Source organism: Dipodomys ordii, unplaced genomic scaffold, assembly GCF_000151885.1.
Source record: "Dipodomys ordii isolate 6190 unplaced genomic scaffold, Dord_2.0 Scaffold111, whole genome shotgun sequence".
Taxonomy (NCBI): Eukaryota; Metazoa; Chordata; class Mammalia; order Rodentia; family Heteromyidae; genus Dipodomys; species Dipodomys ordii.
The window spans coordinates 2,829,340-2,973,518 of NW_012267327.1; the positions used below are offsets into that span (position 1 = coordinate 2,829,340).

General features: G+C 39.7%; 1 protein-coding gene across 6 annotated transcripts; it reads right to left on the minus strand.

Moving 5' to 3' along the window:
* Window positions 1–40,522: 40,522 nt before the first annotated feature.
* Window positions 40,523–92,601, minus strand: Cd47 (CD47 molecule). 6 transcript variants are annotated; one of them, XM_013028538.1, is made up of 11 exons: window positions 92,472–92,601; window positions 75,393–75,740; window positions 67,458–67,547; window positions 55,954–56,061; window positions 54,769–54,864; window positions 53,117–53,209; window positions 51,638–51,730; window positions 46,175–46,206; window positions 44,811–44,835; window positions 44,138–44,170; window positions 40,523–42,254 (listed from the first exon to the last, which is right to left on the minus strand). In XM_013028538.1, exons 1-11 carry the CDS (start codon window positions 92,584–92,586, stop codon window positions 42,250–42,252), a joined length of 1,038 nt encoding a protein of 345 aa, XP_012883992.1. In that variant the 5' UTR covers window positions 92,587–92,601; the 3' UTR covers window positions 40,523–42,249. The 6 variants fall into 6 exon arrangements, with proteins under 6 accessions (XP_012883992.1, XP_012883996.1, XP_012883997.1 ...); XM_013028542.1 differs by lacking the exon at window positions 92,472–92,601 and adding an exon at window positions 91,509–91,734; XM_013028543.1 differs by lacking the exon at window positions 55,954–56,061.
* Between the last annotated feature and the right edge of the window lie 51,578 nt (window positions 92,602–144,179).

The window sequence follows — 144,179 nt, forward strand, 5'->3', positions numbered from 1 at the left end:
AAGGGGAGTTTTATTTGTATAGGGTTTTATGCATCGTTCAATAGCAATTGAAATGCTTTTATGCATTTTATTTCACCACTTGCTTGAATTTATATTGGAATCTGCTTCCTGATTAAGTTGAGTTGACTATGCAAAGTACTCACATTCTGCATTCATTTGCACCCAATGTATATAAGGAATGTGATCTCGCACATCCTTTATGGAAAAAAAATCATAGTTTCTGAAACACAGATGGAGAGGTCACATTTTTTTTTCTTTCTACTCAACTTAAGTCTCTTTATCTTTTTGATTCTCATAAAAGTTACATTCTCCGAAGATGATAGAGAAATGACAAATAGAGCACACAAAAAATGTTCAACATCACTCATCGCTAGAAATATGAAAATCAGCCGTCAATGACATCATCACTTCCCACCCATTAGGATTGCTATTATAAAAAAAGCTGAAAATATCAACTGATGACGAGAATGTGAAGAAGGTAGAGTCCTTATTAACTGCAGCTGGGTGTGGTATGCCAGCGCCTGGAAGGTAAAGGCAGGAGTGATTGTGAGCTCAAAGACAGCCTGGCTATGAGTCCTTGTCAAGAGTACCAAAGATGAATGATGGTGATGGTTGCACAATGATGTTATGTAATACCATTGAACTATGCACTCAACGTTCACTTAAAATGGAAACTCTGTGTTACTGTATCTTATCACAATGCAAAACAGGTCAACTTACAGTCAGGGCTAGCTGGGTAAACCTGTACTTTACCCCACCAATACTTTTTCTTCTGTCCAAGGAATTGCCTCTCTCTTTGTGCTCTGTCTCTGTCTCTGTCTCTGTGTCTGTCTGTCTGTCTGTCTGTCTGTCTCTCTCTCTCTCTCTCTCTCCCTCTAACTTTCTCTCCCCCCTGTCCTCTTATTCCAGTTTCCCTCTCTCAGCCCTAGAGCTTTTTATACTATTTTCTCTCTTCTCTATTTGTAAACCTTTATCTGAGGGCAGGCTCTGATGACATCAATGCTCCTTTGGAGGTAACTGGGCCAATATGAAAGCTTCCTGGTGGATTGTCATTTAAGGCTTATCTCTAACTGAAAATGTAAGGCTGTATTTTCTGGGGAAGATGGTCCTCTGGGGTCTCTAAAAGCTCTCTTTGTCCCTAAAATCTATGTGCCTTCAGGGAAAGCTGATAAGCCCTCCATTTTAATCAGTAAAATCAAAGTCACTACAGACATTTCTAGCAAAAAGAGACTTAATATCTAAAGTAACAATTTCTAAGTTGTTGTAATAAGAATTGGGTTGGTGAGAGTGTTGCTGCCCAGAGACTATGCAATGAAGTCTACTGCTTTGACCCCTGTAGGGACCCACTTGACTCTGAACCAACCAGACTCTCTACTTCTGATAGAAGCTTAGCTGCTTCAGGAGCCAGCACTCCCTGGCCACTTCCCCGGAGGATCCTTCCCTCAGCTGTTGCCATCTCTGTAGTAGTTAGTGTTCGATTGCTAAGCTGCAGATAGAAAAAGAATTTCTCCACTTTCCCACTGTTCTCCCAAAAAGGCATCCCACGGCAGCATCTGATCTGTCAGCTACTGACAGGGGAGTCTGAGAAATGTTATGTTCTGAGCCCTGGTGATTTGAGGCAAACCCAGAAAGGTAGGCACTGCACATAGGCAATTTCCTGCACAAACCCAGTGTTGCGTAGCAGTGGAAATGAGTTCTTCACAGAGACAGTCTGAGTCCTGCGTGATGAGACTGTCTCAGGATGGAAGAAGATCATATTCCCCATCAGGCAAATGTGTCTTACCATCCCTGTCGTTCGGGGCAGCAATAGCAACAGCCACGTCCCAAGGCCCCTTGGGGAAGCCGAGTGCTGTGGGAAGCGCTTTCAGCTTCACAACAACAAACCTGTGGGGAAAGTTTTGTAATTTACAGATAAGGGAAGACAAAGACTAGTAGGGCCTAGAGCAGACACAAGTCTGAATCTCCTGCCATATTTAAATCTTCAGAGCTTCAATTCTCAACTTACAGATCATCTGGGAGTGTAATGAGATTCTGGATATACCTATGCAGTGTGATAGTTTTATTTCCTTATCCCTTATCCATTGGTTCCTACTTCCATGAAATACTTCTGTGGACAACGTGGTCTCCCTCCCCCTGAAAACTCCACTTTGTCTTCTTCAGAGAAGACTTCTGTCTGTCATGCTGCCTGTCTAGTTCTGATAATGGAGCCAATGCTTAACCTAAAAAAGAAGCCAGAAGGCTCAGTTGTTTCTGCCACTGGGCATCTTTTTCTCATTACTGCCTATATCAGTTTCCAATGGCTGCTATAACAAATAACCATAAACTTGATAGCTTAAAAAACAGAAATATATTCTCTTCCAGTTCTAGAGGCTAGGCAACTGAAATCTTGGTGCCAGAAAGCCCCCACATGCTAGAGGAGAATGCTTCCTTCTATCCAGGCCACATCTACAAAGGCCTTGCTCTTAAATTCAGTGATATCCACAGGTTCCAGGGACTTGAATGTAGTAATACCTTTGGGGGAACCATCTGACCCCTCTGCTATCCTCTGAAATTAGAAGAAAAGAAATGCATTCTCTGTTTTTTTCTCCCAGGAGAACACCTTTGGATCTAGCCTTTCTGTTTCATTCTGTTGCCTCTATCTTCTAGTATATTCTGGGAAAGTACCACTGGAAAAGACAGTAATACAGAGGCACATATAAAAAAGATGACTATGTACAAATGGAGAACTATTGCCCTACGCAATTAGATAACATTAAAACCGATTCAACCTCGTTTCCAGTGTAGTCAGACAAAATTCGAGCAACATTTCCAGCCAGAAATTCCTACACTGTCCTCCCCTCAAAAAAAAAAAAAAAACCCACCCAAGTAGCATCTCTCCTTTCTAGCCATTTTCCCTGGACAAAAATGCACGAGAAGTTTCTCCAGCCAACATGTTCCTTCCTGCTTTACTAAATAAGTTCTTCCGTTTTCTTCTCACCATTTCCAGTTTCTCATGTGAATTCCTCCACATTTAAATTTCCTGTTTCTTCCCTCTCAATGACCCCTCGCCCTGAAGCCATTACCACATTTTCACTTCTGAATCCCTTTCCAGGCTGTCATGAATAGAAACATAAAGCCAAGACCTGGACAACTCCATAATATTCTCCGCTCAGGAAGAAAGAGGGTGATTAGTCTTCTGTGAAGTGTTTAGGAGAAAGGGGTTTCCACTGTCTGCAACCCAGTGGAAAAATATCCAGCAAGCTCAGCCTTGCTGCCTCCAACTCAACAATTGCCTGGTATATGATATCTTACCTCTCTCCTGGGAGATCAATTCCATGAGAAGCAAGGCTCACAGGTTCTCATTCCTGTAGTCTTGCAATTGGATACAGGAACTGCCCCAGGCAAAGTTACCTCTGGCCTTCCTTCTAATTCTTTTTGCACTGGATGCTGGTCCCTGTCATCTCATCCATCTACTGGACTAATCTGGGTACAGCTTCTCTAAATGCCATTGATTAGCTTCCATTTATAAAAGTGTATCTCCAATTTTACAGATTCTTTTCACATATATTTTATTTGATCGTGACCAAAACAAAACCAAACCAGTGATTAGCTATTACTAACTTCATTTTAAAGACGGAGAAATTGTTAGATGACTGGCATTAAGTCACCAGGCTGAATGGGCCAAAACTCCAAGGCAGAGATTCTAGCTACCTAGACAGCTTTGCTTTCTGCTCTTAGATTTACCTCTTTCTCCTTTTGCCATCCCCATCTTTTCTTCTTTCTTTGTCTTTTTTTTTTGTCTGTTGTGGTGCTTGAATTCTGGGCCTGGGCTCTGTCCCTGAGCTCTTCAGCTCAAGACAAGCATTCTACTGCTTGAGCCACAGTGGCACTTCCGGTTTTCTAGTGGTTTATTGGAGATAAGAGTCTCATGGACTTTCCTGCTGACTTTGAACCATGATCCTCAGATCTCAGCCTCCTGAGTAGCTAGGATTAGAGGAGTAAGTCACCAGCACTTTGCTCTTTTCTTCTTTCTTTCTTCATCTTTTCTTTGCCCTTCCTCTTGTCTTTGCCTAGCTCTGTATCAGGCATCTTCCTTTCTATTATTTCTGTAATATATCCTGCACTTGTAACCCTATATACTGTCTTTGATGCTTACTGTAAGATCTTAAACATATTTCTTAACCTCTCTGACTTTCAGTCTTTGGATCTGAAGAGGGGAGGTATGACAACAAATCTCATATAGGGTTATGGTAAAGGTTGGCTGAAAATATTTAGAGATGAGGATAGAGATGTAGGAGAGAGAGAGAAAGAGACAGAATAGAACAAGGGAAGAGTAAGCATGTGTGTATAATTAATAGTCTGGCACTTGGTGGGCAATCGACAGGCATTTTCTTGCTCCTCTTTTCTAATAGCATAGACTCATAGCCAAGACCGTACACGTTTGTCTCCCATTCACCTGTGTCATCCTTATCATAGAACTGTTGGATTTGATTTATCAGGAGACCCTGGCTGTGCCTCTGTGACTATGAGCCGTGGCCAAAGGAGAGAAGCCTGATAGATGTGGTCGAAGTGATTAATAACAGCCTGTCTCCAGAGCTCTGAGAGTGGCGAGTGAGACACATTACCCTGACTCCACTTCTAATTCTGTATTGTCATATGCAGCTGTTGGAGCCAAGCAGAACCCCCCGCCCCCCGACTGCAGCATGCTGTCTGGCAACAAACCAGGGATTTCCTGGGTCACCAAGACAGATTCTTTGAGCAGAAAAGAAAATTATCTAGGGCACTGGTATTTACCCAGAGCAGAGTGTGAGCACAGGATGGTGTGTGCAACTGTACGATCCTTGGCTGATTTCATCTCTGGACACAGTGTGAGCCAGAGGGGGGTTCAGCAAAGGCATACAGGTTTTACCCTCATTCCCACAATGCCATTGTCTGGAGCATTCTCAGTGAGAAATTCATCCGCAGAACCACATGCCCAGGAATGTAAGAGTGGAGCCAAAGAAGAGATGTGACACATTTTCAAATGTGGTTGCGGACCTTCACCCATCTTCTCCAAAATAAAATGCATCATTTTTGCAGAGTTCTATTTTTCCAGATATCTAAACACCTTAGCATCAAGAGGGCTCTGGAGATATCATAGTGACCTACTAGAGTAAGAATTATGTTTGTCTACATTTATATCTTGAACGTTGTCATCAGGGTGTTTGCTGAATCCATTCAAGGAAAAGCAATGGTTAAAAAACATGTTTATTCTTCTCCCAAGCCAGTTCGTATATTCTTACTCTGTGCTTCTGGAACTGTAATCTGTCAGGAAAGGGAAAGTTGAGATTCTGCACTGCTGGACCAGCCTCCCTCATCCTCGGCCCACCAGTAGAGTTGGAACAAAAAAGCCACCATACAGTTCCTCCTTGAAACTACACAGTTGGATGATGTTTCTTTTGGCTTCAAGTATAAAGGCTGGTGCCAGAGCCAAGTTTTTTGGCAAAACTGAGAAGTATGAAGTATTTTTTTTGTTGTTCTAACATTCCCTGCAACCCTCTTAATCACTTTTTCTCTTGATGCCTCTCCAAGTTCCCCAAGGCTGCTTTCTTCTTCTGCCTCATCCACTTGTAAACTCTGAAAGATTGGAAACATATTTTCTACATGTCTGAGTGGTTGACAAAAATCAGAGCCATGCTTCACAACTATAAACTGTAGATAAATCTACACTTTTTGTATTAGTCCTTTTTAATATTTTCATAACAAGACATCTGAGGCTTGATAGTTTGCAAAGAAAAGAGGTTTCTTTAGGTCACACTTTGAGAGGCTGATAGTTCTGGTGGCTGGAGCACATCATGGTGGATGGCATCATAGTAGGAACACATGTAAGAGGGAGAGATTACTCAGGAACTAGAAAACCCAGCAGTAAAATAGGCCAAGCTTGCTTTTTATTTTCTTTTTCTTCTCTTCTTCTTCTTCTTCTTCTTTTCTTCTTCTTCTTCTTCTTCTTCTTCTTCTTCTTCTTCTTCTTCTTCTTCTTCTTCTTCTTCTTCTTCTTCTTCTTCTTCTTCTTCTTCTTCTTCTTGCTCTTCCTCCTCCTCCTCCTCTTTCTCCTCCTCCTCCTCCTCCACTTCCCTTTATTTTCTTTCCTTTCTTTTCTTTTCTTTTTTTTGTCGGTCATGGATCTTGAACTTTGGGCCTAGGTGCTGTCCCTCAGCTCTTCAGTTCAAGGGGAGCACTCTACCATTTGAGCCACAGCACCACCCCCGGTTTTCTGGTGGTTTATTCGAGATAAGTTTCATGGACTTTTCCTGCCTGGGCTGGCTTTGCACCTTGATCCTCAGATCTCAGCCTCCTGAGTAGCTAGGATTACAGGCATGAGCCACTGGCTCCCGCCGCCCCCCCACTTTTTTTTTTTAAAACATATCTCCTGGAAGAACTAACCAGGGTCCCAAGAACGTACCATCAACTTCAGTGATCTAATTACTTCCTTCTAGTCCTCAATCTATTAAAGGTTTCACCACTTCCCAACAACACTAGACTAACTGAGGATCCAACTTCCAACACAAGAATGCTTGTCAGATACAAATCACAGCCAAACCATAGCATTGTTAAAACACAGATCACAACCCAGTAGTTCTGGGATGAAATCTGAGATTCTGCATTTCTAACAGTTTCTAGTAAATGCTGACATTGTAAGGCTATAGGCCACATTTTAAGTAGCAAAACTTTAAACCAATGACAAAAGGGAGTTGATATGTGTGGTTTAAGGAAGTGTGTGTGTGTGTGTGTGTGTGTGTGTGTGTATTTCCAGCATTTCTTAGTGACTACTTATATCCTTCCTTTCTCTTCAGATCTTGTACTACGACTGGTTTTTGCTTGATCACAATTTTAAATTAATTTCTCAGGTTTCCCTTCTCACATGGCTGATACAAAGCCACAGTAAACACACTTTTCACTGTGAGAAATGTGTTTTCTCTCAAAATATCCTGATCTCTTGTTTGGATAAAGATCAGTCATAGTTAAATTGACTGTATTCAAAAATTTGTTTCTCTACTTTGTGTTTGGGTACAGAGGTGAGGCCCTGGATTCTCCCTGATGCCTTTTTTATCACTGTCATCCAAGTCATCTAGGGAACTGCAGAAATAATTCTCTTGAAAAATGCAAGAGCAAGGATGAAACTCACTGTAGAGGGCAGACTCAGGCTCCACAGCCAGACCCGCTGAGGAGTTTTCATCGTCAGTGATACAGATTGGCCCTCTTTCCAGTCTTCACTGAACTCTGGGCCTGGGCGCTGTCCCTCAGCTCTTCAGCTCAAGGCTAGCACTCTACCACTTGAGCCACAGCGCCGCTTCTGGCTTTTTTCTGCTTATGTGGTGCTGAGGAATCGAACCCAGGGCCTCATGCATGCAAGGCAAGCACTGTACCACTGAGCCACCTGCCCTGCGTTTTGCAGCGGCCCTGCCCTGCCCTGCGCTGCCCTGCCCTGCCCTGCGCGATGCCTTGGCCCGGTCTGTCCCTGCGCAGTGGCCCTGCGCGGCTGGAGTCACCTGCTAGACTTGCCCGGCCAGGAAACCTGTGTGAGCGCATGAGAGGCCGCATCTGTTCTTGACTAAGTGTAAACTGAAGCTGTGCTTCAGACTTGTAACAATGATCGACAGTGATGTACTCATTGCTTTACTCAGACAACTGTAACCCCTCCATACAACATCTTAGCAATAAAATAAAAATTACAAAAGAGTCATTTTTAATGAAATAAAAATTTTCAGTGGAAAAAAAGGCTTTTTTTTTTTTAAAAAACAGATAATTCTTGCTTTTGGTACTTTCTCACTCTCTTCCTCTTTTTAACAGAATGGAATGAATAAAAGAGAGATGTCAACAGTTCCTCGGTGTCTACTACCCTAGTGGACCAGGAAGTGTTTATCAAAGCCAAGTGCCTGCAGAGAGTACGAGTTGGCCGAAAGAGGCAATCATGAAGCCTGATTAAAGTGCATCCCACATAGAGGAGGGATCCCCACAAGGCACAAAGATAGGGGAGTAGTGTGGAAAATGTAATAATTCCTGTTGGGAGCCCATTTCCTTTATGATCATAGGTGAGAAACTTTCCAAAGCTTTCCAAGAGTATTGGGGGAAGAAGTGGCAGCTAAGGGGAATTTTTATAGCAGCCAGGGCAGTGCATTAACCAATAAGACTAAGAATCTAAGGGTATGTATCTCATTGATTAAACACCCCAGGAGTTTGGGCCTCCATTCTGTGACCTGTAGAAGCAAGGCATATAGCTATGGTAAGTGGTTTGGAGTGGACACACACGCTTCACTCGCAGCAGCTTTCAGGTTTTCCCTAAGGGGCTTCCAGGATGGTTCTAGTTGAGGAAAGGATTGCTGAGTAAGTACCCTGGAGAGATACTTCCTAAGGACCCAATACCTCTCTTTCTCTATGAATAAGGAAGCAAAGGGCTTGTGAGCTGCAGGGGCGGTACCAGGGGGAAGTCCTCTAGTCTGAGACATTTTTTATTTCAATTTCAGTAAATGCTGATGAATGAAGTGCATCTTCCAGGAGATGCCATTAAGACTCCAAGGCTGCTGTGGTAGCATCTGGAGCAGGAAGAGATCTTTGGTGTGGAAATCCTTGTACGAAATGATGGCCATGGTCCCAGACATCACTGGGTGTTTCACTCAGGAATTAAGCAGCCGTTTCTCCTGTTCCTGTCTTCACACTGCTCAAAATCAGGCCACTCTCATCCTCAGCTGGACTTTGTAGCCCTGAACATCCTCAGGGAAGAGGAACATTATGTGGATGAGGACCCAAATCAGAAACCTCATTCTACCATGATTGAAATGTTCCAAGTAATGGGATTTTGAATAAATTAGTTATTCATCATGAAAGAAGTATTATAGATAAATACCATACCTCATTGCTATTCTAAGCTGTCCACCAGTCATCTCTTTTAAGGAGAAAAATAGAAGAATTAATGTGATTCTGAACAGTGATCTGCTTAATGATTTCAAGGTTTTTATCTGGAGAGGATTTCAATAAACTACTTTAAAAGAAGTGGAAGGCAAAAAAAATGTGTGAAGGGCTCATATAATTGCTGAAAGGTTGGTTCTCTAGGGTGAGAAATCAACAAAGAGGGTGAATGTTATGGGAAGATTTTTAAGTACTTATTCAGGAAAACTAAATAGAAAATCAATCAGGAAAATAAAAAATTCATAAATCCAATTGCTTCTAATTGGCTTAGAACACAGTACAGAATTTGAAATGCTTGCCTGTGAACAGCTCAGTCTCTTGAAATGATGACTCTTATCACAGGAGAGAGTATTTGGGTTACATTTCTGTTTCTATCAAAGAAAACTCATCAAGGCTGAAGCAATCCTTCAAAGGCATGAGCTGCAAAACTTCTCATCTTGGCTACTTAGGGAGAAATTCCTACCAAAGATTTACTCGAACCAGAAAACAGCATGTTTTCATTTCAAGTCTTTAAACATTTATTAAGCCCCTACTATGTACACAGCACTAGGTTAGGCCTCAAGAGAGAGACACAGAGTAATGAGCTACAGTTTCTGAGAATTCATAATTTTGAAGGGGAATCAGATGAATGTCTAATTAACTTGAGGACAGGACTGTTGCAACGAGACCTCAATTCTAACGATATCACCACACAGCATGAGAAGAGAGGGTACAAGTGACTTTTCATGAAGGTGATCCAAAAAGTTTTCTCGAAGGAGATGAAATCTATCACAAGAGGGTAAGACTAGAGTCCATACATTAACAAAAGACAACTGCTTTAAGCTAATGTCTGGTGGATATGCGAGGTAGAAATGGGACATGCAGACTACTGGAGAGCAATGTGGATGAGTTGGTACATGGTGAAAGCCACGATGTTTAACACTGTCGTCTGTCTCTCCATCCCTCATATTCCAGACATTCATACCTTGTGTGCTTCCCTCATTTCTCTGGTGAGAATGAAAATATCCCAGTAAATAAGTGTTCCCTAAGTGCTACTGACTTGATAGGTTTTCCCTCCCAAGGAACATTTGCTTTTTAAAATGTTTGCTATATGTGTTTGTTTAGGAATAGAATTCAAATTATGTGAGTCTTCATAACTTAAATAATAAGAACAGCCTTAAGAAGCCACTTGTCTCCTTTCCTTTCTCAGCAGCATTTTCAACATCCCAAAGTTTGCTGTTTGTTTGCATTTATAATAGAGACAGAAAAGAAATCAAAATATTGTGCAAGGTACAACTTTAACTTTTCTCAGGTATAGGCCATGGAGTCCTTCTGTCTTCTAACTCAGAAAAAACTTGTATACTTCCTCCCTGCCCACCTTGGAGGCTCCACAACCATCCTCTCTCTAGCCAGTTTCTACTCACGAAGATCATTATTTTCCAGGAGGCCTCTCCTCCTGGAAGCCAGATTGGATCTGATCATTTTATCCCATTGGCAGCTTCTCTTCCTTTCTTTTTGCTTTTTTTTGGGGGGGGGGATGGTATTGGGATTTGAACTCGGGGCATTTCACTTTCTAGGTAGGTCCTCTACTACTTGAGCCATGCCTCCAGCTATTTTCTTTCTCTTATTATTTCTCAAATAGGGTCACACTTTTCACCTAGGCTTGCTTGTACAATGATCTTCTTCTTTATACTTGCTGTATAGCTCAACTTCTTGAGCCACTTCGTTCAATTTTTCATTGGATAGTATAAGGTCTCTCTCATTTTTACTCAGGCTGATCTATAACTTCTTCTCTTGCTTATAGCCTCAGAAATAGCTTAAGATTACAGGTCTGATTCAGAAAAATTTTAACTTACAAACATTCAGGATCTATCATCTTTGGTAGACTTTAAGATGCAATCTTTGCTTGACTTTAAGATGTACAAGGATAAGTTCCAAGTCAATATAGTTCACTGCCTGGCCTGTGGCAGATGGCTTCAAATATTCTTGAGTGAATTAATAAAAGGAAAGGGAAAGTTAAGGGCGAGGGAGGCAAGAGAGGAGGAGGAAAGATCCTGTTAACATTCATGGCATCACAACCAAACAGACAATCCAGAGGAGTGAAGGATGGTGTGTTCAGACTAATGTGGCAGCCGCTGAGGAAGAATCAGAAGTAGCTCCCATTAATATGCTATGATCTTTCTGCAAGAACAAAAAGGCTGCACGGGGCTCACTCATTCTTCCATGCATCAGCTTTGCTTTCAGCGCTATTCTTGCTAACGTTTAAATGCCAGCTTCATGACCCTGGGGCCCCATGAACTACACACAATAAATTCTCACAAACTGACAGTCTTCTTCTACTCGTGAGAGAACCCCACAATATCGCTCACCTGCTTTGCAAACTGGTCGTCTTTCACTAAGTAGGGTAGATGAATATTTAAAAATAGGCTTTCAGGAAAATATAGTAGAATATTCCATCATGAAAACAGTGTGCTTCTGTTTGCAATTCAAAGTGTTTCATGAGGTCTGGAAATGGAGAATTTGGATCATTCCTTTTTCCTTTTTATCTTGACTACAAATGGGAAGTCCTGGCAAAGGGGAGAGAGAGGTTACAGAGAGGTGAGATACAGTAAGAGGAACTTAGTACAGGGACTTAGCCTTCAGTTCAGTGAAAGAAATATCTATTAAGCACTTACTGGGTTCATCAGTTCAAAATAATATTAAGTGTCAGACAATGTGTTAATAATTAAAATATGTTGTGCAATTATGGTGGCAGGTACTGAACTGGTTCACTGAACCTTATCACCTCTATAGTTGATAGTGTGCTACTGTTTTACCCCAATTTCCAGATGGGGGAAATCAGGCACAGACATCAGTTTTAAAAACGTAAAATCAAACAAAAATATACTCAGGGACTCAAAATCGTTAAGGTGTGACGCCAAGAATCCAACAAAACAACTGCTACCCCATCTTAGATACTGAAGGGAAGGTGAGGCAGGAGGGAAGGGGAGGGAAGAGGTGTAGTGGGAATATGATGACCCCTACTGAGGGGCACTGTAGAAGAAATCAATCTTCTTTGTGATATTAGAGATTGTTTGGGGAACTGGAGAGAATCCATTGAGTCCTGAACCTGCTGCTCCTAGAACCTTTTCCTGTCCATCTCATCGTGCCATTGTGCCATTGATTGGACCACAAATACAGAGGAAAGAAAACACTTTCTACACAGATGGGAAAAAATAGTTGGCAAAGTTCCCAATGCAAAAATTCCCAGGACCTTTGAAAAAAGTGAGGTGAAAGGAAAAAGAGAGAGAGAGAAGGGGGAAGAGAGAAAGAGAGAGACACAGAGAGAGAGAGAGGGACACACACACACAGGGTATAAAGTAGGTGAGCAAAGCTAGACCACAACATGTCAACTTTGCAGTCCAATAGCTGGGCAACCTTTAAGTCTTTGTGTTTTTTTTTAATATTTACTCAAACATTTGTTTGAATGAGAGGCTGAACCTTTCCTGGAAAAAGGGTAGCAGAACTTCTGTGTCATTCGTTTTGCTGTCCTAATGCAGCCCTGACCTCAAACATATACAACTTGGCAAGACAGATGGTGTATGGAGAAAAATCTCTATCTACTCTATATTATCCTTCTCCATCTCAGATCTCATTGTAGCTATCATATATTCTCCCAACATAACCCTTGGAGATCTCAATTCCTCACTCACTTTTAACTGTTTTAACCTTTGCAACAATATGTGGTCATCTCAGGGAGGAAACACTTTGGTAACAATGTGGTGCTGCGTTACTTGTTGGGAAAGGTGTTCCAGTGGAACTGCTCCAAGTCTGGGACTTGCTCCCTCTATCTTTGATACCAGAACAGGTGATCAAGTTCCTGATCACATAGGACATTGAGCTTAGGGTAATGGGAACAGCCATGCACATTTTAAATGGAAAGCGTGGTGGTTTTTCATCTAAATAGATTGCCTTGTGCTTAACAGACAGAATCTTGTACTTATCACATTGGGAGAGTATACTGAGGATGAGGGGCAGAAAATATTAGAACCTTCCAGGATCACATCCTCCCAAGTTCTTCTGCTTGTATTTTCTTCTTTATATCTTTTTTCTTATTACATCTGCCCAAGTGCCTCAGATTTTTTCTTTTTTAAAAAAAATTTTTCTTTATATCCTTTCCTTCTTTATATCATTGTGGTCGCCTCCATCATCACGATGTGTAGAACCTAGTACAAAATGAAAACCCAGAGTCCTGTAAGAATTTCAAGGCAGAATTAATTTATAAATGCAAAACTTTATACTTTGGAGTGGTATCTATATGTACACAAGTATATTAGCTGAAATACGGTAGATTCAGGGGAATGAATGTAATTCCTTAGAAAGACTAATGCACAGTCCAAAAAAAATAAACACCAGGAAATGAGTAAGTGGGGGTGGAGTGTAAGATACGATGATATAATTCCTTAGAAAGACTAACTCACAGTCCAAAAAACAAACACCAGGAAATGAGTACTCAAAAGTGAGGGTGTGGGGTATATAAGACAGACAAATGAAAAGAAGAAGGAGGGGAAAGGCGGGCATAAAATTTAATGCATATTTTATAAAATTAAGAAAATGGAGGGAAGGAGTGGGCTTGGGAGGGATAAGGGAAAATGATGAAAGAGGTAACATTGATCAGGATTCAGTGTCATATGTGTGTGTGTGTGTGTGTGTGTGTGTGTGTGTGTGTATTACTTTATTGAGTGGCAGTTTCTTTTACAACTACTTAAAGATAAAAACAAAATAAAGAATTTTGCGATAAAGTCTGAAAGTGTGAAGTTTTCCTAAACTCAAGATCTGTGTAATTACATAGGTCACAAAGCCATTGAAGCTGGTATCATACCTTACCTGTTCCAAAATTTTCTCCTGTAACTTGGCTATTCCTTGTGTAAACTTCTCTTTATTTTTGTTGACTCGCTTTTCTTCAGCTTCGTAGAGTTGTTTGCTGCCTCCTTTCTGGATGTCATAGGACCTCTTCCCAGCTACTGACTGACAATCTCCCCTGAATATGTCATTTTGAGAACTCATATAAAAGAGGGTCTGATAAATTGAAAAGCACACTATTCAGGAAAGATTGGTTTTTGTTAGGAATTGCACAAGCAACAATTAACCTCAGAGTTTTAGGCTGACTTTGACTTAGGCATTTATTCCTGGCCAGGCTGGCAAGGGTACATGGATAGAAGAGTGATATCCTAGGTAGGGTAGGCATGTTAGATAAACTCCTATTCAATTAAAAACATGTAGAGTTGAGTCATATTCCAGTTTCAAAAGCTGTAAAGAAGCTGGGTGCTGATGATTCATGTCTGTAATCCTAGTTACTAAGGAAGCTAAGATTTGAAGATCACAGTTCAAAGCCAGCCCAGGCAGGAAAGTCCGTGAGACTCTTATCCCCAGTTAGCCACCATTAAACTGGAAGTAACACTGTAGCTCAAAGTGGTAGAGTGTAGCCTTGAGCTGACAAAGCCTAGGGATGGAGCCCAAGCCCTGAGTTCAAGCTCCATGACCAAACACACAAACACACACACACACACACACACACAAACACAAACACACACAAACACAAACACATACACACAACCAACCAATTATAAAGAATTATACACAACATAGTAAGGATAAAGATTTTCTTCCTACACACAAAGGGCTTAAACTTAGTTGGAGAGTGTCTTAGTCTGCTTTCTGTTGCTATCATATACTATCTGAGACTGAGTAGTTTATAAAGAAAAAAATAACTTATTTGGCTCTTACTTCTAGAGGCTTGGAAATCCAAGAGCACCATGTCAACATTTAATGAGGGCTTTTGTATTGGGTATCCCATGGTAGAAGATGGAAGGTTAGGTACACAGCAGAGAGATGAAGGTCAAAGGGTCCAACTTCTCCCTTTATGAAGCCCACGTATGACTAACTAAACCCCGGATTCAATAATATTAACCCATTCAGGGTGGCAGAGCACTTAAAGATCTCACTACCTAACACCATTATGATGTCACTTAAATTTCAACCGGAGTTTTAGAGAGTACATTTCAACAACACTAAGGAGAAAGGACATAAAACCCCAGATCCCACTATGAGGCCCCTGTCTAGGTTATGATGACTCACTAGGAAAACTGGCAGGAACAGCTATAGCAGAACACAAAAGCAGATGAACAAAACCAGGAAACTGTGGGATGATAAGTTAATACCACCAACCTGGCTACAAAAACTGACAGTGAGCCTCATCACCCATCATTATAGTACATTAATATAGCAAAATATCCTTGGAAGATGGGAGGAACTTTGACTCAGGCAGAAGCACATTTTGAGCTGTTTGCAAAGTAGAGCATGCCCACTGAAAGTCTCCTCCCTTTCCTGGAAAAGGCACAATTATTCAAACTCTTCTTCATAAAATGACTACATACATTTGCTGCACGCACTTAGGGGCACTCTGTTTGTATAGTAGTTTGCTATGTTCCTTTATTAATACACTTTCACTTTAGTTTCAGTCCAGAGCTGTTAAGGGTCTAATTGTGTCTAATTGTTTACTGATGTCGAAGGACCTGTCCAGTGTATGATATTAAGAAATGCATCTCACAAATACTCATCACCTCCCTTTCTGGTACTGGCTAGAACGTTGACTTGCCTTCAACTTGTTGTGAAGTATCATGAGCAGGCTCTTTTACCTTTCTATGTCATAATGTTTCTATTTATAAAATCTATCTCTCAATATCTCTATCTATAAAATTAGGACAAGAAATATAAAGTCTCAATCTAATAGAGTTTTGTGAGGCAAAATGACATTATCTTTCTTGGCACAGCAACTTGTTTGATTGAATATTTTCTACCATGTTTTCCTTTCTTTCTTCTCTAAATTTCTCTGTCTCTTTGGAATGGACAAACCTGATCTCTCTTCCATCTAGAAGATGCAGGCTTGTTTCTTGTTCCTGCAGTTTTGTTCAGAGTATTTCTACCACTCTCTTCCCTTCACCTCTTATTTAAGCCAATACTATCATCACAGTTTAATTGAACTCCCAAGTCTTTAATGGAAATGTCCTTATATTCTCCACCTACATACAGAATCTCATTGGGCTGTGGCTGAATGTTGAAGCACTTAGAATTCAGAATGCAGCTCCCTTCGAAGCTCAGAAAATTGAGGAAGACATTGCCTACCCTCCCTTTCCTAATCTATTGACATCACTCTGCCTTGTCCCCATCATGACACTTAATCAGCCATGGCCTCTGTTCTTCCTGCTTCCTGTCTTAAAAGCTACTCAGCTTTCAGATCTCAGATCAAATGATTCTTCTTCAACTAAGTCTTTCTCAAGAACAGACTAAATCTTCCCAGTTAGCCTTTCATCTTAGCTACCCACTCTTTCCCTCAGCAGGCTTTGTTAAAAAAAAAAAAAAAGCAATCAGGAATTACTGCTGTAGTTAGTTGTCTAATGTCCATCTCTCTCTCTCCCTTCGTGTAACGAAAGCTTTTGTTTTCCAAAAATCAAATGTCTAGTGGGTGCATACTTTGTGTTTCTAGTGTGCTGTCCATTAGCAATTTGATGGTGAGCTAGATATATCTGGGCCTTGGCCTTCATAGATTGGTAATAAAATTTAAAAATTGAGAATGAGCTCCTAGAACTTTTGGAAACTCTCCGAATGTAAGTACTTTAAAAAGGAAGAGGAAGTAGTGGAGGAGGAAAAAGATCAGCAGCAACTGAGGATTTCTTCCCCCACTAAATGGAAGCAAAACAATGACATGTCTACAGTTAAATATACCCTGATAGAAATATTTCAAGTGTCTATAAGACAGAAAATATATTTTTTGAAAATGAAATATTACTTTTATTAGGTGAGGTTCATTAGGTGAGTCAGCATTTGCTTTAGACTTACTTGTCTAAACTCATTTACTGCTTTGTTTTCCTCCCAATTACTTGTTCTACAAGGAGGAGCCTGAGGTTTCTTTTTTTGTTTGTTTTAGGAAGGTAGTAATGACTGAGCACCCAGATTAGTTATCTTACTTTGTTAAGTTATCTAAGTGTAAACACGACCCTTCCTTGGAAATTTGAGAATTTCTTTTATCCACTATTTAAAGGAACCAAATTCTTGTGAAGTGGCACAAAATCCATGAGCATCACTGTATTTGATGTTGGTTTAATTTGTGGAGGGGAAGGGAAAAACAAATTGTTTAAATAGGGATACTGGTGGACCCATTGCAACAATGAGATGTATAAGACGTTATATCTAGACTCGTAATTTTCTAGACTTCAAATGGTCTCTCTATAGGGGCCTCTACCTTCTACTGATCTGTTTGAAAATATTCTTCTTACAGATTATAAGGCTCACAGCATCCTTTAAATAGTATTAAGTTCCAGTTGCCTGTTGACCATTTCTGCTTAGCCATCTCTGAAGCCAACTCTCTATTAACAGATTCCAAATGGAATTATGATCTTTTGCTCTTTTTTCATTCTTAATACTTGTTAATGACATGAAGTCTCAGAATCAGAAAGCTGAGAGGTGATCTTGACTTTTTCCCCACTGCAAGTCTCTAAGGGAGAATCCCCCTCCATGCCTCTTTCATCTTCTGTTGGCTGGTATTCCTTGGTATTCTGGTATTCCTTGGCTCCCAAACTATACAACTCCAATCCTGTCTCATCCCCTTTCTACCTTCTTTTCCATGTCATGTAAAGATGGTAACTCCAACCCCCTGAGTACTGCTGGATAATTTTTTCTCAAGATCCTTAATTGCATCTGCAAAGATCCTTTTCTCCAGACTCTATCACAGCCACATCTTCTGGAGGTTACATGTATTTCAGGAGGGTCCACTACTTAATCCACTGCATTTCCTGAGAGACACAGCAGAGACCAGCTCCTCAATAGAGTCAAGTTAGACCCAGTGAGCTGATGAGTTTGTATTGGGCTGACTCATGAAGATTTAGTCACTGTATCTCCTGGCAATGATTGGGAATACTCATGACCAAATTCATTTTCTTTTGTTTTCCTTTCCTCATGCTTGCTTTGCTCTTTTTCTGTGAGTTTCGCTCAGTGTTCATGTTTTGAGACCTTTTGAACCCCTTTCTGAGTGAGAAGTTGAAGGTGCCATAAAGAAGCCTAACAGATTATCCCCTAGTCTTGGGGGGGCAACCTTCTTTATAGGAATGACAAGATTACTTATGACAACGAATGGTAAAGAAGAGTATTGACTTCAGAAAGGAAAGTAGATTAGGCTCCATCAGGATCATTTTTTTCTGGGCTGTAAAAGGAAGCTATTGTCAGAGATCAGAGGTATAAAAGTTTCCTAGCCACTTCTTAGTGAGTCTGTGTATGTAGACAGAAATCACCAAGGAAAGTTTCATGAAGGCCTCTGAAACTATCTGGCTTATAAAATAGTGTGTCGAGAGGGCTTAGAAGAAGGGAGGATAGTGCTAAACCAGAGTGTTGGGGCAGGAAAGGGAAGTGTCTGTAAGAAGAGAGATTTGGCTGCTCTACAGGAGGAAGTGGCCTGGGAAAGGAAAGGGAGGGTTTATTATTGTGCGGGCAGGACATGAGAGTGAATGCCACTATAGACGTTCTGGAGCCTGGGTGGAGATAGAGCCTGGAAAGAGCTCGAAAACAGAAGAAAAGTTGCAATTTGTCTTTAAAGAAAAGACATTGAGCAATCTGAAACAAGAGCTGGTGAGAGAGCAGAAATCAGGAGCAAAGTCCAGATGTTGTAGTTGCCCAGGTGTGCAGCAATCGTGGGAGAGAACTACTATATAAGTTATTGATTCATTAACTGGTGTGAACTTTAAAAAGAGAGAAAGCTCCACTCACGCTGAAGTGATGAGCCTGGGAGACGCCCAGATATAGAGACACATGGGAGTGGAGATTAAAAAACAATGATGAGCTTCCTTTGGGACATGTTGAGTTGCAAGGACTGTCAGGAAATTCAGACAGAAGTGTCCAGCTGTTTGTTGGAAATGCCTCATTGCTGTTCTGTCACTGCAGCAGCTTTGTCCTGACACAGTCCTACTGGGCTGTCTCTCATTGCTTCTGTGAAGAGAGCTTCCTCTTAACTTCACAAAGGAATCCTCTGTCTTATCTTGAAAGTGACCTTTTCCTTAATTTATAATATCTCCTCCTGAATCTTTTGTTGTGTTAGCATCCATTTTCTACTTTCTTGTGGTTGAAAAAGAGCCACAAGCTGAGGTCAGGACAATATCCATTTATATATTTGTTCTACAGATATTTATCGAGCACCTACTTTGTATCAGGTACTTAATGTGCTAGGTATCAGTCATCTAAGAATGAGTAAAACAAATCTATTCACCTTCAAGGTGGGGACAAATCAATGGCAAAGGAGGATATCATATAAGAAAAGGAAGCACAGGATTCTGAGTATAAAACAATAATTTCAAAGAGTAACATTTCTTGAAGTCCAGGCCTTGTAGGGACTCAGGAGCCTGATCTGAGTTGATACTGACTCATGCTAACTAAACCCATCAAGCATTCATAAATACACACTCACATAGCTGTTTGCTCATTTTCATGAGAAATTAAGAGTCTCCGTCACGTAGACCAGAGATTGACAGCCTAGAGCTGCTGACTCATGCTAACTAAACTCCCAAGGCATGAATATATGCAAGCCAGCATGCAGGTTTGTTAATTTTCTATGAGAAGCAGAGTCTATCTGTCAAATAGACCAGAGATTGACAGCTTATCTTCTCTCAGTGTAGGGGGCTCCCTCAGAAGCCTCATTATTCTAGGGTGTAAGTCTGAATCAGAGAAATGAGCACATGGCAACATGACCTGAAGGTCTGTGGGCCTCGGCCTCTGTGTCTGATGCATTTGTCTCTGGTGGGGACGGGATTCGGTGGGCTTGTTAGGGAAAGGGGCAACATGGAAGCTCAGCACACAGTGACTTCTTGGTGTCTTTCTGCTTCAGAGCGCATCAACTCTCCTCCCTTGCCTGGGATGAATATGTTTGCCATACATCATTATGAAATCAGCCCTGTGCATTGGTTTTAGTAATTTGACTCTTGTTCAGATTGTTGTGGCAACTCTCTACTGTTCCCAAGCCACCCACACTTACAGACTAACTTACTGCCTTAATGCCATCCAATCTGAATGTTCCCAAAGTTCCCATGTTAGAATGTAGTCACCAATGCCATGGTGTTGGGGGTGGGGCCTAGCAGAAGGCACGGAGGCCACAGGAGCTCCACCCACTTGAATGGATTAATGTGTTCTTACTGTAAGAGTTGAATGGATTAATGTGTTCTTACAGTAGGAGTAGCTTAGTTGTCCCAGGAGTGAGTCTCTGGAAGAAAAAGCAAAAGCATAAGTTTGTACCCTTTCTCTCTCACTTATGAGATCTCATCCTCTAAAAGGAGACCCTCAACAGATATAAGCCCTTTGCCTAGGACTTCCCACTTCCAGCACTGTAAGAAATAAATCTGTATTCTTTATAAAATGATCAGTCTTGAGTATTCTGTTTAACAATACAAAACTGACCAAGACATTTGGTCTTCAGGGAAGTTGAACGCAAATCCATCAGTTACCAGGTAAAAAGGAGGGCAACATTTAAGTAGAATTGCCACGATCGAATTTGAACTTATAAGCTTCTTGCTTCTCACTGATGGCACAAATGCAACCCTAACTGACCACTACCTTCCCACTGGGGTAACAGTGAGTCCACAGTCAGACCAACCAGTGGATCCTACTCAGTTGTGTACTTAATGGCGCAGGCAGTGTAATGGCCCCTTGTCTTGGTCCACTTTGTGCTTCTGTCACAGAAACCACAGACAGTAAATTACAAATGATAGAAACTTATTTGGCTCATGGTTCTGGAGGCTGAGAAAAATCTAGGATCAAGGGGCTAGTGATGTCCTTCATGCTGTCCCTGAACACAGAGAAAGTCATCATGTAGTAAGGGAACCTACATGCAGAAGAAAACTCACGCTAAAGACCTTTCTTTAAAAGCATTAAAACTATGCACAAGGTTTAACTACCTCTTCAAGGTTCTACCTCCCAATACCATAGAATTCTTAATTCAGTTTCAACATAAGTTGAACTCTCCACAGATACTCACATCTTAATCCCTAGGACCTGTAAGTAGGGAATTTATATTGCTAGGTTTTTTTGCATATAGGATGAGATGAAGAATCTGGGTTTGGAGAGGAGATTGTGGATTATCTGTACCAATGTAATCACAAAGGTCCTTTAGGAAGGAAGGAGGCCGAGGAGTGAAAGGAGGTTTGGGGATGGACGCAGAGATCAGAAACTTAGAGATAATATTCTCTTTTGCTTTGAAGATGCCTGAAGAGGTCATGCACCTACGAATGTGGCAGCCTCTAGAAGCTGGGAAATGCAAGGGAAGAGATTCTATTCTGGATCTTCCCAAGGAAACATTCTTGCTAACCTCTTTTATTTATTTTTTTAATCTTTTGACTTATTGAATTGTAAAATATACATTTGCATTGCTTTACACCATAACTGGGGTGTGTGTGGTGGATAGCACAATAGAAAACAGATACAATTGCCCACTCCTGTCTTTAGGACATCACTGGCCTTGTCCAACCTATCTTCTATCACCCCTATCACTCTACACATGTGCTAGAGCCCATTTGTGCAAGACAAGTCATCAGTGTTCATGCAGGACAGAGTGCCGTATTGCTGATAAATGGTGCAGTGTTAGAAGCCTCAGCTCACTGCTGCCTGTGCCTAAGCAGTGACTCCATGCCCCAGGCCAAATAATACCATTCCACCATCTCTGTCTGGGTCTATCACAGCCCTCCCAGTGTGTCCATGAAGACATGGGGCTTTCTTTGAAGCGAGTTGTTCAGATCAGCTCTACAGGAGCCTGAAACAAGATGAGGAATATGTTTTGAGATTCTCATCATGATGCAGGTTTCGTATCAAAATGCACAATCAACTGACTGGAACAGGAAATAATTAATCAGGACATTACAGAGCAGTTATGTATAATTAATTCATACAAAAGAATGTGAGTGTGTGCAGTTTTAGTTGCCAGAGTGATTTTATTTCTCGGCAAATTTCATTCAAGATAAACAAACATCCAAATAATCTTTTCAGATTTCTCATGACTCATGGGTTATTTCCCTCTTCTTAGTTACAAAAAATATCCGTAAACTCACACATTAGCACCTTGAAGTTAATCACATTCTGGAAAAAGAGCTCTCTGTTCCTGGTAAGAGGGAAAATAACTGGGTCATAGATACCACTTTCTACATATGTTAGTATGTGTATGTGTTTGTGTGTGCATGTGTGTGTGCATGTGTGTGCGCACACACGTGCCTGCCCAGGAAAACAACCTCTTGCTACTGAATAAAACCTGGAGGGAATTTTTTCTTTCTACCTAGCCTAAAAATCTAAGCATAATGCATAAAAAATTTATGTTGTGAAAACATCATCTGAGAAAGTGACTTGATCCCAGGGGTAAACTTACTGATACTGTGTAGGTTTTCCTTTCTCTCTTTTTTCTCCCCTAGAGCTGGGAGCTTTTTATAAGTAAAATGGTAACAAATGTAAGGCAATACGCGTTGGATACAGTAGAAGTATTATTGCTGTCCAACCCATCTCTCCTATCATAGACAGCACATTCAAAAAGCCAAAAAGCCATGCCCAGTGAGCAAGGCATTACATAGAGGTGGAAATATTTATCATCGAGGAGAGTTGGAGGGAATATTTTCTCTCCTTTGTGGCTTCAGAGAGCACAGTGTGCTGTGGAGTTGGAAAAGTAGAATTGGGTTGGCATGATGGATGATCATTGCTTGGAGGTACAGATCCATCAAGGCCACAACAGGAAAGGCAGGGCTGCAGACAGCTTCCAGTGGACCAGAAGGCTTGTCACTCACTGATGAGTCTATGTAGTATATTGATTTGCTTCCCAGATTAACCTGATCACAAATGACATGCTGAGGGCTGTCTGATCATTTAGGTCACATACTAATGCCCTATCATGTGACACACATAGGCTTGCTCTGATTTCTGATGTGATTCACAGTGCAATGATGTTCCACTTTCTTACAGGTCTTAACTCTTGCAGCTGGAATCAGTCTGGTTCCCAAGAACTTTACTTTGATGTCTTCAGTCTCTAGCTTTCCTAGAGGATGTAGCTTTCAAGATAAAAGTTATGACCCACCTGAACGTTTTGAAGTAAATTTAGTGGGTCACAACTAGCATTTTTATTTTATTTTATTATTTTTTTAAAAGGAGTAGAACAGAAAAGAAAGTACCAGAATATATCACATATAGCAAAGATGAGAATGGGTAAAACTTTAATTTCAAAGGAAATATGTGTGTTATCTAGCTCTTCCATTCCCCCGCTTTCTACATACTTATATGTCTGTGTGTGCCTAATAGAAATGAATTAAATGGTGGCCCAAAAAGTCAGAGAGCTCTAGCTGTAGGTACTGGGTAATTTTGATGCTTGTCATCTTCTACAAGGCTATAAAGCGTCATGAAGTTAGTGTGCCCTGGGATAAAATGTGTCTAGAACCAAAAAGAAAAGGACAGGTGGAGACATTAGCATTGGCCTTGATGGTCTCTACTCAAATGAAATCTGTAGGAGATCTTTCTATACACGGGGTTCTTTCCCTGAATGCTTGTGATATCTTTACTTTTGCTCGATGTATGCTAGGTGGGATATAACAGATGGTAGGAATATGTGCATAGGTACAGAAACATGTGTTTTTTTTTTCAATTTCATATTGAATCTCTGGGATTTGCACTTGATTGTTGAACTGGTACTCTACCACTTGAGCCATGCCTCTAGCTTGGCTTTTTTCTTTTAATTCCATTTCAAACTCTCTTGTTTGGCCAGAATCATTTTGGGCTGTGTGTGTGTATGTGTGTATATGTGTAACTTTTTGTAAAGGTGATGAACAAGGGGGTTACAGTTACATAAGTAAGGTAATTAGTACATTTATTTTTAAACACTGTTAACCTCTCCCTCATTTTCTTCTGCTTATTACTCCCCACTCCCCAAGTTGTATTTACAAGTTGTAAATAAAGTTCATTTCCCATAGTGTCTAGTGAGTGTCATTGTTGCATCAGTACATCCTTTGTCCTGTTGTTTCTGTGATTCCCTTCCCCTCCTATGGACCATTAACTTATATACAAGAAAATTAACTTTTATACAAGAAAAGCGGTGCAGAAAACTAAAACAGAAAGAAAAAATAGAAATAATTGCATATAGGACATAATAAGAACCTCTTGTTTCCAATTCTTGGAGTTCATTTGGAGATGGAGTCTCTTAGACATTTTTGGCCTGGTTTCAAATGGATCCGCCAGTCTCAGCTTCCTTAGTAGCCAGAATTACCAGTGTGAGCCACTGGGCTCACACTGGGCTCACGATCTATTAAGATGACTATACAAATAGATTGTATGGGCAGAGGGAAAAACATTTTAAGTACCATGACTCCTTTGTCTTAAACTGTTTAAGACATGAGGCTTAGTCTTAAATAAGAGCTAAATGCAATCACATGCTGTATGTTGTCGCATTTATTTTAATGTTCTAGCTACCTGTAAGCCTACAAACAGTGCTTTTGTTGTAGACCTTTCTGCAGTCACCACTCCATTTGTTGTTTTGGCTGTTTTTGTTAACTGAATCAAAAATGTCTATAATTCTGTTTTTTGTCCAGAAACACAACTCTTAGGTTACTTCAGAAAAAAAAATGGAGAGGAGATGGCATAGCAAACTTCTCAGGTTCATTGTATTTATGTATGTTTGGTATAGTTTTAGTAAATGAGGTAGGATATCAAAAGTGCAGGCTCTGGGCTGGGATGTAGCTCAGTGGCAAAGCGCTTGCCTAGCAAGTGCAACGTCCTGTGTTCGATCCCCAGTACCAAAAAAGAAAAGACAAAAAAAATAGTTAAAAAAACAAACAAACGGGAGGGGGGGAGGCAGGGAAGGGATGTAAAGGGTAAACAAAGGAGGAGGCTGCAATGCTTGGTAAGAAATGTACGCATTATCCTGCCCATGTAATTGTAACTCCTCTGTACAGCATGTTCACAAATAAAATTAAATTAAAAAAAGAACAAACTAATAAAAAAAACAAACAAAAGTGCAGGCTCTGACCTATGCTATCATCATCAAAAAATAGCTAATAACATCCCGAGGTTATCAGGCATTATGTAACTCCTGATACAGTATGAAAAGAACTCAAGCTAAACCTGCACAAAACTTCAGTTCTAAGTTCCCACAAAAAGGAGAAAAGGGCACATAGTTCACTATGGGGACCCTATTACTCGAAGCTAAAATGTGGGTAACTCAATTAGACAAGAAAACCTTCCTTTAACAACCACAATGAACACACAGGGACCAACATTGGTTTTATTTGGATGCTAAGACAAATAGCCTAACAAAGGAAAAAAAAAAAGAGGCTATTTCTGGGATAACCAAATGCAATAATATAGCAAATGCTAAAGAGACACTTTGATTTGATACTATATTAAGGAATTTATAATAGTGGTTTAAAGGAGCTCTGAGTGTGTGTGTGTGTGTATGTGTGTGTGTGTGTGTGTGTGTGTGTGTGTTATGATAATGCTGTCATTTTTTTAAGGGTGGGCTTTGTCCTTCACACTGTGAAATGAAAGGTTGTTGTAACTGGGATTTGCTTCAAAATTTATCTGGGGCAGTAAGGGGGTGGGTAGGGGCAGAAGAAACAAGATAGGCCATGAGTTGAAAATAATGAAGCTAGATGAAGTATTGCCTCTAGACTAATAAAAAATCAGTACCCACTTCACTGAGGCATTTGTTCTACTAATAAGTGTGTTGAAATCATATCGCATGGGATATAGAGACAAATCAGTGTTCTGGTCAGTCTTCTTTTCATCATTTCGTAGTTCCTCTTTCTAAGATGCCATTGATCTCAAGGCACAATTATTTTAATTGCAGCTTTTGAAATATCTCAACTTGAAGGTCAATGCTCACTTGAGGTGAGAAAAAGGGAAGAGAAAAACTACCACATTAAAATGACACATTGATTTTAAGACATCCTGATTTCACACTGACTATCCTGCATCTCTCAGAATCAATAAAGAATGGTAATTCCTATTTTTGAATCTATAATAAATAGTGGTTGTGTTGATCATAAGTGTGGATTTTATCCTTTGCTGTTTATTTCTTTCAGGGTGTCCGAATATGGTCGTCACGTTGAAATAGTCTATTTTTATTGCCCGCAGACTTTGTTTTGGTCATCTGGAAGATGTTGCAGGATGAAACTACTGGCATGCTCTTCAGTAATTCAGGAGTAGAAAACATGTTTGAAGTTTAAAATGCTTTCCAGAAATCAAGGGGATGTAACAGTTTGAAACCAAAAACCTTTCTTTAGCACAGCCTTCTTCAGCGCTGCTGTTTGTAGGAATAACGGGGTTTGAGCCAGAGGAACTGGGTACAAACCTGTCTGTATTGCTTATCAACAGAATGACCTGGGTGTGCATCTTACTCTCTGAGCCTCATGGATAAAATGTGGTTGAAGAAACCTGTGGTTGAGCGTTGTGGAGTTTAGAAGAATAATATGCAGCTTCTACACTGGGATACCAGTGAAGGAATAGATGACTCTCTGTAGACTGATTTATATGTTGATTTCCCTTGCACATAATGTAAAGCACCAACTGTTGGGAGTGTTTTATGAATAGTTACTTAATAAAATAATTCATTGGTCAGTGAAAAAAATCTACAATCACCCACCACCAACAAAATAAAGTGAGTCTCCATCAGCCTCAATTCCATGTTTTGATTGATACTTATAGTGCTGGTAGGTAACTAGTGGAGACAGAGAAACTGAGACTATACCCAGTGTTTTTGGGTTCTTGTTACACTGGGAGAATGAATTCAGAGATGAGACTAAGAAAGTGGGAGGAAATTGATTTCAGAGAGACAGTATACACTCAAGGGGTGAGGGTGGGCTGAAATGGAAAAGAGAAGAGGAGATGAAGAAAAAGGAGGGGAGGGAGGAAGGAGAGGGAAGGGAGGAGAAGGGAGGGGAGGGGAGGGAAGGAGATGGGGGAGAAGAGGAGATAGCGAGTGGATAGCATCTTTTATGGCAAAGTTTAATGGAGGGAATGATTTATGAGAGAGAGAGGCGCAGAGGAGCAGAGAGGCAGAGGGGCAGAGAGACAGAGAGAAGGAATTCCAGGAGGTTTCCCTAGAATATGAATTACTCCTCTTCTATTCTTATATGGGGGTTTAGCTTGTTTGCTTGGAATTTTAATGGCATGAACTTCTGTTATGTTCTTTTCCATCTTCCTTAGAGATGAGGAGCTTCAGACCCAGATAAACAACTTGCCCTAAGGATGGAATTGGACTGTCAGCTGGTCTTGAGGCTTTCCTTGCTCTTTCTCTGGAGAAAGACCCCATTCCTGCTCTCCTAGCATGTGTACAACGTGTGCCCTCACTAGCCCTCCAGCTGCAAGTGGCTAGCTCCTCCCAGGAGTTTCTAATGTCACTTCATCTAGAAGAAGGAGCAGGGACGGTAGCCCCTGTAGGATGGCCATTTCCAGGTGCAGACTCAGCATGAAAGCACTGGGTCCCTAAATCCTCAGAAGAGTACCAACTATTCATGAGCAAGGAAGCCCAGAAGCATCCCCAGGTTTTTTGCTTTGATTTCTGTTGTTGGCTTCCTTCATCTACCCAATAAGGAGGATTTGAGAGGCTACTTTCTCAACTCTTACCTCTTTAAACATTGATAGATGGATAAGACTTGTTAAGTTTGCTGCAGGTGAAGCAAAGGCTAGAGACAGAAGTCCTGCCAACATAGGCTGTCAAGATCATACCATCATGTCCAACTGAAGAGGGAAGATTTGGATGAACAGTCCCAGACTCTCTATGGATTTCTATCCTCCAACTTTTCCAGGTAAAAAGTAACAAAATAAAATGCCAGGTGGAAAATGCAAATGAGTGGAGCACACTAGCGATTTGCATAGTAAACGTTAGCAATGTTGCTCACTTCCAAGAAGATGCTTTCTCCATTTGCTAGTAAAACATACAGTCTCTGGGTATATGTTCTGTTTGCTCACTGTTTGTAGATTTAAGAGGAGTATGGGGAAATATTTCTCTATATCAAGCAAAACACTAAAATACAGGCTCCAGAAGAGGCTGTGGAAGGAGTCATGGAGGATTGGAAATCATGTCTTCTCTCCAAAGGACGATGCTGTGAAACTGACCACTGGGGATGGGACAGCCCAGGCCAGGTGAAGCCATATCTATTTTTTATTGTTCAACAGAAGCTGGACACCCAAATTTTTAAATACATATAATCTCCTGTTTTTGCTCTTTCTCTTTTTCTACTTCATTTAATACATAAATACTTTATGTACCCCAAATAAAACCTACCTGCCTGTGGCCTGACTGAATCCATGTTCTACACAGTCCTCTGTATGTTGAAGAATTCTTTCCAAATTTTACAGAAAGCACTCTGAGCTTCCTCATATTTTGAGATCCCCGTGACTAGGATCACAGGATCTCTTATCCTGGTACAGGCCAAGCAGCATCAGACCATGCCACAGGCTAGTTCAAGCTGGGCAAAGGGATGATCTTTTGTCTCAGAATTACCTTTTGGGAGATGAAGGTTGTCTCTCTATTATGCTGAGATAGAAGCTGAGGCCTTCTACAGGTTACCTCCTGACCTGTGCTTGGTAGAAGGTAGAGAAGAAACACAGCTCTGGAGTCCTGACCTGCTGAGTGAGAGAAGTAATAGATGAGCAGCTCTGGGACAGCCATGGCTGTATGTTGGCCAGTCCCTCATTTTATACCTAAACAAGCCAAGATGCAGAAAGACACAGTGTTTGGTCTGGGGATGGCAGAGTTCATCCAGGACAGCTAAGGAATAAGACACTGCATGCATAGGGTATGGCCTTTACCTCTGGATGCAAGCAAATTGAAATTCACTCAAGATCCATCCAAAAAGGGTTCATTGCTGATTTGTCACCAGGGTCTGGGGTTGCAATATTCATGGTACCTATGGGACCTCAGAGCATATGAATACATGGCAGGGACATTACCACACATCTCAACAATTTGCACAGATCCATGCTCTCTGGCAGCTGGGGTAGCCTGGGTCAGAGCACTGAGCAAGGAAACTTCTCCTCTCCCTTGAAACTGGAGTCCTATGGGTGTGCCCTAAGGTGCCTGAGATTCAAGTGGTCTAGCTTCTATTGCTTCTGGATAGTATATGTTTGGCAGGGAAAGTTGGGCTTAACCAATTGTTGGCCTGAAGTATGACCTGGACTGACTAGCTGTCTACTCCCAAATAACTCACTTTTTCTTACTTTTTTTAAACCGAAAGCTTCCACTTCTAATCCAGTGACACCACTGGAAAAAAGAAAAAACAAATTTAATAAGTCTCTAAGAAATGTATGAATTAGGTATTTTTTCTGCTTACAAATGTGGCAGGGCAGGGGGTTAGAGTTATAAATGTTCATAGTATACAAGAAAAGTTGGAGACAAAATAAAGTTTTAGAGTTTTTTTTGAGTAAATGAATAGGAAGCAATTGATAAATTGGAAACAGGAGAATGAAAGAGGCTAAGTGTTATGATAGCAAATCAACAGAGGCTTGTATTTTCAGCAGATATTGAAAGCAGCAAAGGAAAGAAATTATTTGATTGGTTGAATTCCTGTTTGTAGTTTACCCTGTTGGAAAATCCCTAGAAGTATAATCCAATGTTTGTTAGTTGGTAGCTTATGGTTGGGTGTGGTTAAGTTTTGTATTTTTCTGACATTTTGAAACAGTCAGTAAAAGTGACCTAAACTAAGTCTTGGTTACTTTTGCAATATAATCAAACAAAGTTATTTCTGAAGCCTAGTTCAGGAAATTTTAAGTCTAAAAAAGTCATTGTGTATATATACCACATTTTCTTAATCCATTCACCTACTGAGGGACATCTGGGTTGGTTCCATATTTTAGCTATGGTAAATAATTCTGCAATAAACATATTTGTGCTGGTAGCTTTAGTAAGCTTCCATCCAAAAGAATGACATTGCCCCATTCATAAGGAAATGGAAGGAGTTGGCAAAAATCATATTAAGTGAAGTAAGCCAGACCCAAAGAAACATAGGCTCCATGGTTTCCCTCACTTCTAATTAGTATATGTCTACAGTAGTCTTAGTGGAGGATTACAATAGCTCAATAGCTATGTACATATTACCATATAAAATGGTGCTAATTGAAATGAACTCCAAGATATAGAAACAAGAGCTCTTTTTTTGTTGTTGACCTTGCTGTCATCAATGTACAGTATCAAGTTCTTTCTTTTTTTCTTCTTCTTTTTCCCTTTATGTGATTTGGGGAAGGGAAGGGGAATAACAAAATTGTGAAACAAGGACAAAGGTTGAACCAATGCAACAGCGATACTTACAAGCCACTACTTTGTAAATGAACTTTATGACTTGGTGGGAAAGTAGAAGGGATAGTGGGAGGAATAATGAAGGGGTGGGTAACAATGTTTAACAAGAAATGCACTCATTACCTGACTTACATAACTGTAACCCCCTGTACAGCATCTTTACAACAAAATAAAATTTAAAAAATCATACCATATATAGTCCTCAATTCATTTGCAGGAGGAAATCAAAACATTAATTTGTTTTCCATGTAACAAATGAGGGGATCAAAGTTCACAGAAAGTAAGAAAGTGGTGGTAAAACAGGTATGGGTGGCTCATACCTGTAAACCTAGCTATTGGGAGGGTGACATCTGGGATCCCAGTTGGAGGCTAGCTTAAGCAGAAAAGTCCATGTGACTCTTACCTTCAATTAAACAGTCAAAAAGCCAGAAATGGAGATGTGGCTTAAATGGTAGAGCACCAACCTGAGTGGAAGAAGCCAAGCTAGAAGGCAAAACCTTGAGTCATGGCACGCGTGCACACACACACACACACACACACACACACACACACACACACACACAAGAAAGAAACAATGAATTGCCATATTCTATCTCGAAGGAACTCTGATCTTGCCTGTATACTTAGACTCTTACACAGTGTCCAGCATAGAATAAGTGTCCCATAAATAGTGGCTAGTGGTATTATTTCCATGATGAATGGGCCAGTAAATGATAGTTTTATGACAGAGGGAAAAAATACAAACAACCTTGCTGGGAAGTAAAGGAAAAAAGTCTTCATAATTAACAGTGAAACAAGAAATGACATTGATTTATGTATCAGTGCATCTTTCTTTCAAGGATTTTTATAGTATGTGACATGTTTTCTCACTTGCCTTGTCACCAGTCCTGGCAAAATGCCTGACAAGTAAGGGAAAATGAAGCAAGAAATGATGAGGGAAAGACCAAGCCTGAAACTGCAGGGCCTGGCACGTCACTCCTGCTCCTGGTCTGGTTCCTTCTGTCACTCCTGGAAGCCTGAGGCCCTCCTACGACATCCCCTGAATTCCTGTCATTCAATTCAGCAAGGAGGAGGAATTCAAACTTCACCTTGGATCTGTAGTTCATTGAGTAGATGGAAATAAAACAACCTGAAAAATGATTTTTTAGACAAAGTGGATGGAACAGTCTCTTACATGTGTCATTTTCCATAACCTGACCTTTAATGTGTACTGCAATGTCTAGAGTATTGTAAAAAATTAGATAAAAAGAACTAAAAAGCAGGGGGTAGGGGAGGTGGGAGATGGGAAGGGATGGGAAGGGATGGGAAGGGGAAACAAAGGAGGAGGCAACAATGCTTGATAAGAAATGTACTCATTATCTTGTCCATGTAATTGTAACCCCTCTGTACGGTATTTTCACAATAAAAAAAAAGAAGTAAAAAGCTCAACAAAATGCTTTTTTTAAAGACTCTTATGAATTGTTTTCATAATCGGATAAATTAACATGTTAATAAATTTAGCTATAGTTATAGATACAAGCTTAGCTTTTTATAATGTTTTCTAAATTTGAATACTGAAACCAGAAATATATAGAGCTATAATCTGAATGTCAATGAAAATGTACAGAGGCTCCTAAGTACAACCTTGTCACTACCCAGCTTAAAAGCTCATCTGAAACTCAGAAGTCTTGATTAAATGCAGATGACAAGATGTCCTGAGTTGATTTTTTCTCACTTTACATTAGACTTCCTTGATGATTTAAACAGCTCAGGAAGAAGTGAGGCATAATTGGTCCTTGCTTTTAATTATACATAAAGATATATATCTATTTACTTCCTAGTCTTGCTGAGATATTGGTAAATTTTCATTAATACTGTTGACTTTTTGGTTTATCTTGGATGCAATTAGGGGTGTGTGTGTGTGTGTGTGTGTGTGTGGTTTATCTTGCTAGTTCCTAATTATTTCCAGTGTAGGTAAAATTTGTATTTCTCACTGCGCAGCACATCCTTTCCACTGAAAATTCAGATAAAGCCATGATTCCCAGTGCACTCTCCAGGCCCTAGTGAAAGGAAGTAAGAGATTTGTCTTGGAGGAAGAAACCAGAGGAGATACGTATATAATTTTCATTTGGCAGATTAGAATAGCAATGTTCTGATGAAGGACACAGATGCCCACTTCTGATATAATTTGGGGGCTGTGCTTGGCTCTCTGCTTTACTTTCTATTAATCAGATGATGGACAAAGGAAGGAGTCTGCTATAGTTGCTGTTTGTGAACACCAAACCAACATAAACAGTGAAGTATTACTTAATGTAATATGTCACATTGATTCACCACACATCTTTAGCCAAGTTAGGGTTAGGAAGTAAAATGTCAATGTATTAGGATTCTTCAAACTCTGTCTCTATGGAAAGTATGTAATAAGGTAAGTGCTGAAGGTCAATAGAAAATTATGCCTTAAATAAAATTGATGCTTTTAATCAGGCTCTGTCTTAAGGAAATTTCGGTACTCTGCTTAAAGGACTCAGACCATTTAGTATATCTGGTGTTTTTGTTCTGCTTGAACTGGGCACCATCCCTGGCCATATGAGTAGGTGGAGAAAAAGTAAACAGAAGTCACTTCCAATTCACAGATCACCAGCTTGCCTGCTTCCCTCCCCTCTCCCTCCTTCCCTTCCTCCTCTTACCCTCTGTTTTACATTCTGCAGTCACCTAAAGGAACTGACTTATTACAAGATAACCTAAACCTTAGCAAAATCCCCTGGGGAAATGCTCCCATTTGTGGAATAATACTAATAAAGACTCAGTATTTTCAATAGCTATTTTCACTCTCATAGACTTCATTTCGGCTGGCTATTAGCCTGAAGACAGCTCTCAGTTCTTAAGCACATCATGTCTAGTGTGATTGGAATGCCCTGCTCTTAATATAGTTTCTTGAGTCTTGAGAATAAGTCACCGACACGAATGAATAACTGCATGGGCTATATTGGAAGAATGAGGCTCCAAAGACCTTTCCTGTGCTATGTGGCCAAGCTCTTCTCTACCTTTACATTCAAATTACTAGTAAACAGCATCTGATGTGAAATGTCACCTTCCATCCTTTCGCTTTGCTAGCAGGAATATCATGACTGGATCTCATGTTTACAGTTTGAAAACTGTAAACATGTATGTAATCATTGTATGTAATCAGTCATTTCATGTTTTTTTTTTGGCAATACAACAACCCATTACAGGAAAAAATATGCACTTCAGTGTTGGTTCTGCTCATCTCAAGACTCTTTATGCTAGGTTTTTTTTTTTTCTACTTTGGTCAATGGATAAAGGAAAACTCCAGGGCACTAATGACTCATGCCTATCATCTCAAGAGGCTATCGGGCAGTGGTGGGAAGCCAGCTTGAGCAGAAAAAGTCCATGAGACTCCATCTCCAAAATAACTGGCAAAAAGCCAGGCTGAAGGTGTGGTTCAAGCACGCCAGCAGAGAAAGCAAGTCAAGCCAGGTTGAGGCCCTGAATTCCAAAGGTTAAAAAAAAAAAGAGGAAGAAAGAAATTGCTTACATTTCCTGAACCTGTTACTGTGCTATTTTATACCATAACTCATGTAATCTTGTAATTTGGTCTCTGTTATACAAATGAAGAAACAGGTGCAGAAAAGTCAGGCTAACTGCAAGGTCATACAGGTGCCCTCCCTGTGGGGGTGAACTCAGAGCAGATTACAAGGCCTCCTATCCGGTGACCAGGAAAGGTAAGTTGTAAGGCATAGGAAACACCTTTCCACCATGAACACAAAAAAGAAACCATATGAGCAAACATTGAAGCCTCTTGTGGCCTTTCAGGGGCAAGAGTAAATGTGCTGAGCTCTCCTTTAAGGCACTAATAATGGGGCTGCTAATAACACCATGACTATTACTGTTTTCCTTGGTGACATTTGGCCTGGTCTTTCTTCACTTTCAGACTAATAATTAGATTTAAATCCCTGACAGGACTCTACCTATCACCCCAGGGGGTTCTAGATTTCTTCACTATTGCTTGCGAAGATTTCATTTAAAAAAATCCTTTGAACCCAAAAGTTACACTCAGCAACAGCTTTAAATCTATTATCTTACTGAGTCTTTTGAAGACCACTTGCTGCTCTTTGCCTTCTCTTCTGAAGAGGCTATCCTTTATTATTATTATTATTATTACTATTATTAAAATTTCCAATGGGAAGAATAAAAATACTCAGGAAGACTGGAGCAGGTAGTCTCAGGAAATGTTTTTATCACTGTCTGTGCCCTGCTAGCTTGTTTTGGGGACTTTAAAGGTTTGGAACCAGAAATTCTGTTTCCCTTTTTAAAAAAGAATTTCCCATTTGTAGTGAAAACCATTTTTTGGTGGCTCTGTTTCTCAGAGAAAAAAAAAACCATGAAAAGAAATGGCTCTTCTTATGAGTAAATTAACCTCTTACTATCTGTATCCAGATTGCTTTGGGCCAGTTAAGAGACAAGGCTTCTCAGAGATGTTTACCCACCACACTTTGCTCTCTTCTCCAGCCCACACCAACCTGCCTTGTACTGTGGTCAAGAGAAACAAGGAGCTTTCCTCAATGTAAAGACCCAAACAGGAGCCTTTCAATCTTGGAAAGAACAAGATGGGAGTCCCAACCAACTGACTCAGGTAGGAACAAAGCTAGGTAGAGCAGCATTAGCAAATAAGTTGCCTCCAAGCTCTACAGAATTCAAGGTTTAAGAATTCCAGGTCTCTATGACTTCATGCCTTTAGGAAATGCCAGCTAAGGTGCAGGATATCCATCCACATGAAGAAAATGGAGTCTAAGCAGGGGTCCCAAGAATGAGAATTCATGAACAATTCCAGTCAACCCTGCAAGCAAATACCTTTCCCAGAGAATATATTTAACATTTTTCTCAGAGTCCCTAAAACAACACAAAAATGTTTAATTTGACAAAAAAAAATTTTGAGAAAAAAATGCCTTAGTATTTAGGGGGTATTTTTGGTATAATTTCAAACACAATTTTTAATACATAACCTACTATTAACAGGTGTAAAGCATGAAAGTTCCATTATTTTCTGACTTTCTTTGAATGGAAATTAGAAAAATTAGTATTTATTGATGCTTTCAAATACATGCCTACATAGGATCTGGGAAAAATCTTTCCATTTTACTAATAGTTGTTACTGGAACCATTTCTATTAATGGCGAGGCACAGGGCTAAGTATGTGAGAAGACATCAAACTAAAAACATCCTCAAGACACACACACACATATATTTAAAACACACACATATCACACCACTCTTACACACACACACACACACACACACACACACACACACACACACACAGAGCTAACTGATCCAAGTAAGAGAAACATTGGATAGCAGTATGCTAGGGAAAGGTTTCTTCAGGTAACAAATGACATGCATTTGCTAACTAGCAGAAGCAAGAATTATGAACATCACATTCTAAAAATGCTCTGTTGAGTTAGGGGGAAGAAACTCCCTGGAGGGTGAGCTGCATTACTAGAACTACCTGAGTGTAGTTGGAGGCCTGCCATGCAAGGTTCCCACACATGGCTAAATGAGGAAGTGGCAAAGGTGGAGAGGTTCAAGTTTCAGCTCTGTTCAGTACCAAGGCCATTCTATCCCTTTAAGGCTCCATTGGAGACTCATTTCCTTAGCCCGGCAGAGTTCTATTTCCCTGCAAAATCTGTTCCATACCTGAACAGACCAGAAGAGTATATTTCATCAGGGTGCAACTAGACTGCAGCACTCCCAAATGCATTATTAAGAATGACTACAAATTATAAGTAGATACTAGAATAATTGTTTTGAATACAACTCCTAAGACTTTTCAAACAATCCTGTTTATGAAGTTATAAATGTTTACAGGTTGTCACTTTAATCTGGAGGAATTTCTTAGGCTAGCCAAAGAAAATCCAGAAGCAGATCTTTAGTTACTGCTTTTGTTGAGGGTTTTGTAAGACAGGTCTATGATGAAATAAGGTAATTTCAAGTAGAGGCTCTCAGAAAACCTAGTTCCCTGGTCTGGTGGTGTAACATCTATCCTAAGGGCAATAGTTTTACCAGTCTGCAAAACTAGTAAACAATCTGTCACGATTAGATTATAATTTCAGACTTATAAAACATCTTTCTCTGAATTGGAGAGAAGCAATACTTATTACCCCAATTAGGAATATATCTTCCTTTCACAGCTGGTTATGATCAGAACTGAAAAGTTGTGGCCTGGTAGTCCAATGACTGAAAAAATAATTTTGGGGGGAGGGGGTCTAGTCGTGGGGCCTGAACTCTGGGCCTGGACGCTGTCCCTCAGCTCTTCAGCTCAAGGCTAGCGCTCTACCACTTGAGCCACAGTGTCACTTCTGGCTTTTTTCTTTTTGCTTATGTGGTGCTGAGGAATCGAACCCAGGGCCTCAGGCATGCAAGGCAAGCACTCTACCAATGAGCCACCTTCCCAACCCCAGAAAAAATAATTTCTTATTAGAGTGCATGTGATCTGTAGTAGTAAAACAATGCTTGATAAGAAATGTACTCATTATCTTGCCCATGTAATTGTAACTCCTCTGTACGGTATTTTCACAATAAAAAAATAAATAAAAATAACCAGTTCAATCATCTGTAACTCAGTGTTAAATACATCACTTGCCTCTGCTGAGGGATACTGTCTGAGAGTTCTGGCCCAGCCAGCCAGCCAATTGCACAACCACTGAGCAGTAGCCACCCAGACAACATTCCATAATCCATTGTTTTCTAATGTTGTCAAATCCAATGCCTCGAGGTGGAGAGATGCCACACAAAAATAAAGCCCAGGTGCATTTGGAAGTGTACACCTCCATGGGAGTTCTAATCAGGTTGAGAACAGTTTCTCTGCTACCTTGGGCAGCTTTCTGTGCAGGAGGTAGGCCATTAAATACTTTCTGAACTCCATTAGTTACTCCTGCTGAGAGTGAAAAAGTCCTCATAAATGCATAAAAATCAAATTGCTTATGAGGTGGGGAATGAGATGGCACTTGGCTGCCAAAGATTATTTTCCATTCATGTGGTCTACTATCACACATAAAGCAGAATGAGAACATAGTCCTGAATGGATTGCAGTCTTGACTAAGAATCCTTTACTAAATGACATCTTATCTGAGTAATTATTTCTGGATTTTGGTTCAGGTGAGGCTGCCCCTCTGCCTTCTACCCAAGCCCACTCCACACGCTCCAAATATAGGCCACACCTCCATTGCAGGCTATTTGGTGAAGCAAGGCTGGCCCATCAGAGCACTTGATCTCAAGTGACCCAATAAGAGTTCCAGGTGCAATCTAGAGTGGATAAAACGACTGAGAAACAGACAGACACTCTCTTGCGTCTCGAGTCTCCCTAAACTTAGGAGATAATGGGTCTGGGATCAGACCTTTGGCATCATAGGGAACCTACGGAAGGAAGGTCTCAGGTAGATAAAACTGAAAGCTTGACAAGTCACTGGGTAGGTCCTTGACACAACACTGATGTTCAGAATTCAGGTGTACTACCTGAATTTTCATGGCACACTAGCCAACAGATCCCATTTCCCTCTTTAGTCTCAGGTTTTAAGTGATCAAAATAGCTATGACAACCAATTCAAATAAAGCACCCTAATGTTATTTTTGCACAGGGTCTCCCTATTCTAGAGACAAGAACAGCTGGGTAGCACAGGTAGGTGGCTTGCACAGGATGCAGGCAGTAACTAGAACCCAGATCTCCTGTTTTGCCATGTGATATTTTCACAATACCACTGGGAAATCAACTGAAAGGTAATTATTAAATACATTGGACCTGTTTAAAACTTTTATCTAAAATGCCACTTCAGTTAAAAAATTTATATACTGGGCATTACTCTATAAAGGAACATCCTTAATACTTTAAGTCATTCTTTGCATTCTTATATAGTCTATGGACAACTTGAAAATAACATTAATAGACTAACTTTCTCAGAAATGTGCTTGAGGTCTGCTGTCGCAATAGAAATAGCCCAACAAAATAGCTTAAAATGTTTTATTAAGTATATATAATATTACAGGGTAATATTTACAAAGTTATGTTTTTAAATAAAAAAGTACCTTGGCAAAGATTGCAGATATTCAAAGCTTCAAACAGTGATAAATTGATTTAATACATATTTTTTTAAAAAAACCTTTAACGGTAACACAGCTGTAAAACAACTTTGGTCTTTAAATCACTGCAAAAAATGGCTACTGACAAATAGCACACCTTTAATTGCTATGCAAAAAGGCCCCCAAGGGAGCATCTTACACATAGCAACACTGGAGTTCTCTCTATTACTTAGAATGGTTAATGGATATTTATATGATGGGGATCTAATTCTCAACATGGCTTTTGTAAATAATGTTCTGCTTAATAAAAACAAAAGTGTCGTATTCTCTCACCCCTCCCATTTTAAAAGCTTCACCGATGCCATCTTTCAGACAGCTTATTCCAAACATGTTCTTGTTCTTTCTTTCAAATGACTAGATCATAATTAAAGAGCTATCTAAGTTAAAGGCAGGAACACTTCCTGGATACTGTCCATCTCTTCAAAGTTAACTTGGATCATCCCTATTTGCCACTGAAAATGACGTACAAGGGACCCCCAATGGATGATGTCAGTTAAGTGACTTTGAATATGACACAAATGTAAAACTTGTATTTCTATGATTCTTCAGACAGAATATACAACAAAAAGAAAAACAAAGGAGGAGGTAACAATGCTTGATAGGAAATGTACTCATTACCTTACTCATATAACTGTAACCCCTCTGTACAGTATCGTTACAATAAAAAATATATACTAAAAAAAAAAAAGAAAGAGTTGCCAGACAATTCCTTCTCCGCTTTCCAACAACAGGCAAGTAAAGGGGTTGTACCTCCATTTCTGTACCACTGACCACTATTTATTACCCTTTTACAAGACAAGACAAGTCTAGAGGTGACAAGTTTAATTTTTATTAATGAAATGCAGGAATAAACATCACTTCTTGAGCTTTATCAGCTGAAATCACAATTTGGTTGGTCACTTACTAAATTGATTATCATGTCTTAAAAAGAGCAATACTCTTTATTATGAGATAGCCCCATTATGTTAATTCTGACATTTTAAGAACTTAAACAGAATGAACCTAGAATTTCCAGCTTAAAAAATCATTACCTTTTAATGTTTTCAAAACTTGTAATATTTGTCAAAAGAATACTCTCTAGCTCACCCTATGAAAAAATAGTGAAAAATCTAAACACAGCCAATTCTCAGTCATCATATTTATGTATTGAGTGTCTAAGGTATGTATAACACGGCAAGAAGAGAGAAGAAAAGGAGCAGGGGGGTGGGGGAGAGGAGCTCTTGCTGTAGAAAGAACCTTAAAACCCAGTATGAAGAGCAAGACAAAAACCCAATAAAGCTAAGCAGAGATATATGATGTACCAGGGAATGGTAAGGGAGAGATGAAAGAGAGCACTAGACAAATGTGGACAGACTGCAAAGGACAGTCAGTGGGGGAGAAAGGGCTGGAGAAAAAATGTGATTTGCTCCAAAAGGCTGGAAAGGTTGCTGCAGAAAGTGACAAATGGTATCACTCTGTACTGTTGTACAAATGGAAAAAGTGTAATAAATAAAAACTGAATGGAGGAGATGACAGCCCAAACTGGTATCAGAGACTGAAAAGTATATTATGGGGCAAAATGGATATCTGATGCTCAAAACACTGTTAGCAATTTAAATTTGATCTGACTAGAATTGGCAGTCATTGTAAGTCTGATTTAAAGAGAGTGAACTGGCCCAATGATGCCCAGGCAAGAGGTCTCTTGTTGCCGTGGTTCCTTATCCAGAGAAGCTAACAGGAGCAAGAGTTGATTTCACATGGCACTTTCTCTGCTACCTCTGGTGGCATAGTCTAGGGCAGTGAACGCTTCCAAAAGGTACAGCCTCAAGGTGATCAGAACAGATGGTCAGACCCCCACGACTGAACCCAAATAAAGACTTTACTGTGTATTAAAATGTACAACTTCAGTTCATAAAAAATCTGACTCTAAAGGTTTTCATACCTTTCTTAATAGAGACTAGGAATTTGGAGCTTTTTCAAGTCCATCTGTTGCCCCCCCTCCTTTCATCAAAACTGACTTCTAAAGTAACAAACAATATTAGGAAAGTGTAAATATTTTCAGAAGGAAAAAGAGCAGCAGGAGCCATCAGATTTGTATAAAGTAATACAGCTCCCTCTCCATATGCTAATATTTTGGAGAGTTACATACTCAGGGAACTTTTACATATATATATATTTTTTTTTCTCCAAGAAAAGCTGTCTTGATAATGTGTTCAGTTTTCTGAGAGGCCTAGCAGGTCTTAAGTTGAGGTTTGCCCTAGGCAAACCACTTGGTCCCACATGAAATATGACGGTAAGTTTGGCATACAAGAGGCACATGGAAACATTCAATGGATTAAAAAATAACATTGTTCTGTGGTCCACTTAACCACAAATATGAATATCTCATTACACAAACAGGAACAATTGCTAGTATTTTTAGAGGGTGTTGGTGAGCAGTCAAAAAGCGTGACAAATTTCCTAGACATTTTTTTAAAGTTTTAAGAGATCAAATATTTGTGCATCAAATATACTTCCACCCAATAAGGATCTTTGTGTTTAAATGTATTTATTAAAAGCACGAAGTTAGCATCTGCTCTCCTGTACGTTTGCCACTTCCGTCCATACAGAAGATGCCTGTGCCTATCTTATACATGTGCACATACAAACACACACCCACAAACAAGGTAAAAAACAAGTGCTAATAATCTAAAGTACTCCAGGCAATCACAACGGTCAGAACGCTGATTTTCTTCTAAGTGGGGTAGGAAATAATGGTGGTTTTGTTTTACTTTTCAACCTTGGGAGGGGGAAGCAAGAGGTGGGATACAGGAGGAAGGGGATGAGTGTTCATCATGCAACAGAGACACAACGAGAGTGAAGCCACCTTCCCAGGGCTGGCCTGAGGCCTGGTGGAGACACACATTATGTTGCCATGCAGAGGATACGCAGGGTTCGGATTTCAGTCTTGCTTTGTCATGCCTCCGATCAGAAAAGAAGTGAAGAAACACTGTAGAATTTTTTTTTTTTTGCCTTCAAAATCAGAGGAAGGGAATACATATGTTACAACCATAGCTATTTTTTGCTGAAAAGGATGAACACAGTGCTCTGAGAACAAGCTAGCTCCTTTCTGCAAGGATGCCAGTGCATCACTGGACCATGTTCAAAGAAGAAAAAAAAAAGTGCTACATCTTATACAGCAGAAGCAAGTAACAGGACAACAAGACAGGGTTCAAAGGGTTGTGTGAATCAAAGGAAACCACATCCACCAACAGAAGTATCCTGAATCTGGGAAGGACACTGAATGTCAAAGGGGGAATGTGTGAATGGCAACCCCCAAGAATGAAGACTACTATCTCCAACAGCATCACAGCACACCCAGGTGCCATACAAGGTGTTCCCAAGCTAATTCTCATCTTTATTGAAGTCACTATTCCCCTCACCCAGACAACATTATTCAGCCAGAGCTGCTGGGAACCTGAGTTTCACAAAGGCTTGATAAGAGCCACTCTTTTTCAAGGAGATCTCTGGATAGCCACCAGGTCAGTGCTAAGTAATTCCTAGGCAAATCCAATTTAAACCTTGAGTCTAGAGACCCCAGGATCTGAAGGACATCATTCTTGGAAGTTGCCTTATCTACTTTTGCCCCTAATTGAATAAAAGTATCATAAAACTGGATATCAATTGGGCACACAACACGGATCATAATTCTTTTATTAACTAAATGACAGTTTCTTTGAATATAAACAATTGTAATAATCATTTAAGGATAAATGACTTATCAATGCTCTCTCATTGATGAAAACCAGTTACTGTTTTGTTTTCTTCTTTTCAACAGTGACTCATCAAGGCCATGGTGCTTAAACATAATTGTATTCCTTCACATTTACGGCTTCCAAACAGAGTCCACCACTTCACTTCAGTTATTCTGGAAAGTGGAGAAATGGATTACTGTCAATGTTCATGCTGTTCTACAAATTAAGAAATGGATACATTTTTAAAATCTGGAATTGTTTCAGAAACTGTATCTAAAATGTTTTAAAACATATATCTGCAATGATCTAAGACAGAAACCATTCAAATCATTAGCCTTTTTGGTTTTGTAAAATGTCAATGCCAAGCAAAGTGAAAAATCAACAGTCTGACAATGTTGGCTTGTTAGGTATGCCGAGGAAAAGCTGAGATGATAATTTTCCAAAGCAAAAGATACTGACCTTTGAGTAACATTTTTATCACAGACAGTTAATATACATAAAACAGACATATGATTAGGTAGAGGTGAGAGAGAAAGCACCCAGGGAGGTAATCTGAACCTCACTGATTAACTCAACAGATGCACTATGAGCACCAAGCAGCTGTCAGGAGAAACAGCCCAACATACAGATATTTAAAAACTAAATTCAGGCCAGCTAAAGATTAGCCAAATCAAGGCCATCTCAAAGGTCATCATAGACTTTAAATGTTATAAAGACACAAAAATTTAAGGCAAAACAGCTTTATTAGACCTCCTTATGTAGTGGTTCAAAAAAAATGTACAGAAAGTCACATCAAGGTAAATTAACAAAGGAAGAGACACTCAAGGTTCTTGTAGTGTTTTTCTGAAAAAGGAGCCGTTTCCTCACACATCTACAGAAAACTCTCACTACCATAGGAGAAAGAACCAAGAAATTGAAAAATAGGATGCCGGAAGTAAATATGCATAAGCCATGCTGTAATTCTAGGAAACAATACTTTAAAACATTTTCAATTTATCTTCACTAAGCACCCTTTTATTTTTTAGAATGCAGTAGCTTGAATAACAAAACGTGCATTTACAGACTTAGAAACATGGGATCATGCTGTGACTCCCCAACCAAGCCTGAACATTGTTTTACATTTAGATCCAAGTGTTTTGAAACTTATGCAAAAATTAATTGTACTCTGGAGGACAAAGCCTCTTGAGCTCAATGTTTCACTGTGTTAAAGAGGTGAGCACAAACTTTGCAAGAGTAAAAACAAAAAGATAAATGTTTAGAGGAGCAAGGCATAACTAACCACTCGATGTCTGGGGTATAAAGGAAATTTTGAAAATGAGACAAAACTTCCAAGCATAAGTTAACCAAATGCCAGTGGATCTAAAGAATCATTGCATGTTAACATAAACATCCACATGAATGTTAGCCAAACTAAGTATCTTAGAATTGAATCTCTCTCTTTCCCTTTCATCAACCAAGTTCCTGCTTGGGAAAATAGAGAGCAGACAGGACGTTACCAAGGCAGAAGAAACTCTATCAAATGATAAAGACTGATGACAGATTATCTTTTTTTGTTAACCTAGTACTGGAACTTGAACTCAAAGCCTGGGTGCTATCCTTGAGCTTTTTCATCCAAGCTAACGTTCTACCACTTGAACCACAGATCTATTTAGTTTTTTTTGTGATTCATTGAAGATAACAGTCTTTCTGCCCTGTCTGGCTTTGAGTCATGATCCTCAGATCTCCAGCTCCTGAGTAGCCAGGTGTGAGCCACTGCTTCCTGATGGTGCCAGATAATCTATGTGCCTTCCAGAAAGCATTTTAAAGCCAGTCCCACTCCAAAAAATGTTTTACCCACAGTGCAGTTCTCTACTGGGTGACTGAGAACTGGAGAGTCTCATTTGTATAGTACAGTCTTACCCAATTTACAATCAAAGCGTTTTCCAACTTTTAGGAAATGTGAACATTTATGATTTGACAGTGTTCCTTTCAAGTCACACATTCAAGGAGCTTTTTGCTTTCTTTCCAATGCCATTATTTCAACCAGTCAATAATCATAGGTGCAGTTTCTACTTACCATCGTTCATCATTCCTTTTGATTCTTTAAATGCTAAGGATTAGTAACAAGCCAAAAAGGCAGTTAGTAAGGTTCTGTGATTAGAGATCACATCCAAAATAAACAAACATAAGCAGCAGCATGTAATGCCAACTATCCCACAATTCTAAAACAAAATTCATTTGCAGGCTACTTTATTATGAAGCATTTCTATGGATCACATTCATAGTAGCCACAAAGGAAACATGCTTAGCTGGAAATGCAGATTTAGATTTGCATGGACAGAAAGTGAAGCACATTGGTTTTGCTCTGTGGGACAGTCTGTTTCAGTCTAGAATTTACAAATGAGAAACTTGGAAGGAACTGAGACTTCCTTCCTCAGGATGCCCTGCCTTACTTATCTCCTGGCCAATATAAAATACAAAGGTCTCCTGGATCAAATAAGCACTGGGCTAGGGTTAGTAATTACTCTCAGGATACAAAACTGTATTTTCCCCAGAGCTGATAACATTATAAAACCAGTATTTCTAATTCTTGATGAATAATCAAAAATAGGTTAAATTTTTTTTTAAGAAACTCCCAACTAGATTCTCCCCAAGGCATAGGTGAGCATTGTAACTTCTTTGAGGGCCAGTTCAAATTATGATCTGATATAGGATCAAGAAAAAAATGTAATGTTTATAATATCACATACCATTAAGGGGTTCCTCTACAGCTTTCTGGAAAATATTTAAAATATATTTATGTAAAAACATAATTTGTAACATATCTTTTTAATGCTAAAAGTTATATATATACATATATATGTAAATATATATATATACTAACATATAAACTCTATAGTAAGCAGAACCCTATAATAAAACAAATAAGGAAATAAAGGCTGAAACCAAGCTGGTCTTAAACTATTTAATAGTTTAATAATGACTGTATCATTCTCTTCATATTCTATGTAGAATTTCCCATCCTACCTTCCTCTCTGTTGAAGAAATCTTAACTTAATCCTTCAAAATAAAAGTGCTAACAGGCAAACAGCAACAGAGTACATATCCGTTAAATAAGGAGTAGAGCAAAGCAGAATCATTTTCAAGTTATGCAAACTGAGCTCAGAAAGAGGAAAAGAGTATTGTTAGGTCTAAAGGTTCAGCGGATTGGTTATCTCTACGGCACTGTATGAACTGCTGTCTGCATAATATAGCCATGGCACCAATCCACAGCAAACCCGTGAGGTGACACTCAGCAGCCTGCCTCAACCTGCCCACTGGGTGTGCCCTCTGTGGCTTTCTAGAGACTCAGAGGCACTTCCTGCCACAGACTCAGGGCTGCTTCCCGACACGTCTATTACCAATCATTTCTAGGAAGCCAAATAGAACATAGTCCCCGTCAGTGTAATATAGCTCTTAAGGTTGTCACTGTGATGTGTCTATATTTATAATGACCTTTTCTCTTCATTTATCCTCTCCTCAATTTGCTCCTTTTCTTAGAACTGTCTCAGCGAGGTATTCAAAGAACAGTAAAATATGCAGAGAAGTTTTCAGGGAGAAACATGTTTACAAAATGGGAGTGGGAGATGAATCATAATTCAGAACAATTAGCAATGTTTATGCTTATTTTATAGACTACAATTTTTTGTGAGGTCAACTTAGTATAAAAAGCTTTCTTCCTCACTGTCAATCCTGAAATTCTCATTCGTATTTACATAAAGTAAATCCCACACATGAGGCAATATATTGGCATTATTCCTACTTCTAAATTTCAGTCCTGCCCATGAGAAGTGGCTAAATTCTTAAGGAATTACTCATCCCATTCCGCTAATACTTAAATAAGCAATCCTAAGTTTTAAAGGAGAATTGGACTCATTCATGTAAAGGTCAAGAAATGTCTTCAATACTATCTTAATCTGATCTTACACTACGCAGAGAGAGGAACAGTTCAATATTCCAATGAACAATCTTCATTCGGATCCATCAAGCAATCATTCTCAATTCATTTATGACCAATTCTCACTCTCCTCCATCAAGCGATCATTTTCAATTCATTTCATAAATTTGAACTTACCCTTGGAGGTTGTATAGTTCTCTGATTGGAAGCTGATGTAAATAAGAACAAAAATTTAATGAATAAAAGTGATTAAGACAATATAACATTTGATTTTAACATAAAATACTCAGGGCAAAGACTAGAGGGTACCAGAGACTCCACTGAAGGAATTCTTGCTTTGAGTAGCTACTCAGAAGTAAACAATATTCTTTACTATAATCAGCTGCTTGTTACCTGCAAAGTACACTCAGATGTACTTTGCATCTCTCCCTATTCCACTCTACCTGGATATGGTCAGAAAGTAGCAATAACTGACCTCTCTCTCCTACCCTCGTCCCCACTGCTTCATGACCGCACTGCTCATGTTTCTGGTGGCCCAGCCTTTTTTCTTTTCTCTTTCTAGTTGTCAAAGCTCTGGAAAGCTAACAAACTAAATTAGGTATCAGATCCTCTGTGTTTCAAGAGTTCTCTCATGCATCCAGCACAGCCACAACCAAGTCTTCTGTGCCTTCCTCCTTAGCTCTCTGAGTTTTCCTTTTACTGCTTTTCAATGGATTAAATCAATGAAGATGAAGGAATACAGGGCATAATACAGGTAACAAAAGAACTACTCTAACTGTGTAGGAAAGAAGAGATTACTTCCTTGTAAGACTAAGATGTGGCTCCTGAGCCACTGAAGAGTCCTTAATGAACAGATCAGAGTCCTACAGACAAGAAAATAATTTATCTTTCCTTTTTGGAAGCACTGGGGTTTTAACTCCTGGCTTTGGACTTCCTAGGAAAACATATTAGCACTTGGGTCTCTCCCAGCCCTTTTTGCTTTTGCTATCTTTCAGATAAGCTCTTGTGTTTTGTTTTTTTTTTTTAACCCAGGCCAGCCTTAGACTTCCATCCTTCTATCCCACTTGGGATTCTAGATATAAACACCATGGACAGTATCTTAATAGAAATGGGGTTTTACTAACATTTTGCCCAGACTGCCTTTGATGTCTATCTCTCTAATGTCTATCTCTGCTGATATCTATATCTGTAATGGCTGAGATTACAGGGATGAGCCAGCCTGTCCAGCTTAAGATTCTTTTGCTATGCAGAATCTTCCTACCCTATCATCTCTTTTAGTTCAAGAAACCCTATTAAAATATTAAAGAAGAAACATGCAAATATGAACAAGAGAATATATAATATCACTAAACAAGGAATAGGAGCAAAAGCAGAATCACTTTTAAGTCATGCAAATTGAACTCATGAAGCTAGGAAAGAAAATACATTATGTTTACTAAGTTCTACTGTAACAAACTGGCAGACACCCAGGTGGCTTGTTCAGACTAAAAAAGGCCCAGGACTACTTTCTGTTGTTGTTGTTGATATTGTTTGCCTCCTATCACTCCCACCATTCATGAAGCTTCTAGAACTGATGAGAAATGGGGTAGGCTCTGACCCAAAGCCAGACAGTCTATGGACTACCTTGATCAGGCTTCTTAACAGGAACCTGGGATCTTAAGAGGAGAAAAAGAGTGAAGGCTAGACAACTGGTGACAGGAAGAGAAGGTGCAGAAGGAACAGGAAGGAAGCAAGTGGTGCTGGGAGCTGAGAAATAGAGATAAGAAAGACCTTTGTTGGTGAGAAGACCTGAAGAGGAGAAAAGACAGAGACAAAGTGGAGAGGCTAAGCTAGCTGCCTACTCTGCCTTCCTGGTGAAGAATCAAAGCAGGACTCAGTAACCACAACTGCCAGAAAAGCAACAACCAGCGAGAGAAACAGGTCAACCTGACCATGCGGTCCTGACAGGGTGCTGGCCTCTCCCAACTCCCCACTGTTCTGTCCCACATTGCGAGGCCCGTGTATGTCCCTGCCCTGGGGAGATCTCGGTCTCTGTTAGGGCTATGGGTGGCTTTAGATGAACAGCCCTCACTGAGAATGCATTGGGGAATGGTTTGTTCCTTGTATTGAACACAAACACAAACTCCTTTAGAGGTGGGAGAGGGTGACATGGGTTACATCTCACATTTAGCTTGCTAATGAATAGACCAACTGAGTTAGAGCATAGTTAGGCACCATCAAAACAGTTACTTCCATGTTAATACAACTTCAGCTAACCAGGCCTGGAAACGAGAACTGAATAGCTATCTAAATTTCTGGTTGGTAATAGGAAGGGTCAGAGATCAATATTTTATAGACATTTTTAAAGTTACCGATGTGTTTATCACAACTATTATGAAGAACAACCATGCAAACTCCCGTTCCCCCTAACACTATAAGAAGGATAGCTTCTAAGTTCCAACTCAACCACAGAGAATGTCACCTTTGGCTAGCCCAAAGTGATAATCATATATACTTGTCATTAACAATAGGCAAGAAAAATATATAAATGCATATATACACAACATATGTGCATATTTTTCCCCTGCTTCTGTGTCATTCTAAAGTATCTGAGATGTTGTAAATAGGGTTCTCACTGCTAATCAGGTGACTATATGGAAATATTACTGTCAGCTGTTACCTGAACTAACTGGCAATGTCTTGAAGGATGAACAAATATTAACTCAACAATCTATATAAACACCCTATATAAATAACAAGCCCAATTCACAGAACACTTTAGTCATTTATACGCTCACACATTACGTTTTGCCCAGCCCCTTAATTCACTGTGTAAAATTAGAACATTTCTAGTAAGAAAGAAAACAAGAGGCAATACAATTAAGAAAAAAGGAGGCCACAGGAAGTGAAAGTCAAAGTCCTACTCTTTAAAATTACAATTAAGACTATAAAATTTTACTTAGAAGAAATGAGAAATGTAAAACTTAAAAATTCTCATTGGATATCTGGATCCTAAACTCTCTTTAACTCACTTCAAGGAGAGATCTAGGTTTCTTTAATAAATAAAAAAAAAAACCTCAGAATTTTGTTATATTTAAATCAAGGCACATGGATTTCCGCATCCTCTCTGCAATGAGTATAAATTATTTTGGAAGTACTTACAACTTTTACTTCCTGGTACAAAGCTCAAATTTGCGATCTTAATGTTACATGTTTATATTTGCACCGTCAGATCAGAGAAGCAAGCACATGAATTTTCCTAGTCTACCACATTACCTAAAGAGCAGATTTCCTGTACCTGTTCTCTTCTCACCTTTCAACTGACCGAAGGCATCTCTCTGCACTCTGGCATCAGACAAGTTGATTTGAAAAGTTAATTTAGATATATTCTCAAAAATGTCAGTAATAGTAGACTAAGAATTAACTTACATATCATATATATAATAGATATTAAAGCCATGATAAAGAAAAACAACTAGGGAAGTGTACTTCTAGTGCTTTCATTTATTTTCATTTTGAACAGTAACACTTGAAGCCACAGTGTAAGTTTCAGGCTCCTCAGGGATGCAAATGATAGAGGAGGTCTCTCAAAGTCAAGGAGCAAGGTGAAGGGCAAACATATTCTCAGCCCTGATGGTCCACTGTGCTAACATCATTCTTTGCCAGACATGGAAGGCATGAGGAGGCAGGTAAATAAAGGAGAGGCATTCCAAATAATGAGGAAAAATGACCCGGATTCCGACCATCAGTCAGATAGGTCTCATCCTGCTTCATCAGCTATACAAACCCTGCAGGTCACATACTGCTTTTAGGTATTCAGGGGAGCAACCAAATCAGCAGCATCGTCCTTCCAGACCAGACACAGGCTGATTGGGAGAGTCGACGGAAATAGAACCTATTCAGCATTCAAGACTCTCGTCACTACCATGGAATGCCACTCTGCTCCAGATGTCTTAGCTGTGTTTTAAGGACTTCTGTGACATGAAATTAGGAATTTTCACTGAGCAGCAACTAAGACTCAGGAACACATCCACTCAAGGTACTTAAGATTGTTGGTTGAGCGGTTTAATTGTTTATCTAATAAGCCTGAATTAAAGGAAGGAAATAGGTAACAGAATCAAATTGAAGTATCAGTCAAGAGATGACGTTCAGAAACAAAGGTAAAATCTCTTTGAAAGTCTATAGAAATTTCTCAACTACAATAATTCAGTTTTTCCATTAATTTTTAGAAACACACAGTAAAGTTCAGAAATACACAGCAAGATAAGCCAGAAATGGATTTTATAAATAACTTCATGTACTTGTGACTTTTCATTATTCTAGTGAATGATGGAGTTTGCTTTAGAGTTCAGTTTACTTCATAAAATATTTTGAAGAGAGATTCCTGAACCATATTGTTGGGAACATGTTACATATGACAACATAATAGCTTCAGACACTAGAAAAAGCATGTACTTCTCTCTATATACTCAAAAATAAAGCTATGCAAAAATTCGTTATTTGATAACTAACAGAATTCTAGGGTTGGAGATAATGAAGTTAATACCACACTTAGGAAGAATTGACTTCCAAAGTGTAAAATCTTATTATTATTTTTTACTATATTGGTTTTAACTTTGCTTTAAACTCATGCACTGTAGGTCAGTGCTCTTTAAGTTAGCAAAAATGACAGATTTTACTGTCCAATTTCTATCTTCTTATGGTGTTATGTTTGAACTACGTAAAAGGAAAGAAAGTGAGAAATTGGCTCTGCCAAGCTCTCCCACAAAAATAGAAAAAAAAAGACATTAAAGACTCGTTTCTAGTAATTAAAATGAAACCTTCGAAAAGGACTAAACCTTAAAAACAAAAAGCCCACAGGAAGTGCAAGTCACAGTCATATTCTTTAAAATTATAATGAAGGCTACAAATTTAAACTTGGAAATAATGTGATACAGGAAACAAAATTCTCACAGTATGCCTAGATTGACAAGATCCTAAACACTCGTTGACTCAAGAACTCTCTCTCCCAAGACTGGTCCCCGAACTTAGCATGAAAAATTCTATACACTCAAAAACACAAAGCCAACCTTTTTCTTCAGTTTATGGTTGTTGTTTTGGCTTCTATGTTTATTTGTTTTTATTTCATTTTTGTTGTTTTTTGTTTTGGTGGTACTGAGTTTGAACTCAGGTAGAACCACACTGCTAACCCTATTTGTTTTAGTTATTTTTCATCTAGGATTATTCACTTGTGCTTGGGCCAGCCTCAGACCACCATTTTCTGAAGCATATGGCTTGGATTACAGGGACATACTACTATGTCTGCTTTATTTGCTGAGATAGGGTTTTGTTAACCTTTTTCTCCTGCCTGGCCTTAGACCCATGATCTTTCCTAATCTCCAGCTCCTGAGTTGCTAGGATTACAGATGTGCATCACCAAGCCTACATTCAATTTCTTTTAAGATAGCTTATAATTTGGACTTTTCATTAATTCATGAGCCTCTTTTACTTATTTATTTTATTCATTACCCTATTTTATGAACTCTATTCTGACTTATTTCTTATTGTTAAAGCTATTAATACATTTCTTTGGGTTTAAATTGGAAAAACCTACTAAAAGTATTTTCTAAGTTATATATCTGAAATTCTCAGCAAAGGATAGCAAAAATAATTTTGACTTACCCACAAACTTCATATAAACTAGTCCAAGTAATTCTGCTAGAGCTATGATGCCCAAACCTGAAATCAATAGTGGGCCATGCACTGGTACACATGCTGTAGAAACAAATGAAATCTCCCATTAGAAGTGCCTATAGAATGTTTTAATGGTATCAACAAAAACTCATATCAATAGTTTTTTGTTTTTGTTTATTTTTTTGTGGTCCTAGGGATTGAAACCAGGGCCTCTCCCACGTTAGGCAAGTGCTAGCTTCCCTACTGAGCTAATCCAAGCATGTATCAAGCTTTAAGAATTAGAGGAAGCTGTGTCCTAATGATCAATAAATAAAAATGCTTTACATCTACAGATAATAAAAATTATATCCATTATTAACTTCAGTGAAATAATTCCATATTATAAAAAGTAAGTCTTTCTGCTCCTGAATCAACTTACTGTACCAGGACAATAAAGTGGACAATGGTGTACAAAATCTAATCCTCCAATCAACTGGAGCGTGGTACTGTAAAAGTTCTTCTGTAATTACAGGAATAACAGTTTGGCTGTTAGAACAATCAACTCACAAGCCAAATATTGCCCACATTCTTCAAGCAAGGTAGAAACTGCTGCTCTCTCTGGGGGGGAATGAATTAAGACAGAAAAGTCCACCACACCAAATTCTGCAAAATGTGTGAAGAAACAGAATTTGCACTCATTAGTGGTAGTAGCAAATGGAGTTTGGTAGTTTACTGCAAGACTAATGGTGTTTGGCACAGCATTAAGAAATTACAGTGTTTGGGATTTCCCCAAATGAGTTGAAAATCCATGTACACATAAAAACTTGTGGATGGATGTTTATGAATGCTTTATTCGCACTCACAAGAAACTGAAAATCACCAGGACATTCTGCAATAGGCGAATGCATAAAAAAAGATGGCAGCTTCCTATAGTAGAAGATTATTCAGCACTACAAAGCATGGGAGCAATCACGATGTGAAAAAGACATGGAGGAACTGAGATTATTTCTAAGTAAAAGAAGCCCATAAAAAGCTCATATGGACAATATGAGTCCAACTTTGAGACATGTTGGAAAATGTAAAACTGTATAGGGACTGTAAATAGGTCAGTGTTGCCAGGGGTTTGGAAGGAGAGACAGAGATAAAAGTGGGACACAGGAGTGTCAGGGTAGCGAATCTATTCTGTATGATTTGACCATGGTGGGGGTGGGAGGGGAGTGTTGTATGTGTCATTATAGATCTGTCACTGACATATAATGGTTCCGTCTTGACTTATTGGTTAAAACAAATGTACCAGTCTGGTGTGAGACGTTATGGGAGGCTATGGCTGTGTGGGGTTTGTGAAAGGAAGGGGTGGGAGAGTACAGAAATCCAGGTTAGCTGTGCAAGTAAAACTGCTCTCAAAAGAAGAACAAGGGAGAAAAAAAAAAGGGAAAACATTATCCAACAGAAATCCAAATTGGGCCTGCAGAAGAACGTGACTCTTACCAAACATACAAAGACACAGTCCAACCATAGCAAGCACACAGCCCAGCACCTGAGTGATCAATATAGCAATGGTGAAGGAGGTCATCCCAAAAGCTGTGGGAAGGAAAAGAACATTAGCGAAGCACGAAGGGAATATCGATGAAGCAGTCACTCCTGCTAGCCTCTGTGCCAATCAAGGTAAGATCTTATAGCCAAACGCTGGCTGCAGGTTCTTGTCAGATAGTAAAGGTTGTTCCAGTGCCCTAGCCCTTCTAATCAAGTGTCTGCTCCAGTTATACTCCTGCAGCCTTTTACTGTCACAGTTAACTGAGCAGGACAAGCAGTTTTTGCCCGGATTAGAGAACAAAATGCTGCATTGACCATGTTTGTGTATTTTCTTTCATGAAGGGCTGATGACCCTGGCTTCTCCTCCAGCTCACAAAGTTGGTCTGGGGGAGGGAGTTATTAACAAATGTGATTATGAACACCATGACTGCTATTTTGTGCACCTGGAAGATCTGTGATCTTATCGTAAATTGATAGGACAGCAAGCTACATAAAGACTCTAAGACCCACTATTAAGTGGGATTCTTTGATAGTAACAACAAATATGCTGGGTGTTTGTTCTTATAATTCAAAGATCATAATATTGATTACAGATAAGATATTCATACCATCTCTTTTTTGTCATCAGTTATGGGACTTTAACTCAGGGCCTGGGCGCCGTCCCTGAGCTCTTTTTTGCTCAAGGCTAGCACTATACCACTTTGAGCCACAGCCTCACTTTTGGTTTTCTGATGATAAGATTCCTACAGACTTCACTGCCTCGGCTGGCTTTGAATGATGATCCTCAGATCTCAGCCTCTTGAGTAGCTAGGATTACAAGCATGAGCCACCAGCACCTGGCTTTATACTATCTTTTAAAGGCAGTGTCAAGATTTTCCAATAACTGAAAAATGTTTCTACTTTTTGTGATTTATCACCCATCTTGTAGAACGAGTCTTCTATAGAGAATAAGCAGAAAAAGAAAACATGCTTTAAAAAAAAGAACACATATTGTCTAAGGAACTTTCACTGTGGTTATTTCCTTATAGTGTCTTTGTATTTTGATAAAACTAACCCCCTAAAAGAGTGCTTTTAACATCTACTTATAACTACAAAAGTGAGGGGCTGGGAAGGTGGCTCAGTGGTAGAGTACTTGCCTTGCATGCCTGAGGCCCTGGGTTCAATTCCCCAGCACCACATAAGCAAAAAGAAAAAAAGCCAGAAGTGGCTCTGTGGCTCAAGTGGTAGAGCGCTAGCCTTGAGCTGAAGAGCTGAGGGACAGCGCCCAGGCCCAGAGTTCAGGCCCCACAACCAGACCCCCCCCCAAAAAATAAAAACTACAAAAGTGATGTAATAACCATTCAACACTACATAGCAAACTTTAAAGTTATGCCAAATGGCATCAATATGTAGGAAAATTGTTTTCTGTAAAATAATTAACTGTCTTGAATATTGTGATAACCTTAAAACCAATCTGTATGGGAAATTCCACTAAGGATATAATAGACAATCTTTAAACCAGCTTCTGTTAAGTTACTAAAAAAAATACACAAAAACATTTTCACTGAGTGCCATTTTAAAATAAAAAGGTAGGCAAAATCATGCTGTAAGATACTTAAGATACTCACCTGCCATAAACACATTGTACTGAAGTAATATTAATACTATTCCGGTAGAAATTACAATGAGACCAAGGCCAGATGCATTCTTTACTGAATATTCTCCTGTTAATAAATAAGAATATTTACCATATTTTCTTACATACTTCTTTGTCAAGTTCAGGTATTTGACTGATTAGTTCATCTCAGTACTAGAATTATAAGCTATGAAAGACTTAAAACTGCTCCAAAATTTCCACAGGATGAGCAATTATTTTCAATGACTTAAGACCAAATGAATTTTCACGTTGAGCCCTTGGATAGCGCTACCTCCTTCCTAACCTTCAAGAATTCCAGATGACAAGCCTTAGTCATCTTTTACCATTTCCTTCCTTTGTGATATTCAATCTGTCCCAAAGTGAAATCATTGCTCTTTCAAGCTGTCTTCTGATTTCATCTCCTCCCCAGGTCCTCACCAAATGCAGATGCAAATACAGCTGTTAGATTTATGTTCCTAACCACTACAGTTACACTTCAGTCTCAGTGCTATTCTCAGGGATCCTACTACTTGAAATCACAGCTTGTCTTTCCCTTTCTTTCAGGTGTTCCTTCCCTTGTTTCCCACTCACACTTCCATCCCCCACCTCCCGTGGTCTTTCCCATTTCCACATCTTGGACAATGAAGTTTGCCTCTATAATGGGTTGCATGTCAGTCCTAAGGATATTCATTTCTCCCACTGATTAGACACCAGAAATATTACCTTACATGGCAAAACTTGCATCACATGCTAAAAGTTTTGACTTAGGATCCTGAAGGAGGACTTACTCTAAATTAAATGGTAGCCCTCTCCCAGTGACAAATGACCTTGTGAATGAGAGACAGAGGGAGATTGGACACAGGTGCACAAAAAAGCAGAGGAGAAGAGGAGACAGTGTGACCACAGAGCAGAGAGGAAGCTCTGCTGTCACCACTAAGTAATGTTCAGACTGTCTGCATATATCTGAAGCTAGAAGCTGCAGAATAGTTTGGCCCTTAGATCACAGAGAGGGGTGAGATCCTGATGGCTGTTAATTCACTTAGGGCTTCCAGAGCAATGAGATGATTTCTATCATTTGAAGCCAACCTACTTGCCATAACCTGTTATAATTCCCTCTTGGAAGGACCTCTGACATTAGTCCTGAATCCCTCATTCCTCAAATACCTATATAGCTTACCTGGGATGAAGAGAATGGCTCCAACAATAACAATTGCGGTGAGTACCACTCCAGCAATGAGTAAGAGGATGATTTTCCTATTTGTACGATTGGATTTGTATTTAAGTGCTTAAAAGGAAAAGAAAGAATTATATAAATATAAACTCAATCACAAGGGAAGCCATTGAAAAGACAAAGGAACAGGTCACTGCAATTGCATAATCTTGAGGAAACAACTCCTTCATATCACATGATTACTTGTTCTTTGGAAATGGAAGCAATATATAGCAGGATTTGTGCGTGCGCGCGCATGTGCACGTGTGCGCGTGTGTGTGACAGAGAGAGACAGAGAGAGACAGAGATAGACAGAGAGACAGACAGAGAGAGACAGAGAGACAGAGAGAGAGAGCTTGCACATACCAATCCTAGAGCTTGAACTCAAGGCCTGGGCACTGTCCCTGAGCTTCTTTTGTTCAAGGTTATTGCTCTACCACTTGAGGCACAGCTCCATTTTTTGGCTTTTTTTTTGGTAGTTTTTATTGGAGATAGGAGTCTCACAAACTTTCCTGCCCAGTTGGGCTTTGAAGTGTGATCTTCATATCTCAGCTCTCTGAGTAGCTAGTAGCTAGGATGACAGGTATGAGCCACTGGCACCTGGCAAAAGCAGACTTTCTTAAATGACACATTTATTTACTTTTAGATATAAGCTGGTTTGGGTTAGGTTTCCCTGTGGGGGTTGCTTGTGCATTACAGAACATTGAGTGGAATCTGTGGACGCTACACATTAGGTAGTTCCCCAGTTATGGTAATCAAAATGCGTTAGACTTATCAGTGTCCCCTGATGAGCAACCCACCCCTGACTGAGGAGATAACACTGATACACATTTTGTTGACGGGGAATAGCTTGTTAATTAGCAGAGAATTAAGTTTCTCCATATGCAAAATTAGTAAAACATCTGGAAATAATGAACATTTAGTTTTGAACAGAACAGAACATGGGAAAAATTACCACCTTGTAAAATCATGATGGAGACACAGGCTTAAAACTTTCACCTGAAATAGTCTATTAAAAATAAAACCACAAACTCAACGGGATGCATCATTTGTGTTACTGTTGCTGATGCTGGGTTTATTGTCAAGTACTCTGTACTTTCCCTGAGGGAATGATGTAATGAACAGGCCTAAGAATATTATCTTTTATTTTGTAGTGGCCTTTTTTTTCCCACTGGTATCAAGATTAATTTTTTGCCAATTGTTAACCTAACATTGTTAACTTAAGAGTCAGACTGAGAGATTGAAATTCTGTTACATGCCCACCCACACAGGGATATTTTCCATGCCAGAAATCAATGGCTGACTGTCCTACGGGGGGAGATATTGCAAATGCTGTATTTTTCCTCTACTAAAATGATGCACAGATTAAACATAAGAAAATCAACAAATAAATGCCTAAATGGCCATGACAAAAATCTATGCGTATGGTGTAATATGGGCCTCAGAAGAATATTCTGAATCTCTGCCTATTCAAACTTTAGTACACCAACTGTAGTCTGTTTAGTAGGAGACAGAGGTCTAAGCAATAATCTTCTGTGAAGCTGAATGACTCACACCCACATGAGAAATGAGAAATCCACAGTAACCAGAAAGCATCCTATGGTGAGTTCCCCAAGGTGTGATTTGATCGGCTACCTTCACCCAGATCTGGAGTTTAGGTGACTCCCACTCAGTCTTATCCCTGCCTCCTTTTATGGCATGGTTTTCACAGCTTTCCCATTTCTAGGCTCAGATATCATCTAGCATGAAATTGAATTCACAGATCAAAAGAAGTCAGGAAATTTCCTCTAGATATATGTCATGCTTTCATTTTAATCTCATGTATATTGTTATCTAACTACAGCTTGAAAATTCTGCAAAAGGCTTCTAAAATAGAAGCTACTGCAAATGTACCTCATTATCAAACATCCATTAATGACTCTTCCAGGTTTAATTCAATTATGAAAGAGTCACTAAGATCAAGCAACAAGAATTTATATTTTAGGCTAGTCTAATTGCATGCAAAAGGCTGATTATGACATTCTTAACAAAACTAAGAGTTTGGACCTCACATATAATCCAATCCCTTCAGGCTTAGAAAAGTTGCTAGTAGGGCTGGGAAGGTGGCTCAGAGGTAGAGCGCTTGCCTTGCATGCCTGAGGCCCTAGGTTCTATTCCTCAGCACCACGTAAGCAAAAAGAAAAAAGCCAAAAGTGGTGCTCAAGTGTTAGAGCGCTAGCCTTGAGTTGAAGAGCTGAGGGACAGCGCCCAGGCCCAGAGTACAGGCCCCATGACCAGACTCCCCCCACCAAAATAAAAAAGAAAAGCTGCTAGTATAAGAGAAATAAGGCAAACCATACCAACAAAAGTAAAATGCCACAAAATCCTACAATCTAAAATGGGCTTTTCCCTTTGAGTGTAAGTATACTGTCTCTTGGAGAGAGCTTTAGATCTTATGGGTTGCTTCAATTACTACTTATTTTTAAGGTTATCTTAAACTTTTCCTTCAAATACACAGCTGTTTGCAACAGATTTATTAGTAAGTTCTACTTAAATGAAAGGAAGGTCTATGTTTCCTTCAGTGAACCATTTTATAAGGAATCTTTTAGCTTGTATTCTCTGTTCACAATTGCCACAGTTCACCAAGTCCCCCAGCAAGTATTGGGAAGGTATCTCACTGTTTGCTCAATTGCCAATTCTCTCAGTTACTCTACAATGCCACGGAACCGAATAATTACAAAGGCTTTTCACTGGTGACCTTTTCTTGTCCTTTAATAAATGGATTTAACCTCATTTATTATTAAGTTTATTAGAACATTAAACATGATAAAGAATATATATTCAAATAATTCCCCAAACACTTAACAACAACATAAAAATAATTTAATGTGGTCTTAACGCAGCTCTTATCAAATGTTTTGATTTTTTTGGCTGATTAGCAAGACAATATATATAATTTTTAACAATCTGCAGATTTATAAGGATTTTAACAAACTGGCTTTGAACCATGATCCTCAGATCTCAGCCTCCTGAGTAGCTAGGATTACAGGCGTGAGCCACCAGCACCCAGCTCTAAAATTATTGAAATCACTATAGAAATAAATGAGAAATAATGCTATTTATATTTTAACTAAAACCTATAACCTTAATGCTGCTGTATAGGAACATCAGAAGTCACAATATGATATTTTTGTGTTGTTTGGAGACAGGGTCTTGGTAAATAGCCTAAGTTGGTCTTCAACTTGTTATGTAAGCCAAGCTGGCCTCAAACATGAGATCTCCCAGCCTCTGCCTCCAGGGTGCTGAAATTACAGGAATGCATCACCATGCCTGGCACAATAGGCTGTTTTTTATATCAACAAATTAAGAATTTAATTTTTTTATTGTGAGAAAAATTTTAATTTTCCTGTCCCTCCTCCTCATCATCATTTTCTCTTTATTTTGTGCTATGACTGGGGATTAATCTCAGGACCTTGAGCTCGTTAAACTTTTTAAATCATGACTGGAGCTCTACCAATTATGAATTTTTTGCTAGTTATTTGGGGACAAGAATCTGTCAGATCTGTCTGCTCAGGATACCTTCAAACTGTGATTCTCGGATCTCAGCCTCCTGAGAGTGTTGTAGATGTAAGCTATCAATACATTGTGTTTTTCTTCTGCTTAAAAATGTGTTAGGTTCTTGTTCTACATAGATCTACTATGTAGCTACATTGTACCAGGCATTGTTATTGAACAAGAAGATTTTCTCCAACAATAATATGTTAGCACTCTCAAGCCACCTGACATCCACTATGGTGCACAAAAAAGGCACACACAGGCAGGCCCCATGCTCCTTACATTCATTCGAGTGGTTATTTAATGTTGTTTCTGTTGTGCAGGTGGGTGTGCATGAGTCAAAGCCAGTATTGGATATTCCTAGATGAAAGTCTGATCTAGTCTAAAAAAGGTTTCTCATGTAGTCAATCTTTCAAATTCATGTGACAAAGTGATGTTATGTTCCAATGACATGAATAGAAGAGTCATAATTCAAGATTGACCTGATTCCTTTATGACTGATACAGACCATACATAGGATAGAAAACAAGTTGTAGCTGATAAAAATGTAGTAAAATTACCAAACCAACATGCAGACAAAATCAGGTTTATCATGTTAAATTTTTATGATGCCCTAAACACTTGATTTGATAGGCTGACACAGGTCCACCTAAACTGTGGTCTACCTGGCAAAATCCCAAATCCCAGAATTCAGTATTGCTCAAAGACATGACATTCAGAAAACAGTAACTGAAGTGGTGGAAAGGCTTACCAGTGAGATAAAATGCGTGTCAGATTAAGAATAGATCATAAAGTACTGTTTTCTGATAACTGTAGAAAAGCAATTTAGAATCCTTTTGGAATCTATTGAGCTATAAACCAATATTATTTTCAATGTAGGATAAAGAACATCTGCTAACTTTTAAAATCACATTATAATCTCATTTAAAATATTATTTGAATTACAATTTTAAACGCTTAGCAGTCATTTAAAACACATATACACACAAATGAAGGCTTTGTGAAAATGCAATGCTAGAGAAAAGTGAATTGCCAATTAGAAACTCTCCTACTTGCCTTCTGGCAAGTAAAATCATTAAGAAACAAATCCTACCAACTTCTCTGATGAAACAATTTTATCAAAATGAATACTAAATAAACATCACATTCCCTGCCTATAGGACCTAGGAATAAAAACAACTAGGCTTTGGGTACTACGTATTTAAATATAAATGAAGAGCAATGAATTTTCGGATGAATTTTCCTTTCGGTCTGAAGTACTCTGGTCCTGTGGAAGGTTTCAGAGGAGTTAGGAGGTCTGGATTTGGAAAGTGCCGAGGAATGAGTAACTCCATTTCCATAAAAAGTTAAGTGTGACCTACAGTGGATAACTCCATAATGTACTTCCAGAATGTGACCGGTATGTGGATGGGACCAAAGTCAAGGCCATCAGGTAAGAGTTCACATTTACCTTGGTAACCTAAAGTCCTAATGCCAGAAGCCATCAACTAGGCCACAAAATGATCCACTGAAATAATGTTTATTGGATCGTTGTTACCTTCTTGGAGAGAAACCTCCAGTACAACCTAGTGTATGTCCTTACGTCCTCAGGAGAATCTGCTGTTGCAATTCTTTTAAATGTGATTTCAGGGCCAACTTTACTTGACAAGCTAAGCCTCACATCAGGACTTGAGACCATAGTAGAATCTCAAGGCTATTGTGATATTTATTTATTTACTTATTGATTGATTTTCTTAGTTACTTATTTTTTGGTTGTACTGGGGTCTGAACTTAGGGGTTCACATTCTACCACCTGAATCATGCTTCTAAGCCCTTTTTGCTTTTTTCAGATTGAGTTTTTTTTTTAGGGATGGCCTTAGACTAGGATCCTCCATATCTATGCCTCCTACACAGCTGGCATTACAGCTACGTTCCATCATGATCAGCTTGATGGCTGAGATGGAGTATTACTTACTTTTTGTTACAATCTTCCCAGTGTCTGCCTCCTGGGTAGCCAGAATTACAGGGATGAGCCACCATACCTGGCTAACAGAAATTTATTTCCTTCTACTTCCCAACAATAATTTTTATGGGAATATTTAAACACCTCTGAATAGTAACAAAAATCCTTGAATAATCCTGAGTTGGGATGCCAGAGTTGGAAGAAAAAATGAAAGATGTCTAGAATATACAACTTGAAATAAATCACAACCGTCCTTACTTTGCATGGTTCTGACATGCAGAAATCCTTGTGACTGTGGTTTAATTAAATAACATGAGTCACCCAAAATGCAGTCACCAAAATTCAGTCACCGAATAACGAAACTACATCAAGTACAGACTTTGTGCTATTTCTTAAGCCCACAAACTACTCCATGAACAGCAGAAGTGCAGTGTGCATCACAGTTACTGATGGGCCATGTCACTTCTTTTGAAGAATGCTGGTGACCAGTCACTGCATGTCTATTATTCAGTTCATGCACAGATAGCCAAGTGCACGGCCCTGTTATCTCCTTGCCTCCCAGCGATAATACATTATCAAAAGAGGAAACTGGGCAAGAAAGATGAAAGAGCAAAGAACTGATAAGTGAGAGTCGGTGGCTCCTGCCTGTAATCCTAGCTACTTGGAAGGCTGGAATTGGAAAGATCAAGATTCAAGGCCAAGCTAGGCAGCAAAACCCACAAGATCCTACTTCAACAGAAAGAAGCCTGGAGTGGGCGGCAAGAACCTGCCTTCTCAAACTACACGGGAGACTGAGATCAGGACAGTAGTTCCAGTGCAGGCAGAAACGTCCATGAAACTGCATCTCAACTCCCAAGAAGCTGGGAGGGATGGTGAGTGCGCATCATCCTAGCTACAACAGGATGCCCCAAATAGGTGGATTATTGACTAGGTGCATGTCCAGGCAGAAAGTGGAACTTCATCCCCCAAATAACTAGTACAATAAAGGGCTGGATGGGTGGCTTAGGAGTATAGCAGTAGCACATCTATCTAGCAAGTGAAAGACTTTCAGGTCAAACACTAGTACTGACTGCCAAAACCCCAAACCAAAAACAACCAACAAACTAACAGTAAAGAAGAAAGAATTCTGAGTGTGAAATCTGAATAGACTCTAAGTGGAGTCGCAGAAAATCAGCTACTGTGGGTAAGCGGACACTATTGCTATGTGGGAGCCTCTCAAGGCGCAGCCAGAGCAGCTCAGTGCAGGTGAAGTCACCAGCATGAATGAGGCCACTGAGAGGTGAATGACAAATAGAATGAAGCTATCCCAGAGGAAGTGACTCTAGCAAAGAAATCAAAAATCACAAGAGCCCAGCAAATCAAAGGCATTCCCAGACTGTTTTCATGAAGCTGAAAGAGCAAAGGGTAAACCACTGGCAGCGAATCCAAACTTAGGAAGTAGTCTGATAACTCACCTAGGTACAGAAACAATGATTGCCCTGTATCCAAAGTTATACAACAGGAATCCTACACTGTTTGAACTATGATTGAGAAAATTTCCCCCTGGTTTTAATGCTTTGATTTACTGTGGACTAAATATTAGTTTTCATTTTTTTATGTATTGACAAAGAGTTTATACAGCAATGTTTTCCAGTTCATTAGTAAACTGCAAAGTTTCCTTTTATGTAGACATGTTCATGATCTCAGTTTTATGCAAAGCAGCAAAGCTTTCTACATGCAACAAAAATTCAAGGAAAGGGAAAAAAGGAATAAAGGCCTATGACAGAGAGCTACAGAATATCAGCAAGCTCTTTTTCTCACTGGATCTCAACCTCTCAGGAGCTAGAGGACAAGGTGGGCAGCATTTGCAATTATCAGCCACCTAAATGACAGAGCCTGTTATGATATTACAGAATAAGAAAGAAGACCCTGCAAAGCAGCTTGGGACTTAATTATTGAAGTTAGTGTTAGTGGAGTGACAAACTCTGAGTCACTTCAATTCAGAACAAAAACAAAGTGTCAGAAAGCAACACTCTTGGTTCAGTTTCAGTATTTGATGCTGGTGATATGTGATTTATTTGCTAAGCAGCAAGACTTGTCTTAAATGTTTGTGAGCCTGAGGCAAAAATATTTAGTAACAGTTTCATTTTAAGAGAACTTTGTTTTCCAAATGTGGTCTGGGGCTTGCCAAGTACTGGCATGTTCCAGAGGCTGAGAAGTCCTCCCAGGCTTCTTCCTTCCTGAGACCCAATGCTAGGCACAGCTCCAGTGTGAGGAAAGGCTTCTCAAAGTAAGGACTTGATTTGCTCTCTTTAGGGAAATTTTAGCCTAGCAAAGGACTAGCTTTCCTACTGGACCACAAAGACATGTAGAGCTAGTAAAACCACTGAGAGAAAATGGTAGCCAAGAACGGTCATAAATAGTGGTCAGGAAAAGTTCAGGAGAAATAGATATCTCCAAAGATGCCTAGACCATAACCAGGATGTGTTTGTGTAAGACGAGAGGTGCACCAAAAGAAAAGTTCGATCCTAATCAGGCACCAGACACACGGGTCTCCTCCGCTATGAGGTTTGACATGTGAGGCAAAGCCAGAGGTGGCAATGTGGCTCACTTCCACACAGCAAGCATTTATCCCTGAGCCCAGCACTGTGCCAGTAGAATAAAGAAACAAATAAGGTCAACACTCGGCTCTATCACTAACAGCTGCATCCATTCATGGTTGTATTCACATGGGGCAGGCAGGACAGAACAATGGTAAATAGCACTTGCAAACCCCAGGACTACAGGAAAGAGTTGTGTGACTGCATCAGTTTCTTGTCTACAAAATGGGAATAACTATAGCACCTGCTCCCAAAGAAATGAATGTGAGGTAAGGTGTAGAGCAGATGGCATTGGTGCTTATCCATCAGAGAGCTACCCTCGCAATCGTCACCTTTAAATGTGAATCCAGGCAGCAAAAATCAAGTATAGAGGTTCTGCTTCTACACACAGAAGCCACATTTACTTGTTTTAAGACGAGTCAGGATAAAAATTTCCATCAAAATACTTTTTTGGTTCATAAACACATTCCTTGAACTATGAGTGGTAGAAAAGCTACAAAAAAATTCAAACTCACCAAGACAAAAGTGGAAATTAAAATAAGATCTTTTCTCACCCAGAAAATCAGCAAAGGATTTAGAAGTGTGACTCGGTCAGGACTGTGAAGTGAAAGGCAGGTACACTTGTGTGCAGTCCTAGTAATGACACAAAGGTTCTGGAACACGCTGTGGGAGTATCTAGTGGCTTGAAACATCATTGCTGTCTCTAGCTCACACACCCTCAGTGGAGTTACTTTTAGAGTATCAAATGGATTGGAAACCATTTTAACACTCATCAAGGTGAGCTAAGTAATCATAACAAGAAAAATGGGGAGGTACAAGTACATAAGTCGAGAATCCATTTACCATTTTCTTTTTTTTCTTTTTTAAAGGAAACAAGAACAGAAAAAGAAACAAAAGGAAGTAGGAAATTCACTAGATGATATCAATAGTTTATTTCTAAGTATAGAGACTCTAGATGATATTTTTTCCTGTAACTTTCTAGATTGGACAATCTGTTCTAAAGTGATACGCATGGCTTGCCCTCAGTGTCTGTTAGTTCCGTACCAATAGATTCAATCTCGAGTAAATTGAAATATTAAAAATAAAAGATATATATATATGTAGCACATGTAACAGAGTTTTCTCCCTGTCCTTACTTACTAAATAACATAAAATAACTAATATGTGTAAAGCATTTACACTTCATGAGGTACTGAAAGTAATCTATAGATGTTTGAAACACACAAATGGATATGTAGGTTAATGGAATGCTGTGTATTTTATACAAGTGAGATCCTGGAATCAACTCCCATCAATACACAGAAAATACGTTACTTTTTGGTTTGTGCCAGTAATGGAGCTTGAATTCAGAACTCAGCCAGGGTGCTTGTTCCTTAGCTTTTCCCTCAAAGTTAGTATTCTACCACTTGAGCCACACCTCCACTTCTGATTTTTTGCTGCCCTAGTGGATTTTGAACTGCGATTATAAGATGTCAACCTCCTGAGAAGCTAGGATTACAGATGTGAGCCACTGGAGTCTGGCCTGTATTAATTTTTTAACTCAGGAAAAATGTTCAAGTTTACTTTGCAAAAAATGTAGCCACATTTTTCAGTCTACCAAATACAATGTCATTAATGATAATGCCAGGATCAGTAGATTTGTTCTACTAACCCAATCAAATCACGTGAATGTGAAATAGTTTTATGATCTTAACAAAAAGGCTGCTCTGTCAGGCACTGATGGCTGGTGCTTATAGTAGTGGCTACTCAGGAGATTATCTCCAATTAACCAGGAAGAAGTCAGAAGTAGAACTGTGGCTCAAGTGGTAGAGTGCCAGCTGTGAGGGTAGAAAAAAAAATCCAAGTAAAAGCTGGGGGTCATGAGTGCAAGTCCAAGTATAGCACACATACACATAAAAAGCAGTTCCCTGCCTAACGTTTTAGCCCTTAGAGCTCTGGCTTCTCCAGTATAGTAAAAAAAAATATCTCCTTAACACTGATGATGACTGAGCAGACCCTAGTGTTTACCAATCCTTTTCTTCAAATACAAGGCTTACAGACATCCTAAGGTAACTTCTGAGGAAAGGCTAGATACTATCTTGAAGGTAATATTTTGAAATGTCTTGGCAGTTGCCACTATCAGCCTTTTTCCCCCCTTTTTGCATTGTAGACTCAGGTTGAGAATGTATCTGGAAAGAGTATTTCCAGAGTGCTGTACATTGATTTAAAAAGCTCCAAAAATACATCAGCCATCTCTCTTCCATTTCTATGTATCACTGAGGATGCACACAGCTTCTACTCCCAATGAAAGGAAACTTCTTTTATTTACAACAGGCCCATCCACTATGGTGTTCACTTTCCTAAAGATTGCAGAATAAATTAAATCAGCTCCATTTACTCCTTGCCTGTATGGTTGTTTTCTGGCCTTCAATGTCTGCTTCAGGAAGCAACAGCCAGTGTACAAATACATCTGATATTGTAAAAGTTTAAACTGACACCTCAGTACTTCACTAATTAATCTATTTCCTTTACAAACTTAGAAATATGGCTGAGTATAAACATTAACCCCAAAATGCATGGAATGATTTACCTTCTGATAACAATTCCAGACTGCTGGTACTATATCTGGTAGAGCATGGACATTTGCCCTCAGGGTTTGGCTAGATGACTATCTTGGCAAATGGAGATGAAAGAACACAGCTCTCCCCAGCTGCATCAAGGATTAGCATGATGAAACAGGGGCCTTTCCACAGGTGAACAGAAGTCTACGAAGAAAGTCACTCTGGGAAGCCAGGCTAGGGGCATCCTAAAGCACCAGAGAATCCTCACTCAAGCCAAGCCCTGCATACTATCTCTGTGCCAGACAAGACGACACATGTAAGTTTGAAAATGATGTGCGGGCTTAAGGTTTCCAACATGTACTCTTTTACTTTCTTTTTCTTCTTTTTGGTGCCGGTATTAGGGCTTGAATTCAGGGCTTGAGTACTGTCCCTGAGCTTTTTCACTCAAGGCTAGCACTCTACCACATAAACCATGGCTCCACTTCCAGCTTTTTGCTGGATAATTGGAAATACAAATCTCACAACCTTTCCTGCCGAGGGTGGCTTCAAACCGAGATTCTCATATCTTCACCTCCTGAGTATCCAGGATTACATAAGTAAGTCCTTTGTGGCCAGACCACCATTTGTGCTGCATAGATGAAATGGAACAGCCACTTATCAAAAAGTCACCTTCTTTAGGAGATCAGTGGACTTCAGCAAACTACAGAATACTACATGCTTCCAGAAGACTATTAACATTCCAACTGCACATTCCTATTTATTACAATAATCGCATCCTAACACAATGAACTTACACAGAACATTTCAGGCACATTGCCTGCTAGAAATAACAAGTTCATCACCAAACACAAATGAAAAATAGAAATAAATACTTACTTAAAAGACCAAACTGTCCCCAGAACAGAAGTATAGCCAAAATTGGGAAAATAACAATGAGAATATTTTCATTTGGAGAAAACCAGGAAACTGAGGAGAAAGAACAAAAATCACCATTAGTGTTGAGTATAATCACTTTAAATACTGATAAGGGTCTCAAATACATTTTTCTTTATATACAGGAAAGGCTCACTAAACCTATGGGTTTAGTTTGCCCTCTCTCTCTCTCTCTCACACACACACACACAGAAAACCAATTACACACACACACACACACACACACACACACACACACACACACAGTACTCATATAATAACTGTTCCTTAGGCTACCCAAAGCTGCAATTACCTAAGTATTTCTCACCCCATTTCTCCACCCCGCATGTCATGAAGGACAGCACAGTACAGCAGCTGGGAATAAAATTCTACAGCCATGCTGCCCGAGTGTGAAACTTGACTTTTTGCACAATCTGCAGCTGAACACACCTCTGATGTTCAGTGTCCTCAGGTGCTACCCAGAAATAACAACCTCCACCTTGAAGGACTCTTGGAACTTGGACATGGTTAACATAGCCTACGGTTTAAAACAAAAGTGGGCTCTCACCAAGTCACTAATAACTGAAAGTATTACTCTGTGCTGGATGCTCAATATTAAGTGCCCAGGTTACCTCTAACACTGAAGTGTGTCTGCAGCAATGGACAGGGGACACAGAGTGAGCTTTTGGGACCACTGTGTCCCTCCCCTTACTCTGAGTAAGACCAAGAGAGATGAGCTCCACTATCTTTCAACCTGTCTCTGAAACAGATGATTTATTTGTGAATAATTAGGCTTCAGAAACACTCATACAAATATGAGAGGGGTTAGCTTATTAAGGAACTGTTGTAAAGTGGGTCATATGTTACTCATAGAGTAAAATAGATCTACATATCTAGTATAAAGGAAATTGTGATTTTAAGACTTCAAATAAGATTTGTTGAAACTTAACACAATACGTTTAATTCCATCTCATAAGCCCTTAAGGCTGTATGAGATTTCTTCTCTAACAACAAAGCCAAGTACATGCACTGGAACATCTACCTGGGCAGGGGAGATGTACTCCCTGAAGCTTCCCTTTGGACACAGTCCTGAGCAAGTACTGCTGTTGAAAATCCCCCTCTCCCTTCAATCCTTCCCTTCCCTGCCCTCAGCATCAGCCTGGGAGGAGCTCCATGGGGTTTCAACTCGATAATGACAGCCATGTATTTCCCATACAAAGTGTATGATGTTAAATCCAGTAAATGCTCACATTATAAATTTTATTGTGGTGATATTAGCTTTTCAGAATCTGCCATTTTGCCCTGCCCAGAACAGAGACCCACCGTGTTTGCTGGTAAAGATTACAATAGTCAGAAGATGTTGAGCAGATGAATAAAATGATTTTTTGATGCTCATATGATGACTATCTATACAGACAGAGATGTTCTTAGATATTCTAAATCAATAGCTTAATTTCTAGCTTCATTACTGGACGCCATCCTGTAAAAAACAACATCTACTCGGTACAGCCTAAAACTAATCAGGGAACGTTTTTACTTGAGACTTAGGTTTTCATAACCAAAACTCAAAACCTCCATGACCTAATAACTCTGCTTAATCAATTTATTTCTACTTATCCACTTCTTCTGTATTTTGCTTTGAGTTGTCTCCTCTCAAATCCTCATAATAATGAGAACTCAAAGATGAGGAAACAGAGGCAGGGGGAATTGAGAACTGTAAGGATCATATGCTTTCATATTCCAAACTCATTCTCATTATCCTCCTCTTAACTCATCCACCAACCTCTCCTCTTAGTTTCCTCATTTCATAGTGGTGACTCCATTTCTCCAGTCACTCATTTTCTCTCACATCCACACCTATTTGGGTTGGTTCTACCTTCAGCCAGTGTCTGATCTCATATTCAAGATGTGTTGACAGTGAAATATCTTTTCACTGACTTCTCACCCTACACAATGAAACAGTCTTGGGATGTATTAATAGAAACCTATGAACCAATGATTTTTTCCACTCTAGCCCATCATACAATTTTTTATTCAACCAATGAGCATTCATTGAAAATCTACCACAGGTAGGATCTCCTCTAGGTAACCAGTGAGTGAGCAATAAGTGGCCCTGAACTCCAGGTGGTGTTGGAGTGGAAAAACAGACCCTGGAAAAAGACCCCAGGGGGGAGAACTGGAGATGAGTCGTGGGTAAAATGGATTTAGCCAAACGAAGAACAGTTCAAAGAGCCAGATGATGGCCACTGTGTCTGGAATTTAGTGATGCGGGATCAGGCGGTGAGGGTACGCTGGAGCAAGATTGTGTTGGATCTTCACAGCTTGTTCAGAGGATTTGGGTTTTATTCTAAGAGCAGTGATAAGTGACTTCAAAGAAAATTTGGCAGTCATACAGAGAATGGATCACAGAGAAGCAGGACATGTCAGAAAGTAATGACAGAAATCACCTTGAGAGGTAGGAGGATGTCACCAACAAATGCTGCCCTGAGTTCAGTTTTATGTGTAATATTTAACGTTGCAACAGAGAATTGCTCAAAAGAAGGAAGTCCAGAATTGGGATCCAGAAACCAGCAGCAATAGTTGAAATAATTGCAGACTTTACCCTAGACAAGAATAAACTTGAGAGACATACAGAAGCCCTCCAGTGAGTGAGAATTACAGGATAACACATTCTAGCTGGGCATCAGGAAGACCTGGACCTACCTGATAATAGACCAAAACCTTGAGACTTTACAGTGTCTGTTCATGTCAAGTGTGTAGGTAACAACTTGGAATGGCCAATGGCCTAGGATGTGGTGAGAAAAGTAATTGACAAAGAAGAAGACCAGATGGCTACTGGATGGCTTCCAGATTCTATGGAAAAATGATAAGAACTAGAAGAGGATATTTCAATGAGACAAAAGTGTGACAAAATATTGTTGTCTAAGGGATTCTTAGCTGCAGCTCATCAAAATCATGTGAGGGTTTACTCAAGCTTCATACATTCTCCCCTTTAATGACCATGCCAGGATTACCTGATGGGAGTTAAGAGGAGTGGTGGATGATTGTGAATCTTAGTTTCACACTTCCATTAGGAGAGGTGCGGGGTGGCCGTGAATCTCAGTTTCAGATCACTGCTAGTTTATCTCTTACCACAATGTATAACCTTTCTCTCTAATTTGTCATGGTAGGAAAAAAAATTGAGAAGTATGGAATTGTATATTTAAGAATCAACTGAGGGACTGGGAGTGTGGCTTAGTGGTAGAGTGCTTGCCTAGCATGCATGAAGCCTTGGGTTTGATTCATCAGTACCACATATACAGAAAAAGCCAGAGGTAGCACTGTGGCTCAAAGTGGTGGAGTGCTAGCCTTGAGCGAAAGAAGCTCAGGGACAGTGGCCAGGTCCTAAGTTCAAGCCCCAGGAGTAGCAAAACAAAAAAAGAATCAATTGAGCTAGATGTGGTTGTACATGGCTCCAATCACAGACAGGTGGTTGAAGCATGGGACCTATTGTCAAAAACAAACAAACCGAAAACAATAACAAAAAGGAACCATTTGAGATGCTGGGATGGGATCCCTATGTTTCATATAAAACCACTCATATGTCTATTAAGCTGTTGATTTGTGATGAAGTATTGTCAGATGATATTAACTCGTATTCTCTCACGGGAGCACGAGACACAATACTTCTGTAAGATCCCTTTCAGCTCTGAATTTCTATGGGAATAAGAAAATAAATTAAGCACAAAATGGCTGAAGAACAGTCTAAGATATATTTCCTCCTCAGGATTAGGCAATGTAATCATAGCTACTCACATTCGTATTCTACCCAAGCAGGGACAACAACTCTGCCCTCCCACTCCCCAAGCTCCTACTCCCCAATTATTCCAAGCTCAGGACCTCTCAATTCTTTTTGTCTGAATTATAATAAGACAACTTAAAAAGATAAATGGATGTCTCCAATCAACTATGTCTCTCCTTATGCAAACCTCCGCTAATATAGCCAAGACTCGCCTTGTGTCCTTACTCTCCCATTTGTGAGACTGAATATGCTAGATTTTTTTTTTGGGGGGGGGTCTGGTCATGAGGCCTGAACTCTGGGCCTGGGCGCTGTCCCTCAGCTCTTCAGCTCAAAGCTAACACACTACCACTTGAGCCACATCACCACTTCTGGCTTTTTTCTTTTTGCTTATGTTGTTGAGGAATCGAACCCAGGGCCTCAGGAATGCAAGGTAAGCACCACCTTCCCAGCCCAATATGTTGGATTTTTTTCCGGGAGTATTTTGTATCACCTGGAACAGTGTGTTTCCTGATGTGATTAAGACCTCTAGTTAGTTAAAGTTCAGAAAGAGAGGTTATCTTTCAGGAAGAGAAAGTTGGCCCAACCAGGTAATACTTGCAATGAACCTGGACCCTATCTGTAAAATAAATTGTTAAAAAAATCAACTCAGGCCCAAAGTTCATGCCCTAGGACTGGCAAAAAAATGGCTGTAAAATAGTGACAAGTGATCATGGCAAGGACAGAAAAACTAGACTACTTTTACTATGGAATGGCACTCCGAATCACTGTTCAATCTCTTTAAAAACACGAAGCATGTACTTACTATTTAACACAATAATCACACACACATAGGTTCTGATCACAGAGAAATAGAATACATCTAAGCAAAAACCTGAACACAATTGTTTAAAACACAATTTGTCAACCCCAAATTGGAAATCATCAAAGTGACCTGCAACAGGCATGTGATACACTAACTATGATAAGCCCACACCATAGATTACTATTCTGCAGGAAAAACAAAAAACAAAAACAAGAATGAGCCAGAAATAAAACAAGAAAACTAATGATTATCTATTGCTACTTGGTTAGATCTCAAAGGCATTTGCCGAATGAGAAATAGGTCATCTATTGTACAATGTCATCGATATTTTTGAACAATGAAATGACAGATACGGAGGACAAATCAGTGCTTTCCTGGCTAAGGGTAGGTGAAGTTGCAGGGAGGGGGTTCTAAAGAGTTAGCATGAGGCCGAGGTGGTGCTGACAGAACAGCTCAAAATCCTAAGGCAGTAGTGGTCACACAAATACAGACACACAGAAGTGACACACATTGTTAACTTCCCAGTTTTGACCCTGCTACAGTTGTGTAAGATGTGACCATTGCAGGAACTAGAGGAAAGGCACACAGCACTTGTTTTTGACTCTTCCTGTGAAATAATTATTGTAAAACGATGGGCATAAAGCCATGTCTCACACCTCTTGTAGAATTCTCTGGAATAAGTAAAATTTTTTCATTTTAATGGTCCTTCCAGAAGTAAACCTATCTCTTATTTCCATAGGGTATTTAGAAAGCAAAGAAAGATAAAAAACAATTACATACAAAATTATAAAAGTTGTCTTTATCTGGGCTACAAGCATTCCCTCTCTATACATCTTCATTGTATGGTCTGGCTGTTTAATTCTCTTTTTTTGGGGGGGGGTCTGGTCGTGGGGCCTGAATTCTGGGCCTGGGCACTGTCCCTCAGCTCTTCAGTTCAAGGCTAGCACTCTACCACTTGAGCCACAGCTCCACTTCTGGCTTTTTTTTCCTGCTTATGTGGTGCTAAGGAATTGAACGCAGGGCCTCATGCATGCAAGGCAAGCTCTTTACCACTGAGCCACCTTCCCAGCCCTAATTCTCTTATTTTTTATTAGCAGTCCCTCACATCACCTCCCAAGTCACCAATCCCCATGTCTTGTTCTTTCAGTCCCTTGAGACTGCAAGGTCTCTAACCAAACTTCCACTAGAGGTAAGAATGTCTCCCTCTAGCCATCCTAGTGTATATAGCTGACGGATTAGAACCCTCCTCAAAGGGACATGTTTAAGAGCGTTCCTTGACCCAAATATCAATGGTAGTAATATAATGTGAGTGACACTTCTGAGCAGAGAAGCCTTCCAAATTCTCCTTGTCTATTGGTCTGCCCCTATCCATTTCTCAATCTTCCAATATTGTATTCCAGGAAGCTTCAGCAATTTGCTAGCTGATAAAATAAATATCCTAGGAAAACAAACAACATTTTCAACACACACACATAGGTTTGCCAAGAATTTCCACAGGAAGGATCTCATTTGCTGCCTGGATTCAGTAGATCATAAAACCAGCTGCACTTTCATCCTCAGTTCATGATGAGGCCACTCAGTGTAGTAACTGCTTGGGATCAGATAGGTGAATGGGTTAAGTTGCCAAAAAGAATATGTTATTCAGAACTCCTGCTTCAAGACTCAAGCTATGTCAAAATATTTCACCAAATTAAATTTAAATACCAATTCCCAATCTGCAAACAGACATTTTATAACAATAAAAGCCAGGACAGAAGAAAACGAGATTACCCAACTGAACTATTCTAGAACCTAGAGAATCTTGGTTCTCAAAGTATGGTCAATCGCAAGACCAGTAATCCCTGGTGACTCTAAACAGAGCTTTAAAAAAGTCAGAATGATGCTGGGCGCCGGTGGCTCACGCCAGTAATCTTAGCTACTCAGGAAGCTGAGATCTGAGGATTGAGGTTCAAAGCCAGCCTGAGCAGGAAAGTCTGTGAGACTCTTATCCCCATTTAATTACCAGAAAACTGGAAGTGGCGCTGTGGCTCAAGTGATAGAGTGCTCACCTTGACCTGAAGAGTCCAGGGACAGTGCCTAGGCCCAGAGTTTAAGTCCTTCTCTCCCCCCACAAAAAAGTCAGAATGTCCTTGTGTATGGTATATGGTTTAAGCTAGCACAGGATGAAACAAATATGAAGGAAAACTTCAGCTAATATTGTTGCTTTACCAACTCACCAACCCTTAGTTTACAGAGGGTAGATTCAGTGTGTAACACCAAGCCAATGCCCAGTTCAGTTGGATTCCTAGTCCTTCTCCTGTATCTTGGTTAAGGAAAAGAACACCAAGAGAAAGGATTAGCCCAGAAGCCTCCAGGAATCATCACAATAACCTCATCTTTAATCTCCTGTTCCTCCATCCGTTCCCTGTACCGGGAGTTGGACTTCCACAACCCTCACCCAGTTTTTGTTTAATTTGCTTTACACAAAGCAAAACAAATTAAAATTGAAAGTGGTTAACTGAAAAGAGGCCCAAAAGTTACTTTTGATGGCATCAATGGAAATACAGAGTAGATTACCCAGGATCCAGCAACCAAACAGAAGAGTCCTCAGCTCAAGAGTTTGAGAACCACAGGATATACAAATGAACAAACCTTCAATAGATTTTATTGTGAAAGCAGAGGAGCAAATAAGATAGAATTCATGTTAAAGGGGTGCTAATTACTGCATCAGCACTTACTGTTAACAGTGTGCTTTTAGGTTCAAAGGAGTTTCTAGTTCCATTTTGCTTACTTTCTAATAGTGTCAGATGTAGCAGGAGAAATAAAAAGGAATGTCCATAGAAATCTTCCTATCTTCCTTAAGTCTATTTTCTTTGTGAGGACAGAATACTGGGTGGGAGCTTTACTTTGGCTCATGGTTCTTTTTTTTAAACTGTATTTTTTTTGTCTTTTCTTTTTTGGTACTGGGGATCGAACCCAGGACGTTGCACTTGCTAGGGAAGCGCTTTGCCACTGAGCTACATCCCAGCCCAAGGCTCATGGTTCTTAAGCTGAGAAGTCAGAGACTGGCATCAAATCTGTCCAGCTCTAAAAGCCTTGTGTTGCCTCATCACATGGAGAAGGACAGAATAGGAAGCCAGTGCATAGCACAGGGGTGGGGGCTTGCTTTACAACACCCCCCCCCCGTATGACTTACTCATTCCCTTGAGAAAGGCTTAACTGTCTCAATGATGTAACCACCTCTTCCAGGCCCCGTTTCCCCAAACTGCCACAGTGACATTCAAGTTTCAATACAAGTTTCAAAGGGGATAAACAATCTCCAAACGACATCACTTACCAACACGATACTTTAGTTCCACAACTGTTTCGCCTTCTCTACTTAATTCTGTTACTTCACATGTATAGTTTCCTACAACGGCATCAGCCTTATCCAACTTCAAAGATGCATCTCCTTTGATTAATTCTGAGACCGAGATTTTGGCACTAGAAAAGTTGCTATCTGCAGTAGAATTGTTTCGGCTGCCATCATAGATGAAAATGTATGTTCTGTTGAATTTCCACTTCACAAACATTTCCCCAGGGTTTTGTGCTCCCACGTTAGTGACAAAGCACGGGATGACAACGGTTTCATTGCAACTGGTGTATTCTACTAGTCTGGTCTTATCGAATAGTAGCTGAGCTGAACCTAGAAAGGATAAAAACAGAAGTATTTCATTAATTATGACAAGAGTATAAAGGTTGAAACTACAAACATGACAATACTATAAAGATATGTACCATAAATCATAGGTGTGTTCAAATCCTTAAGATGAAGAACAATGCTTCAATTGTTCCTTCAAACAAGCCATGTAGCAATGACCAAGGTCAACAAGGGAAAAACAAAAATGAATTCTTAGTAGCAAGGATTGTAGATGTGAGCCATCAGTGCTGGACTTCTAATTATTATTATTAAATAAAGATTGCAATCATCAGTGTTACTATATGTAATGAAATAATATTATGATGATGTTAGAACAACTGGCATTTTTGATCATTAATTTTCCTTACTGTACTGTCTTAAATTTGGTGATTTGAAGGATCATATAATACCAAAAATGCATTAAATGTATAGATAGTGATTCAAAAGGCAGCAACTTGGGAAAATGTCATTATTTGGGAAAAGAGAAAACAGAAATCTCACAGTAAATGCTTTCATTGAGGTCTGCATAGCAAACAGTAAGATTTTACTGTTCATTAGCTTCAAAGATTAAAAAAAATCATTCCATATTAACATGCACAGCTGGTAGACAACACTGTAACTTCCTTATCATTCTCAGACATAGAAACTATACATTACCATGAATCTTGGAAGTAAACTCAGCAATTGTGTTAGAACATGCAAGGTATAGCATCTAGCTTTGAAAGCTCTGAAGTAATCATTTCTGCCTACTGATATAAGTCAGAAAAATACTGTCCTTACCATGGAAATATTTGAACAGAAAAGCAAACTAAAGCATTATATTCTGTTCAACTTCTATATACTTCTTCTAAATAGAACTTGTTAAACTGATATGAAATTTATCTCTTCCCTCATGTTGCATTTCAAAAAAAAAAAAAGGTGGCCAGTTCTACTGTAGTTTATATACAAAGTAAGTCAGATGAATCAAATCACATCTTTCCACCAGGATGAAAACTCTTGAGAATACTAATAAGAAAAAAATATTCTCTGTGGCTATTTCCCTACTGCAAAATATATAGCAACAGATGTTTGGTATACAAGTCTTACAAAGGATTACATACAATTGAATGACATTTTCCCAGCTCCATGTTTTACTGAGCTACAGGCAATTTCCAAAGGTAAATTAGAGCTGTTTCTTCCTCTCTGAAACCTGAACCACTCAGAAAACCAAGGATTAAGTTGAAACCAAGAGCACATACATACTAATACGGTTTGGGAGGAAGGAGGGTTCTTCATCAATGACAGAAATTACCAGCATTATAGAAAACAGGATGAGTAACTAAATATAAGCACTCACCATTCAACTACAATGCACAAGAATGTGGAGAAACTCTAGTTGTCCACATTATTTAGTCATTTAGCAACTCTTTTCTCTAAGTAGGTAGTTGACAGTTTCCTTCAAATATAAATAGGACATTAACTTAGGTAACAGCTCATCTTTAAGATCTCTTCCTTCTAGCTGGGTTCTAGTGGCTCATGCCTGTAATTCAAGCTAATTGGGAGGCTGAGATTTGGAGGATTATAGTTCAAAGCCAAGGACTTTTTAAACAGAAAAGTCTTTGAGAGTCTATGTCCAATTAACTAGCAAAAAAACTAGAATGGAGCCATGGCTTATGTGGGAAGTCACACACCAGAACAGAAAGCTGAACAATGTTGAATCCCTGAGTTCAAACTGAAGTACTGATGAGAGAGAAAAAGAGAGAAACACACACACACAATTTCTTCCTTCTATATATAAACTGTAATTAAAATCACAGACATGGGATGTTTGCATTCAAGGAATAGTTATTGTTCAATAAATACCCATTGAGTTGAAGCACTCAATACAAGAATGCACAATGGAATACAATTTGGACCACGGTCAAAAACCTCAGGTAAAAATCATAGTACTGCCTTTTTCTGGTATCAACATTAAGTGATTCCCTTTTCTATGCTATGATTTACTCTATTAGTAAAAGGATCAGAACTGAACACTGGGTGACACCCTAGACCCACAATAAGCACCCTAAGAAAAAACATACAGGCACGCATGCACTTGCCTATACTTGCAACATTCCTAAGCAATGCTATGTTATAAAAACATAAAGCCATACTATAACAACTAGGCAATGTGGCACTTAACGTAATGTTCTGGACCTTCTCTGACTGAGCCAAATTCATATACTTCTGAGGACTTGCTGTTTGAATCCGCCTATGGGCATCCAGCTTATCTCTTTTTATTTCTAACTACCCAAATAGAAAGAAGCCCCAGGCAAAACCTGGACTTCCAATTGTGCTCTCCAAAATCTTGGAGTTGTGAATTATTTCCCCTGAGAGAAGAATTGAGATAGAGAAACTAGCGTGCGCAAGGGGAGATGGCGTTGGAAGCACAAAGGAAGGCAAGTGGTGGGAAATACAGTGAACGCTTTTGAAAGGGGCAAACACATTCGGCTGGATGTCCCGTCGGTGGGGTGGCCGAGTGCGCACTAACAGATGCTTAGGAAGTAACTGCTTTCTCTGAAGGCCTGGATCCTCTCCCACTGGCCACTCAATCTGGACTCTTAGGATTTTGTAACGTGTTGAAATCTAAAGGTGATACAAATGATTAGTATCCACAGAGATACAAATTTTACTTCTGCACTGTCTTCCTTCCAGGGGAAGAGGATTCCAAAACATGTTTTCATTTTACTGCCTTGAGGCTATTGACTAATTTTGTATCCATGAGTAAAATTCCTTTCAGCATTACTGCTTGCCTATAAATGTGTCTGCTCTTCTAAGTTCCCAGTAAGATGGTTTTTTTTTCTTCCTGCTGGTTTGATCTTTAATTAAGGTCTGAAATCAAACTCTCCACAGGTTCATTTTATATTTGTATGAGTCATTTCAAAATGTAAAGATTATTTTGTATGGGCAATTTAGAAATTATTCTTTAGTTAAGCCACAGTGAAGCTCCGTCATTCTATCAAACTTTCTGAGGAGGCTCAGAGGAAGAAGTGGCTGGCAAACACTCCAAAATGTCACAACTTCTCCTCAAAAACGAAATGTTCTAACGGCTAGAGAAAGAACTAACTGCACTGCATTATTTCTCCTACTAAAAAGATTCCACGAAGGAAGCAGTTTAAAATAAGTACTGTTAAAAAAAACTGAAAGTAACACTGACTTGGATATAACTTGAATAACCTTTACCCTAGTAATTAAGTAAGTAAGGGTAGTCCAAACATGATATTACTTAGAACTTCATTCACTAAAATTGTGTTATTTAAAAACAAAAAACAAAAACAAAACTACTCAGTAGCTGAAGGGCACAGTGGCTTTTGCTTGTAATCCTAACTACTCAAGAGAGTAGTGGGGAGGATTGTGCTTTGAGGCCAGCCTCCGCAAAAAGTTAATGAGACTCCATCTCAGCAAAGCAGCCAGTTGTAATGACACACGTCTGTAAGACCTGCTACTTGGGAGGCACAGGTAGGAGGCTATCCTAAGCAAAAAGCATGAGCCACTACCTAAAAACTAAACTAAAATCCAAAAGGGTAAGAAGTGTGGCTCAAGTAGTTGAGTACTGGAAAATTAAAACAAGAATGACAAAACCCATCAACAAAACTCAGACCTTCTAAGTACTACAGCCTGACTGATGCTTCCTGAGGAAACAGCAAAGGGAAGGAAAGATGGGAAATGCTGGAGTAAACAAAGAACCACAGATAACACACACAAGAAAATGCCCAATAAACAAGATACACTGAGAACAATCTGAATCAGATTATAAATTTAACCAGGAATTATGCCAGAGTTACAATAAAAATCAGCAAATTAAAAAGCAACACTGTATTCTATCAAATGCCCAAAAGTATTAGCCCTGGGGAGTTCCATGAACACAGAGGACCAACACTACCTATCCCAAACCACAGCCTCACCCAGCTGCGGAGCTGCACAGAGGACCCATCCTTGTGTCACAGCACCCACGCTCAGCTCAGAAATTGAAAAGCACAACCAACATTTGCTGGGAATGACTGATATGAAACACAATGACAGAATGGGGGAGACATGATGGAAAAATATCTGAGAATCATCTTTCAAGAACCTCTGAATTCTCATACGAGAAACGATGAGAGCGTACACAGCACAAAACTATAATGTTGTCCTCTGCATGAACCGAGTGCTGTGGATGGGCAAAAGGTATCTGTTTCACAGACTTCTGAGAAAGTGATGTTGGTGCTGGGAACAACAGAAGGTTGTGCTCCCCATGTGCTGTGTAAATTCTGTCTCCATTTGAACAGCTCTTAAACCACTCTCCTTCTTCCTCTCCTCTCCTGTACTTCCTAGGAGTCCTCCCCTTCTCTATTTCCTACTTCATTCTTTCAGTAGAGAAGTCAGAAGCTTCCAACACTTCCCACCCACAACTTACCTGCAACCATAGCTGTTCACACTGCTTTTCCTACTTCCCAGCAATGAAACTGACCCACCTGAGAGCTAGTGTCCATGTCTACCTCCAATCTACCTAACTCAAGGACTTTCTGGGGTGGATTAGCAGCCTCCATAGTGCCTTACTTGATTTACAAAGTATATTTTTAAACTCTTAAAATGCTCAATTATTCACCAACTAACTTACAATCCCCCCCCCAATATACTGTCTCTTTCCTAGGACAAGGATCCATATCTATTTCTTTAGCTCCAACACAACTCTTAAGACTGAGAGCAGGACTCCCCTCTGCACCCCAGCATTTCACCTCTCCAGTTCTTGTCAAAAATCACCAATGATCCCTGTGAAAAAGCATGTAGGCATGGCTCACTTTCTATTTGGCTTTCCTAGAGTTCTTGAACAGCCACTTCCTTGTCTTGTCTTGCTCATTTCCTCTGGCCTGTATGGAGCTTTGGTGAGGGATTTCCTTCTTTGTTGTCCACTCTATACTAGCTTCTTTCTGAAATCGATGCCTTGGTTCCCACTAAATGTCAGTGTTCTTAAATCCTTTACCATCAGCATCCCTAAACAAATGTCTCATTTCCATAGTTTCACTACCCATGACTACTCGTACTGACCCAGGTCCCAGCTTTCTTCTAAATGGTTGGCTTTACACATCCACCTGCATCCACTAGTAATCCAGTTTGGATTACTAGTTATTTAAAAGTTAACATATAAAATTCAATGTATATCCTACAAAATTAAGAAAAGTGAGGGAAGGGTTGGGTAGGGGAGCGATGGGTGAGAATGCTCAAAGGGGTGACATTTGATCAAGATGCACTGTATTCAGAAATTGTTTTGTTGAATGGCAACTCCTATGGACAACTACTTAAAATAATATTTTTTTTAAGTTCACATGCTCAAAACCTGTATCTGTCCTTACTAAATTCCAAAATTCTCACCTTGTGACCTATTTTCTTCTATGTATCAATGAACCAGATTTGGACCAAGAAATCATGTTGGATTTCTCCCTCTCCTCAACCATGGAGTAGATTTACCCTGTTTAAGAGCTCCTAAGTCAAATATCTCTTAAATGAATTAGACATTTATCCTTTCTCCCTTAAACTACTGCCCTACTCTCCTAAAGAGCTTTCAGCCTCCATCCTCAATGTTTTCCCATTCTAAACCCAATGTATTTCCCACAGTCTCCCAAATAATACATTGAGAGCATCGATGCAAATGTGCATCTCTTTGCCTAAAAACACTCTCCCTCTTCCCAGGCTAAATAACCAATTCTAAGTGTATTTAATGTGGAATACAAATGAGGTCCTCCTAGATCCTTTCCAGTCCCTCCTGTATTCTTCTCGTTTCAAACTAAGCTGCAGTCATAATGACATTCTTGAGTCTCACAAATAAGCACATGCAATCCCATCGCCAGGCCTCAGCACATGCTATTCCCCCAGCCTGTGGAGACTGCCATCCTTCCCTGGATAGATGGTGTGTGTAGCGGTTAAGAGCACACATTTCACAGCCTGATTCAAGACATAGTCTAAGCAGCCTACAGTAGTTGCTAACCCCAGTACCTCCATGTCTTCCTCTATAAAACCTAAACAGTGACATTATCTACCTAATAGAGGTTTTGGTAAGTTTTAAGGAGACAATGAAGCTTTCTACTGTAGTTCCTCTCATATAGGAGGAAAGAACTCAATAAAACTACAACTACTGTTTGCTTTCCTCAGCTCTTCCTGACATCATGCCAATGAGATGAGTGTCCCCTTTCTAACACCTCTCAGCTGTCCCCCTTCTCTATCACTCAACTGCTTTTGTCACTTTCCTGCAGCTCACACTGCACCCTATGTGCTGTAACTGAACCCAGTACTGAATATTGTAATAACTGATTTACTTAACTAGTCTCTTCATAAACAATGTCTTCATTTCAAATACTATGGATCTTTCCAAGTGTCTAAAAAGTTGTTATTAATACATTTCTCCTAAATTTAAATCTTTAGGCCAGGCATAGTGATTTATTGGATTCTGGAATCCCAGCTAGTTGGATGGAGAAGATAGGAAAGATCACACACAGTTTGAGGTCAGCTGAGGTAGAAGTTAGTGAATCTCATCTGAAAAATAACTAAATCGAAAGGGCATAAGGGCATGGCTTAAGTGGTAGAGCACTTTCCAAGTCCCTGAGTTCAAACCCTAGTGTCAAAATCAAAGGTTTCAAAATAAAAATTTAAGAAAGAAAATAAAAAGTAAAGCCCTTTTTTGGGGTTTTCTTGAAGTAGTTGGACAAAGGATTTCAATTCAATCTGTCTGTTTATGCCTACTATAAGAATACGAGATTCTGTGGTCATTCAGATAAATGCCCCAAAGTGGGATTGCTGGGTCATAGGGGAGGGAGCTCTATGTAGAGTCTTTTGAGGAACCTCCATAGTACTTTCCAAAGTGGATGAACAAGTTTACACTCCCACCAAAATGCAACAGGGTTCCCTTCTGTCCACATCCCCTCCAGCATCTGTTGTTATTAGAGTTCTTGATTATAGCCATTCTAATGGGGGTGAGGTGGTATCTCAGTGTTGTTTTGATTTGCATTTCTTTTATGGCTAGAGAAGTTGAACATTTCTTCATGTGTCTATTGGCCATCCTTCTTTCCTGTTCAGAGAAGTTTCTCTGTAAATCTTTATCCCACTTATTTATTGGGCAGTTGTTTCTTTGAGGATTTTGTTAACAAAAATATTTGTTTTTAAACTTTTGTTTTTCTAAGTGTTTGTTTATGAAAAGGTCTTTCAAATGAACACCTTTTGGCTCTAATGCTGTTTTTATCTATTTAATGTCTGTTTCTCAAGTATGAAAGCTGCCTTGGATACAAAGCTGACAATGGTTTCAATATTAATTAGTATCCTAAAGTTCAAAACTCTCATCATGACCACTATTGAGTTTTGTTATTACAGATTTGATCCTCTGAATTTATAGTAAGACTCACAGAAGTATTTGTTAGTCAAATTCAACTTTTATTCTTTTTTAAAATTTTATTTTGGCCAAACCTGGGGCTTGAACTCAGGGCCTGGGCACTGTCTCTGAGCTTCTTTTGCTCAAGGCTAGTAATCTACCACTTGAGCCATAGCACCACTTCTGGCTTTTTCTATGTATATGGTGCTGAGCAATCAAACCCAAGGCTTCATGCATGCTAGGCAAGCACTCTACCACTAAGCCACGTTCCCAACCCAACTTTTATTCTTAATAAGTTCCAGGTAAACCCTACTGGAAAAGTATTTCTATTGATCTCCTTGTTGCTTCAATACAAAAGTACTATTTGCAAAACTCTCAATCTGTCAGTCACCTTTCCCACCAATGTATGACTCAAGTCAACTTAGACATGCCAGCCAAGCAATGAGCAAAACCACCAAATGGGAAGAAGACCTCTTAGACTCACTGGGACAGTTAATCCTTGCAATGAGAGCCCACCCAGAGGCAGCTGGGAAAAACTTCACAGATAAGTGGGGATGGTTTCAAATCCTAAATAGTCACTCTGTGCTTACCCTTTCAAAATTAACCAGTGCCAGGAGGCCAAAAGAAAATAATTCATAAGCACGCCTATCTAATGTCCATACCTTTCTACCTTCTAGTTGGGCAGGAACTTACATCTATTACCTGTAATTTCTATGTCTAGTGAGTCTCTCATTCATTCATTCTGTATAGTCCAGACATCTATAGTCCAATAACTCCTACCAGGCCTTAAACCACTCCAATCTAGCCCTAGCTTCTGACTGGTTATTCTTAACCAATCCACTATGCGCTCCCTTACGCAGTCACTGGATGTTAATTATTCAAGAGTAGTAAGGGATACGATCCACCAACTCCAGGACCAGACCACCTGGAATGCAGGAAACAGGAACCAGCCAACTCATCAAATTTTTTCTTTTCCACTTTGAATGGATTGCTACCCTTCCTTCTGCCATTTGTGGGCCCTCTAGTAATGTTCTTTCTTCTCTCATTATTCAGCCCCTGCCTCGTAAGATTTCTTTCAGATTTCATCCAAAGACACATACCTGCATTCACCACCAAGGAATTGTTACTGATGCCTTCTCATGAACCGGAAAACATCTCTGCCTTCTATCCCTGATATCAATAGCCCTTGTCAGCAGGAAATAGCCAGAGAGAGTCAGTGCCCCCTTATAATACTATCAAAAGGCTAAAACTTTAGGTCTACCCATGAAAATGGCCCCTTCTCTCGGTTCTCCATGTAAAAACGAACGTAGATCAACTCCTCTTCGTGTATCTGGTGGCAATGGGAGGTCTCCCATGATCTGAGGTGACTTCATTATCCACTATAGACACACAACCTTCTCGCCCTTCCCTATATAAACTCTCTCCACCATTAGTTCATTCTATACGATACTCTAGAGTGTGGCATGGCCATTTGGCTTTCCCAAATAAACTCTTTTCCGCCTGAACTATGTGGCAATATCCTTTAAGCAACCATTACAACTACAATATATTTTCAACTATAATGCACTTTTTTAAACTCTTCTAAGAATGTAATCTTCAATAAACCACTAGAATAGACCATGGATGAAAATACTTGACAGTAAATATGCAGGTTGAAAATCCATGTATCAGTTATCTTATATAGCACTATCTCATGGAAGTGCTACTGAATCTTGATCTTTGTCTCCCTATCCATCCTCTTCCCCTATCTTTCCCAACTCCACCCTTCCCTTGGAGTTGCTTGGTTCTATTTTCACATGCATGCATTGAATACAATGACTGTATTCACTCACCATTCCTCTCTCCATTTGTCTGTCCCATCCTCTTTTTTTTAAAAAAAATTTAATGTAAAGGTGATGTACAGAGGGGTTCCAGTATCAAATATATTTCCCTCCCACACGTTCACCTAGTTTTTTGGCCCCATCATCTTGTCATCCTCCATCCGCCCCCAACACATATTCCAAATTCCTGGTATTTGTTTTGGTAAACTGTAAGTTAATTACTCATATGAATTTACACATTGGACTTTCCCCCAGTGTATACCATGTATACCCTACTTTTAGTTAATTTGTTTGTGTATATCTGCATATGACCTTTATAAATTTTCAAATACATTTACAATTTAGATCTAACTTCCACATGAGAGAAAACATGTGCCCTTTATCTCTCTGAGCCTGATAACTTCACTTAGCATAATCTTTCATATCCATCTGTTTCACTGCAATGTCCTAATATTCTTCCTAATGGATGAGTAAAACTCCATTGTACATATACCACATTTTCAAGAAAGAAAAAAATTAAAGTCATATGGAGAGGATCCACTCTTCCAAATGGAAAAATTTTCTAATCAGCCTGACTAGAGACTCATGAATCTGCAAGTTTTAATGGAAAATATCAAGCTATCTCATGCTGAAATAGAAAATTTCCTTAAAACCTTACTTATTAGAGAGCAATATCAAAACTGAGCTTTCAAGAGTGACTTGGAATGTTCAGAGGGGAGGGACTTCCTAGGAAGAGACAGTAATGTGTACATAGAAGAATCAAGAAAGTAACTCAGGAAAGTATTCAAGTGAGATCTAGAAAATAAGGTAAAGAAAATCCTTTCTCTAGGAAAAAAAAGTAAGAGAGCTCTAAAATTCCTTGAATGACATGCTGAAAAGTTTAGACTTGATAACAGAAACAATTGTGAACCACTAAGATTCATTTTCATTTTAAAAATATCATTACCGGTGATATGAAAAGGGGATTAAGGGCAAGAAGGGAGTAGAGAAGGGACACCTATTTAAGAGCTACTGTAAAAGTCCAGATACATGACAGCTAGACAGAAGGCCTAAAAATGGCAGGAAAAATTAAAGCAGCAAGATCAACAGAAGTCAGATGTGGGAGGTGAGGAAGATTAAAAAGGGAAAATGAAATTGGTTAACAAAAATAGTATGTAGAACTAGTTTGGTTATGGATTAATTATAGAAAAAGAGGCTTAAAGATCTGGAAAGAACATGGTCTCAACATGAATGCGAACGTACCAAAAGTTCACTGAGAGATGTTCAATAAATCTCCAAACATATGGATCTGGATATAAAAGATCAGCTCTGTAAAGACCATGAATATAGCTGGCAACTGAAATCATGAGCATCAAGAAGATGGAGCAAGCCGGGCAACAGTGGCTCACGCCTATAATCCTAGCTACACAGGAGGCTAGGGATCTGGGGATCACAGTTCAAAGCCAGCCCAAGCAAGAAAGTCCGTGAAACTCTTATCTCCAATAAACCATGAAAAGCCAGAAATGGCGCTGTAGCTCAAGTGGTAGAGCACTAGCCTTGAGCTGAAGAGCTGAGAGACAGCAATCAGGCCCAGAGTTCAAGCCCATGACAGACAGAAAAAAAAAAAAAAAAGACGGAACAGAGACTCCCTGTAAAGCATGTAAGCAGGATAACTCTTGGGGGAACACCAATATTTATGGAGCTAACAGTTAAATGGGAATAAGTCAAGGAAGTGAAGTAAAGAAACAAGAGAAATAGAAGGCAAAATGAATACCACTGTAGACCAAGGGAGGGTCTTAATGTAGACAAAATACATGTTAAATAGTGTATGTAAAAATAGCTTCGATGTGAAAATTAGCATTTTTAAAATCTGTACCAATGTCAATGGCCACAATGAATCATATAGAAATTGCACTGGGGAAGTGAATAAGAGAAGCAGCAGAAGTGATTCTCTTATAATAACGATGGCACACGAAGAAGGCAGAAAGGAAAAAGTTAAGTGAATAGAGGTGAGGTCAAGGGCAAGAACTTTCAGCTCATGTTGTTTTTTTAATTTTCTTGTTTTGTTTTTTTAATATGGGATAAAAATTGAACTTGGCTGTTAGTTCCGGGGAAAGAATTGATGGAAAGGGAACAATCTAGGATGCAAGACTCAAGAACAAGTTGACTTGGCAGGTATCCAAGATGGTGGCTGCATTCCACTGGATAGGTGAACAGAAATCCTAAATGTGACGGAAGCAAATAAGAGGAAGTTGAATATGATATTCAAATTAGTTTAACCGTGAGAGGGCAGCTGAGAATCAATAACATTCACTACTATTTTTATGGCAGAGAAGGAAGAATCGATGCTCAGAGATGAGGTGGGAAATCCCTGAAGCTGCTAAGGTAAATCAAGCACAAAAGGAAGAAAGATACCAGTCACAAAGTATTCTTTTATCAGTTTTGTTCTCAGGACTAGTACCTGTGAGGAAAAACAGTGATCTCAGACTGAATCAGGTTATGTACAGAAAGGAAGACCCAGTCTCCTTAGTGGGGGCTTCAATAGTGGGGTACAGTGTTGCTATTGATTTGCAACTGCTCCCCATTGGATTCAAAGGTTTCCATGTGAGCCGTCAGTACAGAATATCACAGAGGCAAAGCAGTTTAAAGTCAGTATCAGCCAGAATTATGATCTCACAGAGAACTTCAAGAACTTTGAGTACAGTAAGTACCACTGAGGGATAAAACAGGAAATGTGGTATATGTGTGTACAGATATGCATATATATATACATATACACATAAAATACACATACATACACTTATGAACATATAGGTTCTCTCTCTCTCTCTCTCTCTCTCTCTCTCCCACACACACACACACACACACACACACACACAGGAATTTTACTCATCTATCAGGAAGAATAATATCATTTTCAGGGAGTTGGGTGGACCTGGAAAAATTATGCTAAGTGTATTAAGAAAGTCAGCTCACAGAAACATATGTGGGAATTAGATCTAAATTACAAACATAGATGAAAAAAATATATAGGGTCATATTCTTATGTTATATACAAACAAATTGAAGTATGGCATAGTAAGGTAGGATTCCAGTGGTGTAACTCTTTTGAGTAACTAACTTACAGTTTTACAAAATTCATACCAGGAAGCTAAAACGTGCTGTCAAGAGATGTGAGGGGGTAGGGGGAGAATCCAAGAGAGTTGCTAAAAATAAAATTTTAAAAAAGCAATTCAGACAGTCCTTGTACTTACTAAACCCTTTATTTTTTTTGTCTTTTAACCTGTCAATATGACTGATATTCAAACATTCACATTAATTCTTCCAAACTAAAGCTCAGATGTTGGACTTAACTAGATGTTGAATCTTGTGCAACTGCTTTACAGATCTGGAATGAAATACTCAGAGGAAAGTGGAGCTTCAGCTTCCTGCTTTAACTCCACATACCTCAAAGAGGGAAAGTCCAGGGTCTGTTGTCTTAGTCTAAGTATATCATAATTAAATTTCCTGTGTGCTCTATATTTTCCCTTTAATGCCACTGTGAATTTAGTCAAATTGATCCTACACTATTATTCTTGTTCTTTTATCACAGAATAAATATCTGGCAGTAGTACACAAAGTGAAAGTGACTTTATAACCCAAGCCTGCATTACATTAGGCAGGCTAAGGCATAAGATATAAAAATGTACTAATGTGTCTTGTATAAAAAGCCATGACAGCAAAAAACCTAAACGACAAAGACAGGCAAAATGGTTGCCTTAAATTTATGTCACAAAAAGTACATTACTGTATTTAAAAAAAAAAAACAATGCTATAAAAAACAGCCATAGCTAAATTCACATGAAAGACTTCAGACTTAGCTGTGCTTTCTTTCTTAAGTGATCATTTTGGATTTAGACTGTTTACCAATAGGTGGGGACTGGGCAGCTATTTTTCATCTTTAGAATGTGGCCTTTCAATTCTCCATTAACACCTCAGTGGCAAAGAGAAGACACTTCCAGAATATACAGATGGCAGCCTGAGCAAGCACTCTAATGGTGGGCATTTCATGTGATGCTGCAACACTCTTAAGTCTCTAGACTTCTGGGGCCCATCAACAAGGACATTACATAGCATTTGCTTCCTTAAAATGGCAACTTGGGATTCAAATAATATATCCTTTAGCAGAAAACAAAACACGCTCATTTAAACAAACCAAGTTACTATGAGACTCACACAATAAAATGGTTTTACTTTAAAAAAAAAACAATTCAGTCATTTTACTATGCCTGATTTTCAAAAGTCACTTTGAACAAAGAAAAATCTCTCAACCATTAGACAGTTCATCTGCATCACTGACATTATTTCTTTAAGGTTGCATTTACTAGTTAGTGATCACCACTGAAACTGATGTGCTTTTAAACTAAGTATAATTGGACTTACGGGGGAGAAACACAGCCATTCATTCTGTAGCTTGTAAATCATAACAGTGGGCTTCAGTCTCCCTTTAATTGGCTAAAAACCGTACCTAAGATAACTTCTTTTACCATGAAAGTCAATGAAACTATAAAGGTTACAAAGAAATTACCTGATTACTACTACTACTACTAGTTCTATTATAAATGAAACTAAAAGCAAAAGCAAACTGCAGTATAAATCAACGTAAATATCCACGACTGATTTACTCCAGAGTCTCAGTTCAATCTCCTCCTAAATCCCTTGCCTTATAGTTACTTGTGTTCTGAGACTGCCAGCAAGCCTCCACATATGTTCCTTTTAGCATTAAACACACAAAATTCCATTTTATCTTATGACAACGATCACTTCCTGTTTTCTAGTTAACACCTAACATAATGAAAATACACCCTGCCTGTAGTTTGGTTAGTGTTTTTTAGGTTCCTATTAGCAAGTATAATACTACAAATTCTTAATTTTAACGATTCTTTAGAGAATTACATTAATTAATATTATACAAAAATGAGTGTTAATTGTTATGTTAACTGTAACTAAAGAAGGCCTAACAGACTTAACCACCAAAATACCATTCCAACCTTTTTTAAAATCTACTTGAAAACAGGACTTGTTTTTAAAATAGTGCATGATTTACACTTTGTATTCTGTAAACAAGCTTTGATGCCCACAGCCTGAATTAGCAACATTCTGATACAAATTTGTCTTTGGCTCCACACCAAAGCTTTCCTATTACACAACAGCTACCTGAAATCGGTATCATTTTAGCTATAATGATAGCAGTGGCAACAAGCACACTAAAAGACGATGACGGGGGGGGGGAGGGGGGCGGGGGGGGGAACAGCTACCATCAGCCATTTAGACAACAGAGATCTTGATTATTAACAGTTCAGCATCCAGAGTGCTTGGAGAGAGGCAGAGACGGATGCTGACTTCCAGACAGCATCCTGGAAACAGTTCCAAGACATCAGCCTCTATGCGCGCTACGCCGAGGCTAATAATTAAACATTAAAATTAATTTAGCGTTCGAGGATAGATGTAATAATTGCTGTTCTGCCTGCTCAAATTCAATTCGGACAGGAAAAAAAAAAGTTCACAAAGGGCTTTTTAGGTATGAACTGTGCCAACCACTGTGGAACCACGAAAATTCCTAATTCCCTTCCTCGGGTTTTTACGGAGAAAAACATGCGTATCTAGAAAGGGAGAGAGATTCTAAAGGCTGGGAGTGAGGGGACATCTTTGACGTCAAGAGATACCCAAACCCTCCCTCCCTGCTGCACACAGGATTTTGATTGAAGGTTACCGGCTTCGTATTTCAGGCGAAATCCGGACAACTTTTAAAAAACGCTCTCCCCAAATGCAGTGGGGGGGGGAACAAAAAAAAAACCAAAAACCAAAAACAAAAACTTCAACCTACAATTCTGGGATCTGTGGGGAGTGTCGAGGGTGCGCGGGGAGCAAGAGAGTTTCCAGAAAGCTTATCCGTGAGGTTATAAACAACAGCGGCGGCAGCCAGAACGAACACAATAACCCAAATGAGCGACCAGAAGATTCTTCTAGTAAAGGCCGGGTCGGAATGAAACTTAACTGCGCCCTTTCGCACCCCATTCGCCCCGATGCTCACGCTCCAGGGCAAAACCCCTTCTCGGTCGGTCGACTTCGCCAAAATGCGCACTTTCCATTATCACGAGGCCTGGGCCCTCTTCCCCATTCTCCAACCCCAAATGCTGAGGAGCACCGAGACAGGAAAGGGGTGCAAGACGGAGGGGGGGTCTTCACAGCTGCACCCCACACACACACCTCCCCACCTCGCTGCCTGGCTTTCCTTTACAGTTCAGGTTCGCAGGAGTTCCTCGGCGTGCGCATTTGGAGGTGCGGATAGGGTAAGGGAGATGAGCCCCCGCTCTCCCCCTGGGCGGAGGGGGGGAGGCGGGGGGTAGAGCCAGAAGACGGAGAGGAGGGAACCAGGGGGGCGCCCGGTTCCCCACTGGGCCCTCCCACGTCGGCACTCCGGGCGCGCAGGGCCCGTGCGTCGTGCCCCCCCCACTTCCAGCCCTGGCCACCCGGCTCCGGGGCGCAGCCTGGCCGGCGGAGCAGGGGGGTGCCGGCGGGGGCGCCCGCGGGGGCGCAGAGCATCAGCCTGGAGCCCCGGAGCCCGGAACCACTCACCGATGCACGACGAGCCCAACAACAGCGCTGCCACCAAGGGCCACATCTCCGCGCCGCCCGGGGTAGCGGCCACCGCCGCTGGTGTCCGGAGCAACTGCCGCCTCCGCCGCCGTTCCAGGAAGGACAGGCAGCCGCCGCCGCCGCGGCCGCAGCGCAGCAGCAGCAGCCGGGCAGCAGTTTCAGGCGGGAGCGGCCGCCCAAGCTTTCCGGCTACGCGCACGCTCGCTCCCGTCCCCCCTCCCGCCTCTCTCCAACCCGCCCCCCCTCTCTCCAGTTCCTCACTTCGCCTGCCGGGCGCCCCTCCCGCGAGCCGCGCACGCGCACTCCACTCCACCTCGCCGCCTCTGCTGTTGACGCGGCGCCCTCCCCAACGCCCGCACCACCGAGCCCCGGATCCCGCTCCCGGGCCGGGGCGCGCGCCACGCTTCTTGGTCACGTCCCGCCGCCCCCTCTCCTCTGGGGGGAGGGGTGTGTAGTCGGCCTCAGGAGGGGGATGGTGTGCGCTCAGGCTTTGGGGGAACCCCTCTCCCCACCCCTCTCCAGCCGCATTAGACACACCCCTGCGACGCCCGTTGCTCCCCACGGCTCCCTCCATGCCCTCGCTCCACTTCACTCTGCACGCTTGCAGGATCTCACCTAACCATCTTCATTGGAGACTCAAAGGTCGGATCCTGTCTCCCTCTTTCTCTCCTTCCATCCAGGGTCTGGACCAGGACTGTCCTAGGTTCTCACCTGCGCCCCTTTCTGGCACTGCAGAGCACAACCCCATCTCTACATTGCCCAGGGGGTCACTGGGCCCCAGAGCGCGCGCATTGCCCTGGGCAGGGCGGTACCCTGGCCTTGCCCACAACTAGCTTCCACTCTGGACCCTGGTGGGGCGCTGGTGTCCCCCACCTCCCCTTCCGCCTAGCATTCAGTGGCCTCATGTCGTTTCAGATGCGGATCTGGTCCATCTTTTCTTACTTTGTTCTTGAGTGTTTTCATCCTCTGAGCAGCGTTGATCAAACCCGGTCCCCTGGGTGATGGTGAGCACTTTTTTAATGAGTGGAACATGAAGACCACAGGAACTTCTCAGCATCCTGACAAATGGGCCTCAGCGTTGAGTTAGAAATGCCGTAACTTCCCCCTCCCAGTCGTGTGCTTGAGCCTGGTGTGTCACTACCCAAGAGGCCCACCTCTGCCCCATACTTCGGTTTAACGTGCTTGAAAAATGGGTTCAGGATGTGATTCCAACCACCGCATGGACGAGGCCTTTGGATTTGTGGCTGAATCACCGGGGCCACATCACTCATTCTGACGCAGAAGCCCTTTTAAAGCTGCCTTTACCATTGATCCTGCAAGAAAAACTCTCACGTCAAAAAGTCAGGCTCTGCTGGTTGCACTAATGGAGGTGTAGATCCTGTCCATTCCCCTGCTTATTTTTTTCTCTCACCTGCTGGAAAAGAAAGCAATTTCCCACTATCATATTGGTAGGTAGCAGTTAAAAGAGATGCAAAACTTAAAAAAAAAAAAGAGATGGGATTGCAAGTTTTTAAGATTGCAAATAATTCCAACTCAAACGTGACCAGCCTGTGAGGCCACAAATGTCTTAAAATGTCACAAAATATGTTTTTAAATTTTTTGATCAGTTATGGGGCTTGAACTCAGGACCTGAGTCTCTTTGTAGTGTCACTTTCAGTTTTCGATGGGTTAATTGGAGAGAAGAGTCCCGCGGGGACTTCCCAGGCTGGTTTCCAATGCAATCTTTAGATCTTAGCCTCCTGAATAACCAGAATGATAGTCATAAGCCACAGGCACCTGGCTAAATTATTTTTAAGCAGTTGTACAAGAGGTGCCATTTAATAAAGCAGTTTGTGAATGTCGTGCATTTTGGTCAATGTCACCCTCAACGTTCTTAACCCCACCCCCTTTTAACCTACCTCTTCCTTTACTTTTCTTAATTTTGTGGTGTATACAATGAATTATTGATTGCTTTCTCCTCATTTCCCCTTCATTTGTCTACTCTCCCCAGGGCCCCACCATGCCTCCTGCATGTACCCATTTCCTGGTGCTGGTTTTGTTGGCCTTTGATCTAGTCTTTCTAAAAAAAAAAAAAAAAGAAGATAACTGGAAAGCTTCATTCCAACATAAGGTATACAGACAAAAGCTCTTGGGCCAAGCGATCTTTAATTTACCTATCAACCGTACTGTGTTTGAATCTTACCTAAATTTTTCTCATATTCATCTTGGAATTGAGGTTATTAGTTTGACATATTGGTTGATATATTGGATTGAGGTTGATTAGCTGCACTAAATTTTGTTAACTCTAATAATACTCTCCAGGAGCACTTTCACTACATGTGTTTCTAGTCTTGCCTTATTTTTTTTCCCATGGACTCAAGGACCAAGGTTTGATAACGACATTAACTGTGCTAGCAAATATTCTACTCCTGTTTCCTGGGTATCTCCTCTCAAGCACTCATAGCCACAGAATAAATAAAATCGCTACTGTCTATGACACAATAGCAGTATACTACATACTATACAATTGTTTCCTCTGTGTATGTGCTCCTCTTTTCCATAATTATCAGTTCTGGAGAGGTCATTTAGTATTCCTTCCTGAAAGATTCCTTTTGAACAGGGCAAACAGAAGGTGCTTAATAATGGTGTTGATGTGATTTGAGGCACACACATTACTGTAATGAAATTTGATTTTTCCTAATGATTGAAGAAGAAAGAAAAACAATTGTCTAGCAGACATCTCTCTAAAACAATGGTTAATAATTATGGTGGTCATGATTTGAATGGCAGCCTTGACCCCCTGAGGCTATCACAGGAACTGATCGATTCTTCTCCCACTGCTGCTGCTGTGGATACAAAAGAATCAGGCACCAGACTTGGAGCATTAGGGACATTGTGTATCACAGAGCAGCTGGTTGGCTAAAAAAGGCTGTCAGCTGTTCCTGGAAGCAACCAACCCCTCCCTCCCAGAACTGACAAGTGACTATAAAGGACTGTCCCTAACCTTCAGAGGTAGAAATCCAGTGATGCTCTGTCTCAGGCTGAGAGCTACTGAGACTGCTTTATATCTTCTTTGTACAGGAAATGAATAGACTAAAGTCAGGGCATGAAAGGCCACCTGAGTGATCCCCTCTGCTCTTGGGGCTCATGTTGGGAGCAAGGGTACAAACCCAAGAGAGAAAATCCACAGCAACCTGCTCTCTTCTCCCGGAGCATCTTGTACTCTTATAACTCACTTCCTTAAAAGTTTTCTTTCAGTTTATGAAAACACTTTCATTTTGTTTTTTGAATTCAGTTTCTCTTTCTGTAATGGGTTTCTTGGGCAGCAGGGGAGGCAATAATGCACCTGAGAACTTCTGAAGGTAGGTAGTACCCATTAACTATGTGTAACTAAATGAATCTTCAGAGTAGGGCACGAAAATGAAGGGAAAGAAGCATAATGTTCTCTTTGTCCACACCGATACATGCTTACTGTCTCCTCTAGGTCATTCTCTCTTGTCCTCAGTCCCCTATTTTTTTCCTTTGACCCTCTAATGTCAAAGTTGTTATGTTGTCTTTCATGATAAGTTTTTAACCCTAAGAGAGTATACCTGACATAGAAAGAGCTGTGCCTTAAACCTAGAAGAGTGTTTTAGACATCTGTGAACTGAATGGCTAGATTAACCCTTAAGTTATTTTAATTTATTAGAGCATCATTGGCTCTACTATGTTATCAGATGACTGCATTTCATGTGGATGTGTCTTTTTCATCTTTCACTATTTCTTCCTCCTCCTCCTTCTTTACCTTCCTTTCTTCCTCCTTCCTCCTGTTTAGTGAAGATTGTTGTATATTAAAACTTCTGCTCTTTGAGATCCAAGCCAACTTCTTTCCCATACTCAAGTACTTAGACTAGCAGCATTGGATTTTTCCATTCCTAGGTGGCTTCTGTGCTTCTGTTATCTGCTTTTTCTTATTTATGTGTTCATCCTTATGTTCTTTTCATCTCTCCTCACCCTTCAAAGCCAAACCAAATATCACCTTTTCCAAAAATTCTTTCTTAGCCTCTTTTACGTTTTTTTTTTCTTTTTGGTTAGTCATGGAGCTTAAACTCAGTGCCTGGGCACTGTCCCTGAGCTTTTTTTTTATGTTCAAGGCTAGCACTCTACCATTTTGAGGACAGCATTACTTCCAGTTTTCTGGTGGTTAATTGGAGATAAGAGTCTCACGGATTTTCCTGCCTGGGCTGGCTTTAAACTGAGAGCCTCAGATCTCAGCCTCTAGAGTTTCTAGGATTACAGGCACTGGTGCTCAGCCCTACTTTACTTCTTGACCATAATTCTGTCACTTGGTGTGTCTCATTACCTCTGCCATGACACTTTGTTCATATGACACTTTGTTCATACTACTACTAATATATGTCAATAGTTGTTTCTACATATGTGTATCTCCTTCTATCACTAGCTCAGAGGAAATGGAATTTGCCATGGTTATATCTGTATTTTTACTTAGCTCTTTGTTTTTTATTGTTTACTGGGCTTGGAGTTTGAATTCTGGGCCTTGACACTGTCCCTGAGCTTCTTTTGCTCAAGGCTAGCACACTATACCACTTGAGCCACAGTGCCACTTTCTGCTTTTTCTGAGTAGTTTATTGGAGATGAGAATCTCACTGTCTTTCTGTCTGAGCTGACTTTGAACCATGATACTCAGATCTCAGGCTCCTGAGTAGCTAGAATTACAGGTGTGAGCCAGCAGTACCTGGCTTATATCAGTTTCTATATTAACCATATGTGTCCAAAGAGATATATACACAAGATATGTATGTTCATGGCATATGGCATATACTATCCATGTATACATGAATCATAACATACATATATAATTCATATAATATACACATGTATATATACATATACTGTTTACAGGTTATTCCCATTATATTATCTATTATAACTAAACTAAACATGATCCAAAGTCCATGAGATAAGGTATACAGGTTGTATGCAAATACCACACTAAGGACTTAAGCATAATCAGGTTTTGCTACTCACAACATTCTAGATCTAATCCTAAAACTAATACTGTAAAAGTAATGAGTGATATGTATACACACATATTGTCTCATAATGTATTTGTATATATATATATATATATGTAGAATACATACATGAAATATACACAAGATCCATAATACATAAGTAAGCCCCCTCCTTGTGAACAAAATCACTTTCAAAGGTTCTGCCTGGACTTGAGTTGGGTGGGTATTCTTTCCATCTTACTCATAGACAAATGCTTCAAAACCTAGCATGCAATTGACCACTCTTTTCCCCTTCTCCATGACTAACAGCCAGGGCCAGATCATAGCAGCTACCTCAGCCTGTGTCCTGGAATGAAGGTGAAGCAGAAGAGAGCTTCCGCTGACCTGCAAAGAGAGTCTAAGAACAGAAAAATGTGTTGTCCTCTATCCCTGAGAGCTACCATATATAGTATTTAACCACAGTCCAACACTTCTGAGATCTCCCCAGCAGGCTTGCCAGCTCCCCAGTTCCTTTCTCTCACACACAGAAACATCCTTGAATAGAAAACCACACTGTAGACTCACAGTTCCTTAGTCCCAACCTATTGATAATATTTTACCACACTTTTCCTCTTTGGAGGCAAGATATAGAAAGAATTAGGTCTTTAAAGATGCTTTGTCTTTTATATCCTTACAGTGGAAGATTTTCTAGGGAAAAATAACACAAGTGTTCTTTGAAATTAGCTTCAGTTTAGCTGTCTGCGTTTTGGAATTAGTCTCATCTATTTCAGATGAGTTCCCCACCAACAGCAGCAAGGAAACATCTGAGAAGTCTTTGTTGTCTGTCTATACCACAGCTAGCTATGTGTGCCCTTTGCTACAGACCTGCTTGAACACCTATGCAAAACTACTGGAAAAAGCTGCCTTGTAAAGATTGTTTACTATAGTCCATGAGTTCCCAGAATACATCTGCCAAACTCTTTGACTCTAACATTGGCCAATTACTGCAAGTGGGGACCAATGCATGCAACCTCTCTCTTCCAGTGGGCTTTAAAGTGAACAAACTAACAATCATGATGACAGATGATAGATACGTATTTGTAATTATAAAAATTATAAAAATGGTTGTCCAGGCAGGAAACAGGTTAGATGTGGGACTGAGATGGGAGAGGTGGTTGTTGAAGAATATTTTTTGAAGAGTGATACCTGAAAACTGGGTGGAAATGTATCTTCTAAAACAGATGCTCGTGTAGAGCTCAAAAGTCTCGGTTTTAGAGAATTTTCCAGGATATTTTGGTGTACACTGAGGTTTGAGAGCTGCTGGTTTGAGGCCTGACCTCAGAAGACAGGTGCTCTTCCTTCAGAGAAATCCATCATGGTCAGTGTCTTTGGTCTCCCTGTTCCCAGTGCTTTGATGGGAGAGATCCTTTAATAGTGCAATGCAGAATCCCTCAGAACCCTAACTGCTCATAGCTGTTGAGAAGTTCATAGTTGCTACAGATGACAAGCACCAGGTGGGCCATGTCAACACCCAGGAGATGAAGCATCTCAGCCACAAATGAAATCCCTGGTGTGGACAACATAGAGTGTCCAATAGTTCATGCTAAAGGGGACTGGTATTAGATACCACTTGTGCTGTGATACAAATCAACATGTACTTCCAAGGGCTTTGAGGATTATTTAGTTCCATGTTTCATGAGTGGGGAAATAGCTTGAAAATCCAGCATCACGCTAAGTTACAAAATTCCCCTTTGTGTGTCCATCATGATATTTAACATATGAAATCTGCAAAAATCTCTCTTGAGTTTCCACCTAAAAGATGCTGTTTTGATGAAATGTGGAAAGACTCCATGTGATTACACAATGGTGTCTCTTTGTCCACAGAATAAGGTAAACAAAACCAGGAGTCCCCTGGAGGAAAGACAGATCAATACCCATTCCACCAGGTGGCCAATTCAGAAGAACCCACATGGCCATGGGTTGGATAGAGGAGAACGAAGTTATATTCTATCATAATTGGAAGGAAAAAGTGTTTGTTTTCAATAGCCACAGGGGCCAACCTACCAGGAGCTGGTCCTGATACACGAGGCAAAAAGTATGGCCCTACCTGCTCTGTCCTGGGAAGGTCAGTAGCATCTTGTACAGGTCACATGTGAGTACTGCTCCTCTGCGGGAAGCAGATGGAATGAGCTGCTATGGACAAGTCTGTTGGACTTATTAATGGATCAGTCCCTCTCCTGTTTTCATGTTGTTCCTGTAATTTTGTCTGACAGTATTGGATTGTCTGAGAAAGTCTACTAGTGTCCTTGCACTGGTATTCATAACTTGTCCTTTAATGAAAAAGTGGCACTACTCAATCTAGTCCTCCTCTTCACCTTCAGAATCTTCACTGTACTCTGAACTGTGTGCTTGCCCCAAAGAGGAATGTGCTTACAATTTGTACTCTAATAATCTGCCATCAATACAACCAGTCTTTCCTTTCTGAGGCCTGAGCTTTATGCTGATCCAGTTTCCTTCCTCCCCCACTCCAAAACTGTTCTGTGCCTGTATGACTATAAGCTACCCAGAAAGCTATCAAAGCACTAAGGGAAGGAATTAATGGTAATACATGTAAGTGCGTACATATATCACAAATGACAGGCTTATTTCTATGCAAGTTAAGATGTTCTCAATGCCTCTAATTGGCACCCTGCCTGGCTGTGTGCATGCAAGCTCTGAGGGTATATATATTGCTGGATTCACCCTGCACTGGCCGAGTGGACAGCTTCCCATGGGCTGTGATTGGATTTTACTCTAGGGACCTCTCTATGGCTCTTCCAGCTGGTCCAGGCCTAGGGCAGATGGTGATTCCCACATCACTTACCTCTTTGCATCCAGGCACTAGAAGTTGTTTAAATGCAAATTATTTTCCTGGAGGTAGAGACATTATTATTCATTAATATTTGGACTCTAATGAGTTTATCAGCTAGGAAGATAATTTGGGTAATGGGAGCCAGGAACATACATTTTAATAAAAATAGGCATAAGAGGAAAGAATAGGTCCTGAGACAGTTTAGAAATTATAGCCATGGTCTCAAGTCAGGGCATGAGACAGGTTACGGGGGAAGAAGTAAGAGGAGGAAGGGAAGTGGAGGTGGACAGTCAAAGCCTTCAGGAGCACACAGTTCCTCTCTGTGTGGAGTTCTAGTGACGATCTGAGAAGGACTGTTTGGAGAAACCCTGCTATAACACAGAGAAATTTCACTTGTGCTGTAGCATCCATACCATGAGTCCCAGGACTCATCCATTTGTGAAAGACCTGGAACCTTCTCAGGTAGTGTGGGCATGTCAGGAAAGCAAAGCTAGCAAACCCTGTCCTCTGGAGTTGACATGTTAGTGAAGAGAAGGAAGGGACAAAAGACACAAAGAATGTTGAAGTTGGTAGGTTAAATGGTGATAGATACCTGGAAGAAAAATAAGGCAATGAATGGACTGACACTTGACCTGAGGTGGTCAGAGAAGGTTCCCAGAAGGTGACATTTGAGTAAACAATGAGCGCAAAGCTAGTGAGTCAGATAGAGTCACTGCATATGTCTCTTCAGGTTAAGGGGGAAAAATTGCAAGTCCCTGACTCAGAGGCAGGCCTGACTTATTGCAGAGAGATAAGGAAGTGTGTGTGTGTGGGGGGGGGGAGTGGTCAGTGTGCTAAGGCAAAGTGAACAAGGAGGATAGAGTGAGGCATGAGATCAGGAGGTGGGAGCTCCAGTTCTCACAAGCCTTTGTATGTGAGTGAGGCTGTGAATGATCCAACTTACCCTCTAATAAATAGGCCACTGCATATGTTGGAAAACTTTCTGGAAATAGTGAGAGACAGTATGTATTTTTTACATTTCTGTTGCAATGTACTGAATCATCCATTGTATCAAGAAAACAGCCCTGGACAAGGTCAATTAATAAGCAAGGCTATGTTCCAGTAAAACCTTATTTTCCAAACAGGCGGCTGTTCCCGTCTGGCCCAGACAGACTCATGGCCATTGCAATAACACAGAGGGGAGGTAAAGGTAAAGGTGGCTTAGGTAGAGATGTAGCACTGGAGGTGGCAACAAGGCATCAGACACTGACTGTATTTTGAAGGCAGAAGGAAGATTTGGGACCAGATCAGATACAGGATATGTATAAAAGAAACCAAGAGATCAATTTCAACTTCCCAGTGTTTGGCCATCACTAACTGGAAAAATGGAGTGATACCCCTGAAATAAGGAAAACTAAGAAGGGAATGGGTAGACAGCAGGGTATCAGGATCAGTTTGGGATGGGAGAAATTAAGAAGCCTCTTTAGGATAAAGGAACTGGATTGGTTGTTCCTTAACTTCCCTTCCAGATCTAAGATTCACTGGTCCCAGAACTGAGAGACAATAGCATGCTGTGATCCCGTCCTTCAGGGAGGCCTTCCACACTGCATTGCTCTGTCTTCCCAAATGCAAATGGTGATTGTGCTGGCTAGAGATGAGTTGCTGGAAGGAAAAAACACTGAAGGGAGGCGACTGCCAGCCGAAACTAGCAGGGGGGCTTGGATACAAATGGGGTCCTAAGGAGGCTCTGAGGGCTGGAGGCAAATTTCCTGCCAATCTTAGTTTTCTGGAGGTTTTTCTTAAGAGTGTTGTCAGAAGACCAGGTTAACACGTTTGAGTAGTTTTCAGAGGAAAGCAAAGCAGTCCACACTGCACTTCTGCTGTGCTCTCAGGATGCACATGCTGAGAAATCCTCACCCTCTTCAGGGATAGCCTGAGCTCTGTGTAGATGCTCAACAGCCTCTGTCTGCCTGCCGGGCACAGCCCTGGTCTTTGCCAGTAGCTTCTCTAAGCAATTCTCCCCCCCACCCCACACACACCCTTTTTTTCTCATCTTTCCTGCCAGGGAGCTAAGACTTCTCCCTGCCCAAATTTTTGCACCCAAGCAGTGTCTCTGTGCCAGTGGGGCTGTTTGCTGGATAGGGCCGGCGCACCACGTTGGAGTATGCTGATGATAATATATTTAAAATATGGGCATTTATCAGAAGCAGCAGATGGAGGCAGCAGCGTGGAGCTCCCAGATCTGAGGGCAGGGAGTGTTTCACTCAAGTGTAAAGTGCGCACCATCTAGACTCAGCTGGCACCAGCTCAGAAAACCAGGGAAGAGAAGGAAAAGGGGGAGAAAGGCCACCTTTGTGCTGGGTTCAGAGCTCACAGAATCCCTGACCTTGAGTCTTTGGTGCCTCAAAGACAGCATTCAGTCTAGGATGGGAAGGATAAACCTTCCCAGTTGCTCTCCTTCAAACTTTTTTACTTCCTGTATTCTAGTGAATTTAATAAAAATTCTGAAGCTCAAAACTTAGAAACACAGAATCTTTTATGTATACATGCATTAATTTATCCAATAAATGTTTGTTACACACTTCACACATGCCAAAAGCCATGGACCACTTTAAGCCAGAAGAAGACAGATATCTACGTTGTAGTTCTCAAATATTAGACAAGTTTCCCTTAAAAAAATTACCACTCTTCCCACAGCCCATCCTAAAAATGCAAACATATTCCAAGCCTAGTCTATTTGCTATTTGAGTTAAGAAGCAAATTTCTTAGTGATAAATTTCTTTAAGGCACGGTGCTATATTTAATACATTTGTGGGGAAAAATCTGATAATAATTTCAAATAGCCTAATGAGAAGTGAGCGAGGATTGCTATCTCATTTGGTAAGGTCAGTTTTAGCTGTTGGCTTCAGGTCTGTGGGGAAACCTCAAGCCACTCAAAAATTGGGGGAGGGGATTTTGGATTATACATAGGAGAGTAAACCTTTAAGGAAATGCTGACCTCCCATTAGGTTTTTGGAGAGACTTTGAAAAGTATAGTGAATAAGTCAGGTATTTCTTCGTATTGCCCTTTTATGAGAGCTTCAAAATAGGAACCTTTATGCCATTATATATGGAAGGTATGGATTCCATCTCTGAAAAGTTCCCCCTTAAATATCCTAGTCAGAATTAATCACTCTTTCCCTTGGTACCACCCAGGGAAGCATAATGTCACATTTAAATATACCAAGTTTTGTACTTAGCTTTTTCTCATGATGCATTGTGAATTTGTCAAAGAAAAGTATAGTTGAGTGCCTGGCACATAATTCGTACTGAGTACATTGAATTGAAGACTAAAGACTGTACAGAAATAAATAATGTTATAAAAAGGACAGAAAAATGGATGGCCAAATGTCCATTTGATCATACTATCTTCAGAGAAAAGTGATAAATTGGGAGGGGGAGTTCCATTTCATTGGATAATAATATCTTCCATCTACATACTCTTAGATTTGTTCCTTTCATTTTATTTTCTGTTTTCACTTCAGAGCCATCTTCAACAACCTTGTCGAATATCTACTCAGTTTCAGATTGGGTGAATTTCTGGGGATGCAGAGTTGAGAAGAGACATTGCTGCTCTAATAGCAGCCTGTGTATCCCAGAGGGTGGGTCAGAACTATACACAAGGTTCTAAGAGGATACCTAGAAAGATGCACAAGGTGACTGTAAGCAGGCTTGCAAGGAACTGTAGTGTCTATCAGGCAGAGTAAAGGTTCTTAGTGGGAAAGGTATTGTTTGTCACAGAGCTTGGAGTTTTTAGGGGGCATTAGAGGGGTCATTGATGGGAAAACAGCTCTGAACTCTAGTGGATGAAGGCCAGAAATACTGAATGTCCTCATATGCTTGATACAAGAACCTTCTTGTATCCAGCATGATATACAGATGTCCCACCAGACATTCATGTAGGTAAAAAAAAATCTGGTTAAAATGATCTAAACTTAACACCTACCTTATGTCATTAGGAATACCATACCTGTGTTTCACACTTTTAATAAAAACTTCATTTTCTGGGAAGATGACTCTCTCATGAATCAAAAGAATAAGATCGTGATTTCTCTCTTTGGAACTTGGCCAAGAGTTGTTCACTTTCTTGCAAAGTTACACCATTGAATGTCTTACTGCTGATGGTACTTGTGTCACCAGTGTCATACCAAAATAATGAATTGGTTGTCATTCATACCTGCCAATCCCCAGTGATTGTAGGAAAACGTTTCATTACTTTGTTACTTTTTGTAGTATAAATATACCCAATAATTTGCATGTGGAAATACATATTTCTATATTTCATATTAGTTGCCTTTTTATACTATACTTGGAGCACTATATTGAATTTTAAAACACAAGTATAGATAGTACATGTTATTCATAAAGTTTATTAAAAGATAAGAAAGAGCAGGTTACTTTTCTCTTTTTAACATATGCAAAGGGGGAATTGATCTATAAGGTTGAAGGCCAGGGAGATGGGTATATACTAGCAGGAAAGAGAGTTCTAGGCCATCCTCCTAAAAGTTTGATGTACACAGTCATCAGGAGATCTTGTTAAAACAGGGGTACTGATTTGGTGGTTCCTGGGAGGGGCCTGAGAGTGTTCATTTCCAGCAAGACCAGGGTTAAACTGCTGATGCTGCCATGTGTGACTAGCTTTGCAGAGGGAAATGAAAGTGGAAGGTGAGAGCTTTTTTATCTAAGAAACAATCTGTAGCTTGGCAAAGCCAGGGCCCAACATGTCAGAGGCTGTATGTGTAGAGGTGAAGTTAGAGAGAAAAGGGGGATTTTTTTCTGCCGTGTTTGGCCTTAATTTTGTAGACAATGACTTACCTTGAAAGGTTTTTGAACAGAGTTGCTGTAGTATTAGATTCCCAGATCCACACGGGATGACTTTGCTGGATGAAGAGGCCCAGTGTGGATGCTCATGCAACTACATTGTCAAGAAATCAAAGCCTAGAGCCGAGGAAGCTACTGTTCAAGTGAAAGGAAGAGGATGAGCTTGCTTTTCTCAAGTTAGATCTCCTGATTGAGTTTGGGGGGATGTGGATGAGAGAGGATCAAGGATGCTTCATAAATTCCTGGTTTATGATTTATAAGTTCCAGCATCAACTGCAGAAGGGTGCTGTGTGATTGAGAGAACCAAGTCTGGGCACAAAGTTCAGGAATGTAAGGTGGCTGCTCAATCAAAACCCAGAAAGAAATAGGCTCTATCGCAGAGGGTATCTGTTAGAAAGGAAAGGCCAAGAAAGAGGGTAGTTGAGAATGAACATAGTTGGGGTAGTTTACTTGTATGTATGAAAATAGAAGAATGCAATTATCTTAAGAAGGGGATGCGGAATAAGGAAGAGTGATAGAGAGGCTGAGTTTAGTCAGCATACATCATATACATGTTCAGACATGGCACAATGAAAACCTTCCCCTTGCACCACTAATTATGTATATGCATGCAAGGACTTTGATTAGGATTTCATTATGTTTCCCTGTAGTGGAAATCACTCACATAAATACACTTTGTTGTCAAGCTCCCATGAATGTCCAAAAAAGGGTAGAAGGACACATCTCTTGGGAGAGAACACAGGTGGAAAGCATTTCCTACTTTGTAGTGTCTGTCTCTTTCTCTCCCTATCACTTACTCCCCACCCCCCACCCACACACACAAATAAACCCCCTCCAAACTCTTCTCTTTTCTGCCTCTCAAACTCTCGTGGTAGTGAGTTTGAAATGTTCCTGCAGGGTCACAGGCGTGGTGTTCCACCCCCCAAGTTTATCTGTCAAAATCAAGAAACAATGTGCTTAGATTGTTAGGGGGCCATTCCCTGGTCCATAATTTTGAACTATTTTGTTTCATTCTGTTTTCACCACAATTCTAGGAAGAAACTTCCGAAATAAGGAAGTCGGAGCTAACTGAGTCAGAGCATTAGGCAAAGGTCACAGAGGAAGATGAACCTGACAGTGATCCTATTTCTTTTCTTACTTGATGATTCATTTCTTCCCAACTCTTGCAGTCATTCTGATATACTGGCTGTCCTTCTCATACTCTGTTGTTTCATACCTCCACAAACGTTGAGTGCTTCTGCCTCAAATCCTTTTGTCTGAAATTTCACATCCAGATGCATTTCTGTCAAAATCCTACCAGAGGTTCTGGTGTTTGTGAAGACATTTCCTGGCCTTCTGACACATTTTCTTTCTTGCATGTATCATGCTGTGCTACAATGTGTGTTTGCCAATCTCTGTCTCTCTCTAAGCAGTGGGCTCATGGGGAAGGGGCAGATCTCAGTCTTCTGTGATTGTATCCAGTATGGATAGCATCCAATAAAGGCTTTGGAAATGAATAGGTGCACACAATCATCATTGGGGCCTATGCAAATGTCACTGGCGGTAATCATGATTAGGATGTATAAACCAGTCTTTTTGTTTTGTTTTGATTTTTGTTTTGTCAGTCATGGGGCCTGACCTCTGAGCCTGGGGGCTGTCCCTCACCTCTTCAGCTCAAAGCCAGCACTCTACCACAGCACGACTTCCAGCTTTTTCTGCTTATGTGGTGCTGAGGAATCGAACCCAGGGCCTCAGGCATGCAAGGCAAGCACTCTACCACTGAGAACACCTTCCCAACCCCTATAAACCAGTAAAGAACAAAAATGCTAGCAGTGAACAAAAAGTTGGCTCAGAAAATTATATGATTTATATCTATAAAAAGAGAGTTTCATGATAGATTCCCTACTCTCCTGAAATCCCTCACCATTAATATTATACTTAATTATTTAAAGTTAATTTATTGAGAATCAATACTTAATTTAAAATCTAGTTCTTATTATGATTTTAATAAATAATAATAATTAATAACTATCAATGGCACTTCAGCATATAAAAACACTTTGTTCATAACATAATTAAATTGCAACTCAAATCTAAATGGAAACAATTCTTCCACACAGATCTTACTCTTGGCTGAGTTTTCTTTCTTTTTTTTTTTTGGGTCCGGTTGTGGGGCCTGAACTCTGGGCTTGGGTGCTATCCCTCAGCTCTTCAGCTCAAAGCTAGCACTCTACCACTTGAGCCACAGCGCCACTTCCAGCTTTTTTCTTTTTGCTTATGTGGTGCTGAGGAATCAAACCCAGGGCCTCTTGCATGCAAGGCAAGCGCTCTACCACTGAGCCACCTTCCCAGCCCCTGGTTGTTTTATTTCTAATCTTCATCCTTTATTCTCTTTGTAGTGCCCATGTCAACTTTCTGCCTCTTCTATTATTTCTTTAGTGAAATTTATGTGACAGAATATAAATTCCTTTCATTCCTAAAATCAACACTGACTTAAGAAAAACAAAAATATAATTAATATACAGGAAGATATAAAATGTCAATACATAAGCATGATTGGGTTCATATAATGGACTGTTGTTCTGTAGCTAGTATTTAGTTTTGTCCCATAAATAATTAAAATATCTGGAATGCTATCTTCTGACAATTGAAACTAAAATGGTATGTTAGAATAGAATTTACACACACACACACACACACACACTTAGATTTTCTAAAAACCAGTGAAATAGTTGGGATCATCAGGGAACAGATACTAAGAAAAATTCAAGTAATACACATTTATTATAAGACCATGTTCCTGAAACTGACATAGCCAAATCTCAAGAGAGTACAGGGCAGTCGGCCAAGAATTATGGGAAGCAACTAAAGCAAACAATGTAGTATATTTCCTAAATTGTTTATTTTAATCAATGAATTAGACATCATTTTTTAATATAAAAACCAGTACCGATCTTTTAAGGAAAAGAATGCAAATTTCTCGTGAAAACTTAAAGACCAAAACAATGTGAGACTGCAAAGGAATGTTAGTAGTGTATGTTCTTTTTTGTTCTTTGGGTAGGTGGAGAAGTCAGAGAAGTATTATATAGGAGCCATAAAGAGTTGTCAATAATAACGAGTGTTGCATAGAAGCTCATGTTGGAGTCTGGAATACTATCCAAAGAACAGTTAGTTCCACCATCCAATGTGGCTCCGGCCAACAACATCCAGTGAGCAACAGAGTTCCTCCTCCTCTGCTGAAAGGATGTGTATTTCTACTTCAATGTTCCATAGGTTCATAAGCCAACTATCCTTCCCACCTCTACATTTCTTGTTGTTTCTGCTTTCTTATAGCTTCTGCAACAACTTCTACAGCCATTTTGCTTTCTAGAACTTTTGCTTCTGCTTTCTGTTTTTGATAAAGCTAGCTGCTTTGTAGGCAAGGTAACAAAGATTAAGGATTAAAATTCCTTTCATTCATGGATTCACCATGGCCAGATTTTCTTTGCAGAAGACAGGGAGCACGCCATAGGAATTCTGACTCTTCTTCTTCTCTCCAAAACAGCAAAAAAAAAAAAAAAAAAAGACAGAAATGGATTCCTCTGAAATGATGAATAAATGATATAACCAAGTAAAGATCTAAAGGCTTTGTACTGAAGCCAAAGCTCTGAGTAGAGTTATATAGAAATTTATAGAAAAGGATCTCTATTTGAATGGTCATTTCTATATAATACAGGTATTCTTTCTGATTTTTTAATTTTCATTTTATAGTATTTTGTATTTCAGTTATAGAGGCTTGAATTAAACATGCACCTTATTTCCTAGGTCATCGTCTTTATTGGTTCACATAAAACCTCTTGTCTTAGTTCTTTAGTGATCCTATTACAAAATACATGAGACTGAGTAGTTTATAAAGAAGAGAAATTTGTTTTTCACAATTACGGAGCTTGGGAGTTCAAGACTGAGGCACTTGCAGGTTTGATATCTGCTCTGTGTCTGGTTTCTGCAATCAGGATGGTACCTTGCTGCTACATCCTCTGGGCAGGGAAGGAGACACTATGTCATCACATAGCAGAAGGGATGGAAAGGAACCCCATTTAAATTTGAGTCATTTAATAAGAATGATAATCCAATTTATGATGACAGAGACCTTATAAATTATCCCCTAAATGTCACATGCATTAACTGGTTATTGTGATATTATATATATGTATATATATATATATATGTATGTTTTTGACCCCTTGAAATATGAATCATGGAAACTTGAATTGTTTCCTGCTTGTAGTTAGCCATAAATAAATTCTCTAATCTATCTCGTTGAGAGGAGGTCATAAGCCCCACATAAGTCCAGAGGAATTCTCCATTGTGCTCCGGGGTGGGAGGAGGGGTGCAGAGGTGGCAGGGGGAGATGCAACACTGAGAAGCCCAAAAGAGTCTCAGCAGACAGGTATTTCTGGGTTTCCATTCTTAACCTCTTTATAATAATGTTAATGCAATGAAGCATCCATCAAGTCCCTAAAAGATGAGTTCCAGAGAGCTTTGCTTTCATGGAATAGTAGAGAGTCTCGGCACCCAGAGAGGCCTCAAGACCCTTTCTCCCACAGCCTGCACTATGCATCTCTTTATCTGTATGTTTGGGGATATCCTGGACAATAAACCTACACATGCCAGTACAAATGCTTCTCTAAGTTCAATGAGTCATGTAAGCAAATGAATCAAACCCAAAGAAAGAATTAGGGAGTTCCCAACAGGAAAATCTATCTGGGGATTGGGTATCGAAAGTGGAAGAGTAGTTTTAAGGACTGATCTCCTAGTCTGCAAGATCAGATGTTCCTTCCAGGAAGACAGTATTAGAATTAAATTGGATTAGAGGAGGACCATATGGATTGGAGTTGTCCAGTGTCCACTGCTGCAGAATTGGTTGCTTTCTTGTTGGTGGGTAGAAATTCTTACCCATGTTTTGAGGTCACAGTAATCATCTGTATTGAGCAAAGAGGTAAAAAGGCACTTAGTATTGTTCTTGACACACAGGAATTCAGAATGATTTTTTAGGGCTAATCTTTTGGCTTGAACTCAGGGCCTGGGCAGTGTCCCTGAGCTTCTTTTTGCTCAAGGCTAGCACCCTACTGCTTGAGCCATAGTGCCACTTCAGACTTTTTCTGTTTATGTGGTACTGAGGAATCAAACCCAGGACTTCATGTACATGAGGCAAGCACTCTACCACTAAGTGATATTCCCAGCCTCAAAATGAATTTTGGCAGGGACAGTCATTCCAAGAATGGTGGCTCATGCCTATAATCCTAGCTACCTGGGAAGTTGAGATCAGGAGGATCAGGGTTTGAGGTTAGACTGGCAAAAGAATTCATAAGTCTATCTAAATGGAAAGAAACTGGGAACAATAGTGCATGCCTATCATCCCAGTTATGGCAGGAAATGTAAGAAAGACTGAGGTCTAGGTATTTGACCAGGAAACAAGCTAGTTCCTAACTCATAATACCCAGGGTTAGAAGCATGGCTCAGTGGTTGAGAGTGTGACTAGCCAACACAAGGTCGTGAACTCTAACCCTAGTACTGAAAACAACAACAGCAACACCAATATTTCCCTTGATTGATTCATTGATATTGGTTGTAATTCTATCCACATTATCTCCAACAGGTATTTTAACTCACTATCTCAAAAGATGATTGCCCTATAATATAGAGAGCTCTTTAATTCTTAATGATTTCTAATTGTTAATCCAAAAACAATTTTCCTCTAACTTTGCTCCAATATTTATTCCCGTGAAACCATATTTCAACTTCCTCCCCAACACAAAAGTTTAATTTTTCAGCTTCATAAACTCAGCTCTCATTATGCCCGAGTTTTATTTTGCTATATAAAAGTCTATTTCTCATTCATTCTTCATATGATGTGGGCTTCACATGTTTTACCACCTAGTTACCTTCCCTTATGCATACTCTGGTTTGAATGTCTGTTTTAAAAATAGGCTGTGTTAGTCAGCTCTTCATCACCATACCAGAATACTTGAGGAAATTAATTTGTACAAGATAAAAGGCCTAGTTTGGCTCACACTTTTGGAGTTTCCAGCACAATATTAAGTGGCCCCTTTGCTTTGGGCTGCATACCATGACAGGTACATGTGGTGGAACAAAACTTACCTCATATTCCAGGAAAACAAAAGACACAAGCAGAGAATTAGGACTGACCATATTCCTTGCAAATATAACCCCTCAATGACCTAAGGACCTCCCACAAGGCTCCGCCCCCTAAAAACTTGACCACTTACTAACACCACTACCCTAGGGAGACCCAACATCCAAATTATAACACAGGTATTTTTAAATATGTAAGAAACTTAAAAAAGATGTGCTTAGCCAGTGCAGAAAGTGATGGCGACAACCTTGCTTCTTCCTTCACTAATTTTGGTTTCTTTTAATGCATCCTAAAATTTGTATTAATTTTTGAAATAAATCCAATTTTTGACTCTCATTGAACTTTAAATCTTTTTCGAGTGAACTGCTGTCAATCTACTGCTCTCCTGCCTTATATTTAAGTAGTTGATTCTTTGAACTTACATGCAAAACTTAACATTTAACCCTATTAAATGGTATATTGTTAATTTCATTACATCATTCTCCTTTCCCAAGGTCTTTTGATGCAAGTTTGATTCCTTAATATGGCTTATTAGTTTTATCTCCAACTTTCAGTCAACTCTAAGTTTGACAGACTAGGTTTATGTTAGAATTCAAACAAATCACTGATTAAACTATTTGCAGTTTTGTGGAGGCAGTGAATTACCTTTAACAGTGATTCTAAAGCTTGAGTGTGCCAAAGAATTACCTAGGACATTTGTTCAATATGCAGATTTCCAAGTCCCATTTCCTGAAATTTTGATTTTGTAAGTCTGGGATGTGACTCTAGGAATGTGCATTTTTAACAAACACCATATGTGATTCTGATGCTTTTGGTCCTGGGCCACACTTTAGAAACATCTTCAGAATTTCTCCTAAGGTTTAAGTAGACATTAATCTGTTCATTAGTTTTAAAAAGGTGCTGTAGCTTTTAGCACAGTGTTAGATAGAAGATTGGTACTGAGTGAGGGAATGAGTGAACAAAAGAAGGAATGAAAATATGGTGGAAGTGCTCAGCTAACAAAACGACTCATATTTCTACACTTTAATCACAAAGCCAATTAGATCAACTTCTTCAAACACTCCGTGTTAATTAAATTATATTTTGTATGACCTGTTCTTAATGAACATATGTTTTCTCTTATAGATCTTGTGTTTTTTAATCCAAGCGCTCACAAATCATGTATTTAATTCTTCTGCCCAGAATTTCATTGAGAATTAAGAATTTTTATTATTTTTTATTATCCTGTCATAGTTGTTCGAAGGAGTTTCAGTTCAACATGTCAGTGCATATATATAACTCACCTTGATCAATGTCACTCCTTTCAAGAAGTGTCTTTATATTAGACCCCAGAGATATCCCCTCTACTACTTTGTGCTTTACATTTAAGAAATAAGGGCATAGGCTTCATGCTTGACTTCTTTTCTTCCCTTAGGCAGTGTTAGTTATCTTTATTCTTGATGCATTTGCACATAAATAAGAACTCACATTCTGGGCACTTGGACAAAGGGGTGTATTTATTACTTTCCTCAAATTTATCTTTCTGAACAATTTCAAAATCCAAAACACAATTTGAAAAGTAATAACATAGATCTTAACATAGATCAGTGATTTTGCTGGATTTGCTGGAGTATTGTTGTCCCTACCCCCCAAAATAATGGATTTCTGTGCTTCTTTAGTCTCCACTCTAGAACAATTCCTCTAGGACAATTCCTCTAGAACAATTCCTCTAGAACAATTTCTCTAGAACAATTCCTCTATCGTGTTCTCTGCCTTTCCAAATGGCAACTGAATCCTCTGAGTGTACTTCTTGAGTTTTGTTCATTACTTTTTTGTTACTTTTACTTCATGTTGTCTTTTGAGTCACATGAAACTACATATTCCAAAACAAAAGTAAACGTCAAAATGTGCTCTTACAGAGGTTTAATGGTGTTAATTGGATAATGATGGAAAATTATCAGAGAAGACTGATCCTAAGCAAAAATCCTCTGGAACTGAGTAGCAAGGCTGTTAGGGATTTCTCCAGTTAGTTATAGAATTAATCCTTGTCTCCCAAACATAAGCTTGACCATCTCTGCTGCTCTGAATGGTTGGGGAAGAGTGGCCTGGCAAAAGACATGATGATGGATTTGAGATCCAGTCCCTGGATCTGAATGAGGAGACCTGAGAACGGACACTACTCATCAGTCTCCAACATCATTCTCCAGGAGATTCTCCACTTCACTGTGGGGATGTGAAGGTCCGATCACAACCCAGTACAGATCTGGAGGGCCCTCAGTGTGGATCTGTGAAGACTTCATCATCCAAGCTTTTGCTACATGTTAATGTGGATTTCTCAAAGCTGTAAGGTAGGTGGTTCGAGCATCCCTGTTTTTGACATGAGGAAATTGAGAAATAGGAGGTGGCTGGCTAGCCCAAGGTATTTTCGCACTGGGACGTGAAGAAGACTTGCTACAAAGGCAGACAGGCTCACTCCCTGCCACCCCCTCACCTGCCACTCTCTGAGCTTCTCTGTGACACAGAGATAGTCACTGTTAGCACATCTTGTATGGGAGCTCTAGCATATTTTCAAATCATTTTCTAAGCAAAGAGGTAGAACTTCCCAGAGATTTCATGTGGGACAGGATTTGTATAAAATTGTATTAAGAAGCTATTATAAGTCAGGACAGTGCTCATCTGAATCTATTCTTTCATGGGGCTTTCTCTCTCACCTGGAGAACTTGCTTCACCCTGGAAGCTGCATTTCCCAAAGCTCAGTTTTCCTTTTGCAACAGGATATACCTGCCACTCCCAGCAAGCAAAACAAAAGAATATGCACAGCACAAAGAACGAAATGAAAGAGAAAAGGGTTCCTTTTCCCAAAGACAAAAGCTTGTTCTTGTTCCTTGACCTATTTGAGTACACATGTGGAGTTTGTTTAATATAGATAAAGCAGAGCTTGTTTCCAACAAGCTCTATAAGACGTGACTTACCTAGAAATCTTCCAGAATCTTCAAAGCCTCCATAGTCATTTCTATAGGCAAGCTGAAGAAATTATCAAGATCATAGTTGTAATTTAGAGTGAAGAAATGTTTTGATTCCAATGGGGCTCTCAGACAAATTAGGACAACCAACTGTCCTAATTTTTCCCCATGCTGAGAGTTTTCCCAGGACATAGGATTTTCCTGAAGCAGGGAGAATCCTGGGTCAGCTGGGGCAGTTGGACGCCCTATAATGGACACTCAGCTCTGGTAAATTACAGAAAGTATATGGCCCTCTTTTGTAGATACTTTCTATTATTTTTTAATAGTAATATATATTATTAAACTAGAAAAATGCCTGTAACACCATGGTAGGAAAAAAGAAGCTGAAACTACAGAAGATATCATTTAAACCTTTTAATCCCCTCATGAGTTTTTCTCTGTGTGTGTGTGTGTGTGTGTGTTTGTATGTGTGTGTTTTATAAATCTTAAATTGTATGGAAAAAATAATTTTGTAGTTTGATTTTTTTCCTCTTAGCATGGACATATTTTTCCCATGTCAATAAATACCTTTTGGAAACATCATTTTGCTAATGGTTGCATAATATCCCTTGAAGATGTCCTATACTTAACCGTTCTCCAACTGGTCCGAATTTTTACTAATTATTGCTATTAAAGATAATGTTGCTGCAAACACCTGTAGGTACTTGTAATGGTTTCTTTTGGAGAAGGTTTCAGGACCTTATTGGGTAAAATGTTGTCTGCATAATAGAAGTTATTGCATCTTCCTTCTAAAGTACTTCTGGAAAGGTGTTACTTCAGGATAGCAACCAACTCTTCTAAAGCCTGAGAATGCCTTCAGCATTCAGTAATTTTACAGTTAAAAAAGGAAATTTCCCTAAATACTCTTCATTTCTTTGCTTACTAATGACAATTATGCTTTTTCATACCTTTCTCATTTGAATTTTCCTAAAATTCAATATTCCTAAAATATATTTTTTTCTAGATTTTATATTGTTTTAATGTCTTTTCATTTATGGGAACTAACTATAAAAAGTCTATATTGGTTTTAAATACTTTTCTTGGAATAGAGCTTGACAAATGTTTTTTAAAAAGGCTGACTCTCCAAAGATGTTTAGCTTTTTATGGCTTTTAAGCAGTATAATAAACATATTAACACATAAACATTAAACATAGTAACATATGTACAAACACTTAGTGAAAGCCTGTGTTTTCCTCTAACAGCCTCTCCTTCTTTAACCCAGGCTTTTTAGCTTATCTAACTGACATAAATTATTTTGTAATACTTGAAAAGAAGGTGTGTCACATATATTTAAGTTTAAGGCAGAATCATATTTATATGATGTGAACCTAGTCTAAGGGGTTGAACATATCCACCACATCATGTTCCTCCACCATTCAGGACCTTAACACCCCCACAATAAAAGCATCATTCTGCTTCTGCCATTATCATTTCTTTGCTTGTAGAAAACTCATTTTGTAACATAGATCTTGGTGCCTCTAAGCATATGTTTAGTTTTTATATTTTTAAGCTTCAAAAATAGCATTACATTTTTCATCCCTTCTTCTGTCTTGCTTTTTTCCCCACTAAGAACTATATATAAAATACATCCATATTTGAATGGGAATATCCATATTCACCACTACATAATACTTCATTTCGTGAATCTCTATGTGTGCATTCTGAGTGCCTATTGTGAGAACTTCTTTAGAGTGTACAAGTGGGAGGAGAATGGCTGAGGTAGACATGTATGTGCACAACCAACTTAACAAGCTATTGCCAAATTGTTTTCCCCAGTGGTTATACTAATTTCATTCCCAACTGAAGTCTATGAGATTCCTGTTGTAGGACTTCCTTGCCAATACTTTGATTTTTCCAACTCTTAAAATCTGGTAGCCATTTTTCACCCGATGGATTTGCGCTAAATTTTTAGTCTTGTTTGCCCAAGTCTCAAAGACTGCAAAGCAGTTCTCAAAAACAAAATCAAACCTCTTTTATTTGAGTTTCCTGTTTCTGTTTGGGGTCGTATATTTAATAAGCTGTTCATAATTTATCGTGCTGAGTCTAATATTTATCTCTGAAAAGAAGAGGCAACGTCAGCTGGGACAAGTCAACAGAAGGAAGACGAGGAAGCACAGGCTCTCCCCTGCTTCTGTCCCTGAAGCTTTGCAAAGCAGGCATTTAAGTCACATCACCTCTCAACAGCCTATCTGCTCCCTAGGCATATCAGAGCTGACCTTCCTCCCCATCCTGCTGGGAAGATAAAATCCTGCTGTAGAGCACTTTGAAATCTTTGGATGAAAAGCACGACAGCAGCGCCAAGTATGATGGTTACCCGTGCCAGCAACACTAGAAGACAGCATAAAAATAGGAAGCAAAGAAAATTTCATTTTTACAAAAGCTTCAGCCAGAAAATTGGCTGGTCAGAATGTCAATCCCTATTTTTGATTCACATAGACATTGGTTTCTATGAAATTAAAAGAAAAATATATGTATATATTTTTGTCTTTGCCAGGCAAAAGCCCTAGGCTCACAACTATTCTTGTGACACCAGCTGAGTCACTAATACAGGAGGAAGATTGATACCCGAGGAGTTGGTGTCAACTCAGTTCTTTGTTGCTACCCTCCAAATCTTGCCTTTCATTGCAAGGTGTCTACAAATCAGAGAGGATATTATAGGTTGAAGATTGGGGAGGGATTGAGCCTCAGCATCATTACAACAAGGGAGCCCTTCAGCTCAAATAGATCACCCTTTAGACCTGGCCCACCACCAGTCTCCTCTCCAGTGTTCTTGGATATGAGACTATAAGAGATGCAAAGGGGGACTTTTGCAACAATCTTTACATATTAGGAAGCCCAGAGTATGGTGAATCATGTCCAGTAATGTGAAGTTTCATCCTAAAAATGACTTAGCTGTAATTTTCAAAGCATATGCCCATCTTGGTCTGATACTCTAAGTGAGTTGTGATGGGCCATAATCATCTTTACTTATAAATTCGCTAGGCTGTGGAGACAGTTCCAAACCACAGAAAAATACATTTCAACTCTGAGCTTGCAGCGTGATATGATACTCAGAGAATTTAGAATAGGAGCTTTGGATTCTTTTGCCATGTCTTTAACACACATTTTTAAAAATATATATATATACACACACACACATATATATATATGTACTGGAGTTTTAAAAAGTCAAAACTGTACAGGATGGCTTGGTTATTGTACCCCACTGAGAAGTTGAGAAAGTAATAGGTAAGGGGGTGTAGCCTCAGGCTTGTAAGGGGGATGTGAGTGATGTGTGTCCACCCACAGCAACTGTTCCATAAAGTTATGAATCATATTGTACTCGACTCCTAATTTCCACCCAAGAAGGGAAAGCTACTGAGCACTATTGAAATGTTTTGTTCAGAACTTCCTCAGAAAGAGGGTCCTCGTAGTGCTTTGTCGGAGAATTTGCATTCTAATTGGCATAATTAAGTTATTGCCACAGAACTGGCCTGGTGTGACTCCAGTAGGAATTCTTTCCATTAGGAAATATTCCTTGAGGGAAAAAAAAATGTCCACTCTAGTATCAAGGCACATGGCAATCTCTATTTCTTCTATTCACTAACCCCACGAGAAGGTCATTCTCCCAGGATTTTCAATTGCTTAACTGAAGAAATTAGTTGAAAAGTGAAAATCCAACCTGCTGATACTTTTTTATCTGCCCACACCTAATAATTGGTTTGGCTGATTTTTTTTCTTTATGAATTGACAGATTATTTACGCCTCTGTAAATTACAATGTTATACCAGGATCATTCTTTAAAATGTTTTTAAGAGGTTAAATCTGTCCATATCTAGGCTAAAATTCACTTTGCATGAACTGAATTTTTGCTTCTGTAAAATGAGTTCCTAACAATGGTAGGGTAGCAGAGATTGTACAGCCTTGAAATGTCACATTGATGAAGGTGATAGACAACTATAGGGAAAGGATGGCATACTAAATTAAAGAATACAGAATTGCGTCCAATACGGACCTAGTACATGTGGTATAGTTTGAAAGTCCCCTTCAAAACTCATGGTGAAATGTAATTCCTGTTTTAACAGTATTAAGAGTTGAGGTCTTAGCCGGGCGCTGGTGGCTCACGCCTGTAATCCTAGCTACTCAGGAGGCTGAGATCTGAGGATCGCGGTTCAAAGCCAGCCCTGGCAGGAAAGACTGTGAGACTCCTATCTCCAATAAACCACCAGAAAACTGGAAGTGGCGCTGTAGCTCAAGTAGAGCGCTCGCCTTGAGCTGAAGAGCTGAGGGACAGCACTCAGGCCCAGAGTTCAAGCCCCACTACCGACAAAAAAAAAAAAAAAAGAGTTGAGGTCTTTAAGAGGTGGTTAGATCAAAAAGGCTCTTACCTGCATGAGTAAATGCTGTTATAGGTATTGTGGGAGTGGGCTCTTAAAAAAAGAAAGAAAATCCACAGTACTTTTGCCTGTATTCACATTTTCTCTCAGTTTCAAGTCTGTTCAATGGCCATATTAAGCGACAGCACAAAGACTAGCCATATGGCAATGCCATGTTATGGGACTTCCCAATCTCAAGAACCATAACTCCTATTGTTCATAAATCACACAGCTTGGGCGGGGTGTTGTTAGAACAGCAGAAGACAGACAAGGACACCATGATCTCAAGCATATAAGCAAGCTATGAGTATCAAGCAGGTATGAGTATGATTAAAAATGACTTTGGAGAAAAGCAACAGATGCTTAAGATAGTAGAATTTTGAGAGTTTCCTCTCTGCCTTCTTTTCCTTTGTCCCCCCCATCCCCACCCCCAAACCTAGTTGCAATGTTGTTTGTGTAATAAATTGTGTCTGTGAAAGTATTCAGTTAGGTGTAAGGAAAGACAAATAACAAAATTAATATGGTAGAAGCTATAGGTCCCTTCAAATATAGGGTCTTTGTGAATGCCTGGGTTGCTGGAAGCACAGAGAGCACCAGGTGGGGAGAAGAAGCCGGCTTATAATCAGGAAACATTTCTATGTCAGCATTTCTGGTAAATCACTTCTAGAGATCTCAGAAGAAAGGGCCCTAATTCTCCAGCACTCCTGTAATTTGTCATGATATCATTTCTCATTCTAAGTAAATATTCACTTTCATGTCTAATTTTGTATTTGTAATTCTGCATTTTTTTTTCTTAATGAGGTTCCTATAACTGGTTAAGCATCATGTTTCACAAAATCTGAAGGTGCCTTTGGTTAGGTAGGTCATCAAAACACTCTGAATATGGAGACGGGTGCAATGTAGTGCTGGTTCTATCTCTGATTTTTCCTAAGAATCTGTCCTGGTGAACAGATAACTAAGAATCCATCCTGGTAAATGAATAAATGGCTGCTGGGTTCCACATTCCACACATTGCCAAGTTCTCTGATTTAACTTGTGTGCCCTTCTAAGTTGCTTTTAGTTCCTGGTCACCAAAAAAGCAGCTTGAAATACAAATCCAGGATTGATAGTTCCTATCTCAGGGTAAGAAAGAACAGTAAAAGGCCTCCAAGTATCCAACCACTCTTTGGAATCTTGGCCTTTTGTTCAAGAAACTTCAGGGCCTGAGACTTTGAGATGACTCATTGGAAAGGTTTTTACTTGTCTAGAGCCAAAATCTTTGCTACTGGCATTAATTTATACCTAGGGGCAGAGTTGAGAAAGTCTGTCCTTCCTAATGATAATTGCAGAGGGAAGTAAGAAGAGTTTAATCTTTAAAAACCCCTATCAGGGCAGGCACTGGTGTGTCATGTCTGTAAACTTACCTACTCAGAAGGCTGAGAGGATCATACTTTGAAGCCAGCCTGATCAGGAAAGTCTGTAAGACTTGTCCCAATAACCACTGAAAAGCTAGAAGTAGAGCTATGTTTCAAGTGGTAGAGTGCCAGCTTTGATTAAAAATCCAAAGGATAGTGCCTAAGCCCTGATTTCAAGCCTTACTACTTGCAAACACACACAAAAGAAAGAGAAAGAAAGGAAGAAAGAAAGAAAGAGGGGCTGGGAAGGTGGCTCAGTGGTAGAGCACATGCCTTGCATGCCAGAGGCCCTGGGTTCGATTCCTCAGCACCACATAAGCAAAAAGAAAAAAGCCGGAAGTGGTGCTCTGGCTCAAGTGGTAGAGCACTAGCCTTGAGCTGAAGAGCTGAGGGACAGCACCCAGGCCTAGAGTTCAGGCCCCATGACCGGACCCCCCCAAAAAAAAGAAAAGAAAGAAAGAGAGAGAGAGAGAGAGAAAGGAGAAAAGAAGGAAAAAAACAGAAAAAGAAAAATAACCCCAACTCTATTAGGGTTTTAAATATGGAGTTTGATCTAAAATCAGTAACTCTGTAGGTATTATTAATAACATTTAGAGTTGCAAATAAAAAGCAGAGGATGCCAAGATCAAATTGAATTTCATATAAAACAAATAATTTTAATATACACATGCCTCCCTCAGAAATGCAAAATTAATCTGTCATATGCAAGAGCGAATGGTGTAGAATCTTATTACTATTCCTATTTTTGGAGCTGAGGGAACTGAAAGGTCAGAGGCTAATAAGTAGCAGAGCTGGACTACAAGGCCGGGTCTTTGACTTTATACAACACTGGTTTATTTCCCCTCCTCTCTATTATATCACAAAATTATGTAATATCAACCTCCCACCTACCCCAAGGAAAAAAATGAGAAATTAATTTGTTCCTACAGAATAGCTACCACAGCTAGAAAGGGAACGGGTTTATTCTCAGTTGAAAGAGGGCAGTGCCCAGAAAACCATTGATCTAGTTATTTAGTATTATGGACAGAATTCCTGGTGAGATTCAAGCAAGATTGGTAACTGCAGTAAAGACTGGAAATATGAAGTGTTCCTGAGAAAGTGATTAGAACGTGAGGCTAAAGGCTTCTTTTCCCAAAGATGGCCTGGGAAAGCATCCTTTGTCTGGCAGTAGTGGGGAAGAGAGGCTGGGACCCTCATGCATGGCTCTTCACCTGGGTGTCACTGGGACTGAGTCTTTATTCACATTTCCTTGTCACTTCTCAGTGTTGATTTACTTTCTCCTCCCATTCTTCATGCTGCAGAACTAATTGCTTGCCTAATTGCCAAAACTAATTGCCGTGACATTCATTGTTCATCTGCTCCCTTCCTTGGCTTAAGCATGGCCAGGTGGCTCCCACTAAGGCAGGAATGGAGTAATTTCTGCTTTGAGGACAGTGCACTTCAGAGTAATGGCCCAACAATTGATTTTAACACGGAGGTGGACCAAGGAAGTAGCTTCCTGTTGCAATGAGGAGTAATTCTTGTCAGGGGAGGGGTGGGGTTGCTTCCTGAGTTAGTTACACTGTAATTCGCAGAATTTCTCTCTAGCATTAAACCTTTAGAATTACAGTTGTTGGTTAAGAAATTGAGATCCAGAAGTGAGAATATTTCTCCCCTTCCCCATAGCCCCTGCTGGCAGAGCTGTATCTGTGACTTAGATTTTCCAAATAATGTATTTCCCTCATTTGAAGCTAGAATAACAATCATTAGTATTTATTGAGTTGTTAAAAAAAAAATAAGCCCAGGCCAGATATTAGTGGCTTGTACCCATAATCCTTAGCTACTCAAGAGGCTAAGATCTGTAGGATCAAGATTCAAAGCCAGCCTAGGTAGCAAGTCCAAGAGACTCCATCTTCAAAATAACCAGCTAAGCAAAGGTAGAGAATTGGCTCAAGTCATAGCATACCAGCCAAACAAACGCAACAAGCATGAGGTCCTAAGTTCAAACCCCAGTACCATCACAAATACAAATAAAGCCCATACATTATTTTATATAATCCTCAAAAAAAAAAACAATATTCTTACTTTCACTGTGGCAAAAATGAGGCAGAGGAATGCTAACAACTTGCCTATGTCTGTTGCCAGAACCCCATCTTTTTACTGATAATTTTTGGATTCTGATCCATTGACCATTGAGGATTGTTCAAATTTTGAGTGACTTGAAACTGATAAACCAGATTATGTAAATCATTGGGTAACACTAAGAACTATGACCTCTTTATCTCCATTTTCTGAGATGAACCCAAGTGGGTTACAACACTGACTTGTGGTGAGCTCTGGAATTTCCTGGGCAGCAGAGAAGACATAGCTAGAGGGGTCAGGGCAAGCCCTGAAGCTTGGTTCTGGATCCTGCATATTAGGTAACCATGCATCCCTTATAAGATTCACCTGCCTCCATCCCTTCAGTGCTGAAATGAAGGGATTAAACTCTTGAAGACCCCCCTGCTATTCTACACCTCACAGATAGTTCATTGACAATGGAAATACACAATGGTAGAGGCATGTAGTGACCTTCAAGATAGCCCTACAGTAGCAGTAAATAAGGGTCTTATTGTTTAGTTCTTGGTCTTTTCTCTCCTCTGTGTCAGGAAGAATAATAAAAGCAATGGCACTATTGTGTGAAATTAAAAGTATTTTTTTTCTCACCCAGAAGAAAACTATGTCATGTACAACAGTAACTCATTTGAAACTTCAAAAAGTACTTAATGGTTTAATTCATTGAATTTGAGAGGAAAAAACACATTGTGATAAAGGGGAAAGACTAAGAGTTTAAAAAAAAAAGAGTAGAAAAAGTTAATCTTATTTTTTTTCTTCTTGGAGAGAAATTCCCTGTCTTCGTGAAAAGCAAGGATTTTTGTCATTATTTGTCTTGTCAATTCTTTTGGGTGGGTTTTTTTTTGGTGCCCTTTTAACTTTTAAATCTTCGCATAAATGAAGAGTGGGGAGAAGTAAATGAAAAATGCGTTTAAGTTTTGATTGAAATCTCCCTAGTACCCATATTTAGTATGTACTTGGCATGTACTTCCCATGTACTTGGCTGTCCAGTGGTACCAGAGGCCAGGTAGTACTGGAGCTGGTGAAGGAGAGACGGCAGGAGTGGATTTGTGGCCATAGTCTGCTGGCTTCCCGCTGTGTGATCTTGGGTAAGTTCTTCTGTCTTGGCTCCAATGTCCTCCTAAATCATCAAGTTAGGGAATTAAGCATGCCTGAGACTCTATGCTATGTCTTCATCTCTAACTATAGAACATGAATGAATTTTTTTTAAAGATTGATACCAGTGGTATAGGCTTTGAGTCATTAGGGTAAAACCCCAGAAATCTACTTTTTAATTATGAGTGCTGGGTACAACGAAAGCACTCATATTTTGGGACTGAATCATTTCTAGAATCAGTTCTAGAACAGTCTGACTTGCTCTCATGCCAAGGAGGAAGTGAATACAAACTCCTCTTTCTCTTCTGTTTCTTGGTTTGTCCTGGGATGTGTACAATGGTTTTGCAACGCAGAATGCTGAACATACAAACCATGAGCCCCTTGGAGTGATAGTCAAATTTGGGGATAATCAGTCCTTTTTTTTTTTGGTCATGGGACCTGAACTCTGGGCCTAGGCTCTGTCCCTCAGCTCTTCAGCACAAGGATATATATGTTCTACCACTTGAGCCACAGCGCCTCTTCTGGCTTTTTCTGCTTATGTGGTCTGAGGAATTGAACCTAGGGCCTCATGCATGCAAGGCAAGCCCTCTACTGCTGAGCTACCTTCCCAGCACCTGATCAGTCTTTTATCTGTTGTTGAAACCTCCGGGGCGCTAGGTAGCCACACAGAGAAATGTGTGGGGAAATCCATTTTTGCCAAAGACACAGTTGTTCTTACCTATCACATACTGCAAGCTAGAAGTCTCAAATAAAGGTGTCAAGGGAATGGTTTCTTCTGAGGCTTCCTCTTTGGCTTGCAGATGCTGTTTTCATCCTGTGTCTCCTTGTATCATTTTCTCTCTATATGTGATTGTCTTCGTGGCCAAATCTCGCTTTTTTATAAGAGAACAATCTTCATCCTAGTGAATTCATTTTAATTGGATTACCTTTGTGTATACTTTTTCTCCAAATCAGGTCATATTCCAAGACATTGGGGGTTAGGACTCCAATGTCACACACACACACACACATACACACACACACAAACACACACACATGCGGGAAATAATTCAACCCATAACCTATAATCTACACAATATCTCATGATTCCTATCACTATTGCCTAGAATGAATTCAGACAGTCACCATCTTCCTGCCTGCAAAGGAAAAAAACAGTTCACCATGGGCACTTTGCTACCACAGCAGGGAATTTCAGCAGCAGCCGTTGAGAAAGCACGTGCATAATTCAGTTATGGCAGTAAGTCCATTTCCTTCCAGCAAGCTCTGGCTAAGCTGCTCTCTGTGGGGGATACAGTGTGTTCAGCATGACCTCTGTGAGCCAAGTCGGAGCTCCAGCTGCAAGCTGGGTGTGACACATGAAGTAACTGCCTCGTGGTGGGAGGCAGAAGCTGCCTATCAAAGGGAAACACCTGCCACAGAAGGTTCACTGAAGCCTGAGAGAACAAAAGTTGAAGGCTCTGGACTATGCCACCGCCATCCTCTGCCATTACTGCATGGCAGAGGCCGTCTCACAATTCACAATGCCATGAAAGAAACCACAAAAGGCAGGGTGGTGAAGCACCAACCTACAGAGATAATGAGCTGCGGAAGCATTTCTTAGGGAGCCATAGGAGCTGGCATGGTGGCAGGGCTAAACACATCGGAAGAGCTGGACCAGAGGGTTTTAGGGCCTTGTTTCACTCCAGCTGTGTCACCTCATATCTGCATGTATGGGTGTGGGTGTGGGTGGGTGTATGTGTTTGTACATGTGCATGGATAAAAGTGCATGACTAGATAGGAAGGAAAGGGGAGGGAAACAAGGAAGTTAAGACTATGACAGGTTAATAAGTATCTGAAATATTTAAAACGTTCTGGGGCTTTGTCTGCAGCCATCTTCCGAACTACAGGGTATGCCTCAGTAGTCAGCGGGGAATGGATTTAGTCATGCAAGAGCTCTTAGCTTGGGGGGCGGTCCATAGACATCAAGCCCCGCCCACAAAGAGTTGTAGGGATAGCACTGTAATTCAATATACATCTCCTGAATGTTGCTCAGCATTGGAAAATATTACTCCAAGGAGGAAACCGTAATTGTTACCACATGGGGTAGAAATAGTATATGCCAAAAATAAAAGTCTTAAAACTCTAGGTTAGAATTAGCCTTTTGAAAGAGTTATTAAAGCAGAATAAATTAAAATTTAAAAATTCTTGAGTTCTGCATGTCATGAGAAAAAGCATTGTTTTGTAAAATGTTTGTTTCAGGTGTACAAGTGTTTGTGGGTAGATTAATTTTGTTTGCACATATGTATATATATGATAGATGCGCATACATTTATTTTGAATTGTAGAATATGATTAAGAAATCGGATAGTCTTCAAAAGTTATAGGGAATTAATATAAAGTCTAAATAACCCACATTCATAATGATGAGCTAAGAATATGGTGAGCCATTCATGAGTGTTTTGAAATGGAGATTTCTTCCTTTATGCAGGATTTTAGAAGACTCAGCACAGGCAGGCACATTCCAGCCAGCTTTCTATACATGGAGACCAGCTGGCTCTGGCCACAGCCCCTATCGTGGATGGCCATGTCTTTCTCTACCTTGGTGAGGCTGAGTTAGATTAAGTGTCTCAGAGGTCCAAATTGACTCCTCTGGCTATCAGGCTCCAAGAAGTGTGGGAAGTACTGATCTGGTTTCTTGGGTGGTGTGTCTTCCTGTTTTTGCTGACTGCAAGTTTGTCCTTCTGTGGAAAAAAAATATCTGAGAAAGGGAATGTCTTTCATGGAGGGTGGTAGCAAAGAAAGAAAAATGAGAGCAAAGACAAAGGAAGCAGAGGGCAGAATGGTAAGATAGAGCCAGGAGGCCAATTTAGTCAAATCTTAACCAATACCATGAGAGTCTTTGAAACAAAGACTATAGATGAGCCCTGCATTGGGTAGACATGGCTAGGATGAGAATTGTCTTCCATGTTCAGGCAGTGCCTGTGTCTGCCTAGGAAGTGTATGGCCTTGGTGTAAATATTGAAGTGGATTTTCCTGTCAGTATAGCTGAGGTTGTCAGCTGACTGCATATCTTTCAGCTGAGTGACAAGTTCTTCCTTAAAGGGAGGAGCCAGGGGGTCACTCTCATGTGTAAAACAGCACATATTACATTTTTCCCAAGATGTGACTACATTTTCCTTGTACTTCCAACTTAAATACTGCAATTATTTATTTCATTTTATTTTTACTATTAAATATTACTAGTATACACTATTTTATTTAGTTTATTCTGACTTTCTAGTTAGTAAACTGTAGCCTACCCACAGACTAAAAGTCCCATTTTGAAAATACTAAATTCCTCTCTTTCTTGGTTAAGAGAAAAGAAAAGATTACAGTAGGCAGAGCAATTAAAATTTGATATGCTGGATCAGGTCAACTGTTACAAAAACACAGGTGCTGCCACTTCATTTTTCACATCCACAGCGGACATGGCCGATTGATCACAACACTCTTCCTTATGAGCTGTGTTGTCTGCCTCAGAATTATTCTCTACATAGTGATACCAACCGTCACTGCCCATCTATCAATGTTGGCACCTGAGATGAAACCAATTTATCATCTCTGCACTAAGTAATAGGGACAAATTTAGGTCTTTGAGCAGGTGTGCCCACATGTGCACAGATGTGTGTATTAGGGCTAGCAAGAGCTTGCATTTGGGAGAATCATAATGAAAATGAAAACTTGAACTTGCCTATCAATTAAAGGGTTATGTTCCCATTAAAATATTATAAATCTATGTAGACCCAGAGCATCTTTTTCCCCAAAGCACTGTTATAAATAAAGATTATGTAGAAAATAAGGATTATATATGTAAGTATAAATCATGTATCTAGGCAGTCACATAATGTATCAGCATTACCAACATGCTAGAAGGTAAGTGAGGGGGAGGGATCCCTATGCATCAGAAAATAAAACTCTAAGTAGTTTCCCCAGAGGACTTCCATTGCATTTCATTGACGAGAATATGATCATATGACTGAGTCTGGCTTAAAAATATTCACAAAGTATACATTTTATTTTTCAGTCCCTAAGGTGAGTGACAGCAAGGGAAAAAGATTTGGGAATGGCTGGTGGATAGTTAACCACTGGCACTTAGATCTAAAAGGTAGATGTACTTGTATTCTCAAGGTTAAAATGATCTTCAGATTTTTTTTTTTTGGTCAGTCATGAAGCTTGAACTCTGGGCTTGGGCACTGCCCTTGAGCTTTTCAGCTCACGGTGAGTGCTCTACCTCTTGAGCCACTGCGCCACTTCTGGTTTTCTAGTGGTTTATTGGAGATAAGAGTCTCACGGACTTTCCTGACAGGGCTGGCTTTGAACCGTGATGCTCAGATCTCAGCCTCCTGGGTAGCTAGGATTACAGGCGTGAGCCACCGGCGCCCAGCAATCTTCATTTTTAAGCAAGGGCAGAAAGTAGCTTCTGTGAGATTCTTCTACTCATTTCTACTTTACAATAAAAATTAATAAGTATTGGGGGTGGAGGTGGGAGATGGGAAGGGATAGGAAGGGGAAACAAAGGAAGAGGCAACAATGCTTGATAAGAAATGTACTCATTATGTTGCTACTCTATATGGCATTTTCACAATAAAAACAATTTATATGGTTACCTGGCAAATATATCTTCAAATAATCAAAAAAAGTCTATATTTTATGGACAAAAGTGGATTATTCATAGATATATATGTATGCATACATACATATATATATATATATAAATTTTTAATAAAGTACTTGTTTTGGGTTGGACCAATGTGTTAAAATCCAATCATTGGACAATTTTTTTATTTTATTATTTTTTGGGGGGGTCTGGTTGTGGGGCCTGAACTCTGGGCCTGGGCACTGTCCCTCAGCTCTTCAGCTTAAGGCTAGCACTCTACCACTTGAGCCACAGCGCTACTTCTGGCTTTTTTTTTTCTGCTTATGTGGTGCTGAGGCATCAAACCCAGGGCCTCAGGCATGCAAGGCAAGCGCCCTACCACTGAGCCACCTTCCCAGCCCCATCATTGGACAATTTTAAGCCAAAATATTGCCAATAACTTACTATTCACAAGAGGATTAACCGAATGATCATCACAAACTAAACAAAAACTTCAAAATTAAATTAATAATGAATAATGTTTAAAGGTAAGAATAGCAAAAATTGAAACCTTCCACCCACTCATGGCAACAACATTCAAAATATAGAGCTTATTTACTAAAAATCACAGAAGTTCCAAACTGTTTCCATATCTCTGAGTCACATGCTAAAATTAACAATTGTTTCATAACCCTCCTTTTTAGGAGACTACAGAATTGGGTCCTGAGTATGCACTAATAATTTGTTAATTTTAGATACCATATTTTAGTGACTAGTAAGTTACTAGACAGTAGCTCTTCATCATATGCAAAAAATAATATATAAGACATTGTCATTTGCATCCCAGAATGTGTGAAATGGAATTTGTGGGTAGCTTTTTGTCCTTCTAAATTGTAAAGAATTGTGATATATCAGAAAAGAACACTGGTTTCAAGCTGGCACTCAATTTTCAATCCATCTCAGAGTAGTTTGAGGAGGTCTGTGAAGTCTTTTGTAGCCCAGTTTTCTCATCAAAGACTTCAGCATTAATACAGAAACCTTTCTACTGACAATCTGTGTGTAAGTGAATCTATTTGTTGAAAATTCCAAACCCACTAGGTTTTCAGCCCCAAATATCATTCCAGGAATAGGAATTTGAATCCATGTCTCAATGTTTTCACCTAAGGCTGGAGTTCTTGTTCATACATCTTCTAAGCCATATAGAACTAAGTCATAGGATAATACTTGCAATATACAAGGCCTTGGAAGTCTAGTTTTTGAATAAGCAGAAACTATTTTTCTCCAAAGTCATTCTCATTTGTCTCCAGTGGAATTTTTGTAGAGACATGTAGGTGTCCTCTGTAGTAACTACCAATCACTTCTCTGTCTAGGCTCCTACCTGTCTGTCTAGCCACAATATGCCAAAAGTCTTCCATGCTTTTCTTTCTGTCTTCTTGCTGACACCTTCTTGATGCAGGCATAGTACTTTTATGTGTGGTTACTTGCTCTTTGTCCCTCAGATTCATTTTTACTCTTGAATTACAATTTAATTACATGAAATATCTCTCCTTCCAGTATCATTTTTAATTTTTAAAAATCTCTTTAGTTTCCACAGTTATTGTGTTTCTCAACAAGGACTTTTAATATTGTCGCTACACTTGGCCTTATTGGACCTAGTGCGACTAATGATGGTTGGAAAATCTCAAAAAAGTCTCACAGACACAATTTGTTGTAACCATTATAAAAATATAGCCAAGGGCCTAGTATGTTCTCAAGTGGAGTTCTGTTCACATATACAGATTGAAAGTTAGGAAGCAAAGAATGTCTGTGTTCTTCTCAGGTTTGTTGTTGGCATAAAGAGAAAGTGCTCTGTAAACTGTAAAATGTTATGGAGATCTTTGCTATTTCCATGCCCCTTTCCACAATTCCATGGTGAGATGCAAGGAACAGGCCTAAAGTGACAACTCTTAGTTAAATCACCTCTATGCTCAAACATGAGTGGTGTCTGTATGCACATATCCAAGAGGAGAGAAAAGGACCCAATATCACAGAGGCATAGCATTCTTCACAGCAAGAAGGCAACATTTCTAGTACTGATAGCCTGTGGACTCTAGAAAACACCTCCCAGCATTTGCTTAACAGAGGGAAACTTTCCAGTCAATCATTTGACAAAGTTCTTCAATGGATGAAAAAAGGACACAAGTGAGGATTTGGGTTAGAGGTTTCTTTCTTTCTTTTTTTTTTTAAATTGCATCTCTAAGTGCCTGTATAATTACACTGTGGTGATTTGTACATGAAAGCTTGTCTAGGTAATAAATAGGAGATTCATTTACTAGCACTTCTGAAGTACCATAGGAAGAAAGATGTGTAGCTGCTCGTATATATTCATGTGAAAGAATGAATAACCAATTTTTATGCTGAGTCTTTGAATCACAAACTTATAAATACTTTATAGGTAAAGAGGGGTTAAATAGAGACCCTGTAAGGTAACGTGAGGTGAGTTCTTCCAGTCAAACTTGTTTTGACACACAACCAGTTCAGACATAGCATCAGATTTTATAGATATTTTCCTCTTACACTTCACTTTCACTCTGGAGAAGCCAAGCTGAGGCATTTTCCCTGGTGAGTGGGAGTTGTAAGGACTAGCTCCTGAGTAACGCAGGCTTTAGGCAAAACTGTAGTGTACGTGAAATTTTTGCTGTCGCCTGCATCTTGTTTTAGTGCCTTGGCACTAAGCCAATCTTTACCCCAAGGCACCCTAAGTCTCTGAAGACACACATTTCCCTAGAGAAGTGACTCCTTACTCTTTAAACACAGCTCTAGGCAAAATCTAGTTCTTGCTGCCATCTAAAATTTAACAGTTCTAATGTTTATTTCCCCACGGCTTCAGCTTGTGGACATTAATTTGTGCTCATAAACACAGGGTTTTTTTTACCATTTAAACGTATTAGTCTCCTGGATAAGTGGACAGTGGTTTGTATTGTAACAAGGATAAATGAATGCCTTGGTTCAAACTAATCAATGAGAGGATTGTTGAGAACATCTTTTCGTCCAGAAAGCTTCTCTTGCCTCTCTCCACCCCCACAGGTTAGACATGGCTTCCCACGTGCTTTTCTTGTCATGGCACTTGGCACCCATCATTCCGATCACTTCTTTTATTGTTCCCCTTCCTGTTCAACTGTGAGTTCTGCGTGTGTATTCACTCATGTATATTCATACACATATAGCACTATACTGATTCCTACCACTCAGCTCTGATGGAACACTTGAGGAATCTCAGTAAATATCTTTGATTGAAGAATGAATGAATAATGCTGAAGATACCAGAAACCATAAAAAAAAAAGGTTAATGAGGTGAGAGAGAAGAACCCAGATGGCTTTCCCTGATGCCTCCCACTGAGTTATTTTACAAGCCTAGAAAGTCCTGCTGACAAACCTGAAAACACTGGGTTTCAATGTACTTTCAAGAGCTTTTGAAGTCCATGCAGTATTAGCTGTAAATGGATAAGAGTAGAGCCTTGATCTTCTCTAGACGTAGGTACTTTTAATATACACGGATTATACAGGAAGTGTCAGGTTTTATCTACTAAGAGAACACATTGCTTAAGTCGAAACCAATATAGAAGTAACCCCCTTCACCAACAGTAACATAAAGTAGCAGCAAAAATTAAAATCAAAATTTAAATCTTATTTCTATAGTGGTGATGCTATGTTCAGGTAAGAAACAGTAAAGAGGCTGCAGGGAAACAAAAAAAAACATGAAAAAGAGGTATTTCAATGGTATCACAAGTAAATCGTGTGAAGGATTTTGCCTCAGTGAGGGTATGAAACCTCTTTTGCACCACTGTGATAAGGGCTCTTAAAGATAAGTGAGCTTGGAGGAAGTCAATGAAAAAATACTGAGTATGTGAGTGGTTAAGAGGAACTCAGCCTCTCAGAGCATGCAGAAAAGGCTTAGCTGAATTAATACGAAAAGAAAAGGAAAGTTTATCCCAGACCACAGATTATTCTATTAAGCTTTCCCGTGGGAGTCTTCTTGAGTACTTAGTGAGCAGAACTGCAATGATGCCAGAGCTATCTATACCATATATAGCAATAGTTTATCAAAGGTAACTATGGCTTAGGCAACTTAGGAGGTTCTCAGTGAAATAGTTTTCCATTCATTTCAAGACCTACTCCTTTTCTTTCTTTCCTCCTTTACTTTAGTTTCTGTAGTTTTACTCTCTTTTTTTTGCTTTTCTTCTCATCTTTTTAAAAAATGATATTTCAAGTTAAAGATTGTCTTCAGATATTACTATAGATAATTAGATATGAACCAGATGGACCAAAGAGTAAGGAGTACATAAGGTACCATAGAGCCCAGTGAAAGAATCTAAGTAACTTCACATTTGTTTCAATTTGATTGTTATATGTTTTGCACACACATGATTTAATTCTCCCAATAGTTCTATTCAATCATAATTTTGCTGGGCACTAGTGGCTCACATTTACATTCTTAGCTATCTAGTAGGGAGAAATTAGTAGGATCACAGTTTGAGACCCCTTCTCAACAGAAAAAGCTGGGCATAGTGTGTATGATTGTCATTTCAGCTATGGTAAGAAGTGAGAAATAGAGGGATCATACACTATCTCAAAGGCCATACACTATCTCAAAACTAGCTAAAGCAAAAAGGGAGGTATAGCTTAAGCAGTAGAGAATCTGCCTAGCATATGCAAAGTCCCAAGTTCAAATTCCTATAATACTAATAAAAGTATGCCCATTGTTCTACATTAGCACAAATTCAAGTTAGTGACATGATTTGATAAACAATGAGAATATAGAACATGAATTTGAAGATAAATAGTATGGTTCCAAAGTCTACAGTCTTTTCCTTGAAGATCTTGAGAGATAATAAGTACAAAGAGTTGTTAAAAATCGGTGGTATAAATATTGGTTAGCTTAGATAAGGATGTAGTATGTTCACTTTGAATGAGGAAAACATTTTTAACTATAAAACACAACTCGAGCCATCTATGTGAACTATATGTGAACAAGTTTTACAACCCAGAAACTGCATGGTTTCTTTTTTTCTGATGGCCTTTGCTAATAGACACATTGGCCACATTCTTGGTATGGAGATCTCAGCCACAGTCTATGTCATTAAAACTTTGATCATCTCTTCCAGGAACCTGCATACCTCTTAGACTTCCATAGGGCACCTTCCCAGGTATCATTTCAAACATGATAACTCCTATTTTTCTTTCTTTAACTTACACTGTAACCTTGGACAGGATCAAAATGTTATGTAATTGGTTTGACTCTGTTAAGAGTCAGGGCAACAATGGAAAGACTATATTCTGAGGAGAGAAAGAGAAGACCAGCAGGAGCCACAAAGTGACAGAGAAAAGTAAGAAAACCTGTAACACCAACCACAGCTCTCTAGAGGGGAACAGAAGCCAAAGAGAATCAAAAGGTAAGCCAGGAGGCAAACTGGCAGACCTTAGGCCATATCTCAGAAAGCCATAACCAGGTACTATCTTGAAAGGAGGTTCTGTTGTTTGAGACTGAGTTACTCTAGGGACCTAAAAACAAAGAACAATTATGGCTCATAAAGCCTGTGGACATCTTGCCACAGTTCCTGGGAGGGATATAACCTTAAAGGGCAATGAGGGAAAGTCTGGTAGAGATCCATTGAGAAATGTAAACAGTGGGGAGCTCAAGCTATGAGGAGCATGAGCAGTGCTGGGTATAGGTGTTAGTGGCCCATCCCATCCTCTCTGTAGATGTGTGAACACTATTTCCTGAGGATCCCAGTGGAAACAGAGCTTGGAGACTGGGGCTTAAAGAGTGGTTGTCCTCTGCCCCAGTTGCATGGTGGTTGGTACTAGGTAGTATTGAGCTTTGAGTTCAGATCTCCCAGACCACAGGATTTCCCAGCTTTCTCTCCCACAGAACAAGTGGATCTGGCAGTGCTGAGACTGGAAAAGAGAATGCCTGAGTTCTTTAGCCCTACCCCAGACTCCAGTCTAGAACTCAGTGCTCTGTTTGTTCCTTTCACTCAGTGATATATTTGAGAAACACCCCTAGGATTGATTGACATTTGCTGTTGTTGGGGACACAAACTGGGGCATGGTAGGGGAGAGACTATGTTTAAGTCCCAGGATATGAACTTGCAAGCAGCAGATGCTCCCTATATAGGAACAGGAACCTGTAAAGTAAATGAAGCCCTGAAGCAGACAGCTGACCCTTAACTGGACGCACTGTCAGCTCATATATAGTAACAAGCAGTACACTAAAGTACAAGAAATTCCAGGTAGCTTTCCTCTTTCTAACTGGTGCTAAACATTCAGCTTGGTGCTCTGAGCTCACATAAAAAAGTTTGATTACTTAGCTGTGCCCACACACTAGTGGTGAGAAACTATACACCAACCCAACCTTGTTACTACTTAGTTCTGGTCAGACCCAACCATTTCTTGCATGGAAGAAATGTAGAAAAGACAAATACAGATGGCAACTGATTTCTAAGGACCCTTCTTTCAACCTTCATATCATCACATTTGGAACTACAAGATCTTCCAACTCGTCTTTCTTTTATCTTAATGGTATTGGTGATATGGCCCTGATCATGGAGGCCAAGTTTGGCTACTGAATTCTCCCACTCAAGTGGTGAAAAACTACATTTCCACTCTGTCCCTTTACAAAGCCCTGACAGAAATTTGAGAACTCTTCAGCTGACAGGAGAGATGGTGAAAAGTTTCAAGGAATGACTTGGCCTCAAATCCCAATGAAGAAACACAAGTGATATGAAAAAACAAGCAACACAATTCCTCCAAAAAATGCCATAGTAGCTTTTAATGACTGAAAGTGGGTGAAATTTTAGACAAATATTCTAAAGAATTATGAAATACCAAATAAAATAAATAAATAAAAATAAAAAGAACATAAATAAACACTGGAATGAGTTCAAAGAGAGTATAAACAAATAGCTCAGCCAGGAGCTGGTGGTTCACATCTGTAATTCTAGCTACTCTGACAGCTGAGATCTGAGGATCATGGTTCAAACCTAGCCCGGGCAGGAAACCACCAGAAAAATGGAAGTGGTGCTGTGACTCAAGTGGTAGAGTGCTTGCTTTGAGCAAAAGAACTCAGGGACAGTGTCAAAGCCCAGAGTTCAAGCCCCAGGACCAACAACAACAAAAATTCATAAAACAAATAGCTGAGTAAAATAAGGAAGATGATGCAGGATATAAAGAGTTTTCAATGAAGATATCGAGATTCTGAAAACAAAAGTCAAATTGAAATTGTAGAAACAACCAATTAAGTAAAATTAAAATCTCAATTTAAAGCCTCTCCAATTCACTGGATCAAGTTGAAGACAAAAATTACAGCTTATAAGGGAGTCACAGAAGTGAAGGGACAAAGGGTAAACAAATGCAGCAGTGGGTGTAGTTGAGAGGGAAAAATAGAGAGAGAGCAACAGAAGGGGTGATATTGTCCAAAAAGAAATGTACTCATAGCAAAGGAGAATATTCTCAGGAGAAGAACACAAAACCTATGTACATCTGATCAGATAAAGTAATTTTTATCGAAATGAACTCCAGGAAATAGAGTTGAATAACCCCTCTGTACATCATCTTTATATTAACAATAAAAATAAATTTAAAAAAATCAAAGCTTGAAGATGAGACATAAATTAGAACATTCAGAAGATTATAATGGAAATCATTTAAAAGTACAAACAAAATAGACAATGTTTATTAAACACCTTTAAAAGAGCAAACCTTTGAATCATAGGATTAGAGGGATCTGAAATTAAAGTTAAATGCATAGAAAAAATACTCAATAAAATAATATCAGAAAAAAATCCCAAATTTGGGGAATAAGATCCATGTACAGGAGGAGTTCAAAATATCAAATAAATAATGCCAGAAAAGAAGTGCTGCATGTCATGTTATATTAAAACATAAAGTATACAGAATAAGTAAAGACTATTGAAATCTGAAAGGACAAAGCACCAAGCCACCCATCAAAATGACAGATTACTCAATAAAAACTCTAAAAGCAACAATGGCATGGAATGATGTAGTTCAAGCCCAGAAAGACAACAACTGCTAATCTAGATTACTGTACCCAGCAAAGTTGTTTCTTATAAATAATTGAAGGAGAAACAAAAACCTTCCATGATAAACAAAAACAAGGAATTTTTGGTCACTAATCCATCACTACAAAAGATTTTTAAAGGAACCAAACACACAGAAGATAAAGATAAATGAAGTTGTGAAAATACAGAGAAAAAAAATCTCTCTAGATAAGTAGATAAGAAAATATGGAACATGGAAGAAGCAAACATAAAGACAGCATGTGACAGAAACTACTATAATAATCCTAAAGGTTAGAGGTCTTAATATTCAATCAAAATATACTGACTATTGGATAGGATTAAAACACAGACCAGATGCTAGTGATTCAAAACTATAATCTCACCTACTCAGGAGGTTGAGATCAGAGGATGGAGGTTCAAAGCTGGTCTGGGCAGGAAAGTCTGTGAGACTCTTAGCTCCATTAAACTACACAAAAAAGGCTGGAAATAACACTGTGGTTCAAATGGTAGAATGCTAGCTTTGAGCATAATGAGGTTCACGGATTGCAAAAGCAAAATTAGTCAGAAGATACAAGAAAGATCCTTTTAGCTTGATAAAAGAAACAATCTATCCAAAGTATATAATCGTTTGAAATGTATTCACTGAGACTTAGTGTATCCAACTTCATAAACAAATACTATTGGGTATAAAAGTACACATAGACACCAATAGAGCAATAGTGGATTATTTCAATGTCTCGCTTTCATGAATAAATAGGTGATTTAGAACGAAAATCAGCAAGAAACTAGAGAATGAAATAATATAATACCAAAGGTACCTAACAGATATCTACAGAATATTCTATCCAATAGCCACAAAGTGCATATTTTTTCTCCACAGCTAAATGAACTTTCTGAAAAAAGATACTATATTTTTAGGATATAAAGCAAGTCTTAACAAGTGCAAGAAAACTGAAACAGCTTCCTGTATTTTACCAAATACAATGGTAAAACTAGAAATAAAAAAACAAAGTATAGGAAATATGCAAACACATGGAGACTGAACAAATACTCTTGAATGATCAGTGAGTCATTGAAGAAGTAAGGAGGGGGAATTAACAATTCAGAAAACCAAAGAAAAGGAACCTTTGGCCCAAAAAAGTAGTGCCAAAATGAAAGATCTTAGATCTGAATGCCTACAACTAAAAAATAAAAATAAAAATAAGAGACCTCAAACAAATAATATCATGGTACATCTCAAGCTCTTAGAAAAATAAGAATAAGCCAACAACAAAAGCAGGAAGTAAAAGGAAATGATGATAGAAAGGGCAGAAGTAAATGAAGAATAAAAATGATACAAAGAATCAATGAAATGGAAATGCTCTTCTCTGAAAAGATACAAGAAGATTTACAGGCCAGGTACTGGTGCCTCACATATGTTATACTAACTACTCAAGAGACTTAAGATCTAAAGATCATGTTTGAAAGCCAGCCTTGGTAACCAAATTTGATAAAGTACTATCCCCAATCAACCAGCAAAAAGCCAGAGATGGAGGTGTGGCTCAAGTGGTACAGTGAAAAAGCCAAGTGAGTGTATAACATCTTGAGTTTAAGTCCCAATATTGGCACACACACACACACACACACACACACACACACACAGATGTGCAAACCCTTAACCAAAGGAATCAAAAGAAAGAAGATGTAAATTAATATAATTAAAAGTGAAAAGAGACTATCAGTTGTATCTGCAACTATTAGAGTGGATAGGCATAGTAAGTAGGTTTAGAATTCAGAAGTAAGTCCACTATGAGGTACTCTGAGTTTCATTAAAAAGGGAGTAGATAAAACATTATGTTTAGAAATGGTTTAGAAGCAGCAAATGGAGAGGAGCAACATTTTGCTTAAAAAAAACACAACATCACAGCCTCTTTATTACATGCAGCACACAATTTAACAGGTGTGTGATTTATTCATTTATTCACAGAACTCCTGGACTAACCATTCCATCACAGCACTATTGTCTGTGAAGCAAAACACATTTACAACAAATTGTATCAGCTTCTCAGAGAGACTAAATTAGCCAATCTCTAGAAATTTTTTGCTTCCAGTTGAAAAAGAAGGCTAATAATCACCAAAATAGTGAATGCAAAAAATTAAACTTTACCTCAGTAATTACATTCCAGCATGGATTTCTGGGTCATCTATAACTAGTGCTTGATACGAAAGAGGAAATAAAGCTGGCATGTTATTTCCAGTGGCAAAATACAATAGAGTCTCCACAGGCAACCAAAATTGTCACTGGCATTCCTGACAAAAGGCCTTCCCTTCCCTGCTTGCTCATCTGTTTTTCTCCACTGTGGAGAGTGAGGGATTTTCTGATTGGTCAGAGAAGGGAAATCTCTATAGGCTGGCCACAACTCTTTACTAGACAATAAAAGGTATAGACAGGTGAAATTTTTTTTATTGATCATTTATTTGTATCCTAGGTAGCTCAAGCCTCAGTGCTTCTGGGAACTACACATGCCTGTCTCCATTCTCCATATAGCCAGCCTGTGTCTTGTGGATCTAGCTAAGACCCTTGTTTTTGTACTCACATGTAGGCAGGTAACAAGTCATGGTCCAGTGGTTTCCCAGGTATAGACATGGATAGGAGGGGAAGAGGATCAGCTGTATTTTCTGCCTGGTTTAACAAAGACTCCTGAGCTCTCTGGCCTAAGACATAAAGCTGATACTATCCTTGGAATGCTTGTTACTCAATCTACCTTTACCCAGGGTAAAGCTGATACCATGCCTGATCCTCTGCTTTCTCCCTTCACGAGATTCTTAATTGTGTAGAATTGGAAGATGAGGATTAGATGAGCCATTGAGGTAATGGAAGTTCAGCAAAAAGCAAGGGCTCCTGAAGTGAGGCAGGGCAGCAAGAAGGAGATGGATCATTAGAAAGAGAATATCACTGAAGTATGTGTACCTCTGGGTATGTGTGGAAAAACAGCTACTTGTCTGTTTTTGCCTGTCTTTAGTACATTATTTTAATTAAAGAAATATAAAAGTTACAATTGAAAGCAATCCCCAAAGCTATCCTGCCGCTGACACACTGGGAAATATCTAATCAATAAGTAAACAGACAATGTCAGCCTGAAGACCTTTCAGAATAACATTTCTACCAGGGAAAAGAAACTTAGAAGTAGATTCAGTCTATTTAAATATTTCTTGAGACCTTTGTTAGGTTTCAGCCAACACTGCTTCTTCCTTTAAACAAGTACTGTATGTTTGCCTTTGATAATGGGCTAGGCTAGAGACCACTTGATATTCAATCTGTAACTATTTTAGCATTGAGGTTGGACCAAAAAGAAATTCATGTGCGCTGAAATGATTTTCGCTTACCAAGTTGAATTTACTTTTTGCTCCCTTCAGCAATTCATCAATCTAATGGGAAAAATAAAAGCTATCATAATAATGAGAATAGACTTTTAGGAACATGAGCCAATATCAATACTTTATCTAATAATGTAAATTCTATTGCTATATATTTGATCCCAATCCAAATTTGGTTTTAATTAAGTTTTCTTGCCATTGCACTCTTTTCTTCTCCCTTCTCTCTCTCCCCCTTCCTCTCCCTCTCTTTAACTTGGATTTTCTGGCAGGTATATTTGAATAATATAGGTCTATGCCAAAACTTAGTTGTTCTTCATTATCTAGCCATGAAGCATTGGAATTTCTCAAGTTTTCCCCAGAGCCCTACTTAACTCTTTGTGCCCTCTGGAAAAAGAGGGATCTGAGATCCACATTGAAAGTTTTAAAGGAATTATGCCATATAATACTCGTAGTAGCATTATAAAGTAGAGAATATTAGAGAATATTGTTATCTTTCTTTTGTAGATAGAGAAATTTTGGTTTAGAGCATTTGAGTTAATTTCTTCATGGTTGCATAGCTAGAAAGTATCACACTGGGGCTACAAACACAGAAAACTTCACTTTAGGATTCTTGCTCTGAATAGATTTTGGTTTGTTTGTTGGTGGTTTTTTTTTGGGGGGGGGTCCGGTCGTGGGGCCTGAACTCTGGGCCTGGGCACTGTCCCTCAGCTCTTCAGCTAAAGCCAACAACCCAACACTTGAGCCACAGCGCCACTTCCGGCTTTTTTCTTTTTGCTTATGTGGTGCTGAAGAATTGAACCCAGGGCCTCAAGCATGCAAGGCAAGCACTCTACCACTGAGCCACCTTCCCAGCCCTGTTTGTTGGTTTTGATGGTACTAAAGTTTCAAATTTGGGGCTTCGTGCTTCAAGTTAGCACTCTTACTATTTTTTTCCAATCCCTACTACAAAGTAGCTGAAATTCCAGGTGTGAGCCAAAATGTGTAGCCAATATTGATTTTCTTAGTCATGATAATTTCATTCACACTTAAGAATTCAATTGTTTTTGAAGCATCAGTGATTTCTAAACTTTACTTCCCTACTGAGGCTCCATTTATATGTTTCAGAATCTTCAAACTAAATACATCCAAAAGTGAACTCAACTACTTCCTACTCCAAACCAAGTCTTCTTAAGCATTCTTTGATAAGCAAAGGGAATCATTTTCCATTTGATGATATGAACCAGTTACCTGGTGCTATGGTTTGAATATGAAATGTCACCCACTGAAATCTTGGTTCCCAGCCTATTTGAGGAGCTGGTAGAAACATTAGCAGGTAGGGCCTACCTGGAGGAAACAGTTTGCTGGGATCCTATCTTAAAGAGTATTTTGAGATTCCTCTCTCTCTCTCTCTCTCTTCCTACCCTTCTCCTTCCCCCTTCCCTCCTTCATGGCATGAGCAACTTTCTCTTTCACATCCTTCTTCTGTGATGTTCTGCCTCACCACAGCACAATGGAGTTGGCTGATCATGGATGATAACCTCTAAAACCATGAACCAAGAGAAACCATTCCTCTTTGTTTATTTTATTTTTTATTGTAAAGATACTGTACAGAGGGGCCATTCCTCTTTTTAAATTGTTTTATCTCAGGTATTTGTCACACTGATAAAACAACAACCAACAACCTAACTAATTAACCTGGTACTGTTACTAGATCATCCCTCTCCTTCAGTTCTTCCTCCATGCATTCTTAAACAGTGTCATTGATACTGTTGAAGTATGTTTCACAGTAATCCTTCTCTCTGTCTTCATAGCCACCATATTTATTCATGCTGTCATTATATCTTATTCAAGCTAGTGCCTTAGACACCTGTATTAATCTCAAGGCTCTCCAGAGAATCAGGTTCTCTGGTTGTCTAGAACCAAGAGGACAAGTAGGATAGGATATACTAGAATATATATAGACACAGGAAGTGATTTACAGGCCTTATTGCTCCATGTGATAATGGAGGTCAAGCCTGCACACTTAAGAGTTAGTAGCGCAAAAATCTGAGAATGATGGAGTTGACAGTGTCTCACAAGGCCTAACAACAAGCAACACCAGAGTCTGAGGGCAGGAAAAAGTAAATCTTCCAGCTCAAGTAGAGAAAGTGAATTCCCCTTTCCTCTGCCTTTTGTTCTACAGGGGCCTTCAATGTCTTGTACTGGATGATGTCCACCCACATTGGTGAGGGTGGTCAACTTTACTCATCCTACTGATTCAAATGCTAGTCTCTTCCAGAAACACCCTCAACAGACAGACTTAGGAATCTTTATTGTTGTTGTTTTTAACCAGTTATCTGAATCTTCCTTAGTCCTGATCAAATTGGCACATAAAATTACCAAAATTCTTTACTGGTCCCTCACATCCAGTGTTGGTTCTTTTTATCTGCTTCTTACATAAAAGTCTCAGAGATCTTTTTACAAATACAAAGCTAAACATATAAAAACCTGTCTCACCCCGTAGAGGGTTTAGTTTAGTTTTTCATTTTTGTTGTTCTTAAAGAACAATAACAATATACACAATGCTTTCCAAAGTTAAGTCTCTGTTTAGAACTCCACAGTCATCTGTGTCCTTTTCTGTTTTTTTTTTTTTTCCTTAGGTACTTGTCCCTTCTTTTATTGAGACTTAAAAAGAATCCCACTGAAGAGGCTTTGCAGTACCATTTCTGCTCTCTCAAATGCTCTGACCTTTAAGTTTAGTTAATTTCTATTTAGTCTTCATTTCTTAGATCCCATGTCAATTCTGTCTGGTCACTTTTTCTGGCCCCATTCCAAGGTTAGGTCCAGTTCTTCTGTTACACACCTTTCTAACGCCAGGAATCTGACTCTGCTACAAACCAATAGAGTGTGCTATTCTTTAGATGACTATTTACTCATTGACTCTTCCCTCATGAATTAGAAACTTCATAAGGGAAAGGAAAAGGTCTATTTTCACTGAATACTCTATTCCCTGTAGAACTTTGATACTCAGAAAACAGACCCGCCCCCCCAAAAATCTGATAGACCATAATAAATTTTAAGGTAATTAATTTTTTCTGGTTCAAAAATCTCATTCTTCTGCTATGAACATTTAAATATGGCCTAACTATCCCATTATAGACTAACACCCCTAACTAACTCAGATGTTATTGGATCATTCTTTCAATTTTCTCAGTGGCATATGACAAAATGGTGTGGCCTGATCTTTGTCAGTGCTGGCTCTTGAAAGTCATCCTCCTTGTGTGTACAGTGGATGGTCCACTGCCCTCAGAGCCCTTGCTGCTGGTCCCTTTCCACCACACTCACCCCACCAGTGCTTTGCATCTCCAAATTCTAAGGGTCCTGGTGACCTGTCTTGATGTCAGGTGATTCCTCAGATTCTCTTTAATACTTCACCTTTGGATTTTATGGTTCTGCAGCTTTAAGGGGGTTGGGAGGTCAGGGAGAATAATTTCCTGGGGCCAAGGGGATAATGCTATGACACTATTAGCGAAGACATTTTTTGGATCTTAACAGGAGTAAATGTGTGAGGATCTGACCTGAAATCTCAAATGTCTAGAAGAATAACAGAGAGTAAGAAGACTCCCATGGGAGGCTGAGATGTTGCTAGGAACAACCGTTTTCAGGGGGTGCTGGGAAAATTATTAAGTACCAGGCCTGATAGTTGTAATTCTCTGAGACTAGCCTAGAAATCTGTAGCCCCATTTATTGTGATGTGCATGGTCTTCAATTTACAGTTAAATAAAGCTGGCAGAGACCTTTTTAAAAAAATTCAAAAAAAATGCTAACTTATTTGAAAACCAGAGCAACAAGACAAAGGAAAAGCAACAAAGATGCCCTTTTATGTTCTCATCTACTGACTTGGTTGACACAGCATACACACATGTCTTCATATGGACTACCTTGAGGGCACTTCCATTAAACTTTATTAATGGGTATCATTATGTTTTTTGTGCTAAGGTGTATAGAGGAGCAGTTACCTGTTTTTTCTTTGTGAATCCCAGGAACAGCTGTTGACTAACACCTGGTGCTCTTTATAACAGGTGTATGCCAGAGATAGCATTGGTTAAAAAAAATCATATGATGCTGGCCCAGATCACAACTTGCAACCTGTCATTCCAGCCAAATGGTTCAATTGAGATGGAGACCACAAATTGACCATCTGTCTATTAATAATTTAGGGAAGAGTCACAATGTAAAGTTATAGAAATACAGAAGAAAATGGAGAGGCAGTTTGAAATTCCCAAGAGCCTCATTTTTTTCTCTTCCCCTTAATGAGTTTTTATCCCCTCTTTACCCATCCTCAAAGCGTTAGTTACTTCCAAAGACTTTATAGAGGAGATAAAAATTGGCAAGTTATTTGAACAAAGAAAAGCACTTTGTACAAGCACCATTTATATAATGGTGGAGACATTGAGTTGGAAGGACCTGAAATTGGTCAAACCTTCTATTACATGAATGAGGAAATGGATGTTCAGGGACATGATTGAAGCAAGAAGTGGGCTATGTTATGTTTTATTATTTCTGGAACCCAAAGCAGCACAAGAGTCTAGGTGTCAGATGTAGTCCATTTTTCTTTCCACACTACTATAAAGTTAACTCAAAGAGTCGTAGGCAAGGGGCATGGGCCCATGCTGTCTTGATTACAGTGCAAGTTGTTTGACATGAGGCCTCTTACCTGTGCTGTTCTCTACTGTAACCTTGTCATGTAAAATAACACCAACAACACAAGCATGTGATGTTTTCAGAAGGCCTGACGAGTTTTATTGTTGTGCTTCTGAGAAACTTCAACTGACTATGAATTCTTTTTATCTGACAGTCTTTGTGAAGGAACTGTGTGGCGAGCTAGGCTACATAATGTTTCTCCACAGTTCTTGTCCATGTACAGCCTTGTTTAGAGTTGGGACCTATCATGATATAATTAAGTTAAAATGAGGTCATACTGGAGTAAATTGACACAAGGCTTAATGACTGCTATCCTTTAAAGAAGGCAACAGGTAGACATAGAGGCCTTGTGGGACTGCATCTACAACTCAAGAGCCATCAAGGATGGAGGACAGCCACTAGCAGCTAGTATGAGTCAAGGAAGAACTCTTGTGTAGAGGCCTGCTGATCCTGCTGATACCTTAATTTTGTATTTCTACCCAACTGAACTGTGAGAGTCCAGATCTTGATTTGTTGTTGTTGTTGTTGTTGATCATGGGACTTGAACTCTGGGCCTGGGCTCTGTCCCTCAGCTCTTCAGCGCAAGGCTAGCACTCTACCACTTGAGCCACAGTGCCACTTCTGGTTTTCTGGTGGTTAATTGGAGATAAGAGTCTCATGGACTTTCCTGCCTGGGCTGGCTTGAACCGTGATCCTCAGATCTCAGCCTCCTGAGTAGTTAGGATTACAGATGTGAGCCACCAGCACCCGGCCAGATTCTGATATTTTAAGAATTCAAATTTGTAGCATATCATTGCAGATGGCCCTGTGGCAAAGGAAAAGCCTTGGAACTATATGGAGAGGGGATAAAAACCAGCTGCTCCACCATCCTAGCTACTCCTTTAGGTAACTCTAGCCCAGCTTCTATCTGATCACAACACCATAAAAGACCCTAAGAGAGTCAAACAGAGCTAACAAGGGGGATCAGACACATGAGTATCCTGGTATGAGATGTCTAATGCAGTCCAGCCCAGCAGAGCCCCTACACCACCACAGTCCTAGCTGTCATCAAATGGCATAGAAGCACCACGAAAACAAGCCAAATTAACCTACTGAGTAGTGAGAAATAACAAAATGATAGCTTTAACCACCACAGTGTGAGCCTGTTGACTATAGCAACGGATCACCAAAATATTTGAGTTCCTCAGAGAAATCTTGAGATAAGGAAGCAAATTATAACGACAGGGAAGTTAGAATCAGCATGGAAAAGTGGGGCAGGAAACAAAATGATGCAATGCAA

What these genes read in the sequence shown, in the direction of transcription:
- Cd47 (XM_013028538.1), bottom strand. Translation starts at nt 92,586, where the DNA reads ATGCTGAGAAGTTCCTGTGGTCTTCATGTTCCACTCATTAAAAAAGTG. An exon ending in TGAAAACACTCAAGAACAAA is followed by an intron (nt 75,741 to 92,471) that starts GTAAGAAAAGAT and finishes TATCCTTTCTAG; the next exon opens with GTTCAGCTCAGCTACTATTC. An exon ending in GAACTATACAACCTCCAAGG is followed by an intron (nt 44,836 to 46,174) that starts GTAAGTTCAAAT and finishes AATATTTTCCAG; the next exon opens with AAAGCTGTAGAGGAACCCCT.